General features: G+C 44.0%; 4 protein-coding genes and 1 long non-coding RNA gene across 10 annotated transcripts; all 5 read left to right on the forward strand.

The window, feature by feature from the left end:
• Positions 10,077–13,639, forward strand: LOC8082246 (26S protease regulatory subunit 8 homolog A). Its single transcript, XM_002437191.2, has 8 exons — positions 10,077–10,357; positions 10,981–11,078; positions 11,571–11,795; positions 11,878–11,940; positions 12,047–12,210; positions 12,355–12,607; positions 12,705–12,815; positions 13,210–13,639. The coding sequence occupies exons 1-8, from the start codon at positions 10,153–10,155 to the stop codon at positions 13,348–13,350; spliced, it is 1,260 nt and encodes a 419-aa protein (XP_002437236.1). The 5' UTR covers positions 10,077–10,152; the 3' UTR covers positions 13,351–13,639.
• On the forward strand, positions 21,002–24,031 carry LOC110430916 (elongation factor 1-alpha). 2 transcript variants are annotated; one of them, XM_021449137.1, is made up of 3 exons: positions 21,002–21,150; positions 21,771–22,255; positions 22,912–24,031. In XM_021449137.1, exons 2-3 carry the CDS (start codon positions 21,794–21,796, stop codon positions 23,791–23,793), a joined length of 1,344 nt encoding a protein of 447 aa, XP_021304812.1. In that variant the 5' UTR covers positions 21,002–21,150; positions 21,771–21,793; the 3' UTR covers positions 23,794–24,031. The 2 variants fall into 2 exon arrangements, with proteins under 2 accessions (XP_021304812.1, XP_021304813.1); XM_021449138.1 differs by having other exon boundaries at positions 21,007–21,150; positions 21,774–22,255.
• On the forward strand, positions 28,202–31,315 carry LOC110430919. Of its 3 annotated transcripts, none has more exons than XR_002448348.1 (7): positions 28,202–28,599; positions 28,690–28,779; positions 29,509–29,639; positions 29,828–30,085; positions 30,361–30,448; positions 30,955–30,980; positions 31,103–31,315. It is a non-coding gene; the product is annotated as an uncharacterized LOC110430919 (long non-coding RNA). The 3 variants fall into 3 exon arrangements; XR_002448349.1 differs by having other exon boundaries at positions 29,563–29,639; XR_002448350.1 differs by lacking the exon at positions 28,690–28,779.
• Positions 35,028–38,563, forward strand: LOC110430917 (elongation factor 1-alpha). Its single transcript, XM_021449139.1, has 3 exons — positions 35,028–35,166; positions 35,818–36,302; positions 37,448–38,563. Exons 2-3 carry the CDS (start codon positions 35,841–35,843, stop codon positions 38,327–38,329), a joined length of 1,344 nt encoding a protein of 447 aa, XP_021304814.1. The 5' UTR covers positions 35,028–35,166; positions 35,818–35,840; the 3' UTR covers positions 38,330–38,563.
• On the forward strand, positions 35,065–100,203 carry LOC110430918 (elongation factor 1-alpha). Of its 3 annotated transcripts, none has more exons than XM_021449142.1 (3): positions 35,065–35,166; positions 97,763–98,247; positions 99,051–100,171. In XM_021449142.1, the coding sequence occupies exons 2-3, from the start codon at positions 97,786–97,788 to the stop codon at positions 99,930–99,932; spliced, it is 1,344 nt and encodes a 447-aa protein (XP_021304817.1). In that variant the 5' UTR covers positions 35,065–35,166; positions 97,763–97,785; the 3' UTR covers positions 99,933–100,171. The 3 variants fall into 3 exon arrangements, with proteins under 3 accessions (XP_021304817.1, XP_021304815.1, XP_021304816.1); XM_021449140.1 differs by lacking the exon at positions 35,065–35,166 and adding an exon at positions 96,978–97,118 and having other exon boundaries at positions 99,051–100,203; XM_021449141.1 differs by lacking the exon at positions 35,065–35,166 and adding an exon at positions 97,015–97,118 and having other exon boundaries at positions 97,766–98,247; positions 99,051–100,203.

Raw genomic sequence — 108,308 nt, forward strand, 5'->3', positions numbered from 1 at the left:
TGCTTGTTATGTTCTTCTTGCTTCCCAATTACTACTACGTACATGTTTGAGATGGTTACTGCTTATGTGGTATTTTTGCATTATTAAGCAATTGATGGTGGCCTGCTTCTTGATCGGCCATTCTCACTGCCTTGTTTCTTCATCGACAATTTTCAGTGCTCTGCATAGACTACAGAAATTAAATTGGTAGTGTTATTTCTGGTTTCTCTTTCCTGATGCCTCCTTGTGGTCAATCAAGTCAGTCCTCGCAAATCAAACTTTAATGTAATATATCATGAACTTCTGAAGGTTTACTTCATGATTGTTAGGATAGTTCATGATTGTGCTAAGCATACCAAGAATCTTTTTCAGTTACTTTTGTCTGCTAGTGTTGCAGTGGATCAAATTAAGTATATCTGTTCATTTCATTTCCTTTCTGCGGGGACTCTGGTTACTAGAATAGTTTTCTTGCCATTTGATGAGGAGAGTTCAAATGCCACCTTAGTCCCGGTTGGCGGTTTCTTTGTTGTACACTTCAACTTTGGGCTGACTATTGTTTTAGAGCAACTTCAGCAGGCCCCTACTTAGCCCCCGTAGCTAAATATGGGTGCTTTGGCAAAAACATCACTTCAGCAGTGTTCCTACTACCAATGTTATCCTAAACGCTAAACGGTAAACAGTCGGTCACCCTTCGTTTAGCGTTTAAACTGTTTAGACGGTGTTTAAACGGATTAAAACGGTCTAAACGGTTTTACACAATATTACAAAAATGTGCATATTTTTTAATGTAAAATCAATCATTCTATCATTTATACATATTTATGCAACTAAAATCCATTTATTTTATTATGTATATATGTTTATGTATGTTATAATAATTAAATATACATATTTATGCATATAACAAATCAATTTTATATATTTATAAATATAATAAATATAAGTATACAAATTGTTAATATAAAATTCAACTACATTCACCTGGTGTTTGCCTAAACGGCCGTTTAAACAGCCGTTTAACACCGTTTACAACCGTTCCGTGTAGGCCGTTTAGACCGTTTTTCCCGTTTTTTTGACCGTTTAAACGGTCAACCGTTTAATTTCCCGTTTACCCCCTAAACAAAACAGTTTGCCACCGTTTACCATTTAATGACCGTTTAATCGGCCGTTTAGGCCGTTTAGGCGAACACTGCCTACTACAGACCTCATATTTGGTTGGACACCCAAATTCTCCCTTCAGACCCTATTCTGGTTGGCCCAACACCCCAACCCTCATCTGTTGGTTTCCTCTCCAAGCGCATAGACTGTGGTTCCTCTGCTGCTCCTCGACTCCACCAGTGTAACGGACCACGACTCATGCGCTCTCCGTGATATCGCATGCGACCCTGCTCCCTTCTCGTGGCTATACTGACGACCCTGCTCCCTTCTCGCGACTCTACCGACGACCTCTCCACCGCACAGGCTCCCCGTGCGCTGCTCCCTCCACAATGGCTAGATCAATGGAGGACGGGCAAATCCCCTGACAGGCTCCCTTCCTCCCTCCTCTCCCATGGCTGGTTCCCTCCCCTTAAATGGCGATTCCCCTAGAGCTGTTGCGGTGCCTCCACCTTCCGTGCCACCTGGTGTTGCTATGGCTCGATGGAGGGGCCGCCGGTGATAGAGGTGGCAGGACCGCCCAGCCGTGGCAAGCGTGCGGCTCCGTGGCCATGCCTACTCACCGCTTGCCTGCTCCTTGGTCACTGTGTGAGGAAGAAAAGTTTGCCCAATGACGAGTGAATCCCTTATGTCATTGTATCCTGATAAGGATTGGAGGGGGAGGGGGGCTTTTTTGGGTGCTACTGCTGGAGTAAAACCAAAATATTGGCCCAACAAAAATTGAGGTCAATACCTAAATTAAAAGTAGAGGCCCTAATTTAGGTGCTCCTGCTGGAGTTGCTCTTACCTTAAGCTTTTGGCTGATTGAACTTTACAGTCACATTATTGATATGGGCTATTCTATCTAGAGAAGGGCCTATATATAAATTAAATTTTTCTTACTAAGCATCTATTTAATATTAACAAAAAAATATTGGGATTGAACTGTTATCATAGCTTTTGATTTATATTTACCTGTATGACATTTATCAATAGGAGAGAGTCCCTGAAATATATCCAGAGTTGAAGACTCTGCTTGGGGCTCTAAAGCTTATTATGCTAATATGTACATTTTTTTGACAATGTTATGCTTGTATTTCAGCATTAATCTAGTCACACACCTTATCTCATCTAAGAATCAGTCAATTGGATTGCTTGCGTTCTTCTTAAGAATAACTTTTAGTTACTATCAACTTTATTGTCCTAGTTCATTCAAGAACTCTAGATCAATGAATACAGTCATTCTCTAACTGTGCAGGTTTTGTGATTAGTTCGTTCAGCCCAAGCTATTCATATACCCTTCTAAAACTATTCTATGGGGAAAAGACAGGCTTCAGATATTCTTTGTTAATATTGTTTATATATCATCATTTTAGTGATGAATGGTTTAATTTGTATTCATCGGATATATGGGCTAGGGTACCCGCAGACCATGTCCAGCTATCAGGCTAGAGGCCATGGCGAAGGAGGCTCATGGAGGTTGAATGGAGCAACCGACTTGAAAGTCAAGGCACACCAAGAATATCTGGAGTTGGTGTATCTTGATGATGCTGTAGGATCAATCTATATGCATTTCATGTAACAAACTAGAAATCCAATATGGTAGTTGATCGTTCTTATAGTAACCTTACCCCCTCAACTTATATAAGAGAGGGTAGGGACCTCACGATCCGGTCCATCTCATTCTCTTTCACCCCATCGACTACATAGTTAGGAGCAACAACCCATCTAACAAGAATATGAATACAATAAGAGCAGCATCACTTTCGACTAGACATAGCACCCCACGTGGCTGAACCAATCTATACCTAATAATAAAGAGGTAAAATTTTAGCTTTTTTGTTTGGATTTTTTGGTCTGTTGTTCTAAATTATATTCAAATACGAAAGAGTAGAGATCGGAGAGATCTAGCTCGGTCAGTCAACTCCACAAGGAAGGAGATTGGCCAGCCTACAGGTCAACCGCAGAAAGTAACGGGCCTGCGGATCGGAGCAGCCCAGCTCATGCTGGTTGGTGGGCATGGGCTTACCCATGGCTGGCCTTGAACGCTTACCTTTTCTATTTTTTTCCTTTTTGATTTGATCGTTGCAACCAAACAATTAAGAACTTTTTTTATTGCCAACATACTAAGACTATCTGGAGTATAATTTATTATCTATATCTATATCTATATCTATATCTAATAATAAATTACCAAAATTTCGGTCTACCACCAGGTTCTGTATGCCCAGGCAATCATGTGGAGAAAGTAAAAATCGAAACCTGGAAAGAGTAGAGATCGATCTCTCGAAGGTCGGAGCTCCCTTGGATGCGGGCCTCGGTGTTCCACGTGCTCTGCTCGTGCCGCACTAGCACCACCCGCTTCGCCTACCGCAGCGATGAGCCTGTGCGCGGCGCGGCCGCGAGCTCGGGGACCTCTCCAGCTCATGCAGACTCGAGCAGCAGATGCATGCAGAGGTGGAGGGTCGAGGTCTACACCGGGCCGTGGCCGCCACCGCCGACGGCCGCGAGGTGGGGCGAGTTGGAGCATGGCCACTCATGGGTGGCGGTCGTGTTGTATGCATTAGTCAATTAAGTATTTACATTGCACTTAACAAAATTAACGTCATTTGGTTCATGCATATATTATCCATCCATTTGGTTTGTTTTTCCTGAGTCCGACTATTGTTTTTATTCCTTCACATCTGCTGATCTTCATTCTCCACCTGGTTCGGTCACCCACTTGGATCAATCTCTTTCCTACCTGTTCAGTAACTCTATTGGCTTTTCAATTTTTTTGTCGTAAAAAAATTCAAATATTTCTTTGTATCGATGAACATAAAAAAGATCTAACAACTTGCATCAAGTGATTATATATGAAGTCTGATTCCTCTTGCAACGCATGAAAATTTAGGCTAAAATTTTGTCTCTTTAGTACGGATAGAGATACCAACAATGTTTAGCTCCATGTCTCCTGTGTGACTTGGATGCACGACTCGTGCTTACATGTGTGTGTATGTATGTATGTATGTATGTATGTATGTATGTATGTATGTATGTATGTATGTATGTATGTATGTATGTATGTATGTATGTATGTATGTATGTATGTATGTATGTATGTATGTACGTATGTATGTACGTATGTATGTACGTATGTATGTACGTACGTATGTATGTATGTATGCACGTATGTATGCATGTATGCATGCATGTATGCATGCATGCATGCATGCATGCATGCATGCATGCATGTATGTATGTATGCATGTATGTATGTATGTATGTATGTATGTATGTATGTATGTATGTATGTATGTATGTATGTATGTATGTATGTATGTATGTATGTATGTATGTATGTATGTATGTATGTATGTATGTATGTATGTATGTATGTATGTATGTATGTATGTATGTATGTATGTATGTATGTATGTATGTATGTATGTATGTATGTATGTATGTATGTATGTATGTATGTATGTATGTATGTATGTATGTATGTATGTATGTATGTATGTATGTATGTATGTATGTATGTATGTATGTATGTATGTATGTATGTATGTATGTATGTATGTATGTATGTATGTATGTATGTATGTCAAGGAAAACAAAGAAAGGACAAATTGACACAAAATGACCTCTAAAATTAAGAGTACATTGAAGATCAAACCAGTCATGGCTGAAAAGTATTGTTTGCTTTGCCATGTTCGCTTGGCTGAAAAGTCATGGCTGAGATACTGTTTGCTGATTTGTTGTAAGAGAAAACACGATTAAATGACTGGTAGATTCGGCAAATATGCTTAAAATCATCCATTGTCGAAGATTGAAAAACGCATTGAAGAGACAACAAAGAAAAGAAACATCTGCAAACACTCTTGCCATACAAGGCTTTAAAGACCGCATAATCCACTCGTTCCTGACAACAAAATCTAGAACCCACTGAAAACATCGACTGGAGAGGCCCACCAAGAAACACAAGCTTACAATCATTCACCATCAGTTTAGAGTATTAAAGATGCTAGATCTTGCAACAGAACAAACCAAAAGAAGAGGTTGAAATCACCGTGAAGAGAGCCGATTGACTGCTTCCCTGCTAAACACGCCAATTGCCACCAAGATGTAAACAGAACCAACAAATCTGACAAAACAAACTCTCACTGGCCCTTCATCAACACAATATCAAACATCCACAAGGTAGGGAGAGGCCAAAGATACCTTATTTTAGTGCTTCATCGTTGCCACCATCTCATGGATGATGCTAGAAACTAAATCATATAAGAACAAGAATCAATGAAAAACTAAAAACTACAGAGAGATCGGGTCCCCACTTTTTTGCCACCTGCGAGGCTGTCGGATGGGAGAGAAGAGGGTGATATTCCTGTGGGGAAGGGTGGCAATGACGATAGTTGTTTTTCTCTAGTGGGCAATATCTATCTAATTGTTGTAGTGAAATGCTACCACTACTGATGTGGATTTTTAAACAGGAATAGACAAAAATATCACAACAAAAAATCCAAATAATAATGGAAAATGCTAAAATAAAAACGTGCATCCTATGGAGATAACGCCCACACACCCGCCTGCATATTCGCCGCACGCCACACACTCATATTCAACCTTTCCTTTCCTCGACTCTCTCTCTCTCTCCCCAGCGAGCACCTCATCGACAACCTCCTCTCCACGTCCGCGCCCCACAAGCTCCCCCGTGCCTGCACCCCACCACCTCCTTCACGCGCGACCATGGCGGATGCGGCAGGCGGATCCACACCAGGTAGACCTCCTCTCCCCCCCTCTCTTCTCCTCCTCCTGATCTGCTTTCTAGGGTTCCGACAAGCTCCCCCTATCTTCTCCAACTCCGGTAGGGTATAGAATGGTTGGACAGGGAGGTAGGTAGCCCAGGCGGTGGGGATGGTCGATGGACGGCGGTTTCTGGGAGCTGACGGTGGCAGGGGCGATCATGCCAGGTCAGGGTGCGAGAGTTCTAGCCATGATGGTAGCGAAGGCGGGAGGGGAGAGGGGAAGAACAAGGTCGACGCCGACGGTAGGATCTCACCGGAGCTCCGCAGCTGTGGAGGTCTGGCGAGACCCTACCCCTGGTGGTGGGATAGTGGGAGGTCCTGGAGGCGAGGGCGAGGGTGGTGCCGCCAGATTTGGTGCCGATGGGGGCGATGCAATGCTGGAGGCGGGGAAGACGTGGGGGAGAAGCCGGCGGCGGGGATCACGCGTGGGAGGAAGACAATGCACACACATGAAACCCTCTTGCGGCCGTTATTTCCATTTTTTTGGCAATCAGAATAATTTGTTCCTCAAATTGGAGTGTGCTTTCGGCACGCGCATGCTGTAGTAAAGTTCAATAGTAATTACTTTTTAGAAGAAAATACTAATTAATTTTTTTGAGCAGAAAAATAATAATTACTTGGATTCTCCCTAAGGATGAAAGAAGGGGTGGTTAATGGGCTACAAGATGAGCCCAACCGCTGAAAAGAAAAAATCATTCGGCCTCGATTCATTCAGTCGGCTCGGCCATCACGGGTCCGCGTGACTGGGCCAGATTTGGGATCCAGTCCAGCTGCTTAAACCCAACGCCGTCCCCTTCCCTTCTCCTGGCGCGCAACGAAATTCTTCTCCTCAATCGTCGTCTCCTTCCGCAATCCACCCAAGCTTCTCTGCTTCTCATCGATCCAATCCACCCACAGCTCAACTCCGCCATGGAGATGCACCTTCCTTCGCGCTCCTCTTCCGCCGGCATGCGGAGGATCCGCCGCGAGCTACAGCGCAGGAGGTCCAAGCCGTTGGCACCCACGAGGTCGGTCGCCAAGAAGCCGTCCGTGTCATCACCGCCTCCGCGTCACGGCTCGAGCGACGCCGTCAGGGGTCGTCCTCGTCCATGCCCTCGTCCACCGCATCGGGAGGTCCCATCGTCGACCAACGCCCATTCCCGACGCTCAGCCGTCGCCGACGCGTCCCCGCAGCCCAGGCCTCGCGCTTCGTCGTCGCGCTGCCGCTGCACCCCCGGGCTCGCCTTTCCACCGCCGCCGCCTCGGTCCGCCCCATCGTCTTCGGCCAGTTCCGCGCGCGGAGCTACTCCTGATCCTGGCGTCCCCGCGCATCTGAAGCCCGGCACGGTGGTTCGTGTCCGCACGAGGACTGCGACGCTGAAGACGGGGCAGGTTCTCGTGCTGTGCCTCAAAGCCACGATCGTGTCGTCGTCCACCGATGGAGGCTACGAGGTTGTCTACGGCGCCAACTGGGCACGCGGCGATCCCAAGAGCACCGTCTGCGTCGCGCCGCACCAAGTCAGGATGATCAATCCGTCCCCGTCGCCGACAACTCCACCGCCGTCGTCCCTGCCTCCGCCCACCACCGCCACTGTCGCAGCGACTACGAGGAAGGAGATGCCGAGGCCAACCACGGCCGGGAAGAGCCTGCGCCTCATCCGCAGCCTCTTTCCGGAGATGGAGATCCCCGCCCAGGCTTGACGATTTTGCCATGAATCGGGTGTTAGAGCTGCTGCGTGATTCTGTACTGGACGTGATGCATTGCTTTGCTTGTTCGTTCATCAGTAGTCGCTGTTTTTGTTTGATTAGTTCATGGATCGTGTAAGTCTCAAGTGTAATGTAAATCCTTCTCCTTTCGGTGATTTATATGTATGCTTGTATGATTAATTAATAGATTATGTTTACAAACGTACATTTTCTGAGTGATTGTTATGTTCTTCTCGTTTCCAAGTTCCTACATGTCTGAGACGGTTCATCAATACTTATGTGGTACTTTGCATTAATAAGCAATTGATTAATTAATAGGCAACTAGGGGTTCATCATGAGGTGAGTTTCCCTGCTTTGTCTTGATCGAGCATTCATCACTGCATTCAGATCACTAGCTGATGCTAGATGTGATGCATTGCATTGCTTGTTCGTTCATGAGTTGTCTCTATTTTTAATTTGTTTGATTAGTTCGTGAATCGTGCAAATCCCAAGTGAATGTTTGTTATTGGCAAAACTAAATTGCCAACATGATTGGTGTAAATCCTTCCCATTTTGGTGATTTACTGTATGCGTATATGCCTGTATGGTTATATATTTGTAAAAGTACGTTCTTGAAGTTTAATGGCATCATCAACCAGTTTTGTTCTTCTTACTTCCCAATGATCTTTATTGTTCGCGACGGTTGCTATGTTATGTTTCGCATTAAAGAGTGGAGGTTGGTAGGGTGATTTTTACATGAACCATGAGGTATGGTGCTGGCGTTCTACTTCTTTCGAAACTCGTGCTGTTGCTGCAGCAAGGATTCAGGAACCTACAATTTTCTCATTTTGTTACAAGTATATCTGAAAAGCAGTCATTTTTTTAGACTGGCCGATAAAAAGAAACCATGTTTAGAGAAACAGATTACCGAAGGTTGAAAGAAAAGAAATAAAAGATTCATACATGCTGAAAAGAATGCCCATATGTAAAAAAATGATCTCAAATGAAAGAGGTATAATTGACTATCTACTAGTTGCCTGGCCTAGCAGCCAATTTTAGATACATCTTTCACCACAACGGCTAGAGAGTGGAAGGACATAGTTAACCCACAACCGATGGCGCAAAGGACTGGTGTGTGACCCCATCACTGCAGCAACACAATAGGGTTTCACTAGAGCACGATGAGTTGCGGGATAGAGTTTGCAATGAACGAGTATGGATTCATGAAAATAATAGTGTGCCGATGCAGAGGAGATCGATACGAACCTCGGGATGGTGACGGTTTTTGCGCACGATGGCAGAGCTGGTCGGAAACACTCGCCAAACGTTCACCGAAAAAGTTCGCCGTGGATGAGATCCAAAACTTCGGCGATGGATCTGCGGGGCTACGAGTGGTGGCTCGAGAAAGTGATCGTACTTCTGGAATCAGCGCGTCGAGGGCTACGCCGGCATATATATAGGTCTAGGGTTTGGAAACTTTTCAAAATTCCTTAATTTCGAGATTTTTAGAAATTCATTTTCAGTTCAAAAATAATTCCAGAAAAAACTGAAATCATTTTAAATCCCTGAAAAATATTTCCAAAATTCTAAAAATTAAAGGAAAACTTTTAGAGATATATGGAGAGTTGATCAATCCAAATAAAGTTTTTGGTGTCTATGAAAAAGAATGTAGAGCATCCAAAAATTAGTTTTTTGCTTTAGGAAAATGGGAAAAAGTCTCGAAAAGATCCGAAAAATTCTTGGGAAGGATCGGACGACGTCTAAACGTGTTTTTAAAATCTTAGCACACATAAAAATAATAAACTCAAGTAATAGACAAGCATCACATCAACTAAAGCTCGTCTAATTAATTCCACAATATTTGAAAAGCACCATTTTTTATAACAATATATGAAAATCTAAACTATTATTGGCAAATTTTATCCACATATTAAAATCATTCATTTTATTTAGTGTTTTCTAATAACAACCCAAAAATAGAAATTTTGGGGTGTTATACATTGGTAGTGTAACTTAGCATGAGGTAATAAATATTTAAACAAGAGTTGATAAGGAGTAACATGTTTAGTTGAGTTTTTTGAGATAATACAATCATGTTCGCTTACTTATCTACCGAATCTATCAGCTATTTAGTAATATTTTTCTCTTATAATAAATCAGTGAATAATGCTTTTAGCCATAGTTTTTTTTATCAACAAGTAAACATTAGAAGCTACATATGTAGGTAATACAGACACGCGGCCACGTCCTACAAGCCCAGGCCCGAGAGTCGGAGGCCTTATTCAATTTGGTAAAAATTTTTGATTTTGAAAACGGTAGTACTTTTATTTGAATTTGAATTTAACAATTATTGTATAATTATGGACTAACTAGTCTTAAAAGTTTCGTCCTACAAATTATAGATGAACTATATCATTAATTATTTTTTATATTTTTAATGTCACAAAAAATCTTAATTTTTTTTTTTACTAAAAGGCCGGAGTCCACGAGCCCAGGAGAGCAACAGCTCCTCCTCGAAACCAAATTCGAATCGAACAAATAAAAACATCCGCGGCGAACGGGCGAAGTGGCGAACTGAATCGCGCGATGGCGACGGTGTCGATGGACATCCCGAAGCCCTCGGCGCTGACGGCGGCTGGACACGAGGCTGCCACGGCGAAGACGAGGGGCGGCGGCGAGGGGCTGGGGAAGTACTACAATCAGCACATCCAGGACCTACTCCTCGCAGTCCAGCAGAGGATCAGTGACCTAAGCCGCCTAGAGGCCCAGAGGAACGATCTCAACTCCCAAGGTAAGCGTGCTGGTTCCCCCGAAACCCTAGACTCTCGTCTCTATTCTAGCGCTTACTTAGGTGGTTTCCTCGCTTGCTCTGATTAGGGCGTGTGTGAAGTAGGGTGCCCAAAAGACGATCCACTGAATTGTGTTTTCAGTTTTATTTTGGAAAAACCGGAATTGTAGATGTGCGAAAGTCATGTGGATCAGGTTTAGAATTGAAATCCCCCTTAGCAATGGGAATTCGATTTTCATGTTTCATGTTGGAGATTGGAGATTGGAGATTGCTGAATTTCGCTAGTGTGTAGTCCCGATGATGGTTACACCTCTTTCAGAATTGAAACTTGCCTTTGCCTATTACTTGGACTGCAGGTCATTAAACTCAGTTCAACTAACTGCTGAAAAGTGAAAATCTCCTCGCTTTTACAGTTGCACGCTGCTTCTGCGGAGAAATTTCCTTGTTGCACGTTTGCATTTGTTTGCTCTCTACATTAGCATTCATGAAATCCTCTCTGTTAGATGAGGTGTTGGTGCTAGATGTTAATGAAGGGAGTATTGTGTAGACAGAATTCTAATGAGGATTTTGGAATGAACTATGTTATTTCTTACAATCATTGATAACTCTCAGCTTTTGTGTTGCAGTTAAAATGTGCAGGGAAGAGTTGCATCTGCTTCAGGAACCAGGTTCACATGTTGGTGAGGTTGTGAAGGTGATGAGCAAGTCAAAGGTTCTAGTGAAGGTACATCTCTTCTCTTCCTTTGGTTTTTAAATGTGGCGTATGAACATCCCAGTCTTGCTTTGGCATAGTAGAAGAGGCACAATATTTCATTCATGGCAATATGTGAAAAAGAACAAATACATCCTTTCTAATCCAAAGTATGCTGTAAAAAAAATACACGCGAACAAGGATAGATATTATGCAAATACCTAGTACTTGGTCTATGCAAAATATTAGAGAATATAATAGAAACTGGAATGGTGCTTTATCTTAGATTTCAGAATCGGACACTCATTCTTTGACATGACATTCTACTTATAATTTCTGTGAAAAATAGCAATAATTCAAGCTGATGCCAATTTACTGTTCCTCTTCTCTCTGGTTTCTTTGTTTTACATAGTCCACAGTATGATCATTATCATAGCAGATGTATTTGTGTTAGCATGTATGTTTTGAATGGGACTGAGTTTCCACATATCCTACTGTACCTAACTGGTTATGGCAATCTCTCAGGTGCATCCAGAAGGCAAATATATTGTTGATGTTGATAAAAGTATAGATATTGCAAAGCTCACACCTTCCACACGAGTTGCTCTTCGAAGCGGGAGCTATATGCTTCATGTTATTCTGCCCAGCAAAGTCGATCCATTAGTTAACCTTATGAAGGTTGAGAAAGTTCCTAATTCTACATATGATATGATTGGTGGTCTTGATCAGCAAATTAAAGAGATCAAAGAGGTGTGTAAAGAATTTCATTGTACAGTACATTTTGTTGTTTTGCCCTTCTGCTAGCACTCTGGCTTAATAACTCAATCTTCAGGTAATCGAGCTTCCAATAAAGCATCCTGAGTTGTTTGAGAGTCTTGGGATTGCCCAACCAAAGGTTAGGGTTTGTTTACAGGAACCTTTATATATGTCTTTTTTGTATCACTCAAGTATTTTATTCTGTCGATAATACTATATTGATATTTATCCTACTCATCTTTCAGGGTGTCATTCTCTATGGCCCTCCAGGTACTGGAAAAACATTACTTGCTCGTGCAGTTGCTCATCACACAGACTGTACCTTCATTAGGGTGTCTGGTTCTGAGCTGGTTCAGAAGTACATTGGAGAGGGTTCCCGGATGGTTCGTGAACTTTTTGTGATGGCTAGGTACACATTCTCAGTTTATGTTCTAGTAAAATCATCACTCATCACCATCAGTGTTACTTCAGTGGGATTCTAAGATAAATTGTTGTGATAAATGCTGCATAGTTATAGTCCAAGATGCTTAATTATCTCATTTTGTCTTGAAAGGGAACATGCACCATCCATTATATTTATGGATGAAATAGACTCCATTGGATCGGCTAGGATGGAGTCAAGTGGCAGTGGTGATAGTGAGGTTCAGCGCACCATGCTTGAGCTTCTAAACCAACTTGATGGTTTTGAAGCAACGAACAAGATTAAGGTTCTCATGGCAACAAACAGGATAGACATTTTGGATCAAGCCCTCCTGAGGCCTGGACGTATTGACAGGAAAATTGAATTTCCAAATCCAAGTGAAACTGTAAGTCATGCAGTACTTGTGCTAACAGTTTTTTATTCAAGTTTTCAATGCTCGCATGGCTGCTGACTTTGACTAACCTATAATCTTCCGTTCTCAGTCCCGCTTTGATATTTTGAAGATTCATTCAAGAAGAATGAACTTGATGCGCGGCATTGATCTGAAGAAGATAGCTACGAAGATGAATGGAGCCTCTGGGGCAGAGCTGAAGGTTTGTATGATCCTAGTTTACAAAGCATGCCTTACCAAGAGAATTTGCATTCAGAATGGAACAATACACACTTACACAGTAAAAACATTAAACAACTTCTTTTAGCATCTGCAAAAATTCAGAAGCCCCAGGTTGTTATCATGTTAGTTCATGTATGTAGTTAAAATTCCATCCACGCAAGATTTGGCCTGGGTAGCAAGGGTAAATGTAGCAGTTGTCTAGATTCACCCTCATCATTTTAGCCTCTGCAATTAGCCATTTAGGCAGAACTTTGGTCAGTTTTATCTGTGTCGCAGCCATTGCTCACCCTTTGTGCACTGGAAGTGTCAAAGGTGCAGATACCATAACTGTTATGGTACACTACTCACGCTGATTCTACCTTGTGGTTTTGCAGGCTATTTGCACAGAAGCAGGAATGTTTGCCCTTCGGGAAAGAAGGGTGCACGTCACCCAGGAGGATTTCGAGATGGCAGTGGCAAAGGTGATGAAGAAGGATACAGAGAAGAACATGTCTCTGCGGAAGCTCTGGAAGTGAGGGGCTCGTGTCTCTGCGCCAGGCTTACACTGCCATGTCCAAACAGCTGAAGCCCCGGCTGCGCGTTGCCGGATTTTCTGTTAGACTCTGGAAAAACATTTCTGGAGCTCGGAAGCTGAAACTTAACAATGTCGTTGTGTAGCAGCTTTATTAGAAGTTAAATTATTGATTTATTGAATCATTATTAAAGAGGCTTGAGATGGAGATCAGCCATGCTAATGTGCTTCGCCGTGCTGTCACTTTTTATAGTCCAAACTAAATGGTATGGAAAGTAAAATGATCAAATAGAGATATGTTCTCTTATTCAAACTCACAAAGGTTACATTTCAGGACAGTGTAGGTCCTTTTATAGGACTCACAAACAACACTGAGGGATAACACTATCCCATATTATAGTACATAAACTGCACGGAGTATTACAATTTAGGCTTTGTTTAGATCCAAAAAGTTTTTTGGATTTTGACACTAGCACTTTTGTTTTTATTTGGCATACATTGTCCAATCATAGAGTAACTAGGCTTAAAAGATTCGTCTCGCGATTTACAGGCAAACTGTGTAATTAGTTTTTGTTTTCATCTATATTTAATGCTCTATGCATGTGCCGCAAAATTCGATGTGACGAGAAATCTTGAAAAGTTTTTTGTTTTGGGGGTAAACTAAACATGGCCTTAAAGTACAAGCCAAATTGGCCTCTTCACTATTGTACTGCTAACTTTACTACTACAGCAGTAGCAACTGAACTCACTTCATCTTGGCCAACTTGAACTGCCAACTTGAACTCGTCTTAGGATGAAGAACTCACCTAATCAACATAGTGGACTTCCTCTTTCTTGATGGAGGAAAAACTCAATCGACACCAAGAGCTCACCTTGTAAGGGTGGAGAACACAAATAATCGAAACCCTGAATTTGTCAAGACAGAGAACCTGCATTTCTCAAGACAAAGAGAACGCAACTAATCAACGTTTTGAACTTCCAATCTTAGGATGGAAACTCAGCTTATCGATATCCTAGACATATTCCCTCTTAGGATGGAGAACTCAACTAATTGACATCATGGAGTTCCTTGGATGGAGAACTCCACTAATCAACACCCAAATTAAAACAAACTGAACTTAGGACAGTGTACACATTTTCTCAATGCCCTGAAGTTGATTCTAAATGAAATCAATGTCAAAGCGAGCGAGCCTCGGCCATAAGTAAAGTCAGCTCATCATATTCATCTTCTTGCTTCTCTGCAATGTATGCCTTCCCTTCTTTCTTCTCCAAGGGACAATCATAAGAGTAATGACCAAAGTTCCTGCATTTAAAACACTTCACCATTTTCTCGTCGAATTTTCTATTGCGTCCATTAGCCTTTGCTCCTTGGTTCTCCATTCAGCCCGAGTCAACAAGAGATTCTCCTCGTCATCATCAACTCTCTTTTTTGGAAAATAGGTTTCTCATGCTTTATTTGCATAGAGCACATCAACATTTGGAGTACGTCCTGACGTATTCTAGGCGCGACCACCAATTTAGCTCTTGTTTCTAGACTCCACAAAGAGATTGTCAAGTAACAGATTATTACAAGTATCTGACACTGCACTCGCTAACGCAACAACTCTTCATTCTGGTGTGAATTTGCAGTGTTGTAATCCTCCTCCCAAGGTTGAGCAGCCAATTGTACCCCACTTGATATTTGCATCGCTTCCCTGGTCATTGCCAGCATAATCTTGGAGCTTGATTTGCTCTTCTCTCCAAACACATCACCAGACCCTCGACCTCTGTTTGCGGTTCTAGCTTGAGCAGCACCAGTTATTTCTTTAGAGTTCCAGCTATCTTCAAAGCCTTTTCTCTCCCATCCATGCAACTCTCTAAAAGCATAGATCATTTCATAATTTCCAAAGACACCAAAGCACAACATATGTCACAATGTTAGTAACAATATGTTTCTTATTTGCAAATCAAAGACGAGCCTATATATGATTCAAAGTCAACCATTAGGTTGATAAGCATCAGTTCAGAGATTAATTTCCAAATCCTCATAGCCACACAACAATTGAAAGATGAATGGGAAGTGGATTCTAAATTAGAGCAGATCAAACATGTTGCATCTTTCACTGATCTTTTTTAGCTAATTTATGCCTAGTTGCCCGTTTATTATTTGCTACTAGGAGCCATAGAAAATTTTGCACCCAGGGTGAAACATGATATTTCCAAATAGTGTGTACAAAGTCAGTTTTACACCATATGACAAATTATTGCGTGAAGGGATTGCACGGAATAAGTTTCTAACTCACACCACATGGTCCCTTGCTGGTTATCAATTACACATAAATGCTAAAATTGAATAGCCAAACTTGAATTCCCAACAAGCTATCTTTCCTAAATCTATCCTTTTTTTATTTCCAAAAAAATTGCCTATTTGGGTTGCTTGAACGGTCCAAAAGAATAAAGGACCCTTTCCAAAAGGGAGACGAGCCTTTATTATTAGGACAAAAAATGTTTAGTCTATTAGATCTATACTAGCAAACATGCCCGTGTGTTGCAATGGGAGAAAAAGTGACACATACTTATATATATGTTTCCTCTTTTTATAAATTTTTGAGCTACTATAATTAGTTCTGTTATGACATCCAAAATATAAGCAAATGTTGGCAATAATATGATACTATATAATTAAGCTTGTATCAAATTAAAATAAGGGTTTGATAAACTTTTACTCGTATTGCTAAGCAAAAACATTTGCTTGTAGATATAATTAAGTTTATTTTTTATAATATCAATATATGATAGTATAGTTAAATATCAAATTTCATGAATTCTTAAGAAGGCACGTAAAAATCTATTGATATCAAAGGCTACGATGATTATGACAGAAGCCGCTCCCGATTTTCCACATAGGTTCATTTTCGGCGATAGCATTGGTGAAAGCCTAAGTTTGGTTTTGGTAATTAATGACACCAAGTTGTTAATGCCTTGTGTTTAAATGATTTGAGTTAGGCATAGCAACACATGTGATGAAGGCGTATGGTGGCATGGAAAGGTGGCCACATGATCACAAAGGGATGAAGCATAAAGTGAAGATCATGGTGATTGACGAGAAGCAAAGTTATCAAGGCAAAGGTATAAACATAGGGTTTTACTTTTGCCGGTCTAAGATGAGTAGAGAAGTGATTGACCGGGTTTAGGATAGATAGCCGACTATCAAGAGGGGAAATCACGGTTATCTCTCGAATCAAGTGCTACTAGGTCTACATCTTAAGCATATGCATTAGGATCTAGTAAAGTGCTAACTTAACTCTTTTGGAAAAATGTTTGTGAAAAGCTAACACACATGCACTTTGGTGATGGACACTTGGTGGTGTTAGCACATTTGCAAAGGAGGTGGAGTTCCTAAGGTTGAGAGGGGTTTGTGTTCCTCTCTCCCTCCCGCCGAGCTTGCGAGGCACGATTCAGCGCTTTTGAGAAAAATAAGTGTATATTTTCTATTGTGCCGGTGGGAAATTTGGAGAAGTCACGGGAGTGTTTTCTCACTGAGAAACACTCACCGGGCGCTGAGTGCGGAGGCACCGGACGCTGGCTGCAGAGTCCGGTGTGCTTGACCCTGCTAGAGTTGAGCACCGGACGCACTCTGAGAGCGTCCGGTGATTAGCGTCCGGTGTGAGGAGGTTTTGCAACCCTCTCTGCGCTTTAGTCCGGTGAGCACCGGACGTTACCGGTGCTTAGCGTCCGGTGACCCGCAGATTTGCGGAACTCTTTGCGTATGAGTCCGGTGTGCACCGGACGCGTCCGGTGTGGACCTGCAGAGCGTCCGGTGATCCGTAGGTGACCGTTAGGATCTGACACGCGAGATCCAAGAAGGACACGTGGCCAACCCCTGAGCACCGGACGCTGGGGGTCGAGCGTCCGGTGATCACTTGGTAGCGTCCGGTGCCCTCGATTTTAGCCCAGTGAAAATAGCCAACGGCTAGTTTTTGAAGGGGGGCTTATAAATAGTTGGTGGCCGGCTTTGGGGGGTTAACTCATGCATATTTGATTACTTGTGACATACTTTGAGCTAGAGAACACTCCCTCCACTCATCTCCTTGCTTGATTGCTCATCCTAGTGAGATTGAGTGAGATTCAAGTGCATTGCTTTGAGAGTTGCATTTAGTGGCACTTGATTCTTGAGTTTGCTGCGGAATTCTTGTTACTCTTGGGTGTTTCCCGACGCCCTAGACGGCTTGGAGCAGCGGTAGTGTTGAGCTCGTGATTGGAGATTGTTTCGAGCCACACCAAGTGGTTTGTGAGGGGTTCTTGAGCCTTCCCCGCGGGAGATCGCAATTGGCTACTCTAGTGGATTGCTCGTAGCTTGGAGGATCCCCATCTTGTGAGTGGATGTGCGGCACCTGCTGAGGGTTTGGCTTTGGTTTGCCAATTCGCTCGTGATCCATCAAGTGGGTGTATCGCCACAACGAGGACTAGCTTGCCGGGAAGCAAGTGAACCTCGGTAAAAAATCTTGTGTCATCTCTTGCCGAGGATTCTCTTGTGATTGTGAGTGATTGATTGGATATATCTCTACTCTACAACATTGGTATAACAATCTCTCTCCACTCCTACTTACTTGTATACCTTGCTAGTTGTTTAGCTTGTTTAATTTAGTCTTCTTGTTTAGTAGTGTAACTAGCATTCTCTTGTTGTTGTGCTTTAGTGTTTAGCTTTGTACTAGTTTGTATAGGTGGCTTGCATAGCTTAGTTGAACTAGTGCTAGAATTGCATCGCCATTTGTTTTACTAACTCACTTGCTTAGTGAAGTTTGTAAAAATTTTAAATAGGCTATTCACCCCCCTCTAGCCATTTTGACCTTTCAATTGGTGCATACTTACAAGTGGCACATTTATCTCTACTATAATTGAAATATTCTCCAGGCAAATAACACCTGCAAGATCAACGACTCACAGCACATGTCCTACAGATTTGACGGCCCAGATTAGAAGTATGATCACGACCTTACACACGCACACCTCCGTCAATCGCAAAAAGGCCGCAACACACGCGCGTCCATCATCCTGCCGGCCTCCTCCAGGATCGCATCTGTGTACCAACGGCGATGGCAGCCGCCAACAAGTCCTGGCCCCTCAACAAGGTCACCGACGCCGCCCACTGGGACGCCGAGGACCTCTTCGGCCGCCTTTGCATCGTGGGCGACGCCGCTTTCCTCTCCTCTGGCTTCCTACCGTGCGACGCGCCGAAGACAACGCACTGGTCTGTATCTAGCCGCTACTCGGTGCCGCAGTTGGCCCACCGCGAGGGCGCGGACGTCGCCGTGATGTGCATCTCACGGCTGGGGCGCCGTCGTTGAGGCTGCGGCCACGGCAAGATCACTGTCGACGTCGGCCGCCTGTGCATCGTGGGCGACGCCGCTTTCCTCTCCTCTGGCTTCCTGTCGTGCGACGCGCCGAAGACGACGCCCTGGTCTGTATCCAGCCGCTACTCGGTGCCGCAGTTGGCCCACCGCGAGGGCGCGGACGCCGCTGTGCTGTGCATCTCACGGCGGGGCGCCGTCGTGGAGGCTGCGGCCGCGGCAAGATCACTGTCGACGCCTACCTCGATAGCAACAAATGCCATCTGAACGCCCGAAGGGAGCGGCTGCCGCTGGCGGCTTTCGCTCCCGTCCTCTCGTGCGGCATGGACGATGCGGCTCACGCCTGACGATGCCGTCGGCGGCGGCGCCGGATGACGACGCCAATGGCGACGTGCCGTGGCTCTGGAAGCTTTTCGCAGATCAGCTGTGCCGCCGCCTCTTTCTCTCCATCTGCCACCACAGCGACGTGCCGATGTTGCCCAGCTTTGTGTGCCTTCCTGTCGACCTACAAATAGCGATCTTGTGTAGCTCCACGTCGCCGACGATGTCGCGATGATGGAGTGCGCTAGCAAGGAGCTGAGGTGCCTCGTCACCGACCACGACGCCATGCTCTGGAAGGCTAGGTACGAGTCCATTAGATCTCTGAACTCCCGTCGTCAGCAACGTGTCGAATACAGACCACCACCGATCTTCTCCAACAAGGAACCACCATACTTCACCGACGAGGACATGCCATTGATGAGCTGGAAAGAGAGGTACGCGATGGCTAGATGGCAGCCAATGGTGATGTTAAGTTGGCGGTTCAAGACGACTCCCATGCCGACATGGAAGCCATGGGTGCCGTCTGCAAAGAGAGCAAAGCTACATACCATTATAGATATGGTGCGCCGACGTTGTGGGCAACATATTTCACCGCAACACCATGATCATCGACCAGAACAACCGAGGACAGTTGTGCGGACAAGTAGTGATCATGGATGGAGAGGCACCACCGTTGATGACAGAAGGAGCAGGAGAACGATGGGGACGGTGGTGTTGTGCAGCAAACCCTATAGGAAGGGGAACGGTGTTGGTGCGGTGCACTCGCCGTCTTCCCGGCACCGATGGAATCACCGGTGACGGCGGTGTGGTCACCAGTTTCTGAACAGGCATGAGTCGAGCTCGAGGTCTTTTTTGCACTAATAATCAGGTCCTTCATAGCAGTAATTCTGCCGTATTTTAATACTCAACTCGGTAATTGCATTGCTTATTTTTGTCAGGTTGTAAAATTTCTCCGTAGTTCTTGCTGGAAAAATACTTTGCTTAATTTACTATGTTGGTTATTGTTCCCTGACGACTTGTTTCCGCAACCTCAATTTTATTACTCCCACAATTCCAAATTATAAGACATTTTATCTTTTAGATTTTTGCTATGCATTTAGATATACACTATCTCTATCTCTACTATAATTGAAATCTTCTCCAGGCAAATTCCACCTGCAAGATCAACAATGTTCTGTGAGTAAAACCTAAACTAAAAAACATGTTGTGGCTTATAACTATTAGGAATAGATTTTTTTTTCTCTTTTTTCTGTTTGGATTTGGATTAGAAATATGAGATAATTTGAATTGGAATTTCTAACTATAGGTATAGGTATAGATTTGATGTCTTCAGTTCTAGTCTATATAATATTAGAGTGTAACTGGTATCTAATAAATGTCTGTATGAGCATAATTGTTGGCAACGGATCTAGTGCAAACTCATCTCCCGTGCAAACTGTGCAAACTCTAATCGGGGCCGCAGGATGTTGATCCAAGGAGGCGCATGAGAGATGTAGAAGGAGGAATTTGTAAAAGTGTGATTAAGAGTGGGCGGTTAAGTGCAAAATGACTCAATCTCTCCGCGCCCTTGGATCAACATCCTGCGGTCCATATTAGAGTTTGCACAGTTTACACAGGAGATGAGTTTGCACTAGATCCGTTGCCATAATTGTTTCATGTAAATTAAACTAGTTCATAAGTACCGGCATTCGTCAGGGTTCCCCTTTTACTAAGTCAGGAATATGATAACCTTTGACATTCTACTTTTGCTTAATGAAACACGTATCGCAATGATATGCTCGTAAAAAAATAATAACAAGCATAAATTCAAACTTCTTTAATCTAGCCTCATACCTTCCATCTCTTACTTACTGTAGTTTAATTTAATTTGCTCACGACGCCTCATCCTTCAATGTTTTATTTCTGTTAAGATTAGATATGTGTTTTTTGTTCATTTGTGGCCCATGAAGTGATTTTTGGGCCCAATAGCCCATTCATCCGTGCCCTAACCCTAGGGCGCCTTCCTTATAAAAACCTAGCTCTATCCTGTTCTCAAACCTTCAAACCCTCAGACGCAGTCGGCCGCCGCAGACCGGGAGAAGTCGACACGCCGCCACCGTATCCTCAGATCAGCGGCGGGCCGTAACCACGCCACTTTGCTGCCGCCCGACGAGGTATTCTGCCGCACGCGCGCGCGCTTCTCTTCCTTCTCTTTTCGCTGTGCTTTGAGCTTGTTCGTTTGATGCGCTTTGAGCTTGTTCGTTTGATGCCCAGATCTACTGGGTTTGTCGTCTATGGGTGATGAGCTGAGCCGAATCATACACTGGATTTCAAATCCAGTGTTGTTTTCGCCTCCGCTACCTGTATTTAGTGTCTATGTGTAAACTTGGTTGCAGTTTGCAACTGATTTGTCGAGCCATAAATTATATAACCGTTGCGTTGTTCTAGACTAGATCCAGATTCCGATCTATGATATTACGTGGCTGAGGCACTTCAATTCTGTTTTGTGCGTATGAACTGAGCTGATTCATGTTCTGGAGTGCTAATCCAAGTTTTCCTTTCGCCGCGTGATCTACATGTATATGTACTCCGTATATAAACTTGATTGCAGTTTGCAACTGATTCTCGGCCATAGATAATTACTGTTGCGTTGTTAATTAGATCCAGTTTTCCATCTCTGATATTACGTGGGTAGGGTACTTCGACTTTGGATTTTCTGGGGTTTGTTTGATTACTGTTTTATTCCCGTATATTTATTCTAACTGTTTTTATCTGCTATTTTTTATGTAATCAGCAGCGTAACAGTTGCCTTAAGCCATGGGTAAGGAGAAGACTCACATCAACATTGTGGTCATTGGCCATGTCGACTCTGGCAAGTCGACCACCACTGGCCACCTGATCTACAAGCTTGGTGGTATTGACAAGCGTGTGATCGAGAGGTTCGAGAAAGAGGCTGCGGAGATGAACAAGAGGTCGTTCAAGTATGCGTGGGTGCTTGACAAGCTCAAGGCTGAGCGTGAGAGAGGTATCACAATTGATATCGCCCTGTGGAAGTTTGAGACCACCAAGTACTACTGCACTGTCATTGATGCCCCTGGACACCGTGACTTCATCAAGAATATGATTACGGGTACTTCCCAGGCTGACTGTGCTGTTCTTATCATTGACTCCACCACTGGTGGTTTTGAGGCTGGTATCTCCAAGGATGGCCAGACCCGTGAGCATGCTCTCCTTGCTTTCACACTTGGAGTGAAGCAGATGATTTGCTGCTGCAACAAGGTATGATTCCAGGAATTCCTGTCTAGTCTGCTTCATGATCTGAGATGCCTGTAAATTTGTGCTTCAATAGTCTAGGCTTCCCTCAATTACACTGCCTTCAAGTTGAATACCACATTTGTTTTCTGATTCAATAACTAATGTTGGTTGTATTCTAAATTTGGCAAAATGAAACACTGTTTACTTACATTGAAAAAGTCTGCTTCCTACATGTTTATTTATGATAGCAATTTTTCTGCATCACTATGCATTCTGCATTACTTTGCATAATCCAGTATAATTTTTTCAGGATTTTTTTCCCATTTGGCGATTTAACTTTGTCATCCACCTTATTTTAGAAATTTTCTAAGTTGTTGGAATGTTTGCAATGCATATGTAATTAAAGGATATGGGTTTCCTTAAATGTCTGTATATGATTGCAGTAGTTAGTTTACTTTGCTTTATATTTTTACGTCCTGCACGAGTTAGCATGATCAAATTTGTGAAGTATGTTTATCTGCCTGGTGGTTATTTCTATTGACCCCCAACAAATCTCATTCCAAGTGTAGTTGACCAGTTAGTTTTGATTATTATGTTCTTTGAGTTTTACTGTTCGCTTGCTGTTTAGTTAACCTATCTCAATCAACTAATGATATTGTTTTGGTTTTGCTGTGTTACAGATGGATGCCACGACACCCAAGTACTCGAAGGCCCGTTATGATGAGATTGTTAAGGAAGTCTCTTCTTACCTGAAGAAGGTTGGATACAACCCAGACAAGATCCACTTTGTTCCCATCTCTGGTTTTGAAGGTGACAACATGATTGAGAGGTCCACCAACCTTGACTGGTACAAGGGCCCAACCCTGCTTGAGGCTCTGGACTTAATCAATGAGCCAAAGAGACCTTCAGACAAGCCCCTGCGTCTCCCCCTTCAGGATGTGTACAAAATTGGTGGTATTGGAACTGTTCCTGTGGGACGTGTTGAGACTGGTATCATCAAGCCTGGTATGGTTGTCACCTTCGGTCCTAGTGGCCTTACAACTGAGGTTAAGTCTGTTGAGATGCACCACGAGGCTCTCCAGGAGGCCCTTCCTGGTGACAATGTTGGCTTCAATGTTAAGAATGTTGCTGTGAAGGATCTGAAGCGTGGGTATGTGGCCTCCAACTCCAAGGATGACCCTGCCAAGGAGGCGGCTAGCTTCACCTCACAGGTCATCATCATGAACCACCCTGGGCAGATTGGCAACGGCTACGCCCCAGTGCTGGACTGTCACACCTCACACATAGCTGTCAAGTTTGCTGAGCTTGTTACCAAGATTGATAGGCGATCTGGCAAGGAGCTTGAGAAGGAGCCCAAATTCCTCAAGAACGGTGATGCTGGTATGGTGAAGATGGTTCCCACTAAGCCCATGGTGGTGGAGACCTTCTCTGAGTATCCTCCTCTTGGTCGCTTTGCTGTCCGGGACATGAGGCAAACGGTGGCTGTTGGAGTCATCAAGAGCGTGGAGAAGAAGGACCCAACTGGAGCCAAGGTGACCAAGGCTGCCGCTAAGAAGAAATGAGGTGTCTGCTAGCTGGTTCTGTGTTTTCTCGAGGGATACCTAGTTGAAACTTAATATATCGTCATTGCTGTTATCGCGTGAGCAACTAAACTGTGCTGGCAATGTTTGTCTGGTCGATTGAGTATTGTTATTTTCGTTAAAACCAGGGTACTATTAAGACTCAATTTCTGTTATTTTTGTATCGAACATCGGGTGTTGGCCATATGTGGTTATGAGTTTTGTTACTACCCTTGTTGAAGTGTTTGCCTGTTTACTTATTTTGCTCGTCCTTGCCAGTCTGCTGGGTTCAAATTTCTCCTGCTCTTCGTTGGCGCATATCGAGTATTTTGAAATACTTGCGTTCAATTAAGTACTCAATATATCTCAAATTGTAAGTTGTTTGACTTTTTAAATATTAAGTTTGACCACTCGTCTTATTCAAAGTTTTGTATAAAATATCATTTTTTTTTGTATTGGTTTATTAATAAAAGTTCTTCAAGAATAATTTAAATTTGACTATATTTGTATAAATTTTTTGAATAAGACGAGTGGTTAAATTTGGTTTAAAAAAAGTTAAACGATTTATAATTTACAATTTAGGATGGAGGTAGTATTTTGAAATATTCTTCCGAAACGTCTTCGATGGCTTCAAAACCTATACTGCTTTCCTTAGTTTTAACTTTTGCATTCCATTATAGCTTCCCTTTAGTTTCACCATCTTTAGCCTTGATTAGCTGGGTGTGTGAAAAAAAATTTGGTACCGTAGCATTTATGTTTATATTTGACATTTATTATCAACCATGACTAATCTCATGATTTATAGGTAAGATTTACGTATTTAGTGCTCTACGTATATGTTATATGCTGAGATTCGATGTGACGGTAAATATTGAATAGTTTTTGGATTTTGGAGAAAACTAAACAAGGTCTTTGTCGCTTGCACTTCTAAAAAAACAATTGTCAGTAACTATATATTAAAAAATATTAATAGTTATAATAATTAATTAGTATCATTAGAAAGATTTTTGAATTTAGTGTAACAAATTTATTTGGAAATATAAATGTGCACGTATTTTTTATAAATCAAGTTAAATTTGTGGCACGTACACCAATGTCAACAATTTAAAAAGGATAGAGAAAGTAGATGATAGAGGGAGTAGATGTTATGAGAAAACAGACAAATAGAAAAACAAGAAATGACGATAGAATCAAATAAATTATAGAGAATAATAATAAAGCTTTAGTACTGATAAATAAATCATAGTAATAATAATAGTTTTTGTTTCCTCTATAAAAATACTCCATTCCTAAGTCGGTTGTTCCAAACAAGCACGATCCTTTGCTGAACGGCCTGCAGCCTGCTCCTACACTCGTCTGCCGCCAGCATGATGCTGTGCGCGTCGCGGGCGTCCTCGTTTACCACGTCCGGCGCGGCGCTCGCGCCTCCTTGGCTCCTTGCTGTGCTTCACCGCCACTCGCCATGCTCCCCGCGCTTTGCCGATGCCACCAGTGGCGGAGGGAAGGGGGGCCTGAGGGGGGCCTGGCACCCCCAAACTTCCCATAACTCCCTTAATACATCTTATAGATTAGATGTTTAATTATCTAATTACTTAGTTAATGATATTATCTGTACTAAGATTTTTATTCTTATTTTATATTAATCTCTAATAGTTTCTTATACAAATAGATATTTCTAATATTTTCTTCATATCTTTTATTTTTATTATTGTCTATCAAACATCAGTTTGTCCCCTACCACACACTCTAATTAGCTAGTTAATTGAAAATCAGCGTTTTTCTTGTTTAATCCTTCTGAATTGATCTCCAACAATGGAATCTATATTATTTAGCATTAGTCTTCCTATTATCTTTCTTATCTCCTATGTTTCTATCATTATTCGTCTAAACTCTAAACAATCATTTAGCCCGTTGTACTCAACTTTTAAATACTAACAGTGGTATGGTGTTTCTGTTTAACCTTCTATTTAAATGACCATTTTTACCTGTTTAAGTGATCATTTTGTCTAAGACTAAACGATATGTAACTAATTGTTTGTCATTTGATGTTAGGATCTAGTACTAATTAATTTTGCCCCCGTTTAACTACTTGTTTTTATTGTGATTTTTTTTCTGGGCAAAGAAATAGAATGATCAAGTGAAGGTTAGAGGCTTGAGACTCGTTAAATTTTTCTTTTATTTTTTTTATTTTTTCTGCTTTTTTGCATCGCAACACAAATGTTTATTTTGGTGCTATGTATACATTTGTCATATAATATTTTGATACACATGATTATTTTTGGTTTGCACGGCCCCCTATATTTAAATCCTAGCTCCGCCCCTGGATGCCACGCGCTACGGACTACGGTGTACGCATGATGTGGATGGCGTGCCGCCTGCGTGATGGCGCACGTCGTGACCTGCTCACTAGCGTCCGTGTCTTTTCGCAAAACGTGAGAAAAAAAAGTAACGCTTGACTCGCATTAGCGCCCAAACTATCCAGACGCGAACGCCCGGTATGGGGTGAGAACCAAGGTGCAGCGCCTGGTAGACTGACTGGACGGAGAAGCCCCGTTTTTAAATTTTATAAATAATCTATATCTATTACTTTATATATGTGTCTAAATATTTTATGTGATAAGTGTTAAAAAAACAATTCGAACCCTAAGTTCTTCGGTGGGAGAGAAAGTGAATTTAAATCTTCACGTACGGTGGACCAATGGGAGGAAGGAAAGTAGAGGATCGTCTTGCATGCTAGGAAAAATCAGGCTTTTTTTTTTCACAAAAATTTTCAAGATTCTCTATTAAATCGAATCTTGCGGCATATGCATCATACATTAATATACATGAAAAAAATTAATTATACAGTTTATCTGTAAATCGTGAAACGAATCTTTTAAGCCTAGTTACTTCATTATTGGATAATAATTGTCAAATAAAAACGAAAATGTTACTATGTCAAAATCCATTTTTTTTTTTGCAAACTGAACAAGGCCTCAATAAAGAATTTACTCAGCGTGGGAAGAATTAACCATTTTTTAGTGGCGGTGCCAAAAATTATACAGAGGAGTATAGGCTGAGCGTAGCTCATCTGTTAAGTTTTTTCAAGGTGCATTGGTTGCACTTACACCTTTGACTATACTAGTTAAGTATACGTTTAATAAAATATAATGAAATGTACGTACACATTTAGTAGAACCTAAGTGTTTTTATGTGATTTTATTGTCTAGTGACATAAAAAATGTACTCCCACCATACTAGAAATAAAGTTATTTTGGACAGTGGCACAGTCTCTAAAGCATAACTTTGACTTTTTGTTCTTATAAATTTTTTTATCAAAAAATAATATATGTATATTTTTACGAAAGTATTTTTGAAGACAAATCTATTCATATGGTTTTCACATTTCCAAACTCAACAACTTAAAAGTTATTCATGATTTATATTCCCAATGTTTAACCAAACCTTGTCCAAAATAACTTTATTTTTAGTATGGAGGGAGTATATAACAAGAATTTTTTATTATATCTTGCAAATATAAACATATCATATACGCTTATAAAGCAAAACCCTACTAGCAATTTTTTTGACATCTAAGGTACTACAAGAAATGTGTTATCTTATGACGATTATGGCATGACATGTGATTAAAATGTCACTAAATCAATCAGTTTATGACGTTCTTTTGAAAGCCATCTCAACTTAGTGACATATATGATTTCATGTCACAAAAAATATCTTCAATGTAGTTAAACTCCATATCGTGACAATGTTTGCCATGTTAGGGTTGTTTAATTCCCAAAAAATTTGCAAAATTTTTCAAGATTCTTCGTCACAACAAATCTTGCGGCACATGCATGGAGCATTAAATATAGATAAAAAATAACTAATTGCATAGTTTATCTGTAATTTGCAAGACAAATCTTTTGAGCCTAGCTAGTTAATCCATGATTGGACTATAATTTTCAAATACAAATGAAAGTATTGTAGTAGCTATTTTGCAAAATTTTCGGTAACTAAACAGGACCTTAATTAACCCCTACAGTCTTGGGTTATTTTCCGTTTCTCCCATATAAGACCTTGTTTAGTTCAAAAAGTGAAAAGTTTTCGGTACTGTAGCACTTTCGTTTGTTTATGACAAATATTATCCAATCATGAACTGACTAAGATCAAAAGATTTGTCTCGTGATTTCCAGCTAAACTGTGTAATTAGTTTTTGTTTTCGTCTATATTTAATATTTCATGCGTGTGCCATAAGATTCGATGTGACGGAGAATCTTAAAAACTTTTTGGTTTTCAGGGTGAACTAAACAAGGCCTAAGAAGCTAAACAAGTCAGCAAAATTGTTTTTGACAATCTAATTTTCATCTTCTGACTCCGTGCATCATCATGCCAAAGGCTGGTAGCCAAAAATATCTGGGCTTTTATCCCATGCCTCCCTCCCAGTAAAGAACATCGATCCCTCCTCTTCTCATCGACATCCTATCCACCGCCTCCCCTCCCCGCCTGACCTTGACACGGACGGAGCCCCTGCGGCTGGCACGTCGGCAGCCCCCTCCGCCTCTGCTTCCGCTTCCATCTCCGCCTCCTTCCTCCCTCTCTCTGCCTCTCCCCACGCGACGGCGCAACCAACTGGATAGGACGAGGCACCAACCGGCGAACGGCTTCGGTGAGACGGTGGCGGTGCGCGGGCGCTGGCGAGCCCCGTAGGTGGCCGCCGCTGTGGATGCCACCCAACGCGGCTTCCTCCTTATAGTCCATGTGTGCTCATGGGCTCGACGAAACAACAAAACCCTAGGTGCCTGTGTTCGGCGGCGGCCAGATCTGGAGGTATCTCATCCTCTTATTCTCTTTCTACTCCATCCCATTGCTCGTCACCCAAATCCTCTCCTCCTCAATCCTCCCCTTTGTGCAATGCAGAGCACCTGAGTGTGAGGCACTGACCAACAGGGAGGCAGTAGTAAATGAGCAAGCTACAATAGCAAGCACGAAGTACTTGAAATTTTAAATGTAGTTCTCCATTCTCTGGAATCACTAATTAGCCTTTGTTTACTTGCATATTGCAGATTTTACAATTTGATTAATTATTCAAGCCCCTGTTAACATTGCTTTGTTTTTTTAGAGGACCTAAGATATTTTAGGTCTGCCCTAATTTTTACTGGGTCCTAAGTAAATTAGAAATTTATGTACACTGAAAAATATAGCTACTTTAATGGTAGAATGAATATTAATAAGAAAACTAGGCAGGATATAGTCAGATCGGATCATAAATGTCCTATTTTTGTGACTGGGTGTTAAAACAAGAGACATGGTTAGTTCTGTCCACTAGATAGATATTCTGAGCGGAGATTTGTCTTTTCAAAGCATCACTATTGATTTGAGATTTATTTTGAAGCAAATGACTGATTTAAGATTGTTGTACTGTTATTACTTGCTAACCTGAATTTCTATGCTCAACTCACGATATTTGTTAGGTGGGCAATATGTCAAGTTTTGAAATACTTGATAGAAATATCAGAACCTAAAAAACCTATGTCTTCAGTTTGACAACATCACTATTCTCGGCTCAATTGGCTACACTAGTTTCATCTGTGATCAATTGGCTACACTAGTTTTAGTTGGCAGATGCAGCAACCTGAAACCGAGATATACGTTAAATAGGTGTTTGCTATTGTCACATTTTTTTGCCGCTGTCTTACCATGTTATCTGATTTGTAAACATGAAACTGCTATTGGCAGATGCAGCAACTTTTTGTTGATCTAGTTGCTGATTTGGTGCTTCGTGTTAACCAGCAAGGAGTCGGGCAGATAGAATCTTCTTTTCTTCTGTTGCTTGTCTTGGTTTTCTAACACCTTTGACAGGTAGACAGGTATAGTACCTCTTGATCCAAGTATTTACTACTTGTATTAGTTTTTTATTGTTTTATGTTTCGTTTTCAATTGTCCAGTTCAGTTTTAGACTTAGAAAGTAGACATGTAGTGTAGCTCTTGATCCAATTATTTCCTGCTTGTCTTTTAAATGACTAATAGCTAGTTAATTCATCTTCCCTTACAACAGTTTAAGAATCCTACTTGCTTCTTGTCGATCGTAAGTGTCATCTACCACTTCTCCCTTCCGAAGGCGTCGGCTGCTAGATCCTATAGCCAAGCGAGATTCAAGGATGAACCATCGTATCCATGGTGGGCATATAGAACCATGACCTGTCAGCTGCTCCTGCTGTTTGGAGGTGCATGAGTCATTCGTGCGTTGCTCCATTGTGGGCTCTTCTTCTAGGATTGGACCATGGAGAAGATATGTTGAAAGACACATATATAGGTATAAGATTTATCTTATGACTATTCATGCATTTATTAGATTACAGACAGGATAGAAGCCGTTATATTACAAACATGATAGGAGCCGTTATTAGATTACAAACAAGATTTATCTTATGACTATTCATGCTTCTATTATGTAGTCCTAAGCTGATCTATCTAATTAAACTAGAACCATTATATCTTGTTCCATATTCAATATTATTTTAACAGCTTATTGCTTCCTTATTTTAGGCATATAGTGCACATAGTTAATTACAAGTGACTGTAACACAGGTATCTATTGGCTAAGTCAATATTTCTAACGTGGGTGCACATGGAGATTTGAGGCTTAATGGAGAATTGGTCCACTCAAAGTTGATAGGTTGGATTTCAGTGATCTTGTTTCTTCCATGTCCACGTAACGTTGAATCAGGATGGTGATTTTTGAAACATCTGCGTATATATAAATGTGAAATGAAGGTTACTTTGTAAACTTAAAGTTTCCTTTGTTGACATGTTGTATAGTATAAAGAATTATCCACCATACTTGAGAATATACATGCTCATGACTTTGCTAGAGATTATAAGTATTATCATATTTTCTTTGTATGCTAGCTTTATTGAATTGATAAACAAAGAACTATAATAAATTTGCAACAGTAGTGTTTTAGGTGGCAGCTTACTTACACATGACTAGTTGTGAACTTAATTGATATAGTCTAGAGTGTTGTTCAAACAATGCATGATGTTGGTGTTGTGAGATCATATATGCATATATTATTGTAATTGTTGTTTGATTTCTTCTGACTTATAAATGTAAAGTTCCCTTTGACTTCTCCAATTGTTTCAACAAGTGATATTTGTTTCTGATCGATCTGTTTTCTACAGAGCATGGAGAAATTCAGAAACCTAAGGTACTCACTCATGCTCCTGACACCAAGAATACCTAGCTGTCAGCACCTGTTGAACTATTAGTTTGGTGATTTGTTTCAACAAGTGATATTTGTTTCTGATCGATCTGTTTTGTTTTCTACAGAGCATGGAGAAATTCAGAAACCTAAGGTACTCACTCATGCTCATGACTCCAAGAATACCTAGCTGTCAGCACTGAGGTAACTTTGTGACTAAGGTCACTCGTTGAACTATAGTTTGGTGTTTGTGATGAATGTAGTAAATAAGTTGTTGAATGACTTGTGAACCTGTTGATTTGGTTATGAATGGAATATATTGTTGGACCTACCTATGTTAATGTGGATTATATGATGTGAGTGGGGTACGTGATGGTATGGATCAAGCCAAATCAAGAATTATCCTACGTGACAAGGCCTACCAATCTATGACATAAAAGTAGAAGTCATAAACGCTTGTGACATCTACAACTAATGTCATAATATTATGACATGAACACTTAAACGTCACAAGTTGTCATTAAAGACACACATCTTTTGACATTTCAGTTTTCGTCAACTTAGTGTCATAAATGGTGATCTGTGACTTATTTTACATGAATTATGACATATAACAAATGTCAAAAGATGACACATTATAATATCCACGTCGGTAGGACACATCATCCACTAACATACATTTAGTTATCCGCATCAGCATGTCATGTTATCCACTAACATTAGTTTATAATAGTTAGTCTCTTACTTAAAAAAATATATGAATAGTTAAATTGCAGTCCAAATCATTAGTTTCGCAGCAACGCGTCGGATGTTCTTCTAGTATTATTAAATCTCTAATTCAGATTCAGGATCAAGATCCTCTTCTATTTCGAGCGGAGTAATAATTAAACAAATAGAGAAAATCCTAGGGAAAGGATAATGGTCTCAATTCTCATATGTCTTAAACTTATTCCTTCCTCCATCACGAGATGTTAGTCTTTTGATTAAAAATATAAAATAGATCTTAAAATTACAAAATAGATTTCAACCATTATCTTTTAAAATATGTTGTTGTTTGTAAAAAAAATTAATATTAAATTTAGAAATATTTTTAATATAAATTTATGATACAAGTTTTATCTCTATATAAATTTGTATGTAACTGGGATAATTATTAGTTAGAAATTATTTATAATATTTGATTTTTATCAAAATAAGATATGTTAATTATTTCGAGACGAAGGAATACGGTGACTAGGGCCGGTAATTTTCAGTGGACAAACATAGCGGTAATTTTCAGTGGACAAGCACATGAGCCTCGAGCCATCGATCCCAGCTCCAACGCTGCACTAGGAAGCACCGGCCAGAAAAGTGAACCGCCCTGCTTAACGCTCACAGTGTTGTTTGTGCCTGACCTATCCTGCCACTCATGACGACCTTGGGCCTAGCCCATCCTACCATCCATGATGATACCGGTGATAAGAAAAGTTCACATTACTTCTCTCAACTTTCATAAAAGTATATTTTTTTTCTTAAAACTTCAAAATCAGGCAAAATATCTTCCTTAAATTTTAAAACTGTTGATCTTACCTCCCTGTCCTTGTTATAAGCAGTTTCGAAGGCAGTTTGGTCTTTTTTTTTTCTTTTTTGCTAAATCTTTAAAAAATCATAGTAAAACATAGGAAAATCATGAAACAGAAAAATCCAATGTTATTGAACTTAACATGAGCAGATATACATAGTAAACATATATGATAGGCTTTAGAATAAAGTTTTTGCTCTAGTTTTAGATCTATGCTTTTTTATAATTGAATGAAATAATTCATAGTTGCAACTTCTATGGTCCAATGGCGATGAAAATTTTATGGTGAACTAATTATTTTATGCTTAAATTGTAGTAAAGAATTTATATTCATTGGATCATGTATAACTTAGTTATAGATTTTATTTAGGTTATTGCTTGTTAGATATAAATAAATCTATAACTAAGTTATACATAATTCAATGAGTAAAATTTTGTACTACTGTCCAATCATACAATAATTAACCCACCATAAAAGTTTCATCATAATTGGACTATAGAAACTGCAGTTGTGAATTATTCCAATTAATTATTAAAAACACAGATCTAAAGACACAAAAACTTTGTAGTAAAACATACCATATTATATATTCACTGTGTAGATACTCATATAGAGTCTAACAAAATTGGATTTTCTATTTTATGATTTACCATGATTTTCAAATATTAAGATGAAATAAATAAAAAGGGAAAGATACAAAACTATTTTTAAAACTACTTGCAACAGGACCAGAGAGGTAAGATAAACGGTTTTAAAGTCGAGGAAGGTATTTTGTCTGGTTTTAAAGTTCTAAGAGGAAAAACAGATTTTCACGAAAGTTGAAGGAGGTAATGTGGATTTTTTTGCTATTTTGACCCAACCGCACATAGCTGTGCTTTTCATGGTGTTGACAAGTGTATCGGGCTGATACTGCACATGCATATATCCTGTTATTTGGACTCATCATTGGATCATTCAGTTATACGTTATGTCCATCTTTTAATCAGTCAAGACCCCAACTAGGTGAAAATTTAAGACGTAGCTACTAGCAATTTTCAAGGATAATCACATCGTAAAAGAACATATATAGTTGTCTAACAATAAATAGGTAATTTGTTCATCCAAGGCAGTTACTGTAGGTTAAACTTCATACTCAGCCACTATTTGGAAAGTATTCTCATCTTATGCATCCTTATTGTTCTTGTGAGATGTTGTAGACCCGACATATTCATTTAGCGCTACTGCTGATATTTTCCTTTGATAAATTAATACAATATGAACAATAGTTATTAACAGCAGGAACAATGTTGCAGCGCTTATAAACCTTGCCTACGAAAAGCGTCCACGACAAGAAGTACTAAAATATTTCTGTATTGATAAGGTGAAGACATATCTAACTATCTGTTATGATTTGCCAATCAAATTAAGTCTAGTACTATAGTAGAGTAGTTGCTCCTTCCCTCCAAGCTAGAAAAGCTATTTTGGAAGTAATTTGGTAAAGCAGAAAATGCAAAAATCATAACAGGAATCACAACCTTAGGGGAATGAAAGAGGTACTAAAACACCATCCAATGATATCTCTATTGTAGTAGTGCCAAATCTTGCATTTGCACAAATAGGAATGATAATTTAATTACCATAGTACAAGGAATCAAATAATGTTGCATTCCATATATCTGAACCTTGAAACCCATTTCTTCATTTTCTTCGGGTTATGTGTGGGCTAATACAAAGTTGAAGTTTTCTAAAAGCAACCGTTCAACATGGGAGTAGCTAGTTTCAAAATAGTTGAATCAGATTTCATGAGGAGGTGACCTCCTACGTTTTCAAGGATCTGCCTACCTGAAACCAAACCCAAAAGCATACCTGACAACTGTTGGTTCAATATAAGAAATAGAAGATTTTAGTCACATTTAGACACACTTAAATTATTTTTTATCTATCAACATTGAATAATTTCTATGTAAAGGAAGAGTTGATGGTCTTAAAGGTGGCTTGATGGACTCTGACACCATTTACAGACCACTAAGTTTTGATACAAAATGAAAGTCGCACACATCAAGTATAAATTCAAACTTCTTAAATCTCGGATCTCCCGTGTCTCCAAAATCTCTATGCAATTGAATTTTCTCACGGTGCCTCGTCCCTTGATGTTTTTCTCCATCTTCCTCTATGCTCTATCGCATAGTCCTACTCGCTCGCGGTACCCGTGCTAGTATACTATAAATTTAAATTTTTCTGAGCGACTAAAATACTTTTTTGAATTTAATTTTCATGTTTCGTTTGAGTACGTACGTGGTTGGCCACGAGGCAGGGGTCGGGGCTTGTGGCGTGGTTGGCCACACGGAGTTTTATTTTTCCTTTTTTTTATTTTAAGAAAATGTATAGCTCACGTAGTACTACGGTAGTAGTATGTGTAGGTCGGACGCACTTTTTAATTCATTTGTGGCCCATGAAGTGATTTTTGGGCCCAATAGCCCATTCATCCGTGTCCTAACCCTAGTCTGCCATATAAAAACCTAACTCCATCCGGTTCTCAAACCCTAAGACGCAGTCGGCCGCCGCACACCAGGAGAAGCCGACGCGCCGCCACCGTATCCGCGGATCAGCGGCGAGCCGTCACCACGCCACACTGCTTGCCGCCCGACGAGGTATTCTCCCGCACGCGCGCGCTTCTCTTCCTTCTCTTTTCGTTGTGCTTTGAGCTTGTTCGTTTGATGCGCTTCGAGCTTGTTCGTTTGATGCCCAGATCTACTAGGTTTGTCGTCTATGTGTGATGAGCTGAGCCGATTCATGCACTGGATTTCTTATCAAGTGTTGTTTCCGTCTCCGCTACCTTTATTTAGTGTCTATGTATGAACTTGGGTGCAGTTTGCAATTGATTTGTCGAGCCATAAATTATAAACGTTTCGTTGTTCTAGACTGATCCAGATTCCGATCTATGATATTACATGGCTGAGGCACTTCTACGCTGTTTTATGTGTCTGAACTGAGCCGATTCATGTGCTGAGTAATAATCAAAGTTTTGATTCCGCCTCCTCGTCTACCTTTAGTATGTACTCCGTATATAAACTTGATTGCAGTTTGCAACTGATTCTCGGCCATAGATTATCACTGTTGCGTTGTTCATTAGATCCAGTTTCTGTGGTATTATGTGGGTGAGGTAGTTCCTCTTTGGATTTTTCCTATCCTTGAGATTGTTTGATTACTGGTTTATTCCCATGTTTGTTTATTTCTAACTATTTTTAGATGATGATTTCTAAATTCTAACTGTTTTTATCTGCTATTTTTTATGTAAGCAGCAGCGTAACAGTTTCCTGCAGCCATGGGTAAGGAGAAGACTCACATAAACATTGTGGTCATTGGCCATGTCGACTCTGGCAAGTCGACCACCACTGGCCACCTGATCTACAAGCTTGGTGGTATTGACAAGCGTGTGATCGAGAGGTTCGAGAAAGAGGCTGCGGAGATGAACAAGAGGTCGTTCAAGTATGCGTGGGTGCTTGACAAGCTCAAGGCTGAGCGTGAGAGAGGTATCACAATTGATATTGCCCTGTGGAAGTTCGAGACCACCAAGTACTACTGCACGGTCATTGATGCCCCTGGCCACCGTGACTTCATCAAGAATATGATCACTGGCACTTCTCAGGCTGACTGTGCTGTTCTTATCATTGACTCCACCACTGGTGGTTTTGAGGCTGGTATCTCCAAGGATGGCCAGACCCGTGAGCATGCTCTCCTTGCTTTCACACTTGGAGTGAAGCAGATGATTTGCTGCTGCAATAAGGTATGATTCCAGGAATTCCTATCTAGTCTGGTTCATGATCTGAGATGCCTGTAAATATGCGCTTCAATAGTCTAGGCTGCACTCAATTATACTGCCTTCAAGTTGAATACTGATTGAATAACTAATGTTGGTTGTACTATAAATTTGGCAAAATGATACTCTGTTTACTTTGAATAATCCATCTGCTTCCTACATATATATGATAGCATTTTTTCTGCATAACTTTGCATAATCCAATATAATATTTTCAGGAAGTTTTTCCCGATAGGTGATGTGACTTTGTAACTCCACCTGATTTTTGAAATTCTCTCAAGTTGTTGGAATGCTTGCAATGCATATGTAATTAAAGGATATGGGTTTGCTTAAATGTCTTTATATGATTGCAGTAGTTAGTTTACTACTTTACCTTGTAAATTAGTAATGGAACACTGATTGTTTTCATTGAATACGCCATCTACTTTATACATGTTTATGTATGATAGCAATTTATTTGCATTACTTTGCATAGTATAATTTGATTATCCAGGATAATTGTCCCCATAGGTGATGTAAATTTTTAATCCCACCTTATTTTAGAAATTTTCTTAAGTTGTTGGAATGTTTGCAATGCACATGTAACTAAAAGTTATGTGTTTCTTAAATGTCTTTATATGATTGCAGTAGTTAGTTTACTTTGTCAATTAGTAGGATTTGTTGGCATGCATCTGTTAAGGTCAGTATTTTTGGGCCTTGTTTAGTTCCCAAAAAATTTTGCAAAATTTTTCAGATTCCCCGTCACATCATATCTTTAGACGTATGCATGGAGTATTAAATATAGACGAAAATAAAAACTAATTGCACAGTTTAGTCGGAATTGACGAGACGAATCTTTTAAGCCTAGTTAGTTCATGATTGGACAATATTTACCACAAACAAACGAAAGTGCTACAGTGTCGATTTCCCAAAAATTTTTGGAACTAAACAAGGCCCATGTATATGCCTGGCGGTTATTTGTGTTTTCCCCCCAACAAATCTCATTCCTTGTGCAAGTGCAGTTGACCAGTTAGTTCTGATTATTATGTTCTTTCAGTTTTACTGTTTGCTTGCTGTTTAGGTAACTTATCTGAATCAACTAATGATATTGTTTGGGTTTTGCTGCTTTACAGATGGATGCCACCACACCCAAGTACTCGAAGGCCCGTTATGATGAAATTGTGAAGGAAGTCTCTTCCTACCTGAAGAAGGTTGGATACAACCCAGACAAGATCCACTTTGTTCCCATCTCTGGTTTTGAAGGTGACAACATGATTGAGAGGTCCACCAACCTTGACTGGTACAAGGGCCCAACCCTGCTTGAGGCTCTGGACTTAATCAATGAGCCAAAGAGGCCTTCAGACAAGCCCCTGCGTCTCCCCCTTCAGGATGTGTACAAGATTGGTGGTATTGGAACTGTTCCTGTGGGACGTGTTGAGACTGGTATCATCAAGCCGGGTATGGTTGTCACCTTCGGTCCTAGTGGCCTTACAACTGAGGTTAAGTCTGTTGAGATGCACCACGAGGCTCTCCAGGAGGCCCTTCCTGGTGACAATGTTGGCTTCAACGTTAAGAATGTTGCTGTGAAGGATCTGAAGCGTGGGTATGTGGCCTCCAACTCCAAGGATGACCCTGCCAAGGAGGCTGCTAGCTTCACCTCACAGGTCATCATCATGAACCACCCTGGGCAGATTGGCAATGGCTATGCCCCAGTGCTGGACTGCCACACCTCACACATTGCTGTCAAGTTTGCTGAGCTTGTTACCAAGATTGATAGGCGATCTGGCAAGGAGCTTGAGAAGGAGCCCAAATTCCTCAAGAACGGTGATGCTGGTATGGTGAAGATGGTTCCCACTAAGCCCATGGTGGTGGAGACCTTCTCTGAGTATCCTCCTCTTGGTCGCTTTGCTGTCCGGGACATGAGGCAAACGGTGGCTGTTGGAGTCATCAAGAGCGTGGAGAAGAAGGACCCAACTGGAGCCAAGGTGACCAAGGCTGCCGCCAAGAAGAAATGAGGTGTCTGTCTGGCTGGTTCTGTGTTTTCTCGATGGATACCTAGTTGAAACTTAAAATATTTCGTCATTGCTGTTATCGACGTGAGCAACTAAACTGTGCTAGCAATGTTTGTCTGGTCGATTTAGTATTGTTATTTTCGTTAAAACCAGGGTACTATTAAGACTCAATTTCTGTTATTTTTGTATCGAACATCGGGTGTTGGCCATATGTGGTTATGAGTTTTGTTACTACCCTTGTTGCAGTGTTTGCCTGTTTACTTGTTTTGCTCGTCCTTGCCTGTATGCTGCGTTCAAATTTCTCTTGCTCTTCGTTCCTTTTGATCTTTAAGTTGCCAAAATTGCATATCGAGTATTTTGAAATACTGTCGTAAAAGAAAGTATTTTGAAATATTCTTCCGAAACGTCTTTGATGGCATCAAATCCTATACTGCTTTCCTTTAGTTTAACATCTACAATCCAGTATAGGTTCCCTTTAGTTTTACCATCTTAGGCGTTGTTTAGTTGGCTGGATGAAAATTTTAGCTTCCCTTTAGGCTTTGTTTAGTTTGCAAAATTTTTCGTTTTTTGCTACTGTAGCACTTTTATTTTTATTTAACAAACATTATCTAAACAAGGAGTGACTAGACTTAAAAGATTCATCTCACAAATTACATGTAAACTGTGTAATTAATTTTTATTTTTATCTATATTTAATGTTTCATACATGCGACTAAAGATTCGATATGATGGAGAATCTTGAATTTTTTTCGAACTAAACAAGGTCTTAGTTTTACCATCTTAGGCGTTGTTTAGCTGGGTGGGTGAAATTTTTTTGGATTCTGTAGTATTTTCATGTGTATTTGACAATTATTTTTAATTATGGATTAACTAGTTTAAAAGATTTGTTTTACGATAAAATTGTATAATTAATTTTTATTTTTGTCTATATTTAGTGCTATATGTAGATGTAACAAAAAATCTTAAAAAGTTTTTAGATTTTTTGGAGGAAACTAAACAAGGCCTTAATATGCCTTAAAACATAGGAATGGGGTATAGATGTCATGAGAAAATAGAGGAATAAGAAAAACAAGAAATAACGGTAGAATCAAATAAATTATAGTAATAATAATAAAGCTTTAGTACTGATAAGTAAATTATAGTAATAATAATACAAGCTTGAATCAGTTGTACTGAATAAGTAAATTATAGTACTTTGCTAAGATTATAGATTATAGTTTTCCTTTAAAATAAGAAGCCTGCAACAATGTTCCATTGGAAAGGAACATGACAATTCATTGCTCCTGGCCTTGTTTAGTTCCGAAAAGATTTCGGATTTCGGTACTTAGTACTTTCGTTTGTTTATGACAAATATTATCAAATTATGGACTAACTAGGATCAAAAGATTCGTCTCGTGATTTCCAGCTCAACTGTGTAATTAGTTTTTGATTTCGTCTATATTTAATGCTTAATGCATGTGCCACAAGATTCGATGAACTAAACAAGCACATCACCTCTGCTGAACGGCCTGCTCCTGCACTCGTCTGCCGCCAGCATGATGCTGTGCGCGTCGGGCGTCCTCGTCATGCTCCCGCACTCCGCGCTTTGCCGATGCCACGCGCTACGGTGTACGCATGACGTGGGTGGCGTGCTGCCTGTGGGATGGCGCACGTCGTGACCTGCTCGCTAGTGTGTCCGTGTCTTTTTGCAAAACGTGAGAAAAAAAAAGAGTAACGTTTGTGTCTACGGGAGTATTTGGTTGAGGTAGCACATTTAAATTATAGTAATTAGTATCTAATTATAAATTAATTAGATTTAAAAATCATCTTATAAATTATTCTTTAATTGTGTTTTTAATTTTATAGATAATCTATATTTAGTATTTCATATATATGTCTAAATATTTTATATGATAGGTGTTAAAAAAAGGTCGGAACGCTAAGCTCTTCGGTGGGACTGTGGGAGAGAAAGTGAATTTAAATCTTCACGTACTGTGGACCAATCGGAGGAAGGAAAGTAGAGATATCGTCTTGCATGCGAGGGAAAATCAATAAAGAATTTACTCAGCGTGGGAAGAATTAACCATTTTTTAGTGGCGGTGCCAAAAATTGCACAGAGGAGTATATGGGCTAAGCGTAGCTCATCTGTTTAGTTTTTTTCAAGGTGCATTGGTTGCACTTACACCTTTGACTATACTAGTTAAGTATACGTTCAATAAAATATAATGAAATGTAAGTACACATTTAGTAGAACCTAATTTTTTTAATGTGATTTTATTGTCTAGTGACATAAAAAATGCACTCCCTCCGTACTAGAAAATAAAGTCTTTTTGGATAGGGACACGGTCTCTAAAGCATAACTTTGACTCCTTGTTTTTATAAAAAATTTTATCAGAAAGTGATATATATATATTTTAATGAAAGTATTTTTCAAGACAAATCTATTCATATAGTTTTCACAAATGAAAGTATTTTTCAAGACAAATCTATTCATATAGTTTTCACATTTCTAAACTCAACAACTTAAAATTTATTCATTATTTATATTCCCAATGTTTGACCCGAACTTTGTCTAAAATAACTTTATTTTTTAGTGTGGAGGGAGTATATAACAAGAATTTTTTTATTATATCTTCCAAATATAAACATATTCTATACTTCGACAGTCCACTATCATTTGTAATTAAAGTTCACTAACAAAAGCAATTATAATATCCACGTCACTGGGACACATCATCCACTAACATACATTTAGTTATCCACATCAGCATGTCACGCTCTACTAACATTATTTTATAATAGTTAGTCTCTTACTAAAAATGTATGAATAGTTAAATTGCATTCCAAATCATTAGTTTCGCAACAACGCGCGGGATGTTCTTTTAGTGTTATTAAATCTCTAATTCAGGGATCAAGATTCTCTTCTATTTCGAGCGGAGTAATAATTGAACAAACAGGGGAAATCCTAGGAAAGGATAATGGTCTCAATTCTTATATGTCTTAAAATTACTACTTCCTCCATCACGAGACGTTAGTCTTTTGATTAAAAAATATAAAATATAACTTAAAATCACAAAATAGATTTCAACCATTATTTTTAAATATGTTATTATTTGTTAAAAATAATATTAAATTTAGAAACATTTTGAATATAAATTTATTGATACAATTTTTATCTCTATATAAATTTGTATGTAATTGGGATAATTATTAGTTAGAAATTATTTATAATATTTGATTTTATCAAAATAAGATACGTTAATTATTTCGGGACGGAGGGATACGGTGACTAGGGCCGGTAATTTTCAGTGGACAAACATAGCGGCAATTTTCATTGGACAAGCACATAAGCCTCCAGCCATCGATCCCAACTCCAAGCCTCCAACGCTGCACCAAGAAGCACCGAACCGCCCTGCTTGATGCTCATTGTGCCATTTGTGCCTGACCCATCCTGCCACTCATGACGACCTTGACGACCTTGGGCCTAACCCATCCTGCCATCCAGGACGATACTGGTGAAAAGTCCACGTTACTTTTCTCAACTTTCACAAAAGTATATTTTTTCTTATGAAACTTCAAAATCGGGCAAAATATCTCCCTTAAATTTTAAAACCTTGATCTTACCTTACTGTCCTTGTTATAAGCAGCTTTGAAGGCGGTTTGGTCTTTTTATTTTTTAGCTAATTCTTTAAAAATCATAGTAAAACATAGGAAAATCATGAAACGAAAAAGGCTAATTTTGTTGAACTCCACGTGAATAGATATATATACTAAACATATAATATGATATGCTTTAGTATAAAGTTTTTCAATAGTTTTAGATCTATGTTTTTTTATAATTGAATGAAATGCAACTTATATGGTCCAATGGTGAACTAATTATTATATGCCTAAATTGTACTAAAAATTTCATATTCATTGGATCATGTATAACTTAGTTATAGATTTTTTAAGGTTATTGCTTGTTTAATATAAATAAATCTATAACTAAGTTATACATAATTCATTGAGTAAAATTTTTACTACAATCAAATCATACCATAATTAACCCACCATAAAAATTTCATCATAATTGGACCATAGAACTCGCAGCTGTGAATTATTCCAATTAATTATTAAAAAGCACAGATCTAAAGACACAAAAAACTTTATAGTAAAATATACCATATTATATAATCATTGTGTAGATACTCATGTGGAGTCTAACAAAATTAGATTTTATATTTTATGATTTTTTGCGATTTACCATGATTTTCAAATATTAAGATGAAATAAATAAAAAAGAAAGAGACAAAATTGCCTTTAAAACTACTTACAACAGGACCAAAGAGGTAAGATAAACAGTTTTAAAGTTGAGGTAGGTATTTGTTTGGTTTTAAAGTTTTGAGAGGAAAAGTAGACTTTCGCAAAAGTTGAAGGAGGTAATGTGGATTTTTTTTTCCTATTTTGACCCAACCTCACATAGCTGTGCTTTTCATGGTGTTGACCAGTGTAGCAGGTTGATACTGCTGAAAGGATCAAGATGCTCAAGACGAGGGGTGAATTGGGCTTCTCTAAAAATTTAAGCAACCTATAAGCCTCAATTCAATCCTTGTGCCTAATTGTGTTCTAGAGAGCTACCGGACAAAAGTTTTGCAATCTACTTCCAATCCTATTCTAGTATGGCAATTATAGAAAATATAAAGTTCTGAATTTAAGTACTAGAATGTGAAGGGTAAGAGGAAGAGAAACGCCACGATGTTTTGTCGAGGTATCAGAGAGTCGCCATTCCCCACCAGACCTCATTGGAGCACACATGTAAGGGCCTTGCTCCCCCTTGATCCGCGCAAGGACCAAGTGCTCTCTACGGGTTGATTCTTTGACACTTCGTCGCAGTGAATCGCCCACAACCGCTCACAAGCTTGGCACGAGCTACCCACAAGAACATCGGATGATCTTCGTGGCTCCAATCACCACCGAACCGTCTAGGTGATGACGATCACCAAGAGTAACAAACAATAAACTCTCACTTGACCCACACAAGGCTAAAGAGAGTGGTGGATGCACACTTAAACTCTTGATCTCATTAGAGAAGGATCACTCAAGAAATCACTCAAATCTCAATTATGTCTAGGCTCTTACTTCACCCTTGCACCATAAGGTGTTTTTGAGCCGAATAAATGGGCAAGAGAGGTTTCTTGGGCATGGTGGAGAAGTATATATACCTCCCACCAAGTCCAAGAGTCGGCCATGTGCACCCGACACTCTTGATGTTGCAACGGACGCTTGCGCAGAGAGTCGAGTGCCTCAACAACAGCTAGTTGCGGTATGAAAACCCTTATCACACCGGACGCGTAGGGGCGTCCGATGCCCTCACTCTGGATGCATCTAGTGCGGAAACTCTTTTGACATGCTCCTTGGGTAAGGGAATAGACACACCCGGAAGCGTCCGGTGCTGTGTCCGGTGCCATACCCTAGACACGTGGCACGCTGGCTCATCACCTGCATACACCGAACGCACAAACAGTCCTATTGTTGTGTTTGATGCCAGCGTCCGATGCCTAAAGTCAATCAACACTTCATCGAAACGCGAACTTTCCAAAACAAAGTTTGATCCTCTCGATCTAAGGACTCTCTCTAAGTTGCCTAGTGCTAGAATTAACAAGTGTGCACCACACCTAGACCTAAAGTCTTGCCTCGGTTAAGCTACCCGTTTGTTGCCCCCTTAATAGTACAGTCAAAAGGAAAAATAAAGTCCTAAACTACTCTAAACACCCTTCAACTCCAAATGGCACTTAGACCTAGTCTAATCCTGACGATGTCCATGATCCTTTAAAAACTAAAACGATTTCTGCCATCAAAGTGGGCACGAACTCAATAGTCCATTAATCACCATTACCATGACCTAACTCATATGATTGCCGCTGCAAAACATACGTTAGTCATAGTAATCAACATTGTCATTAATCACCAAAACTCACTAGGGGCCTAGATGCTTTCAATCTCCCCCTTTTTGGTGATTGATGACAATAACCTCGAGTATGTGAAAGAGAGTGAGGTTTTCAGACAACTTGGTTCATATAAGCATGAGACAAAAAGAGCGAAAAGAGAATTAGTCAAGCTTATATCAACCAAGCCAACATCCTACATCCAAAGATGTGAGTCGAGTTCACCAGGAGAAACAAGTGGCTCATATGAAATCAGAGTAAAACGCGGAAGCAAAATAATATGAGCCAAAACACATGACATAGAGAGATAAACATGTAGCACACATGACATGTCTAGCATCCAACAAGCATAACTGAGGAGTGTATCATACAATGCATAAAGGTAAATATGATGCATGAAGTATCACACAAAGAACAAAAATACAGCTCATAAGCTCCCCTAAGTCTAACATACTCGCTCTCTCTCTCTCTCTCTCTCTCTCTCTCTCTCTCTCTCTCTCTCTCTCCCTTTGGCATAAAGTACCAAAAACCTAAGAGTCTATCGGTGGAGACAGAGCGGATGAGTCGCGAGGAATGGCCTCAAACTAGGTCAAGTCAACATCTAAGTCCTCATCGATCGTTCTCTAGGAAGCTGTGCTAGGCTGAACATCTACTTGACCCTCAGTATCGTCACGTGTAGGTAAAGCGGTTTGGGTCGGCTCTACAAACTCTAGAACTGTCTGATGTGTTGTCTCAGTCTCAACCTATGACTCAACTCTGGTGGAGGTGGCTGGCATAGACTCTATAGCTATCGCTGAGGCCTCTAGGAGAGTAGAAGACTGGACAAGCTGCTCAGATGAAGCAAGTGAGGAGGACAGAAGCTCTGTAGTCGTAATAGGAATTATGGAGGTTCCTTGAGCCTACTGTGGATGAGGTGTCGGCATGCTGGTAAGCTCACTATAAGAGAAAGATAACCCCTGTCCAGTCGAAGTCTCACGCGCTAAGTATGACTCAGTGTGTGTCTGAGGAGTAAAGCCTGTACAAAGCAAAGTGAACTATGGTGTCTACCCAAAGCTAGTAGAGATCACACCCTGAGAGACCTGCTAAGGTGGAGTCATGAAGGGCTGACTCTGAGCTGGAAGCTGTAGCGGCTGCTGAGACTGACTCTAAAGCCCACCAGGCTATAACGCTAGAGTCGTGGTGGTAGATGGACCGATAGGAGGAACACCTAGAAGCTGAGACTGTGGAACTGTGACCCCTTTCGCTGCCACTAGAGCTACTAGAAGTGCGGCCTACTGAGCCTGATAGGCAAGCTGCTGCTTTTAAAAGGAAAGAAGTTGTCGCTGGAGCTTGTCCTGGCGAGCCTGAAGTGCAGCAGCTATGGTAGCCTGCTCTCTGTCACATCTGGCCTATTCCTCAGCCATCCTCTACTGATCAGCCCTCATCCTATCACGTATAGCAAGTAGTGCTAGATTTATAGAGGAACTGCCAGCCATGCGTTCATGTGACCGAGGTGGAAGGTTAGGAATAGGCTGGTGATAGTCATCATCTGAACTGTCAAAGGTGAACTCAAACTCACTCTCTGCCTCTGCCTCTACCATGGCTTCAATAGCCATGTGCTGCTCCTCTATCTCAAGTAGAGCCCCTGAACTGCGTGTAGCTCTAGGTGTAGGTGCTGGAGATGGTGCTCGTGGTGCAGGTGCTGCCACTGGTGATCTCAAATCAACATAGGTCCTCATCATCTGGCGAAGGTCATAGTGAGGAAACATAGTCATTGGTCAGTCAGCTCTCTCTAGATCTAGGGAGGAAGTGGTGAAAGCCCTAGTTTGGTTTTGGATAATTGATGAAACCCTAGTACTAACCTCTATACTAAGTGTGTGTAGACTTAATGAGGTTGGTACATGCCAAGTGATGGAGCAAGTGATGATCATGGTGATGATGGTGATGACCACAAGATGATCAAGTGCTCAACTTGGAAAAGAAGAAAGAGAAAAACAAAACCCTATGGAGATCAAGGCAAAGGTATTGCTTAGGGTTTTGGTTTTGGTGATCAAGACACCATAGAGGGTGTGATCACATTTAGGATAGATAGCCGTACTATAAAGAGGGGAATTCTTTGGCTAAGCGGTTATCAAGTGCCACTAGGTGTCATTGTTCATGTGCATGCATTTAGAACCTAGTGAGCTAACTTAACTCCTTCGAAGAAAAATGTTTGTGAAAATGCTAACACACGTGCACTTGTTGGTACACACTTTGTGGTGTTAGCACACTTTGAGAATGAGGTGGAGTTTAAAGGGTAGAGAGAGGATGGGTAGTCGCATATTTTGTGAAAATGCTAACACACGTGCACTTTGTGGTGTTAGCACACTTCGGCGCTTTTCGAGAAAACGAAGTGCATATTTTCTATTGCGCCGGTGGGAAATTTGGAGTAGTCGCGGGAGTGTTTCTCGCTGAGAAAACACTCACCGGACGCTGGCTTCTGGAGCACCGGACGCTCAGACGTCCGGTGCAGACAGTGCCTGGCCCAGTTAGGGTAAGGCACCGGATGATAGGCACCGGACGCTGGCTTGAGCGTCCGGTGGTGCGCGTCCGGTGTGCGGGCGTTTTGCGACCCTCTCTGCGCATGAGTCCGGTGTGCACCGGACGCGTCCGGTGCCAACCTGCTCAGCGTCCGGTGCTCTGCAGGTTACCGTTAGACTCTGACACGCGGCTGACGTTGGAGCACCGGACGCAGGTGTTGAGCGTCCGGTGCCCCTTTAAGAGCGTCCGGTGACCCCGAGTTAGACCCAGTGAGAGAGCCAATAGCTCTATTTGTTTGAGGGGTCTATAAATAGTTGTTAGCCGGCTTAGGGCTTACACTCTTGGCATTCTAACATACTTGACATCCTTATGAGCCTAAGCAAACACCTCCCACTCATCTCCTTCGTAGATTAAACATCTTTGTGAGATTGGGAGTGATTCTAAGTGCATTTGCTTGAGTGATTGCATCTAGTGGCACTTGGGGATCGTTCTAGCTGCGGTTTTCTTGTTACTCTTGGTGGTTGCCGCCACCTAGACGGCTTGGAGCAGCGGAGGAGGATTGGCACGAGTTGGTGATTGTTCGTGGCCATCTCCCGGTGATTGTGAGGGGTCTTGTACCTTCCCCGGCGGAGAGCCGAAAGGTAACTCTAGTGGATTGCTCGTGTCATTGAGTTACCTCACTTGTGGGTAGGTTCTTGTGGTGTCCTAGTGAGGACGAGGTTCGTGCTACACCTCTTAGCCACCGAACCACCAAGTGTTGGTCGACACAACGGGGACGTAGCGTGCCGGCAAGCACGTGAACCTCGGGAGAAAAATTAGTGTCTCATTTGTGTTTGATTGGCATTCTCCCAGTGCTTGATTGTTTATATTGGTCATTGGTGCATCCCCTACACGGCGGTATAAATATCTCATCCTATCTTTACTTACCGCAAACTAGTGTAATTAGTTTAGTTCCTTACTTTGACTTGTGTAGCTTAGTTCTCTAGTGTCACTTGTAGAGACTTAGTTCTTGTGTGCATAGAGATCATAGCAACTAGAATTATTGGGTAGGTGGCTTGCAAACATCCCTTTAGAGCTAGAGCAAAAAGCTTCGCTTTGTTATTTACTAACCTTTTGCTCTAGTGAGTTTGTAGATTTTTTAGAACAGGCTATTCACCCCCCCTCTAGCCATATTAGGACCTTTCACCAGCCCAATACACGAGAGGGGGACTATATAAGAATCAATGGAGCTGTCACTACCACGAACTACCCCGCGATCTGGCATATAGGGTACAATCGCAGATAAATACGGTATAAGCACCACGCCTACACAATATCTATCATTTACCCATGGATCAGATGGATAAACGCTATACGGTCCTAAACATGTATATAATTCCAATCTAACTAAGCCAAGTATATAACTATGATAAACTAAGAACAATATAATTGCGAATATAAACAAGTAGAGCAAAGTCATAATCAATATATTGAAGTAGAACAAAGTCATATTCATAATATCGAAGAACAAAGATGAACAACTGAAGAACAATAGAGAATTACCAAGAATCCTCTTGACAGATCCAGAAACCAATCGAAGATTGACTCCTTCTAGTTCTAATCCTATGTAGCTATGCTAATCTAGATATCTAATTGATGTGGTGGCTCTAGGATTGATCAGAGGCTTCTTCTCCCTTGATGAATAATGAATTAGGGTTGAGAGGTCCTCTCCTCCAGGGGCCAGGGGGTCTAGTTTTATAGTCCTTCCAAGTGAATATGGACCGTCGGATCAAACCGACATTGATTGAACGGTTATCTTTGATCCTTTAGGTCGGTGGAGCGTAATCCCAAAAGAGAGTCCTGATTGGACTCCAGAGGGGGCGGGCGTCCTGGTCCCTAGGGCGGGCGCCCTGGGCCAGGCCCTGTTCTGCCTCCGCTTCGTTCCCGTGACTTCTGGAGTCTTCTAGATGTAAGATAATTGCGCGGCACGTTAATATCTCTATGACCCGACGTGTGGGCCTTTCTTCCGTATTTCCCGATAACCCCCTGCAGAAATAGACAAACACCAAAACTCATGGAATTCTGTCAGATAAAACCCTAAGTCTGGATGTTGATTGCATTTGGATCCTTTTCTTTGTTTATTTGATAGTTAAATTTGATACTTAAGGACCGTCAACAAACTCCCCCAAGCTTACCTCTTGCTCGTCCCTGAGCAAGGATAGACTTAGCGATAGACAAGAAGTTGTTGCAATGCCTTTAAAAGTTGACGGTACACATGCTTTTAAATGAGGTCTCATCCCTAAGTTAGAGTAAACTGTCAAGACTTAAAACTTACTTACTTTACCTTTCACCATGGGACTGGTAACCGTCACTTCTGTCTTGAGTAGTTAAAAGATAGAACAGTATAGCCAAGTGCCATGTCTCTTATTCTTGATCAGCTATAGCTCTGGAGTTTTTGTAGATTTTCAAATAAAACTCAGAGATTCCTTGTATGACTCTCTCAGATCTCTCTTTTGTGGTATTTCTGGATCCTTACCAAGGCAGTGATGGTATATGCCTTCTCTCAAGTATGTAGTATTTGTGGTATAAGGCATAGTGACATTGCCTTCTCTCTCACCCTACTCTAATAAGGCTTTAATATCTAGAGCTCATAGGTGGGATATAAAGTATACATACTCACAAGACATTTATTGTATAGTCAAACCATAGATCTAGAGAAACAAGTCAATAAGTCAAATCAAGATGTGCATATGAAGCAAATGAATGGTGTATGACGATGATGGTGATAACAATGGTGAAAGTCTAATTCTACTTTTGCTCTTTTGAGGGGATATATACCTTCCTTGCTCTTTTGAAACTTTTTGAGGAGAATGAGATGCTCTATATTTTCTTTATCTTTCCTCTCAGGTGGGTATTTTGTACCCCTAATTCTACTGTCGGACACTTGTCCATTTTTACCTCTAGTCTCACTTTTTCTTTTCTTTCGAGGTTCCGGGCACTTGCCCCTTTTTATTTCCTCGTATCGCTCTTTTCTTAGAGCACTCATGTAAGTGCATTCGCTCCTGATGTGGGTTTTGATAATTAATGACAACCAAATTAGGGACTAACATGTTTATCGAGCATAATCTACAGGTGTTAGTCCATTGATGGAATTGAACAAAAACATTCGGTGAATTATAGCACCCCTAAATTTCCAATGGATGAACGGTGTTTTGACTCAAGTGGCTACAAAGTTTTTATTCTTTGCTTGAGTTATAGGAAACGCCGCACTATCAAGAGGGATGCAAATTGAGTTGGTAAGATGAGGATAAAAGTGCTCAGGTCAACTTAGCTCTTGCGCTTGAGAGACACACTTGCACGCACGAACCACTAGGAAATTTCTTCTCTGCCAGGGTGTGCCGGTAGTACCGACCCTCAGGGCCGGTGGTACCGGTAGTGCCAGTCCTTCTCCTGAGTTTTGCGAGAAAATGAACTACCGGTAGTACCGGGCTCGGGCCGGTGGTACCGGCCAGCACCAGTAGTACCGGTGTGAAACGCCGGTAGTACCGGCAGGCCAAATCTGCGCTGACTTTGGTTACGGAGATTTGAATTGCTGGTGGTACCGGCCTTCCACCGGTGGTACCGGGAATGGTCGGTAGTACCGACAAAAGCCCGGTGGTACCGGTAGGCTTATTTCTCGCAAATCCTAGAGACTTCTTACCGTTAGATCTGAGGTAGCCGGTGGTACCGGTGGTTGCCCTGGTAGTACCGGCAGTTGTTCAGGATCTGTGTATAAATAGCTCTTCCCTCATTTCTGACCGTTAGCTCTCCCATTCCTTCAACTCTACATTTGAGAAAATAGTCTCCAAGCTTTGACTCACCCACTCTCTCTCCCTCTTTGCTCCTAGACTTCACTCCTTGAGAGATTCGAGCTAGAGAAGTGAGATTAGAGAGTTGGGAGCTTCGATTTGTGACTTGAGCACTTGGTTTCTTCGTCTTGCCGGTTTGGTTTGCATTTGTTACTCTTGGGTTCTTGGAACCCTAGCCAGCTAGGCGTTCTTCGTGGTTGCCCGTGTTGATTCATTTGTGAGGGCACCCCGAAGTGTTTGTATAACCCTTTGATTCTTAGTGGAAATCTTGAGCTAACCTGTGTGGTTGCTTGAGGGAGGAGACCTAAGTGGTCGGACCTTCGTGGTCACCTCAACAGTGGGGATTGCCGAACCTCGGGAAAAATATCTTGTCTTGCTGTGGAGGTAGCATCGACTACCCTTGTTCTTGTGTTCTTCGTGTTCTTCCTCTGTACTCCCTTTCATAGGTGAACAAGGGCCGATCTACGTTTTGGAGAAGAACCGAGCCAAGGGAACTTCAACATCATCCTCTACTACATCTTGGAGAGTGGGGTAACTCTCAGATCTGAAATCAAAACTCAATCTACTCTGATTTCATAGCTCTCATAGGGCGTCGGTAGTATCAACAGTTGCGTCGGTAGTACTGGCTATCTTACACCGGTAGTACCGGCCCAAACTGTCGGTAGTACCGGCAGGCATTTAACTTCCGCAACTTGAGCTTTTGAGTTTCAGGTTTTTAAGATACGCCTATTCACCCCCCTCTAGGCCAATTAGATCCTTTCAACTCATCTCATAATATAGCAAGTGGTAGTAACCAAGATAACTTGAGCATTTATTTCACAGGGGAAAAATAGAAATATTTTTGGCTATTCTCTCCCGAATTAGGAGTAGAATATTTTTGGGTGGTTCTGGAGATGGAAATGAGTGGATATATGTGGATGCGTATTTCCGGAGTAGAAGCAGCATATGTGAGTGAACGTGCAAGTGAATCTTGATTTAACCACAAGACAATCTCCTAAGGGTCTACACAGCTTGACCACACTCAATGATCATAAGTAGTAAAAAATAAATGTGTGGCTCAAAGTCTAGCAAGCATGTATATATGGCTGTGGTAGGAATTTAAACTCTCATCATACAGGAACTCATCATGTGATATTTTAAAGATTTTTTAAAGATAAAATTCTCCAGAATTCTAGCATCTCTAGGAACAGATAAACAGCATCTCAACCTTCCCATATCATATCCGTTAACAACTTAGACTTTAGATCAAGTTTTCTTCCCACAAGTTCAGGTTTAGAAGCAAGCTTTAAATTATAACAGTTATGTCTAAACTTGAGAAAGAACTCAAATTTGAAAATTAGGCAGAGCAACTATTCATCATATCCATGCTAGAGTTTTATTATTAAGATTCAGTTTAGCATAGCCACTTTATTTATTTATTAAGCACACTAAGCAAAAGATATATATATATATATATATATATATATATATATAAGCACAAAATCTTTATTTGGTTTTCCATAGTTATGTATATTTATATTTTAATATAGTATAAGTATAAAGATAGATATAAATACTTAGCGGGATAAATGGGGGTGCTCTCCCCCAAGCTGAATTTTGATATAATTTCTTCTGATGTAGCTAGCAGGTGGCAGAGGTGTATTTGAAAGTCGGCAGTATCCTGACAGCGATTAGAATGTCCTCCGTCTGCTAGTCTTCTTGATTCTTAAATTCTCTTGGCAAGGCGTTCGGTGTTTTTAAGTCCTCCGAACAAGACTCTCCGTTTTCTCAGTTGTCCTGGGGTTCATTGGGTGGCGTAGTCGGTGCTTCCGGTAGCGCCTCTTCTTTATAATACCCGATTTTAAAGACAAAACTAGATATGCACCATATGTGAGTTTTAGAAGCCAAATCCCACATATAGCTACAAATAAAGGGTAATATCAAAAGAGAATGCATAAATATATAACGTACTTAGTATAAAAGAGATAACCTTTGATAGCAAACAGCGCATAGACTACTCCAACTTCGGGTATTAACTTCTCTCTACAGGATCCAACTGACTGGTTGATAACAAGCCTAAACTTCTCCTGAAGGGTGGGGGAAATAGCAAGAGTGAGTCCATGTCGAACTCCACAAGTATAGCAACTAGATTGTATAGCTCTCACAATCTCATGATCAATGTGACATAAATAATGTAAAGCATTAAATAATAAATAATGAGCATATTTAACACACAAGAATCATCATCGTCGATGCAAGAATCCCTAAGGCCGCTTTTGACCGTGAGCATGACTAGTATACCAGTTTTAACACTCTGCAGAGGTTGTACATCTTTACCCATGAGTCATGATTTACCCTTTCGCCCGAGGTGATCAGCCACTTAACCCACTTCCAATGAAGGTTGGTAGGGATCACTATGAAGCCTTTCAAAAGTTCGTCTAACATGTTTGAAAGCCCTAGTTTGGTTTTGGATAATTGATGAAACCCTAGTACTAACCTCTATGCTAAGTGTGTGTAGACTTAATGAGGTTGGTACATGCCAAGTGATGGAGCAAGAGATGATCATGGTGATGATGGTGATAACCTCAAGATGATCAAGTGCTCAACTTGGAAAAGAAGAAAGAGAAAAACAAAACCCTATGGAGATCAAGGCAAAGGTATTGCTTAGGGTTTTGGTTTTGGTGATCAAGACACCATAGAGGGTGTGATCACAATTAGGATAGATAGCCGTACTATTTAGAGGGGTAATCTCGTTGTGAAAACGGTTGTCTAAGTGCCACTAGGTGATTGGATTCCTTGCATGTGCATTAGGACCTAGTGAGCTAACTAAGTAACCCTTGAAAAATGTTTTTGAAATATGCTAACACACGTGCACAAGTGTGGAGAAACTTTGGTGTTGGCACATGGAAGCAAGGAAAGAAGCTGAGTTCTTTGTGTGCAGCGCGTTCAGGCCGGACGCGTCCGGTATGAGGTCGGACGCGTCCGAGTTGAGGCACCGGACGCGGAAAGAGTTTTCGCGTAGAGTCCGGTGTGCCTCGTCCGGTGAGTTCGTTTCTCGGTGAAACTCTCTGAGTTTGCGTCCGGTGTGAACTAGGACGCGTCCGAGTTGGCGTCCGGTGCAAGCTCCTCTTGCAGAGCTCTCTGGGTGTGAGTCTGGTGCACACCGGACCGTCTGGTGTGTGCGTCCGGTGTGGCGACCGGTGTTGGCTCAAGTTTGCGACGCTCTCTGAGTTTGGGTCCGGTGCACACCGGACGCGTCCGGTGTGAACTAGGACGCGTTCGGTATTTCAAAAGTGAGCGTCTGGTGCCTTGTCAGTGTCAGAGACAACGGCTACTTTTCTAACGGTCAGGAGCACCGGACGCTGGTCTGGCTCATACCGGACGCGTCCGGTGTGAACTAGGACGCGTCCTGTGTGAACGCAGACAGTGGGATTTCCTGCCAACGGCTAGTTGAAGCTTGGGACTTCTATTTATATGCCTTGGCTGGTTCTTGCTCACCCTCTTGACTCTCTAACTTGTTGATACACCTTGTGAGCATACTCCCACACTTCCCACTCACCTTGTTCAAGATTTGTTCATCCAAAGTGAGATTAGGAGAGATCCTAGTTGCATTTGCTTAGAGTTTGAGCATCTAGTGGCACTAGTGATCGTTGAGCAGCGGGTTTGCTTGTTACTCTTGGTGGTTGCCGCCACCTAGACGGCTTGGAGCTGCGGAGGAGCTTTGGCATGAGTTGGTGATTGTTCGTGGCCATCTCCCGGTGATTGTGAGAGGTTTGTGCCTACCTCGGCGGAGAGCCAAAGGCAACATTAGTGGATTGCTCGTGTCATTGAGCTACCTCACTTGTGGGTAGGTTCTTGTGGTGTCCTAGTGAGGACGAGGTTCGTGCTACACCTCTTAGCCTCCAAACCACCAAGTGTTGGTCGACACAACGGGGACGTAGCGTGCCGGCAAGCACGTGAACCTCGGGAGAAAAATCGGTGTCTCAATTGTGATTGATTGGCATTCTTCCGGTGCTTGATTGTTGATATATTTGGTGATTGGTTCATCCCCTACACGGCGGTATAAATATCTTTTCCTCTCCTTTCACTTACCGCAAAGTAGTGTAACTAGTTTTAGTTGCTAGTTTTGTCTTGTGTAGTTAAGCTCACTAGTGTAACTTGTAGAAGACCTAGAGCTTGTGTGCTTAGTGATCATAGCAACTAGAATTGTTGGATAGGTGGCTTGCAAACACCCTCTTTTAGAGCTAGAGCAAAAAGCTACGCTTTGTTTTTTACTAACCTCTTGCTCTAGTGAGTTTGTAGATTTTTTTAATAGGCTATTCACCCCCCCCTCTAGCCATATTAGGACCTTTCAAGTGGTATCGGAGCCGTGGTCACCGTTTGTGAAGGCTTAACAACCTCGGTGCTCAAATTATGGCTCAAATAGTGTTCAACCATGTTGGGGGCAAACCACTGTTTTTTGATGGCACAAGTTCTTTTGACTATTGGAAGAGAAAGATGAAAATGTATCTTGTATCAATCAATGATAGAGTGTGAGAAGTCACGGAGAATGATTTTGTGATCCTTGACCCCGCTAACCCAACCGACAATGAGAGAGCAAACAAGCAATGCAATACTATGGCTCTCAACACAATCTACAATGGCATTGATTCAAAAGTGTTTGAACAAGTCAAAGATCTTGAGAAGGCAAGTAAAGTGTGGACAAGGCTAGAAGAAACATATGAGGGCACTACAACGGTAAAAAGTGCCAAGTTGTATATGCTCAAGGACAAGCTATCCAACTTCAAGATGAAGGATGATGAGTCAATCCCGGAGATGTTCTATAGGCTCCAAGTCATCATCAATGATCTCAAGGGACTTGGTGAGAAAGTGAAGGATGAGGACTTCATTCACAAGTTCTTGATGTGCTTGCCCAAGAGGTTCAAGACATTGAGAACCATCATATTTAGAGGAGGATTGACGGGTGTATCTCCCAATGAGGTACTTGGAGATGTCATGACCGAAGATCAATATAATGACAATGATGATGATGAGGTCATGAAGAAGGATGATGATGACAAGAAGAAGAAGAGTGTAGCATTCAAAGCTAGCTCTTCATCCAAGAGCAAGAACAAGGACAAGGCCAAGAAGGAAGAATCAAGTGATGAGGAGTGCTCCAATGATGATAGTGATGATGAAGCACTAGCACTCTTTGTCCGCAAGTTTGGCAAGATGAAGAAGAAGAAGGGCTATCACACAAGAAAGAGAAGAGATCACTTCAAGAACAAGGAGCATGTGAGGCTATGCTACAAGTGCAAGAGCCCCGATCATATTGTGGCGGATTGTCCTTACAATAGTGACAATGATGAGCATGACAAGAAGAACAAGAAGGAGAAGAAAGAAAAGAAAGAGAAGAAGATGGTCTTCAAGAAGAAGAAGGGTGGATCCTATGTTGTGACATGGGATAGTGATGCTTCCTCGAATGATGATTCTAGTGATGATGATAAGGCATCCAAGAAGAAGGCACTTGCAAGCATTGCTATCAACAACAAGCCATCACTCTTCGATACTCCTTCATGCTTCATGGCCAAGGGCCACAAGGTACAATATGATGAGAGCGAAAGTGAAAGTGAAAATGAACATGATAGTGATAGTGATGATGAAAATGAATTCACTAATGAACAACTCATGGACATGCTAGAACAAGCCGATTCACTTATTCAATCTAAAAACAAGAAGTGCAAAGAATTGGCCAAGAAGTTAAAAGCTCTTGAGCAATCCTTTGATGAGCTCAATGCTAATCATAAGAGGCTAGTGGAAGCCCATGAGAAGCTTGGCATGGCTCGCACCAAGCTTGAAAAAGCTCACTCCTTGTTATTAGAAGAGAACAGGGAAAAGGTTGTTGTATCATGTGATGTGGGCACAACATGTGACTTAACTAAAGAATCACCCAACCCACCTATTGTTGTTGCCACTAACTCTTCATGTAGGTCTTCATCCACCACCACCAACTCTACCTCTACTTCTAGTGTTAGTGTCACTTGTGATGCTTCACTAAAGATTGAGAATGAGACTCTCAAGAAAGAGGTGGATGAGCTCACTCACGCCCTAGGCAAGGCCTATGGTGGTGAGGCCCGCTTGCTAAAGTGCTTGGGTAGCCAAAGGTTTTCTCTCAACAAAGAGGGATTGGGCTATATCCCCAAGAAAGGCAAGGCGGCCTTTGCAACTCACAAACCTAGCTTTGTGAAGAGCAATGGTCGGTATTGCAACAAATGCAAGCAAGTTGGGCACCTAGAGCTTAATTGCAATAAAATGAACAAGAACAAGAAAAATGCTAATGCACCTTACATTCCTTTTGATTCTTGTTATGTGCTTACCAAGGGTGAGAAGGGTGTGCATGCTAAGTTTGTTGGTACACCAATTGTGGGTCCAAAGAAGAAGGCCATTTGGGTACCAAAAAGCTTAGTCACTAACCTCCAAGGACCCAAACAAGTATGGGTACCTAAGAAACATTGATTTGTTTTGTAGGTAAACTATAAAGCCGGAGGAAGGCATTGAGTGCTTGATAGTGGGTGCACACAACACATGACCGGTGATTCAAGAATGTTTAATTCAATCAATCCAAATGATGACAATGGTGTTGATAGTATCACATTTGGTGATAATGGCAAAGGCAAGGTCAAAGGGCTTGGTAAAATTGCTATATCCAATGACTTGAGCATTTCCAATGTGCTACTAGTAGAGAGCTTGAACTTCAACTTGTTATCCGTAGCTCAACTTTGTGATCTTGGTTTCAAATGCATATTTGGAATTGATGATGTAGAGATCATAAGTGTAGATGGCTCAAACTTGATATTCAAAGGTTGCTAGTTTTGTCTTGTGTCGTTAAGCTCACTAGTGTAACTTGTAGAAGACCTAGAGCTTGTGTGCTTAGTGATCATAGCAACTAGAATTGTTGGATAGGTGGCTTGCAAACACCCTCTTTTAGAGCTAGAGCAAAAAGCTATGCTTTGTTTTTTACTAACCTCTTGCTCTAGTGAGTTTGTAGATTTTTTAAATAGGCTATTCACCCCCCCCCTCTAGCCATATTAGGACCTTTCAATGTTTGGGCCGCAAGGTTTCCTTTGGCACAATGACTCGCAGCCTATACACATACAGACAGAGGCCACACTATACCCAAAACGGTTCAGCCCCTCCGACCTTTCGGGTAACCTCTAACAAGCTAGAAAAGGTCTTCATACTGAGCTAAAGCCAGATCCATTATAGCCCTTATGGTTGCACTGTTGTCCCGGTTATCATTTACAGATAAATCAAGTTCCTAAAAAGTTATTTTTATCATTTATTACTTAACATTAATCTAGTCACAGGATCATGGTCACAGAATAAAATTCAAATGTTATACTTGCCTTAATCCATTTGCTCTTGCTGATCCTTTTAGTTCTGCTGGTCTTACTTGTTGCCAAAGCTCTGATCTTGATCAGCAAAAACTGCTTTCCGTCTAAACTCGATCGTCGATCGCACAAACAAGCGGAAACAAACATACACGAAGCAAACAAAGCTACAATTAGAACAGTACACCAAACATATAAAAATAGTATGAAAAGTTTATAAAATGATTCTACGCATCGCTACGATTTCAAAGGCGTAAAGTTCACGAAAATCGGAGTTAAAACGGTGAAGTTATGAATTTTCTAAGATTTCCTATAGATAAATAATTAATTAAATGCTACTGCGAAAATAAAAAGTTTCAAAATAGAGAAATAATACTTCTAACATGTAGAGCTCGTAAATACAAATCTAACAAAATTTGAATGGACAAAAACGGAGTTCAAATGATTAAACTGCGCATGATTAAAGGTAGACCGATTAAATAATGGTGGAAGATTTTGGAAAACTACCATAACATGCCTAGTTGCCGCTCGATGTCCAGGAGACTCATTGGCCATAGCTTGCAATGGCCAGAGGACAGCTGCAGGCAGCACGTGCGGCGCACAGGCAACAACGATGAATTAGACGACATCAAAAGGAGATGGGCTTCGCTTCTTACGTGCAGCAAGTGCAGATAAAAAGGAGGCATCCTGTTCCTTCGTGACTTGATGTTTAGCTTGCTGAACGAGAGATCAGGTACTGAATAGAAAGAAAATAAGAAGCAAAACAAATGATGAGTACTGAACAAAGAGAGAGTCACGCACCAGAAGAGACGATGATGATGAGCACAGGCGATGGACTAGAGAGATGACAAAAAAATATATAATTTACTACCGTGGAATTTCCAGACTAGGGGCTCTATTTACGGTATTTTTTGTGTTTCTCCTAAAGGGTTGGCACATATATATATGGAGGAAAACTCTCCACATCTACATCAATTAACAATATGGTACTAATTGATGTTGCCCCTTCCACCTTTACTAATAAGCCTAATTAATTATTAAAGCCCACTAGTAAATAAATACATTGGCCTTTGAGATCATGGGTTCAGCGTTTGGGTAGAATGAAAGATTTATTATTTTCGAAATTAATTATTTTTGTGAATAGGATATTTTTAGAAAAGTCCAGAATTATTATTTAATTCATGAAAAATATTTCAAAAGCTCTAAAAATTCGGGAAAAATTCTCGGAGTTATTATGAAACATGAGGAACCCAAATAAAGTATTTGAAGCTCATGATAAGATAATTCGGAGCATCTAAAAATTAAATTATGCTCACAGTCAAGTGGGAAAAGTTTCACAAAAAGTGTTGGAATAAATCTTGGTCAGTTTTTAGAGATTGATTGATGGTTGAGGAACTGAAAGGAATGATTTGGGTTACAAAGAAAAGATTTTGGGATACTCGAAACAAAAGCATAGGCTAGAAAACAAGGAATTTGATTGTAGAAAAAAAAGATAAATCCGTGCCGAAGAAGGGAGATCGACCTAGTAACGTATTTTAAACACTCCACTCACTGTCAACACACAAAGGAGCAATAAGCAAACATTACATCAAATCTTATGCACCAGCATGTATGCACAACAATATTGCTATGCCTTATGATAAATTTTAATTTACTAAAAAATGTTATTTTTCCTATATTTTCATGAGCTCAAAAATACCAAATTAAATTATTTTAGCTCTATTTTGAAAGGACCAAAATTTGGGGTGTTACATTCTTCATGTATAGTTATCTTCTCTCTCCACATTTTACTCGGTGGTATGGTTTCCTCAGGATAATCTTGTTCAAGCTGTATGTCTTCAGATCTTATCACTTCTCCTTCATAGTCTGCCCATCCATCCTTGATGATTTGCCTCTTCTGGTTGCGGTTGCATCGTCTTCTTCTTGTCCTGACTTGCTTAGAGTCTTCAATGATATAGTTAGGGTCAGTAAAATAGCGGCGTACCTTCTCTAAGGGTAAGTGCATATGGACTTCTCCAGTTCCAATGTAGATGATTGCTTTAACGGTGTTGAGGAACGGTCTTTCAAGGATGATGGGTGGATCGTACTCGTCTTCTCCCATGTCAATAACCTGAAAGTCTGTGTAGACAAAATGATCGTCTATCTTGACAGGGACATCAGTTACTATACCTTTAACCTCTCGAAATGTCTGATCTGCCATCTGGAGCTGAATGTATGTTGTTTTTAGGGGCATGGTTCCGAACAAGAGCCGATAGGTGACTGAAAGGTCCTAATATGGCTAGAGGGGGGGGTGAATAGCCTATTAAAAATTCTACAAAACGCTAGAGCAAGAGGTTAGTAAATAACAAAGTGAAGCTTTTTGCTCTAGCTCTAAGGGGTGTTTGCAAGCCACCTATCCAACAATTCTAGTTGATATTATCACTAGGCACACAAGAGCTATGTCTCTACTTACACTAGAGAGCTACCTAAAGTTTCTACACAAGTAAGTAAGCTACTCTAGTTTGCAAGAAAGTAAGAGAGAAGGTTTGATCTTTATACCACCGCGTAGAAGGGATGAACCAATCAATAATATAAAGTCCAATCACCGGGAGAAATCCAAAGTACAATCACAATGGAGACACACGATTTTCTCCCGAGGTTCACGTGCTTGCCGGCACGCTACGTCCCCGTTGTGTCGACCAACACTTGGTGGTTCGGTGGCTAAGAGGTGTAGCACGAACCTCGTCCTCACTAGGACACCACAAGAACCTACCCACAAGTGAGGTAACTCAATGACACAAGCACTTTACTAGAGTTACCTTTCGGCTCTCCGCCGGGGAAGGTACAAGACCCCTCACAATCACCGGGAGATGGCCACGAACAATCACCAACTCGTGCCAATCCTCCTCCGCTGCTCCAAGCCGTCTAGGTGGCGGCAACCACCAAGAGTAACAAGAAAACCGCAGCTAGAACGATCCCCAAGTGCCACTAGATGCAATCACTCAAGCAAATGCACTTGGAATCACTCCCAATCTCACAAAGATGTTTAATCTATGAAGGAGATGAGTGGGAGGTGTTTGCTTAGGCTCACAAGGATGTTATGTATGTTAGAATGCCAAGAGTATGAGCCCCAAGCCGGCCAAACACGTATTTATAGCCCCTCAACCAAATAGAGTCATTGGCTCTTTTCACTGAGCAAACTGCGGGGTCACCGGACGCTCTTAAAGGGGCACCGGACGCTCAACACCAGCGTCCGGTGCTTCAACGTCAGCCGCGTGTCAGATTCTAACGGTAACCTGTAGAGCACCGGACGCTGAGCAGGTTGGCACCGGTCGCGTCCGGTGCACACCGGACTCATGCGCAGAGAGCTTCGCAAACTCGCAAGGTCACCGGACGCGAGCCACCGGACGCACCCTGAGCGTCCGATGCTCACCGGACTCATGCGCAGAGAGGTTTGCAAAACCTCCTCACACCGGACGCTCCAAGCTGCGTCCGGTGCCTATCGTCCGGTGCCTAACCCTAACCGAGTCAGGCTGCCTGCTCACCGGACGCACAGGAACAGCGTCCGGTGCTTCTGAGTCAGCGTCCGGTGAGTGTTCCTCAGCGAGAAACACTCCCGCGACTTCTCCAATTTTCCCACCGGCGCAATAGAAAATATGCACTTCATTTTCTCGAAAAGCGCCGAATATGCGACTACCCATCCTCTCTCTACCTTTCAAACTCCACCTCCTTCTCAAAGTGTGCCAACACCACAACGTGTGTACCAACAAGTGCACGTGTGTTAGCATTTTCACAAATATTTTCTTTGAAGGAGTAAAGTTAGCTCACTAGGTTCTAAATGCATGCACATGAACAATGACACCTAGTGGCACTTGATAACCGCTTAGCCAAAGAATTCCCCTCTTTATAGTACGGCTATCTATCCTAAATGTGATCACACCCTCTATGGTGTCTTGATCACCAAAACCAAAACCCTAAGCAATACCTTTGCCTTGATCTCCATAGGGTTTTGTTTTTCTCTTTCTTCTTTTCCAAGTTGAGCACTTGATCACCTTGTGGTCATCACCAACATCACCATGATCATCACTTGCTCCATCACTTGGCATGTACCAGCCTCATTAAGTCTACACACACTTAGCATAGAGGTTAGTAAGGGTTTCATCAATTATCCAAAACCAAACTAGGGCTTTCAGTGACTGCGGCCATTATGTTGATGCCCGATCCGGTATCGCAAAACGTCTTGTAGAAGTTGCACCCATTGATGGAGCAATAGATGCTTAGCATTCGTGGGTCGTCCTTCTTGGTCAGAAACGGTGACTTAAGTCGATGATCTTGTCCCTCATGAACTGCAGTGACCATCTTAGCTGATTCGGTCCACACTTGCTTGTTCATGTTCCTCCTGTTGGTCCTCTTCCTTGATTCATGTCGAGATTGCTCTGGGATTTGTGTAGTCTTGTTCTTGAAGAAAAACGTCTCCTTTCTCCCTTTGATGTAGAAACTGATCTTAGCAGCACTAGCGTAGATGACAGCTCCTGAGGTGTTTAAGAATGGCCTCCCTAAGATGATGGGTGCCCTCTCATCATTACTGGTCTCTATCACTACGAAGTCTGCTGGGGCATACAAGGTACCAACTCGGACACAGAGGTTCTTCAATATTCCCTTTGGAAAACTTAACGCCTGATCTGCAAACTGCAAACACATGGTTGTTTCTAATAAAGGATATGTAAAGAATTTTTCATAGAGTACCCTGGGCATAATGTTGACGCTAGAGCCAAAGTCGCAGAGTGCTTCTGGGAAGTCCAGCATGCTGATGGAGATCGGGATGACTGGGCGTCCTGGATCGCCACTCTTGACCGGCAGAAGGTCAGTAGTAACTTCAGTGACGGGGTTACTCCAATAGTTACCTGCATCAAACATCTCTACAAGATTTGCATATTTTAATCCTTCCAGTTGTGATGGTATACCGGGGTTAGTAGCAGGAACAGCAGCAGCTATTTGATTTAATTGAGATTCAATCATTTTATTAAAGCTAATTTGATTCTTGATGGCAGTAGAGAAATTATCCATTCTATTATTTATATTTTCTAGCATTTTATTATTAGATGCCAATTTCTTAGATAGGTTATCCATTAGCTTTCCTTGATTAGACACTAACTCTCTCAGAGGTGGAAAATTATTTTTATTATTATTGTAAGAATTGTTACCTTGATAATTACCTGAGTAGTTAGGCCTTTGTTGATTCCAACCTTGATTTTGTTGAGGACGGTTGTAGTAGTAGTAGTTGTTGTTGATGATGTAGTTCACATCCTCAAGCATCTCAGGGCAGTGATTGCCTGAGTGTCCAGTATCTCCACACTCCTCACAAGTCATGTGAGAGTCGTAGATGTGCATAACTTTTTTCTTATCTCCAGCTCTATCATCGAGCTTCTTCATGAGCAGGTCTAGCTTTGCAGACAGCATGTCTACCTCCTTGAGCTGATGCATACCTCCTCCTTTCTTGCGTGTCTGGGTTCTTTCTTCATTCCAGCCTTGGTTGGACGCCATCTTCTCCACAAGAGCTGTGGCTTGTGGTATGGTGAGTGATAGGAATGCTCCTCCAGCTGCAGCATCCATGGTTTCTCGGGCACTGTTGCCGAGCCCATGATAAAACGTCTGCGTTAGTAGCCAGCTCTCCATTCCATGACGGGGACATTCTAGGATATAGTCTTAGAAGCGCTTCCATGGTTGTGGAACGGATTCATCATGTTATTGCTGAAAACTCGTAATCTTTCCTTAGAGAGGATTGGTCTTGCCCATGGGAAAGAACTTAGCCAGAAAGTTCGTGGAGCAGAGTGCCCACGTAGTATTCTTCTCCTTTGTAGCGTAGAACCACTGCTTCGCTCTCCCTAACAGTGAGAATGGGAAGAGGCGAAGTAGTATAGCATCTCTGGGGACTCCTGATATGGTGAATGTGCTGTTGGTCTTGCCCATGGGGACTCCAGAAAGTGTTGGAGATGAGCACTAGCATCTTCGTGTGCTTCCCACAGAACTGGTTGGATTGCACCATGTTGATAAGTCCAGGCTTGAGCTCAAAGTTACCATCGATCTCTGCAGTAGGTCCAGTGCGGATGTTGTCCGTAGTGGGAGCTGAGAACTCACGGATCGTTTTGTTCGCCATGGGTTCGAACTCTAAAAATAAGTTCCGGTGATCTTCTTGATTGGATGAACCTTCTTGCTGAAGTGTTGATGATCTCTTCTTGAGCTTGGCTCTTGTTTTTCTGAATAACACTTCGGGATTGTCAACAAAATTTTCTGGAAGATGTCTTCTATTCATACATTACCCTGCATAAGATAAAATAGAAAAATATCAGGGTAAAACTGTATGAGAGAATTGATAAGCTCAATCATATTAGTGATGCGAATGATGACTCTAAATCCTATATTCATTCCTGATTAGTAATCAACCTTCCCCGGCAACGGCGCCAAAAATGCTTGTTGGACATTCTTAACGTCACTACCAAAAGTAGACTTAGTTTTTTAATTCTGATAATGGCGCCAAAAATGCCAAACATATCCCTCATGCCACTTAAGCCAAGTTGTCATCCCCAGCATGACATGAGAGACGCGGTATTGAAATATGCAATTGCTCATCTAAATAAATAATAAATGGGATCTGCAAGCGCACATATTAACACCGATGTAGCATTTTAACCGGGAAGTATTCCACGTATCGTTATTTATATTTTTACCACTGGGAAGGGATTAGTAACCATCAATGTTGATTATAGAATGTAATATAGAATTGAGTATCTATCATTGCATGTATAATTGAGAACATGTTGATGCAAAACCTAGTCTGCAAACACAAAGGGCTAATACCCGATCCAAACGTTAAGGCGTGCCAGCCGATTTGACCTTACTATCGGCAAAGGTGGTAACTCGAATACTTTAGTCCTGACAACAGCGATGCGCCCGGATGTCACGGCTAAGAGGTACTCACGCGGAACTGGAGGATACGCCGAGCTTGAGTCGATGAATTCCTAAGAACTCGTAATCAAAAAGAAAACGTATGACGAAGTCGTCGAAAAGTAAATGCTGGAATATGAGTAAAAACGTGTGTTTGATTGATTGATAGATGATGTTGATTACAAGGTCCTAGGGCTTATATTTATACCCTGCTCAAAGAGCTACGACCAGACACGATTAGAATTCGAATTCCAAATTACACGGAACCCGTATACAAAACGATGCGAATAACTAAGGAAATAATAAAACCATCCTCCGTGACAAACCGAAAACTCCTCCACATGACAACTGGCAGCTTCCGGACTCCTCCTTCGCATCATCGGCAATCCCCTCGCCATAGTCATCGGCAGACCTTTTTACTTGGTCATCGGCACCATATTACTGCCTGAGGACTTAGTCACATTCAACCTTTCCCTCATCGGCAACCATCCTTATCAGCAACCCGCATCGTACTGCCACCCTATTCTGCCATCCTGGACACGTGCCCAAAAATGGTGTCAACACATGCCCCCCAGTTTCGGAGTATAAAACTATTAATGCTCCGAAATTCTCTGCAGTAATGATGTCTTCTCCGCAATTAATGCTCCTAATCTGGTAACCGACAACCTCAATCTGGACAACTCTGATCCTAATCCTCCGCAGATCTCTCGAAATCCCCAACTTCCTAAACGGGCATCTCTTTTAGTCGTACATCGGCAACAATACCGTTACAAAGATCTGCCGATGCTCTGCCCAGGAGATTCGCAAAAACGGTTACCTCCCCTCTATCCGCCCATCGGCAGGACGACCGTTATAGAATATCACCGATGGACCGACCAGGAGATCGCGCACAGTAAAATATCTTTAGATAATGACCGCTTCCTGTCAAATCACCTGCACAATCCCTGGATTATCGTGCGAACAGTTACCATATCCACTTGAGTACCCTCGGGCCTCTCGGATGCGGCAAAGAAATAAGTCAGATTTGCCCTTGTCCATCTTGTCCTATAAATAGTTCCTTCTTGGGTACTCCTCCCCCATTGCATCATTCCGCCATCCAACTTCACTTTTCCAGCGGCGGCGCCATTCTCAATCCTCAAGATCTCCGACAAGCATTCTTCTTCATCAACTCCGGCGCCCTCCAGCGTCCTCTTCACGACAAGATGGCCGTTGGCTTCGTCGTCCCTGAGGTCAGACTTCCATCTCATCTGCTGTACCTTTTTCTTGCATTCTTGTTCATCTACGATTCATTCTCACCGAATATTTTCCTTTTCCTTTTTCTTCGCATTTTTATTCCCCAAAACACCAGGAGTTATCCAACAAAATTGTCATCCCTACCGATCAACCACATCTTCAATGCCTCGGCCCTCTAGGGGATCCAGATCCAACCGATCTTATCAATGCAGAAACCAACAGGATTCCCTTTAGAGCTGAAAACTTTGCTTTAGATCTATGGAAAGACACTTTTCGCTCTTGGCCCAGCCCTACTGTAGGGTGGAAAGACTGGTTCTTGAGGGTCAGCAACTCTTATGAAGTTCAATGGGGTGAGAGGAAATTAGCTCAATGCATTAGGCTGTCCATTGCCGATATGCACAGGAACGAGTCATTGCTGATAGCTGCATCTTACTTTTGGTCAGACACCCTCAACGCTTTTGTTTTTGGCCACGGCCCTGCTTCTCCTACCCTTGCCGATGTAGCCATGCTTACTGGGTTAGATATATCTTCTGCCGATAGCACCCATTTTTTTTGATACCGCCCCCAGTGCCAAAGTGGAGACTCGCGCTATCGGCGGTTGGTCAGGGTACATCCAGAAGTACCGCGGGAGAGGACCTGTCACCATAAAGGAGCAAACCACCTTTCTGAACATGTGGCTAGACAAGTTTGTATTCTGTGGTCGATCGGCAGGACCGACTTCTGTCTATCTATCGGCAGCAGAAAGACTGGCTAGCGGCGGCCAATTTCCTCTCGGCCGTTATTTGCTCGGCGCTCTTTATCACCTTCTTCATCAGGTAGTCCAGAAACTCCTGCTTGGCCAACCTATCGGCAACTTGGGAGGTCCTTGGTGGTTTATTAATATGTGGCTCAATCTGCACCTGCACAAGCGCCTTGATCTCAACTTGTTCTCACAGCACTTCCCAAGAGATATAGCCGAGAATCATGTGCTGGGTGAAGAGGAATCGGCAACACGTGCCCCCCTGAACTTTGGCGAAGCTGTTATAGTCTTACCCGGTTCAGGGAACACTCCGGATCAGATCGGCCGATTCTTCGAGACGCTGTATGAAGGTCTGGCTAGAGATGAACGACCATGGCTGGCTTATGACGACCCAGACAGCATGCTCCCTCTGACCTTCAATCCATTTGATGAAGCTATTGACAGGGACAATGAGGTGATGATGGCAATCGTGACCCCCAGAGCCATACCAGTGAATTTCTTCGGCAGCACGAAAACCTCTCCCCAAACCTATGAATTTTATAATCCATCGGCATTAGCTCGCCAGCTAGCTTTCGGCCAATTGCCGATTGCACTTCCTTATGCCGATGTAATAAAGCCCAGAGAGCCCATCGCCAACCTCCTCGAGTGGACTCGAGTAGCCCAACTACTACCAAATGCCGATACGGATGTAGACCTGTCAGAATGGGTTCCAGCCGCCTTTATCACTCAGGCATACAAGCTATGGTGGGCAGAATGGAAAGAGAATCTGTTCTGCAGATCAGCCCTCTCATACCGCGGCATGATCGACCCCGAATATGAAGTCCCTGATGATACTGTAAGTATTTTAAACCGATGTCTCATTTTCCAATATCACTCCCATCGGTAACTCACCCCTGTATTCCTTTTGCAGATTGACAACACCCCCCCATCAGTTAGTAGGAGTGGCAAGCCGATCGACTTATTCCCATCGGGCCCGATCTCCTCAATCGGCCATAATGCCCCCACTCTGGCTTCCATCGTGCACAGGGGTGCGCGCCTCAAGAAAGTTACCACCAGGAAAACTCAGACATCACCACCGGTAACTGCTTCCACTCTGGCACAAGCTTTCAAGGCAATCTGTTAAAACCCTTTTTTCATTTACGCTGACTTATCTTTGTATCGGCTATCTGTACTTATAAACTCCTTTTTGTTGTTGCAGCAAACTGGTGCATCGGCAAAAGTCAAACGCCAAGGCGCCGATGCTCCCCAGTCTAGCCAGCCAAAGAGGAAGGGCATCCACGGTGCTAAGGCTGGAACAAAGCGCCAGAAAGTGGCAACTCCTCCTCCTCCTCCGGTGTTTCCAATCCCTGTGGAATCTTCCCCTTCTCCTCCAGACGTCCAGGCACAGCAAGTACTATCTCCACAACCAACACAGGAAGCACCACAGATGGAAGAACCCCAGCAGGAAGGACCTCAAACGGCAGTTATATCAGCTGATGTAGGTGAACAAACAGCTGGCCCGGCAGGTGCAGTTACATCATCGGTGGTTTCCTCGATTCAGGCAACTGTTGTTTCTCCTCCGGGTAACATATCTCAACAATACTCCTACCTATAAACTTATTCTCATTTATTCTTATAATCTTTCCTGTCTTCTTTCAGGCGATATCGCTCTATCGGCAACATTTGCCGATCAACCTGCAGCTCCATCGGCCTCTCTGAGTCAAAGGCAAGAAATCGCCTTGAAGCAAGTAAGTCATCCACTTTTCCATCAGTATCGTCTGCCGAAGTCCTGACCATAAAATTGACCTACTTCATTTTTATTTTCAGGAACAAGATTCTCCCAACAGCTTGTTCTCCTTCGCTATTGATATCTTCGAAGAAGAAGGCGAGGAAGCAAGCTCCTCTCGGGCAGTTGGAATTGTATCGGCAGAAGCCAGAGCTAAGCTGGAGGAGCTATCGGCCATACTTCATCAAGACACAACTCAACTGGTCAACGATTCTGACCCAGCCAAAGCCCTGTTCAAGACCCTTAGAGGCCAAATTCCTGCCGATGCTGAAGAAACACTCTTCCATGCTGCACATCTAGAAAGCCGTCAGCTTCAGTACCAGAGAGCTACTCGACGCCTTGCCGATAGAGCTGCTCAAATCCAGCTTTCTGAGGAGATGATGAAAGAAAAACTCTTAGCCAATGAGAAACATAAGAACATCGGCACCTTAAAATCCTCAGGTGATGCACTGAAGCAGAAAGTGTCTGATCTATCGGCAAAAAGAGAAGCTCTACTGGCTGAACTCAAGCAGGTAGAAGACGCTCTGTCCCAAGCTCAGCAAGAAGAGAGTCAGCTGCCGGAGACCATCAAGCATCTTGAACAAGAACGAAATGTCCATGGTCGCAAAGCGCTGCAACTGAAGAGGAAACTGAAGCCGATCGAAGGTTCTGCCGATGATGATATCAAAGAGATAGAGACAGCCAACCAAATTCGGTTAACACAATGCCGATTCCTGCTCCCCGATCACAGGTAGATCCATCAAAGAAGAGCGTCCAGGGTGCAATTTCCAAGGTTTCCACTAGGCCGCAATGTTGAGTCACCAAATCGGCCATAACCTGCCCTTTGACCGCCTTAGCCGATTCGTAACGCAAATCGAATTCCGACAGCGCTAAAATCCATTTACCGATCCTTCCACTCATAATCGGCATAGATAGCATGTATCGGACTACGTCATCTTTGCAAATAACAGCACATTCGGCCGACAATAGGTAATGTCTTAGCTTGATACATGAAAAATATAAGCATAAGCACAGCTTCTCGATGGCCGAATACCTGGCTTCAGCATCAATCAACCTCCTACTCAAATAATAAATTACTCTCTCTTTCCCTTCAAACTCCTGAACCAAAGCTGAGCCGATAACCGATCCATCGGTAGATAAGTATAATTTGAAGGGTTTCCCTTGTTGAGGTGGAACTAAAACTGGAGGATTTACTAGATACTTTTTGATTTCATCTAGAGCCAACTGCTGTTCTTCTCCCCAAACAAACTCCTGATCGGCTCTCAATTTTAGAAGAGGACTGAAAGCACGAATTCTCCCAGATAAATTCGATATAAATCTTCTGATAAAATTCACTTTGCCGATCAAAGATTGGAGCTCGGTTTTATTGGTAGGGGCCACTATTTTATTGATGGCATCAATAGATCTTCGACTAATTTCAATACCCCTCTGATGTACCATGAAACCAAGAAACTGTCCTGCCGATACACCAAATGCACACTTGTTGGGATTCATCTTCAATCCATGCTTCCTTGTGCACTCCAACACTCTTCGTAAATCGGCAAGATGCTTTGAGAAATCTCCAGACTTGACCACCACATCATCAATATAAATTTCTACGATCTTGCCGATGAACTCATGAAATATAAAATTCATAGCCCTTTGATAAGTAGCACCGGCATTCCTTAACCCAAAAGTCATGACTATCCATTCAAATAGTCCAACATGACCAGGACACCTGAATGCGGTTTTTGGAATATCCTCTTCTGCCATGAATATTTGATTGTAACCCGCATTACCATCCATGAAGCTGATGACCCGATGGCCAGCCGCAGCATCAACCAGTAGATCGGCGACAGGCATTGGGTATCCATCCATCGGCGTAGCTTTATTGAGATTCCTGAAATCAATGCACACCCGAAGCTTCCCGTTCTTCTTGTAAACCGGGACGACATTGGAAATCCATTCGGCATACCGACACTGCCGAATAAACTTAGCTTCAATAAGTTTAGTGATTTCGGCCTTAATATCAGGTAGAATGTTAGGATTACATCGGCGGGCTGGTTGCTGATGTGGCCGAAATCCAGACTTAATGGGTAACCGATGTTCAACAATTGATCGGTCTAAACCAGGCATCTCTGTATAATCCCAAGCAAAGCAATCTTTATATTCCTTTAACAAACTAGTTAATTGCCGTTTACACTCAGGATCTAGTTTAGCACTAATAAAAGTAGGCCTAGGCTTATCACCACTACCTATATCTACTTCTACCAAATCATCGGTCGATGTGAATCCCTGGCCTAATTTTCCATCATCGGCGAATCTATCCATTAAAAACCGTCGTCAGAACCGACTGCTTGGATCGGTGGAATCTCATAATCGGCAACTTTGAGAAAATCTTTCTCCCAAACTTCTCCTGAAATGCACCTAGTCTTTTCATAAGTATCCGCTTCTGCCGATGCGATAACATAAGAAGAATCCCCTGGGACGATCTCAATCTTGTCACCTACCCACTGAACCAAGCACTGATGCATTGTAGATGGGACACAACAATTGGCATGAATCCAATCTCTCCCCAATAATAAATTGTAGGCACCTTTTCCGCTGATCACGAAAAAGGTTGTCGGCAAGGTTTTGCTGCCGATGGTCAACTCCGCACATATCGCCCCCTTGACCGGAGACACGTTTCCCTCAAAGTCTTTGAGCATCATATCGGTCTTGGTCAAATCTTGATCCCCTTTCCCAAGCTTCCGATATACTGCATACGGCATAATATTAATAGCAGCCCCACCATCAACTAGGATCTTAGTCATTGGCTGCCCATCAACCCTTCCTTTGAGGAACAAAGCTTTAAGATGCTGCCTCTCGTTATCGGCAGGTTTCTCAAAGATAGTCGTCATTGGATCCAGAGCCAACTGAGCTATCTGATCAGAAAATCCCAACTCATCGTCACTGGCTGGTGCAAGAAACTCCATCGGCAACATGAATACCATGTTGACGCCTGCCGATGGACCTTCCTTCTTAGCGTCTGCCGGCTGCCGACTTTCAGAACTCTCTCCTTTATTTAACTCCTCTTGCCTTTCTCGTTGCAACCTCCTTTTCTGTGTCTTGGTTAATCCTTGAGGGCACCATGGAGGAAGTGGCCTTTGCCTTACTGCCGGGCGTCGGTTCTCCCTTGACTCCGTACGATGTGTGTTAGCATCTCTGCAAAATATGAACTCATCGAGAACCCGCGCATTAGCCATTTCCTCAAGCTCTTCCTGGTTCCTGGGAAAATACTGGACACGGTCACCGAGCCGATCGCGAACACTAAGCCTGCCCCCCAGCCGATCATGAACTGACGCCCTTCCTCTGATTGGCCCATTAAATCACCGTTCATCATCATGATAACGCCGATCGTTCCTATCGTACCGATCATAACCGTTACATTCAGGGCAGTCTCTGACAGTAGGAAGCTTGATATTTTCCTCCCAACAATGGATGAAGAATGGGCAATTCCAATGATCCCTGTGCCGATTCCACTCCTGTCGGCGTCTTTCTTCTTCCCGTTGATAATCTTCCTGCTGGCGCCGATATCGATCTTCCCGTTGTTGCCATCTCTCTCGAGGCCTTCTATGAGTTATGACAATACCAGACCGAGGAAGTCTTCCTGAGCTAGCTCCTTCCTGGACCAAGCCCTTACTTCTTGCATCGGCGGTAGTAACTTGATGCTGAGGATCTACCGATGCACTCTTCTCAGCTGTCTCCGACGTTAAGACCTTAGCCTTCCCCTTAGCGTCCAACATGTTTGTCGGGAAAGGATGTTGGTCTATCTTCATCGGCTTCTGGGCTTTAGAACTATCAAACTTGATTCTCCCCGACTCTATAGCCGATTGCAGCTGTTGTCTGAATACTTTGCACTCGTTGGTGTCATGTGAAGTTGCATTATGCCACTTGCAATATCTCATCCTCTTCAACTCTTCTGCCGACGGGATCACATGGTTAGGTGACAGTTTGATTTGACCTTCCTGAAGTAGAAAGTCAAATATCCTATCGGCCTTGGCGGTGTCAAAGGCAAACTTCTCTGGTTCTTTCTGCCCAAAAGGACAAGACATCGGCTTCTTGTTTTTTACCCACTCTGCCAAACCGATTACTGGTTCCTCGTCGGAATCTGAGCTTGTTGCTTCGTCAACAAATGACACTTTCTTATTCCATGCCCTCTTAGGTTCGAAAGGCTTGATGTCTTGATCAGATATCCTCTGCACCAAATGACTTAAACTCTCGAACTCTTGAGATGCATACTTATCCCTGATATGTGGCAACAAACCCTGGAAAGCCAAATCGGCTAGCTGCCGATCATCCAGAACCAGGCTATAGCATTTATTCTTGACCTCTCGTATCCTCTGCACAAATCCCTCAACCGACTCATCATTACGTTGCCTCAACTTAACCAAGTCGGTAATTTTCTTCTCATGAACCCCCGAGAAGAAGTATCTGTGGAATTGCTTCTCTAGATCGGCCCAAGTAATTACTGAGTTGGGAGGTAACGATATGAACCAAGTAAAGGCCGATCCAGACAGAGATGACGAAAATAGACGAACCCTTAATTCGTCCCTGTTGCCAGCCTCTCCACATTGAATAATGAACCTGTTGACATGCTCCATGGTTGACGTGTCGTCCTGTCCGGAAAACTTTGTAAAATCTGGTACCTTGTACCGATGTGGAAGCGGGATCAAATCATACGCTGGAGGATACGGTGTCCGATAAGAATAAGTGTTGACTTTGGGTTTTATCCCAAATTGTTCCCTCATTACTTCAGCAATCTTATCGGCCCAATAAGCATCGGCATCTTGCCGATGAGGCGGCTGTGGATCCGGCACTTGGTGGCGAACCTCCACGTGTCTGTTTGGGACGTGACCTGTATGGAACATCGTATTGGTCACCTGTCCTCCAATCTGCGGACTACCAAACTGCTGTCCACCGATTGGCTGTCCTCCGAGTTGCTGTCCAAAATTTATTGGCTGGTTGGGAATTCCCTGACCTTGGAACCCGGGATAAACCTGCCCTTGCTGGAACCCCGTAGTCTGATAACCCTGCTGGGGCGACTGTGGAAAGGCTTGCTGTCCAAGCCATCCATTATTAGCGTTCATCGGCATGGGTGCTGCCGATGATTGGTAATTGGGTATCGTCGTTGAATTGACATACCCTGGCTGGGCCATAGGCCTCTGTTGCATCAGCATTGACTCTGCCGATGCGTTGGGCATCTGGAACATTGAATCTTGAGGATTTCCAGTGTGAGGCCTTGCAGTAGTGGTTGTGGTATACCGAGGACTCTGGTTCACCGGCACATTGGAAGGTGCCGATGTCATAGGAGTTTTGCCCCTCATGTCAGTTATTTGTGATGTTCCTGGCGTCAACTCTGGAGGCATACCATAACCCCACCAGTTGGGAGGAAGAGTTAACCCCGACATTGCCGATGCCAACATATCTGTTGTCAGTTTATGCTGCCCGACTGAAATTTGTGGGTTGGTTGCCATCGGCATAGATAGTGCACCAGTAGTCCCCAATGTACTTGGAGGGACGGCAGACTGTACACTTGCACTCGTCAAGACAGCCGATGGAGCCGTGACTTCTGGTGCCGTGGGCTGATGATGGGAAGGGCCCACATAATCCGGCGGGATTTGTCCTTCCTTGAAGGTTCTTGCCACGGCGTTGAAAACCGTATTAGACAGTACACCAGCTTGGTTGATCAGCGCTCGATTGATAGCATTGTCAACCATGTCTTGAAGCTTGCCAGGATTGGCGTCAAAAGTGACCTGCCGTGGTGCCGGCAGTGCATCTTTCTGGACCACTTCGCCGCTCCTGTTTATGCTAAAAGACTTCAGGCATTGCTGCTTGAACTCTTCCATGGCTTGGGCAATAGCTTGCTTCTGCTCATCCTTGAGGTTGGCTTCCGTCACGGGGATGACGTTGTCTTGATCGAGGTCAGAGATCGACATGCTGATCTTGATCTTGAATCTGTCCCACTGGGCGTGCCAAAAGATGTGTTGATGCAAAACCTAGTCTGCAAACACAAAGGGCTAATACCCGATCCAAACGTTAAGGCGTGCCAGCCGATTTGACCTTACTATCGGCAAAGGTGGTAACTCGAATACTTTAGTCCTGACAACAGCGATGCGCCCGGATGTCACGGCTAAGAGGTACTCACGCGGAACTTGAGGATACGCCGAGCTTGAGTCGACGAATTCCTAAGAACTCGTAATCAAAAAGAAAACGTATGACGAAGTCGTCGAAAAGTAAATGCTGGAATATGAGTAAAAACGTGTGTTTGATTGATTGATAGATGATGTTGATTACAAGGTCCTAGGGCTTATATTTATACCCTGCTTAAAGAGCTACGACCAGACACGATTAGAATTCGAATTCCAAATTACACGGAACCCGTATACAAAACGATGCGAATAACTAAGGAAATAATAAAACCATCCTCCGTGACAAACCGAAAACTCCTCCACATGACAACTGGCAGCTTCCGGACTCCTCCTTCGCATCATCGGCAATCCCCTCGCCATAGTCATCGGCAGACCTTTTTACTTGGTCATCGGCACCATATTACTGCCTGAGGACTTAGTCACATTCAACCTTTCCCTCATCGGCAACCATCCTTATCAGCAACCCGCATCGTACTGCCACCCTATTCTGCCATCCTGGACACGTGCCCAAAAATGGTGTCAACAGAACATTTATCTAACTCTTTCATACAGGGATAAGTGTCACATAAAGGATATATAAAGTAATGAATGGTGACAAAGATAATTAATCTGATCAGCATAACTTAGCCACATAATAAATATGATAAGCACCTCAATTTTATATTGTAGAAAGTCATTAGCATGGAATTAGGAAGAACTACAAGAATATTTCCTAAGTTATTCTTAACTATATAGTCTAGCATATCATAGTTAGTGCAATTATACTTAGCAATCATTGTGAGACAAGATTATGCCCATGCATAGTGATATTATCAAGGAATATGAGAAACATAGCAATCACTCCCCTGTAATAATGTTGCTCTACCAACCCAATACACGAGAGGGGGACTATATAAGAATCAATGGAGCTGTCACTACCACGAACTACCCCGCGATCTGGCATATAGGGTACAATCGCAGATAAATACGATATAAGCACCACGCCTACACAATATCTATCATTTACCCATGGATCCGATGGATAAACGCTATACGATCCTAAACATGTATATAATTCCAATCTAACTAAGCCAAGTATATAACTATGATAAACTAAGAACAATATAATTGCGAATATAAACAAGTAGAGCAAAGTCATAATCAATATATTGAAGTAGAACAAAGTCATATTCATAATATCGAAGAACAAAGATGAACAATTGAAGAACAATAGAGAATTACCAAGAATCCTCTTGACAGATCCGGAAACCAATCGAAGATTGACTCCTTCTAGTTCTAATCCTATGTAGCTATGCTAATCTAGATATCTAATTGATGTGGTGGCTCTAGGCTTGATCAGAGGCTTCTTCTCCCTTGATGAATAATGAATTAGGGTTGAGAGGTCCTCTCCTCCAGGGGCCAGGGGGTCTAGTTTTATAGTCCTTCCAAGTGAATATGGGCCGTCGGATCAAACCGACATTGATTGAACTGTTATCCTTGATCCTTTAGGTCGATGGAGCGTAATCCCGAAAGAGAGTCCTGATTGGACTCCAGAGGGGGGCGGGCGCCCTGGTCCCTAGGGCGGGCGCCCTGGGCCAGGCCCCGTTCTACCTCCGCTTCGTTCCCGTGACTTCTGGAGTCTTCTAGATGTAAGATAATTACGCGGCACGTTAATATCTCTATGTAATCCCGACGTGTGGGCCTTTCTTCCGTATTTCCCGATAACCCCCTGCAGAAATAGACAAACACCAAAACTCGTGGAATTCTGTCAGATAAAACCCTAAGTGTGGATGTTGATTGCATTTGGATCCTTTTCTTTGTTTATTTAATAGTTAAATTTGATACTTAAGGACCGTCAACAGCCATCGTCACCACCTGAGGCACCTGCTAGAGCTCCACCAACATTCTTGCAACGTGCCATTGCAAGATCTCAAGTCAAGACTGCCAAACTACTTACAGATAGATGATGAACTAACACTTTTGAGGCTTGGCCTCAATCTGTACTCGCGGTCGCAGACTTGGCCCCAAGTTCAACTGCCACTAACAACCGATCCCAATGCGACTCACCCGCTGCAATAGATGGAATAGATGAGATATATATAAGCAATTATTACATCTAGATAAGTGAAACCCTAATAGAAGAAAGCATAGGATAAGAGATCAAGAAAGAGTTGGCTTACTGAAGGGTCGAGATGGCGGACTAGAGGGGGGGTGAATAGTCCTTTCTAAAACTTATCGCACCGGCTAACCGAAACAAATGCGGAATTAAAACTATCGGTCTAGCCAAGACTACACCCCTCTATCTAAGTTCTCTAGCACCTTTAAAAGATCCTAAACAAGCAAACAAGGTGCTACCTTAGCAAGAGCTCATCTAACCAATTCCAGGAGTAAGGTCACACAAACCTAGGCCAGTAGTACTTTGCAAACCGGGGAGCTCCTACACAACTAGTAAGCAAAAGCACAAAGCTCCTAAGCTCACTAGCAATGCTCAATAACAAGGCAACCAATGCCAAATTAGAGAGCGCAAGTTACTTAGCTACACAAACTAAGCAATATGACTAACAAGGTTACACAAACCAAATTAGTCACGCAAAGGGACTACTTCTAGCTACACAAGCAAGAAGGTAACTAGCAAGCTACACAAGCTAACTAATAACAAGAGCAACTACACAAGCACAAATAAATGAATGTAAAAACAAGCTTGTGTTAGGGACTTGCAAACCAACGGGAAGAACAAAGTTGACACGATGATTTTCTCCCGAGGTTCACTTGGTTGCCACCAAGCTACGTCTCCGTTGTGTCGACCAACACTTGGTGGTTCGGCGGCTAAGAGGTGTTACACGAACTTCGTCCCCACTAGGACACCGCAAGAACCTACCCACAAGTGAGGTAGCTCAATGACACACACGATCCAATAAAGTTGCTCTTCGCGATCCCCGCGGGGTGAGCACCGTACCCCTCACAATCTCTTCTCTAGAGCACCGCACAATCTCCTTACATGCTTCGACGGAGTCACAAGCCACCAAGTCGTCTAGGAGGTGGAAACCTCTAAGAGTAACAAGCACCACTAGCTTGCAACACGAACACCTAGTGCCACTCGATGCAATCTCTCAATGCAATGCACTAGAATCACTCACTCACACAATCGGATGATCACTATCAAGCATATGTGAGTTAGAGGCTTTACTAGCACTCTCCAAGCATGGACACTAAGTCCCAAGGGTGCTCAGCACTAGCCAAGGCCGGCCACCACTTCTATTTATAGCTCCAAGGGCTAAACTAGCCGTTACCCTTCACTGGGCAAAAGTCGACCACACCGGAAGCGTCCGGTATTGACTAGACCAGCGTCCGGTGCTTCTGACCGGTAGAAAACTAGTCGTTGCCTTCAACGCTGACAAGGCATCAGACTCTCTCTTTTGAATGCACCGGACGATCTCAAGAGGGACCAGACAAAAACACAGAGAGCTTCGCAAAGCAACACAGCACCGGACGCACAACTCGGACGCGTCCGGTGTGCACCGGTCCTAAACTTAGAGAGCTCTGAAAAAGAGTTTGCACCGGACGCTAACTCGGACGCGTCCGGTGTCACATCGGACGCGTTCAGTGTTCACCAGACGCAAACTCAGAGAGCTACTCGAGATAGCGTCTTCTCCGGACGATTTACACCGGACTCAACACAGAGAGTCCGGTAAAATTGAGCTCACACCGGATGCTAAACTCGGACACGTCTGACCTCATACCGGACGCATCCGGCCTCACATTGGACGTGTTCGGCCTATACGCGCTGCACGAAACGATCTTCAACTTCTTCCCTTGCTTCCATGTGCCAACACCAAAGTGTCACAACACTTGTGCAAGTGTGTTAGCATTTTCACAAATATTTTTCCAAGGGAGTTAGCCTTTCAAACTTGCCACGCCACTCGATCCTAACACGTATGCAAAGTTAGATCGCTCAAGTGGCACTAGATGACCGATATGCAAACAATTTTGCCCCTCTTGATAGTACGGCCATCTATCCTAAATCCGGTCATCATCTTCTCTACACACCTATGACCGGTGAAATAGAAAAGCCCTAGGTTATACCTTTGCCTTGCGCTTTCCATTCCAACTCCTCCAATGTTGATGCAACACATGCATAAACCAATCACCAAATGATATGATCCACTTCATATCATCACGTGACCGTATTGGTTCATTGATCTTGACCTCACTTGCTCTTCACTGTTGCCTCAGTCCATTAGCGCCAAATTTTGCTCAAGCTTCACCGTCACATGCGGTCCCTCGCTTCAAAGCCTCCGACTTGCCCTTCACTCTTGCAACCGGTCCATCGAGCTAAGCCTCATCTTGATCTTCTCCACCTTGGTCACATGACTCCATGTCATGTCTCATATGCAATGAGCTCCTCCATCATCACATCATCACCTGTGGACTAATCTCTTGTGTATCTCACATAAACACTATTAGTCCACCTAAGTTGTCACTTAATTACCAAAACCAAACAAGGACCTTTCACTTACTACCTTAGTTGAGAGACAATCCTTGTGAAAAGAGGAGATACGACGTCAACAGGGCACAAGAAGTTTCATGCCAAGTCACTGCAAACAAGAATCGAATGAAAACAGTGTTAAAACGACGTTCTAAATGGTTCGAGAACTCTATCGAACACCTAGCGTGCGTGGAACTCAAGATTTTACCCTAAACCCTAACTGTGGCGTGAAAGGAGGTGCCTTGCTGTGCGTGCATGGAGAAGGACTCGACGACGGTGGAGGAGGAAGGACACACGCGTGAGGAGGACTAGCCGAACGGCGGCGTGGTGCTGGCGGCGGCGGATCGACGCAGAGGGTACGACGAGTCATGGTGAGAAGATCGCGAAGGACAGACTGACCCAATGGTTGGTTTTATCTGAACTTATATCAACCCTCGCAGACACACCAGACATGCTTAAGTGAGCACCGGACTTGTACGTAGGGAGGAGGTTTTTCGCGCAAGGTCACCGGACACGGTCCACCAGACGCTCTCCTGTGTCCGATGTCGCGGGCGCTTCTATAGAGGCACACCGGAAGCACATCACTGAACTCACTCACATTACTATGCATGGGTCTAGTGTGTACACCCCAGCAAGTAACACTCACCAAACGCACAGAGCGTGTCCGATGCTGCGTCCGGTGCATCACCGACTTCAAATTTTCAACGAGACTTCGCGGCACCTTCACTCAACCAAGTTCCAACTCAAAGAAGAGCCAAATAAACACCAATTGGAACTGTTATGAGTGTTCTCTCTCAAACTCCCAAATTTTCACAAGTAATTTGTCATAGGCTATGTAGTTTTTAAGAAAATAGGCGAGAGAAAACACCGATGAGACATCATGTGGCCATTGGCTAGGGGACTTAACCAAGATGAGCGTAGAATGCTCCCCATATCAATGGACGAACACAACAGATGCTCAATGCTTAATCGAAAAGAAATGACAAAGCAAAAACCATGCATATGCTATGCAATGCAATGCAATGCAATACTTGAAAGTAAACTAATGCTTGTCAAGTTTGATTCAAGGTTAAGCTTTTTGACACGCTTTATGGGTGGTTATCTTAACCATGTTAGACAAGCCCTACATGCATCCTTTTTGGATTTTTAGTAAAGCATGACATATGATACAAATGCTATGTACAAGGACAACACACAAACTCATTTTTAATGAAGTTAGAGAGATCAAGCACATTGAGTTCATTTCACAACATACAAAACCTAGCTTCATCTAGTGGTTTTGTAAAGATATCCACCAATTGATCATCTGTCCCCACATTCTCTAGTGATATGTCACCCTTGGCAACATGATCTCTAAGGAAGTGATGACAGATGTCTATGTGTTTAGTGCGGGTGTGTTGAACCGGGTTGTTTGCAAGTTTTACAGCACTTTCATTGTCACACAACAAAGGTACTTTGTCTAAAACTACTCTATAGTCTAGTAAAGTTTGTTTCATATAAAGAATTTGTGCACAACAAGCACCGGTGGCAATGTATTCCGCTTTGGCCGTTGATAAAGCAACACTATTTTGTTTCTTTGACATCCAAGATACTAGTGATCTCCCTAAGAAGTGGCACCCTCTAGATGTGCTCTTTCTATCAATGCGGCACCCGATATAATCCGAGTCAGAATAGCCTACAAGTTGGATTATTGCACCTTTGGGACACCACAAGCCTAGGTAGGATGTGTATTTTAGATACGTAAGAATTCTCTTAACCACAATCAAGTGAGATTCCATAGGCATAGCTTAAAATCTAGCACACATACACATACTAAACATGATATCGGGCCTAGTTGCGGTGAGGTAAAGTAAACTATCTATCATAGAACGATAGAGAGTTTTGTCAATCGTGTTACCTCCCTCATCTATATCGAGATGCTGTCGACGAAAGCTGGTCGGCAGTCTACCTTGGGGTATACCCACGGTAGTAGTTTATCGGTAGACGGTGCGCAAACTACGAACTCGATGGTGACGCAAGACACGGACAAGCTTTTTATCCAGGTTCGGCCGCCGAGTTGGCGTAATACCTACGTCCTGCGTCTGGTTGTATTGGATTGTGTTGAGAGATAATCTGTCCTAGGGGGGTCCCTTGCCCCTCCTTATATAGTCTGGAGGGCAGGGTTACAGATCTAGAAACTAATCCTAGCCGGTTACAATTGCCATAGATAATTCGATATCAATTCCTATTCTAACCGACTAGAATCCTGCTTGATCTCCACGTCTTGTTTCCTTGCGCGAAACTCGGGCTGTCGGATCAAGCCTTGAACTCGTCTCGTAGTGGGCCAAGCTTCCTGGCTGAAGTCTAGCCGTAAGGGTATAGGGGTTTATACCCCCACAGCTAGTCCCCGAGCGCCATGTATTGTGATGCAACACGCCGTCTTGAGCTTCTTCGATCAGCGTGGCCTGTCGTCTTCAATGAGCGAGGAAATCGCCCAAACGGTTCATTGATCAACGTTGTCATCGAAGAAGCAGGTTGTTCGAAGAATGCATGGTGCTCTAAAAAAATTTCTTTCCTGGTGAAGTGTGCCCACTTTGCCCTTCTTGAAAGGCTGCAGCATCCAAAAAAGGCAAGCAAATTCACCGCCAGGTGAAGTGTGCCCACTTAGTCCCCGAGCCTGGTAGTAGGTGACGTAGGCACGTGGTGCCAGGGTCAAGAGAAAATTCCCCAAAGTAGTTTTGAGACTGAGATGCATCGCTAGATGCATCGTACCGATGTAGTCCCCGAGCTTGCTGGAAGGCGAAGTATGAGCCTTGTAGCAAGGTCTAAAAAATTGAATTTAACAGTCCCCGAGCATGTCATGCTCATCTGCAATCGAAAAGACCAATCGACCAGTCCCCAGGCACTTAGTGCGCTGCCTGGAATTATATGTTTCTATACTACACGACCAGTCCCCGAGCGTCGAGTGCTCGGTGGTCGGTGCATGCTTTAAAGCTTTGAGCTGATAGACTGAGCGACCCGTCCCCGTGCGTCGAGTGCTCGGTGGTCGGTGCAGTCCTTGAGGTTCCGAGCTGATGGACTGGGCGACCAGTCCCCGAGCGTTGAGTGCTCGGTGGTCGGTGCAGTCCTTGAAGTTCCGAGCTGGTTGACTGGGCGACCAGTCCCCGAGCGTCGAGTGCTCGGTGGTCGGTGCAGTCTTTGAAATTCCGAGCTGGTTGACTGGGCGACCAGTCCCCGAGCGTCGAGTGCTCGGTGGTCGGTGCAGTCTTTGAAATTCCGAGCTGGTTGACTGGGCGACCAGTCCCCGAGCGTTGAGTGCTCGGTGGTCGGTGCAGTCCCCGGACTGCTTACTCACTGGCGTATGTGTCTTCTTACTTTTGAAAAAATCTTTCTCATTAAAGTTGACATGACGGGGTCTCCTGACGATATGTCAGACGGATGCATAAAAAGCCGCACCTGGCAACTGTACAACCGCTCTTTGCATGGTTTGAGAAAAGGAAACCATCAATTGGTACGAAAACTCCGCCGCATTAATTGCCTATAATCATTGTAAACCGAAACGCCGCGTCCGCCGCATGGCCTGCCCACTTCCCGAGAATACAGGAAGTGGGAGAGGTGGGGTCGCGGGTTTATAAGGGCCTAATAGGACCGCCTGTACCGCTTCTCCTGCCATTGCCTTCAAGTCTTCCGCTCTCATCTTCTCCAATCTCCTGCATTTTCCTAGCTCCAGCTCACATTCGCACCTCTAATGGCGAAGAGCGATTCCAGGAAGAGGGCCGAGTTGATGGCCAAGGAGTGGAAAAAGTCTCGCAGCACCACAAAGTCTCTTGGCGACCTCGTCGACATGGGGCTTCTGCACGGCGCAGAGCTCGGCGGCTGGAGGGCGCCGGAAGGGGAGAGCTACCCCGACCCTCGCGCCGGTGAGATCGTCGCTTTTGAGGATTTCGTCAAGAGAGGCTTTGGTGTTCCTGTTCATCCCTTTCTTCAAGGTCTTCTTTTGTACTATGAGATCGGGATTTGCAATCTGCACCCGAACTCGATTCTCCTTATTTCCACTTTCATCCATCTGTGCGAGGCCTATGTTGGCATAGAGCCGCACTTTGATCTTTTCCGGTACCTTTTCTGTCTGAGGAAGAAGGGAGCAGTTGGAGGCTCCAAGGTTGCAGGTGGAGTATACCTCAACCTTCGTGATGGGATGAAGAATCGCTACCTGCACTGCCCATGGAACACCTCCTTGACCGAATGGTACAGGAAGTGGTTCTACGTCAGGGAGGAACCGGGCAGCTCCACGTTCTGCGACGTGGGGTACGTTCCCGAGAAGAGGGCGAGCTGGACTGACCGCCCAGAGTTCGACGGTCAAGTGGCGGATCTGATGAAGCTGATCGACTGGTCGCGCCTGGATGGGCTTAGCGTGGTCGGCAACTTCATTTGCCGCCGAGTGATGCCCTGCCAGAAGAGGGTGCACTCGGCGTATGAGTATGCCGGAAGCACAGACCCGACCAGGATGCGGTCGGAGATCCTGGAGAAGGCGGAGGTTCAACAGCTGCTGAACGAGCTGTTTAACTTCGCGGATGGGGGCTTCACCCGTAGCAGTGATCGGGTGCAAGCCTTCAAGTTAGGACGACCAGCACCAAAGGTATGTAGCAGACTCCGTTTGATCATTCGTATGTCGTCTGTAGTTGGCTCATCTCTGTTACTTTTGCAGGTCGGTGATGTCGACCGGTGCATAGTGTTCGTATCACTGGCACCGGGGATGGAAGATCCTGTGGGAGAGGTCCCGCCAGAGGAAGACCGAGCCCGCCCCGTCCCGACCTCCGAGGAGAGGGTGGCGGGGAAAAGGCCATTGCCGGTGGATCCCCTGCCGACGCCGGAGCTGCCGGCAGACCTACCGGCGGAGAGCAGCCAAGCGCCGAAGCGTCGTCGGCTCGTGCGGATCGTCGTCGACGACGACGACGACGAGGAGGCTGCGCCGTCGTTGGTCCGACGGCCTCGGGGCCACCCAGACGCTGCACCGGTCACCACTGATCGAGTGGCCAGCGGCGCAGCTGCCCCGCAAGTTGCCGAGGTGGGGGCACGGGCGCCGACCGGCCGAGCGAGGAGGAGGTTCACCGCGACCCATCGGCGGTCGGACCTGTAAGTGTTCAACTTACGTATTTTGGATTTTTTTTTTTTAACTTTTGTTCCTGTAGTGCGGCGTCGGATGTCGACCCTGGCCAAACTGCCGGCCAGGGAACGGGCGAGCCTGCCCGCGGTTCTGGGGATGCGGCCCCCCAGACCACAGAACAGCCGACTGCTGCAGTCGCGCCTGGGAGCGCCGAGGAGCTCCCGAGCGCGGCGCCGACTACAACAAGCAGCCCGACCAGGGCTGGGGAGGCTCCCCCAACTGACTCCTCGGAGAAGGGAAGGTCTCCGACCGCTCCTCCTGCCGGGGGGAGTGAAGTCCCCCCGCCGCCCCGAGCAGGAACCTCTCCGGCTGCGGGCTCCCCAGGTCTGGTCCCAGGGACGGTGACGCCTGGGACCACCACCGGGGGTGACGCAGCCCAGGAGGAGGAAACCAGGGTGGCCTCCGACGACGAGGTAGAAGAGATCGAGGGTCGTCCCCGTGATGGCCGCCAACACGTGTATGTGTGGCGCCAACGCGGGGATCACTTTATCGGTCATGAGGAGCTTGCCGAGTCCGAAGAGGCCGCCAGGGTGGAGCGCGCGGCCAAGCGCCTTGTCGACGAAGTCAAGGTAAGCGGCGTTTTGAGCTGCCGCGCATTCCTTTGCCTTGTCTTTTGCGCATTGTTATATGCTTGCTTTGTAGGACGTTATGAAAACGGCGAAGTACCGGAAACGGTGCTTTGACCAGATAGAAGGCGTCATGGCCGAGAACAAGGCCCTTGCCGCGGAGGTAGACCGGTTGCGGGCGGAGGTCGGAGAGAAGGTGGTCGAGATGAGCACCGAAAAGGAGCGTCGTCTCGACCTCGCTCGTCGCCTGGCCGACCAGTACCGGCTGCAGGAAGGTTAGTCACACGCTCCGAGCAGTTTCGCATACTTGCATAGTTTGCTTCGCTGACCAGTTTAGGATTCACGCAGACTTGGAGGAGGAGGTGGCGAGCCTCCAACAAGAGAAAGAGCAGCTCGGCCAACAGCTCTCCAGTGCACAGGAGTCCGGACGGCGAGCGGAAGAGGAATTAAGTCGAAAAGATCGGGAGTTAGCTGGTAATGGGTGCCGCCTTGTTGGTTGCTACCTGCCCCTTTGCTTGTCTGGTATGCCGAAAGTAACGTTTCGTTTTGTTTGCAGTGCTCAAGGTGAACACCAAAAAACACCTGGATGAGCTGGTCAAGGACCGGGACTCCTGGAAGGTCAACTGTTGCAGGATCTGGAATGGAGTGTCCCCGGTCCTGGACCTGATCAGTCCCGAGCTCCCGGAGAGCCAGCCCCGCGCGCCGCAGTTGACCCCGGTCCAAAAGGCGCAACGGGCGTGGGACTGGCTCCAGCAGTTTGTGAAGGACGCCGGGGAGTTTGCCGGCGCGCACGTCCTTAGCATGGTACGCGCCCACTACCCCCTGGTCGACTTGAGCAGGCTGGAGAAGGGGTACCCGAAGGAAGTCGGCCCACAGGAAGCGGACGAACTTCGGGGTAGTCTGCTGGACTTGTCATCGACAGTGATCGGCGACATCAACCTGTGCGGAACAGCCACTCCTCCAGACCAGCCGAGCTCAGATAGGTCGGCCAGGGAGTTGTCGGGCGCGTCCTTTGCTGGAGATGGGCGGTCGACGCCTGCGGTCTCGACCAGCCAGGCGCCGGTGGCCCCGACCCCTTCGTCCGGGCAGCAGGGCCAGGCGGGTGATCAGCCCGAGCAGCTAGGCCAATAAAGTAGTCTGTAGGAATAGACTAGTATCTGCCCGTCAGGGTATTTATTGTAAACTTTGTATGTAAAGTTTGTAATAAAGTTTTCTTTTTGTCATGAGTGTTGTTTTGAGCGCTGTAAAAATATCTGAGTGACGTGTCACCGTATTTGTCTTGGTTGTCGCCAAGAGCATCCATTGCAGGAGTTTTGCCGAGTGCTGTGTATGACAAGGTACAGAGAATTTTATTGTCAAAAATTATAAGATACTTACAAAAGAAAGTCGTTAAAACTTTATGGATAGAAACGTCGCAGTTTGTCGATGTGCCAAGAGTTAGGTACTCGTGTTCCGTCTGGGTATGCCAATCTGTAGGACGTAGGTCGTGTGACCTCGGTCACCACGAAGGGTCCTTCCCAGGGAGTAGATAACTTGTGCATTCCCTCCTGGCTTGTTTTCCATCGAAGCACCAGATCACCGACCACGAAGGAACGGTCCTTGACGTTCCTGTTGTAGTATCGCCTGACTGCCGCGAGATATTTTGCTGTTTGGAGACATGAAACTAAACGCTTTTCCTCCATGCAATTGATTTCGAGTTCTCTGGCGTTGTCAGCGGTCGCCTGGTCGAAGTGCTCGATTCTAGGAGATCCGAAGTGTATGTCGGACGGCAAAACCGCCTCCGCGCCGTACACCATGAAATAGGGAGACACCCCTGTGTTTCGACTGGTCTGAGTTCGGAGGCCCCAGACCACTGCCGGCAATTCTTTCATCCATCGACCGGGTGCTCTGTCGTTCTCGGTGTACAGTCTTTTCTTTAGGGCGTCGACGATCATTCCGTTAGCTCGTTCGACTTGACCGTTGGCACGTGGATGTGCCACTGACACATATTTTATGACTATGCCTCTGTCATCGCAGAAATCCCAAAAAGTGGTGCCAGTAAACTGAGTGCCCAGGTCGGTGATTATGCTGTTCGGGACGCCGAATCTGTGTATGATTTGATTGAGGAACTCCACAGCCTTCTCGGAAGTTGCCTTGACCAGGGGCATGTATTCAATCCACTTGGAGAACTTGTCGATTAACACGAAAACAAACTTGAAGTTGCCCGGAGCTGGTTTAAATGGTCCGATCATGTCAAGCCCCCAGCAAGCAAAGGGCCAAGACGACGGGATGGTTTGAATTTCATGGGCAGGTACGTGGGTCCTCTTAGCGAAAAACTGACATCCTTCGCAATGCCGAACCAGTTTTTCTGCGTCGCTGACCGCGGTTGGCCAATAAAAACCTGCTCGGAAAGCCTTACCGACCAGCGTTCTAGATGCGGCGTGATTGCCGCAGGATCTGGCGTGTATGTCCTCCAAGAGCTTGATACCATCGTCTTGGGGTATGCACTTGAGCAGTACCTCGGAGCTTGCGTTTTTCCGCATGAGTTTTCCGTCGACCAGAATGTAGTTCTTTGATCGTCGGATGAGACGCTCGTTCTCTGTTTTGTCCTGAAAACCTGTCCCGTCTGAGATGTATTTGATGAACGGGATACGCCAGTCGCGCCCACCGGTTGTCGGAGTGGCGTCATCTATGAGCATTGCCTCGGTGGGTTGCTTGTCGACCAGAGGGGAGCTTACGCTCGGCTCACGGATGTCCTGGACGAAAATACCGCGCGGGATTTGGGCCCGAGACGAGCCTAACTTTGACAACGCATCTGCTGCTTGGTTCTTATCCCGGACCACGTGGATGTACTCTATGCCATAGAAGTTAGTTTCCCATTTGCGAATTTCTTTGCAGTAGAGATCCATCTTCTCGTGGGTTGCGTCCCACTCCTTGTTGAGCTGGTTGATGACCAAAGCGGAGTCCCCGTAGACATAGAGGCGCTTAACCCCCAGCTCAACGGCTAGTCGTACGCCATGTAAGCAAGCTTCGTATTCGGCGACATTGTTTGACGCCGGAAAAAGGATCCGAAGGACGTAGCGGAGTTTGTCCTTGTTTGGTGATACGAACAATATCCCAGCGCCTGCACCGTTGATGTTCAAGGACCCATCAAAGAACATTGACCAGTGGTCTGAGACATCGGGAACGGACGGTTCGTTGAGATCCGTCCATTCGGCAATGAAATCGACCAGGGCTTGGGACTTGACAGTGGTGCGACTCTGAAACTCCAGGGAAAATGGACATAGTTCCATTGCCCATTTCACGATTCTGCCATTGGCGTCTTTATTGCGCAGGATGTCACCGAGGGGAAAGCTGGTTGTTACCAGGACTCGATGGCCGTCGAAGTAGTGCTTCAGTTTTCTTGATGTTATCAGGATGGCGTATATAAGCTTCTGTATTTGTGGGTACCTGGCCTTGGATTCGTTTAAAACTTCGCTTATGAAGTAAACGGGCCTCTGGACCTTGAAGACGTGACCTAGTTCATCTCGCTCGACCACTATTGTCGTGGAAACAACTCTGTCGGTTGCAGCAATGTAAAGGAGCAGGTCTTCATTGGGCTGAGGCGCTGTGAGAACAGGCGGTGAAGTGAGGAAGGTCTTAAGCTGAGTGAACGCAGCGTCGGCGTCCTCTGTCCAGGAGAATTTTTCTGACGCTTTCAATAGTTTGAAAAAGGGGAGGCCTTTTTCTCCCAGCCTTGAGATGAAACGACTGAGGGCGGCCATGCATCCGGTTAGCTTCTGAATATCCTTGACGTTCTTCGGTGGTCGCATGTCGAGTACGGCTTTGACTTTTGAAGGGTTTGGTCGTATGCCGTCGCAACTGACGACGTTGCCGAGCAGTAGACCGGAAGGAACGTCGAAGATGCATTTCTTGGGGTTGAGCTTCCACTTGTACCTATTGAGAGCCTTGAAGGTTCGGTCTAAGTTGTCGATTAGGGTGCTCGCATCCCTTGTTTTTACGACCACGTCGTCCACATAGGCCTCGACGAGGTCGTCGCGAATCTCGTCGTGGAGGCATTGCTGGATGGCCCTTTGATAAGTGGCCCCGGCGTTTTTAAGTCCGAAAGACATGGTAGTGTAACAGTATGCGCCGAAAGGTGTGATGAAGGATGTTTTGATCTGATCTTCTTCTTTTAACGAGATCTGGTGATAACCAGAGTAGCAATCTAGAAAGGAGAGGAGTTCGCATCCGGCCGTTGAGTCGACCACCTCGTCGATGCGAGGAAGACCAAAAGGATCTTTAGGACAGTGTTTGTTGAGATCGGTGTAATCAACGCACATTCTCCATTCATTATTCTTTTTGCGTACAAGAACCGGATTGGCGAGCCAATCGGGATGATACACCTCTTTTATGAATCCGGCTGCTAGAAGCCGTGTTATTTCTGTCCTAATAGCCTCCTTTTTGTCACGAGCGAACCGTCGCAGTTTTTGCTTGATTGGTCTTGCGGTCTTCGAGACGTTTAAGGAGTGCTCGATCAGGTTTCGTGGGACGCCGGGCATGTCTGCGGGTTTCCATGCGAAAACGCTCAAGTTGTCCCTTAGAAACCTGACGAGCGCGTCTTCCTATTTTGGATCCAGGTTAGCCCCGATGAGGGCTGTCTTCTCGGGGTTGCCCTCGACCAGCTGCACTTCTTTGTACTCCTTGGATTTCGAATTCTTTCTGGCTGTCTCCTGCTCAGGTAATCGGAGCTGGTCGGGGGGCAGCTGTGCGGCTTGGTTTGCTGTTTCCGCCATGCGGATTGAGAGGTCAATTGCCTCGGTGATCTTGAAACTTTCTTCTTCGCAGGTGTATGCAGTGTAGACGTTGCCTCTGACGGTCAGGACACCTTTCTCCGTGGGCATCTTAAGCACTAGGTATGAGTAGTGCGGGACTGCCATGAACTTTGTCAGAGATGGGCGGCCCAGTATGGCGTGGTAGGTCCCGTCGAAGTCCGCGACTACGAAGTTGATGAACTCCGTCCGGAAGTGATCGGGTGTGCCGAATTGGACAGGCAATGTTATCTGTCCGAGGGGAACCGAACTTTGACCTGGCAGGACCCCCCAGAATTGGGCGTCGTAAGGTTTTAGTTGCGCCGGTGATATCTTGAGGGCGGGCAGGCTGTTGCGGAAGAGGATGTCAATGGAGCTTCCCTCGTCCACGAGCACGCGCTCGAATCTGATGCTATTGATGCAGGGATCAAGAATCAGTGGGAAACGACCCGGCTCTGGGATAGCGGCCCACTGGTCCTTCCTGCTGAATGCGATCTCCCTGTGGGACCAGGCGGGAAATTTCGGATCTGCGATCAGCCCGTCCGTGCTGTCTATGTTGAGGCAGGCTCTCTTCAACAGCTTTCTTTCTCGCTTGGACTCAGTGGAGACCTTGCCCCCGAAAATGGAGTGGACCACGTCGGTGGGGCTGACGTATTGGTGTCGGGGGTCCCTGTCTTGGTCTTCATCCTCATCTTCGTGGTCGTGCCCGTCGCGTTTGTTACTTTTCTTGGCGGTGTCTTCTTGAGCGGCCCGCCGTGTATAAATATTTTTGAGGACGCGGCACTCTTCCATGGTATGGTTAGACTTTGGGTGTAGCTGGCACGGTCCCTTCAACGTTTTGTTGTAGTCGTCTTGGTAGTCCCGTCGTCCATTGGGACGTTTGACCGTGTTTACTTCGTGGTCGTATTCGCGAGGGCGCTTTCCTCTGAAGTCGTCGCGGCTGTCGCGCCGCCGATCCCAACCCTCTCGGTGATCGCGGTTGTCGGAGCGACGGTGATTTCTGTTGTCGTAGCGGCCACGACCGTCATCTCGCCGGGAGGGCTGGTCGGTGCCTCTCGCATCGTCTCGGATTAGTTTTTCTGCGTCATCAGCGTCGGCATAGTTTTTAGCCGTGGCGAGGAGCTCTGCTACCGTTGATGGACGCTTACGCAACAGCTTGTTCCTCAGTGCTTCATGGAAACGTAAGCCCTTGATAAAGGCTGATATGGCCTCGTCATGAGAAATCTTCGGGATTTTGAGACGCATATCCGAGAATCGTCGGATGTAATCGCGCAGAGGTTCATTCTTCCTGTCTCTTATCCTTTCAAGGTCATACTTGTTTCCGGGCTGCTCGCACGTGGCGATGAAGTTGTCAATGAAAGCCTGTCGTAGCTCTTCCCAAGAGTCGAAGGAGTCCTCGGGCAAGCCGAGAAGCCACTGATGACCAGCCTGGTCGAGGACTACGGGGAAGTAGTTAGCCATGACGTGCTCATCTCCTGCCGCTGATCGGAAGGCGATTTCGTAGAGGGTGATCCAGTTCTCTGGATTTTCCTTGCCGTCGTATTTTTTAAGTTTTTCGAGCTTGAAATTTCTGGGCCACACGACCTGGCGGAGGTGTGAGGAGAACTGCCTTAGGCCCGGAGGACCGTGGGTCGCATCGTACTCGATGCGGCGCAGGTTTTCGTGGACTGCTCTCTCTGCGGCGCGCCTGTTGATGCGGTCCCGGGCATCTTTGGGAGGGATGTTGTGGCGGAGATCCCTGTGTTGATCTTCTTCTTCCTGGCCGCGTACGCGGTTCTGCTGGCGGCGGCCATCGGCGTCTCGACCACCATCGTCGCGCCGTGAGTCCCCTCGACGGTTGTCGGGGGAGCGGCTGCGGCGACGCCCGCTGGGCGAGGCCCGGCTACGATGAGTCTGGTCGGAGGCGGCTTCCGTATAAGAGACGTCCTGGGCTCTCTTGAGCAGAGTTGCTGTCTGTCCCATCGCGGCGATCAGGTGTGCTCGGATACTGGTCCGGACTCCCTGGCATTCGGGTGTATCAGGAAGCCGATCCAGGTTGGCCATGGCGACAGCCACGTTGGCGCTTGGCGTTTTGTAGACCGGCTGGTCCCCGACCATGTCAAAGGCATCGTTGAGGTTACCCGGTGGCGTCTGTTGTTGCTCGTCCGCACGCCGTCGGGCGCGATCGGCGTTACGCTGTTCGCGGAGTTGCCTCTGGTCGTCTGTTTCTCCGTCAACAACCGGTTCGTCGGCGCTGATATTGAATACAATATCCCCTCGCCGGGGGGGGAATATCGGGAACCGGTCGAAACCCGGAGGGTGTGAAGGGAAATCCAGGTCGTAGTCCTCGTCTTCGGTGTTCACAACCTCGGTGGGGACGGAGCCGGTGCTTGAGTTGGTGCTGGACACCTGGCCGTCCCGTAGCTCTCGGATGGTCACCATGTTGACGTGGTGACGATTGTTCCTTGTCGGCGACCAGCCCGCTTTGCTGAAAACGGATTGGACATGCTGTGAGTAAACAGAGGCCGAGTTGTTCAGGCCGCAAGGATAGTCTTCCTTTTTGAGCTCGACGGATCGTCCTGCGGGGGTTGAGGTTATCGTCAGGGACGTTCCCAGCCGTTCGTGTGTAGCGACACGAGTTGGCCGGCGGAATTTCGAAAAATCCGCTCGAGCGGCTTGGTCGGGCTGGCGTAGAACTCCATCTATTAGTTGGGAGACTTCGAGTAGCTTGGAGTCAGCGCGATCGAGCGCTTGGAGGAGGTCCGAGCAGTCGATCTCCTTTCCCTTGTAGAGCGGGAACGGTGGTCGGGAGCTTGGTGCCGTCATGCGTGTGGTCGGAGACGGCGTGATCTCAGATTGGATCTGGATCTCTTTCGGAACCGTGGTCGCGAAACCGCCGCTGCACGTCGTCCACGTGATCTGGCCGACGGTGAACGTGAGGCCTTCGGGCACGGTCGCCGAAGCTGGGATCGTGACCATCTTGTTCGCCGGAAAAGTTGTACGCACACCCCCTACCTGGCGCGCCACTGTCGACGAAAGCTGGTCGGCAGTCTACCTTGGGGTATACCCACGGTAGTAGTTTATCGGTAGACGGTGCGCAAACTACGAACTCGATGGTGACGCAAGACACGGACAAGCTTTTTATCCAGGTTCGGCCGCCGAGTTGGCGTAATACCTACGTCCTGCGTCTGGTTGTATTGGATTGTGTTGAGAGATAATCTGTCCTAGGGGGGTCCCTTGCCCCTCCTTATATAGTCTGGAGGGCAGGGTTACAGATCTAGAAACTAATCCTAGCCGGTTACAATTGCCATAGATAATTCGATATCAATTCCTATTCTAACCGACTAGAATCCTGCTTGATCTCCACGTCTTGTTTCCTTGCGCGAAACTCGGGCTGTCGGATCAAGCCTTGAACTCGTCTCGTAGTGGGCCAAGCTTCCTGGCTGAAGTCTAGCCGTAAGGGTATAGGGGTTTATACCCCCACAGATGCCCATTTGATGTCATGGGAGTTTTGATTGGCTTGCAATCTTGCATCTTGAATCTCTTGAGAAGATCTTAAGTGTACTTTTCTTGAGAGATGAAAACCCCTTCCTTCATTTGCTTGACTTGAAACCCGAGGAAGAAGGATAGCTCGCCAATCATGGTCATCTAGAACTCCTTGGACATCAAATCACCGAACTCCTTGCAAAATTCTTCATTTGTTGAGCCAAATATGATGTCATCAACATACACTTGGCCAATGAAGATTTCTCCATTGATCTTCTTAATGAATAGTGTTATGTCGACCTTCCCGATCTTTAAGCCCTTTTGAGGAAGTCACTTAGCCTCTCATACCATGCTCTAGGAGCTTGCTTGAGACCATAGAGCACCTTGGACAACCGGTACACATGCTTGGGTACCTAGGATCTTCAAAACTAGGGGGTTGCTCAACATAGACAAGCTTATTAATACAACCATTTAGAAATGCACTTTTCACATCTATTTGAAATAGTTTGATGTTATGGTTAGAAGCATATGCAAGAAAGATACGTATAGCTTCAAATCTTGCAACCGGTGCAAAGGTTTTACCAAAGTCAAAACCTTCCACTTGTGAAAAGCCTTTCACCACAAGTCTTGCCTTGTTGCGCACCACCTTGCCTTGATCATTTTTCGTGTTCCAGAAGACCCACTTTGCTCCTATTACTCTTGCATCTTTAGGTCGCTCTTTGAGGGTCCATACTTGATTACGAGAGAAGTTGTTCAACTCCTCTTGCATGGTGATGATCCAATCCGCATCGCGAAGAGTTTCCTCTATAGTTTTGGGTTCCTCTTCAAGAGACACAAAAGTGTGATGTTCAATAAATAAAGCATGTTTAGAACGTGTAGTAACACCACATGATGGACTCCCGATGATGAGATCTTGAGAGTGATCTCGAAGAAGGTGTGATGATCTTCTTTGCACCACTTGAGGAGCCGGTTAGGGAGCATCAACATCTTGTGCTTGTGCCACCGCTTGTTCATGAGTGACTTGTGAGTCTTCATGAGCGTCTCTCACATCCTTGTCATCATCTTATGGCACATGTGAGGAGGATGGCTCATCGATGACTTGCACCTTGCCATCCTCCTCCTTAGGCTTGATGTCTTCCATCAGAATATTCTTCAAGACTTCCCTCAATGGTTCACCATCTACATCACCAAGATTATCACTTGCTCCTTGGGAGCCATTAGATTCATCAAATTCAACATCAAAAGTTTCTTCAACCATGTTTCTGGCATGGTTAAAGACTCTATAAGCCTTGGACTTTGATGAATAGCCAACCAAGTAACCAATGTCTCATCTTCTTTGAAACTTCCCCAAGTGTTGGTGCTTCTTGTAGATATAGCACTTGCACCCAAACACTCTAAAGAATGAGACATCAGGCTTCTTCCCATTGAGCAATTCATATGGTGTCTTCTCTAGGAACTTGTGAAGAAAGAGTCGGTTTGAAGCATAGCATGCGGTGTTGATTGCCTCGGCTAACATCTTCTCCGGAGTGTTGTACTCATCAAGCATAGCTCTTGCCAAGGTTATCAAGGTCCAGTTCTTTCTTTCTACAACCCCATTTTGTTATGGTGTGTATGTCGAGGAGAACTATATGATTCCAACTTCATCACAATAGTCTTCAATATTGGTATTGTCAAATTATTTGCCATTGTCACTCCTAATCTTCTTGATCTTGACATCGAATTGATTTTGTGCCTTATTTGTAAACTTCTTGAATATTGATGCAACTTCAACCTTGTCTTACAAGAAGAATGTCCATGTGTACTGAGAATAGTCATCCACTATTACCAAGCAATATTTATTCTCACTAAGACTAGCATATGTAGTAGGTCTAAACAAATCCATGTGCAATAGCTCAAGAAATCTTAAGGTAGAGAGATAGATCTTGGTTGGATGAGTGTTTGCCACTTGCTTGCTGGCTTGACATGCACTACACAACTTGTCCTTCTCAAACTTGACATCTTTCAAGCCTCTTGTCAACTCCTTCTTCAACAACTTTTTGAGTGTGCCCATTCCAACACGAGCTAGCCTCCTATGCCATAGCCAACCAAGTGAAGTCTTGATGAATAGACATGTCTTGATGTTTGCATCTTTGGAGGAGAAATCAACAATGTACAAATTGTTGTAGCGGAAGCCTTTGAATACCATCTCATTGTCATTCACCTTGGTCACTATCGCTTCTTTCTCAATGAATAGGCATTGGAAACCAAGATCACAAAATTGTCCAACCGAAAGCAAGTTAAAACTTAGAGATGAAACATAGAGCACATTGGTGACAGAGTTGTCATTGGATATAGCCATCTTTCCCAAATCCTTGACATTGCCTTTTGAATTGTCACCAAATGTGATATTCTCTTGATTGTTCACATCTTCATTGAGTGAGGTGAACATTTGGGGATCTCCGGTCATATGTTGGGTGCAACCACTATCAATTACCTAATGTGATCCACCGGTCTTGTAGTTCACCTTCTGATCACCCTTAGCCATCAGGCATAGGTGTGTAGAGGATGAGGATGAAGGCGATGGTGGTGGACATGAAGCATCAATTGCAATTGTGGCCACCTTCTCATCATCACTAGCATCATTGGAGGAGTCACCACATGAGCTCTCAATATTAGTGAGCCAATCACTAACAATGTATGCCTTGCCATTCTTCTTCTTGTGGTACTCCTTCTTTCCACCCTTCTTCTTGAAAGGCTTCTTTTCATTCTTCTCATTGTCACTTGAGTCATCTTTGTCCTTGTTTTTTTCTTGTATTTATCCTTCTTAGGCTTAGGACATTGATGGGCAAGATGACCAAGTTCACCACAATTGTAGCAATCCATCTCGGAGATGGGCTTTCTCTTGCTACTTGTGAAGAACTTCTTTTGGAGTCGAAGTTGACACCATTCTTGTTGAGCTTCTTAAGCATCTTGGTGGTTCTCCTCACCATGAGAGCAATGGTGGCATCATCATCGCTTGAGGTTGAGGATTCTTCATTTTTTTGAGCGACCGTTGGGAATTTAACTTCGCCATGAAAAATAGCCCCAACTTTAGAGTTAAAACTTTGGACTCAGAATTATAATTTTTGTAACAAAGTTTACCTGCAAAGAGAAAAATAGGGCGAAGATGTAACTTTGACTTCGTCGGGAAAAATCAACTTTGCTGCAGAAAACTTTGTCTTCACCAAAGAAGGAAAGATTAAAGCAAGGCTAAGCGAAGACAAGAATTTGGCTTCGCTTGACAATTGAAGATAGAAAGAAGATGGAGCAAAAATCGACTAAGTCCAAAATACAAAGCCCGCCAGAAGATTGGTTGACAAAATTGAAGAATGAAGACTTAGATATAGAAAAAGACCACTTCGCCCTTGTAGTTGAGAAGGGTTGTAATTGTTTGAGTGAGGGGTAAAATGGTCATTTTGTGTAAAATATGAAGGTCAGGGCCCTATAAATACCCCACTGACATGTACAGTAGACCCGGAGAATGAATACAATTTTTATTTGTGTTTAACTTTTGATGTTTGTGTAATGTTTGCTTGGCATAAAAGTTACACCAACAGCGACCAAAATACTTTTTTGAATTTAACCTTCATGTTTCGGAGTACGTACGTGGTTGGTCACGAGGCAGGGGGCGGGTCTTCTTGTGGCGTGGTTGGCCACACGGAGTTTTATTTTTATTTTTATTTTATTTTGAGAAAATGTGTAGCTCACGGAGTACTATTTGTAGGTCGGACGCACTTTTTTGTTCAATTGTGGCCCATGAAGTGATTTTTGGGCCGAATAGCCCATTCAACCGTGCCCTAACCCTAGGCCGCTTATAAAAACCTAGCTCCATCCGATTCCCAAACCCTAAGACGCAGTCGGCCGCCGCACACCGGGAGAAGCCGACGCTCCGCCACCGTATCCGCAGATCAGCGGCGAGCCGTAACCACGCCACACTGCTTGCCGCCCGACGAGGTATTCTGCCGCTCGCGCGCGCTTCTCTTCCTTCTCTTTTCGTTGTGCTTTGAGCTTGTTCGTTTGATGCGCTCCGAGCTTGTTCGTTTGATGCCCAGATCTACTAGTTTGTCGTCTATGTGTGATGAGCTGAGCCGATTCATGCACTGGATTTCTAATCAAGTGTTGTTTCCGTCTCCGCTACCTTTATTTAGTGTCTATGTATGAACATGGGTGCAGTTTGCAATTGATTTGTCGAGCCATAAATTATAACCGTTTCGTTGTTCTAGATTAGATCCCGATTCTGATCTTTGATATTACGTGGCTGAGGCACTTCAACTCTGTTTTATGTGTATGAACTGAGCCGATTCATGCGCTGAGTAATAATCAAAGTTTTGCTTCCGCCTCCTCATCTGCCTTTAGTATGTACTCCGTATATAAACTTGATTGCAGTTTGCAACTGATTCTCAGCCATAGATTATCACTGTTGCGTTGTTCATTAGATCCAGTTTCTGTGGTATTATGTGGGTGGGGTAGTTCCTCTTTGGATTTTTCCTATCCTTGAAATTGTTTGATTACTGGTTTATTCCCATGTTTGTTTATTTCTAACTATTTTTAGATGATGATTTCTAACTGTTTTTATCTGCTAATTTTGATGTAAGCAGCAGGGTAACAGTTCCCTTCAGCCATGGGTAAGGAGAAGACTCACATCAACATTGTGGTCATTGGCCATGTCGACTCTGGCAAGTCGACCACCACTGGCCACCTGATCTACAAGCTTGGCGGTATTGACAAGCGTGTGATCGAGAGGTTCGAGAAGGAGGCTGCGGAAATGAACAAGCGTTCATTCAAGTACGCCTGGGTGCTCGACAAGCTTAAGGCTGAGCGTGAGAGAGGTATCACAATTGATATTGCGCTGTGGAAGTTCGAGACCACCAAGTACTACTGCACTGTCATTGATGCCCCTGGACACCGTGACTTCATCAAGAATATGATCACTGGTACTTCCCAGGCTGACTGTGCTGTTCTTATCATTGACTCCACCACTGGTGGTTTTGAGGCTGGTATCTCCAAGGATGGCCAGACCCGTGAGCATGCTCTCCTTGCTTTCACACTTGGAGTCAAGCAGATGATTTGCTGCTGCAACAAGGTATAATTCCAGGAATTTCTATCTAGTCTGGTTTATGATCTGAGATGCCTGTAAATATGTGCTTCAATAGTCTAGGCTGCACTCAATTATACTGCATTCAAGTTGAATACTGCATTTGTGTTCTGATATTATAGTTAATGTTAGTTGTATAATAAGTTTACATTGAATAAGCCATCTGCTTGCTACATGTTTATGTACGATTGCATTTTTTTTCTAATGTTGGTTGCATAACAATTTTGATAAAATGAAACATTGATTGTTGCATCGAATAAGTCATCTGCTTCTTACATATTTTTATTATTTTTTCTGGATTTTTAGTTACTTAGTTTGCTACTTTACTTTGTCAATTATTAATGCAACACTGATTGCTTTGATTGAATAAGCCATCTGCTTTATAGATGTTTATGTATGATGGCAATTTATCTTCGTTACTTTGCATAATTTAATATGATTTTCCAGGATAACTTCTTCAATAGGTGATGTAATTTTTCAATTCCACCTTAATTTAGAAATTTTCTGTAGTTGTTGGAATGCTTGCAATGCTTATGTAATTAAATGATATGGGTTTGCATAACTGCCATCATATGATTGCAGTCGTTATTTTACTTTTGTCAATTAGTAGGATTTGTTGGCATGCACCTGTTGAGGTCAGTATTTTTTATATACGTCAGGTGCCCCCCCAACAAATATCCTTCCTTGAGCAAGTGTAGTTGACCAGTAAATGTTTTTGTATTTTTACTGTTTGCTTGCTGTTTAGGTAATCAATCAGCTGATGATATTGTTTGGGTTTTGCTGTGTTACAGATGGACGCCACCACACCCAAGTACTCGAAGGCCCGTTATGATGAGATTGTGAAGGAAGTCTCTTCCTACCTGAAGAAGGTTGGATACAACCCAGACAAAATCCACTTTGTTCCCATCTCTGGTTTTGAAGGTGACAACATGATTGAGAGGTCCACCAACCTTGACTGGTACAAGGGCCCAACCCTGCTTGAGGCTCTGGACTTGATCAATGAGCCAAAGAGGCCTTCAGACAAGCCACTGCGTCTCCCCCTTCAGGACGTGTACAAGATTGGTGGTATTGGAACTGTTCCTGTCGGGCGTGTTGAGACTGGTATCATCAAACCTGGTATGGTTGTTACCTTTGGTCCTAGTGGCCTTACAACTGAGGTTAAGTCTGTCGAGATGCACCACGAGGCTCTCCAGGAGGCCCTTCCTGGTGACAATGTTGGCTTCAATGTTAAGAATGTTGCTGTGAAGGATCTGAAGCGTGGGTATGTGGCCTCCAACTCCAAGGATGACCCTGCCAAGGAGGCTGCTAGCTTCACCTCCCAGGTCATCATCATGAACCACCCTGGGCAGATTGGCAATGGCTACGCCCCAGTGCTGGACTGCCACACCTCACACATTGCTGTCAAGTTTGCTGAGCTTGTTACCAAGATTGATAGGCGATCTGGCAAGGAGCTTGAGAAGGAGCCCAAATTCCTCAAGAACGGTGATGCTGGTATGGTGAAGATGGTTCCCACTAAGCCCATGGTGGTGGAGACCTTCTCTGAGTATCCTCCTCTTGGTCGCTTTGCTGTCCGGGACATGAGGCAAACGGTGGCTGTTGGAGTCATCAAGAGCGTGGAGAAGAAGGACCCAACTGGAGCCAAGGTGACCAAGGCTGCCGCCAAGAAGAAATGAGGTGTCTGGCTGATCCTGTGTTTTCTTGAGGGATACCTAGTTGGAACTTTAAATATTGTCATTCCTGTTATTGCGCGAGCAACTAAACTGTGCTGGCAATGTTTGTCTGGTCGATTTAGTACTGTTATTTTTGTTAAAACCAGGGTGCTTGACACCAATTTTCTGTTATTTTTGGATCGAACATCGGGTGTTAGCCAATGGTTTTGAGTTTTGTTACTCTCGTTATGTTTGCCTGTTTACATAGCTGTTTCTAAATAGGTGATGATTCGCTCGTCTGTGCCTACTTTTGTAGTGTTTGCCTGTTAACCTATCTAGAAATATTGTTTTGTCTACGCTTTTAATTGTGAAAAGCAATTTTTGCTGATTTTTTTTGCCTAAGATCTTTTTAATTTTCCTATGGCTCAAAGCTTTTCGAAAATGCCTTGTAGTCGTTGAGAATTGTTTGACCACTTTTTCGAAGTAGTCATAGTTATTTTACAAGATTGCAATTGTAAAACATGGGACTGAAAAACATAGGAGGACAGTATATTGTGGGTCTTAGATGGGCACATGGGAAATTGACATGAACTTGGCAGTCCTTTTGCATGGATCCTACGCGCGAGCCAGGTCGAATAGATGTTTCATGCCCGGAAAATTCTTACTGAATTTCTTGAGGTGCTTTCCTATAAATCAAGGGCGTCTACAGACTAAAGTATAAAATCCCTAGGATTATTGAATACTGTATTTTTGTATTTTTTGTTATAAAAATTCTCTATTCTAATTTCTAAAGGATGCCTAAATATTCTCCGTTGTCTTTCAAGAAAATAAGTCCTTAATCTTTAACTAGCAGACATGCTCATACGTCTTAGCAGGAGAAAAAGAGTTACGGCAATTTAATTTATAAAGATGCTAAACTTAATTTATAAAGGTGCTACTTTTGATGTGCTGAACGGTTATTACAGTAATCTGAAATAAATGGTCTTGTTAATGCTTTACATACTCCCTCCGTTTATAATAGTACCATACTCCCTCCGTTTATGAAACAGGCTCGTTAATGCAAGCACGGATGGTAATATTGCGTACTCGGTCTATGGAAACATGCAATTCTAATAGTACCATGTTTTAGTATATCATGTTTGATCAATTATAGATTAAAAAACTATAAAGATTTAGATATTAAATAAATATTATTAGATCAAATATGAAATATATTTTTAATCAAATGTTGACTTTTTTATCTAGCACGTAACCCATTTCTTATCTTTTTATAAAATTTAAAATTTATACTTTTTTATAACTATGATATCTATAATATAAGTTAATATCAGCAATAGTACGATTCGATATTAAATTAAAATATAATATTGATAAAATTTCTTTCTTTCATTGTAAACACAAATCCAATGTGACCAATAATACGATTCCGTATTGAATTAAAATACAACATAACTTTCTCTCTCTCTTCCATGTCACCAAAAATCCAATGTGACACTGCATAAGACGACTTATAATACTGCTTACACGGATCAATATACTTCTTGCCCTAAGGAAAGATAATTCCCATACGTCTTAAAATTACTCCTCCCTCCATCACGACATGATACGTAGTATTTTGATCAGAAGAAAAATAGATTTTAAAATCATAAAATAGATTTCAACCTTTAATTTTTAAAATATGTGGTTATTTTTTAAAAATAATAATATTAAATTTAGAGATATTCTTAGTATACAAAGATATCGATACAAGTTTTATCTCTGTATAAATTTATATTATATATAACTAGGATGGTTATTACTTCTTTTGAGAAGAGAGATAATTATGATTTAGCATTTGCAAAATTGGTGACTAGTGTCGGTAATTTTCAGTGGACAAGCACATGGGCCACCAGGAATCGATCTCAGCTCTAATGCTACAGCAGGAAGCACCGTCCAGAAAGTGAACCGCCCCTTGTGCTTGTGCTTGTGCTTGACGCTCACTACGCCGTTTGGGCCTAACCCATCCTACCACTCATGACGACTTTGGGCCTCACTGCACCGTTTGTGCCGTCTCCTCTGCGCCTGTCTTTTTTTTTTGTTTTTTGGCCTTTTTAAAAAAGTTTCTCACAAATATGCCCCGGTGGTTTGAATTTGGAATATGGACCCAGGGCTTGACGCTGTAATATATGGCGTCAAGTTTGTACATGTTGTTTGCATCGCCTATGTGGCCAGCGTGGTGGTGACGTGGACACCAGTTTGGCGCCGTGCATCACAGCATTAGGCTTGACGCCAGGGATCATGGCGTCAAGTTTGGCGCCACATGCATGACGTCATGCTATCGAATAAAACCGGCCCCTACCCTTTCATCCTTATTCTTTCTTCTTCCAGCACCTTTCTTCTTCCTCGCTCTCGGGTGAGCTCTCGGCCGATCGTTGCCGCTGAGCTTAGCTGGCCAGCCGAACTCCCGGCCTCTGCTCCCCTCGGTGGCCCGGCGTTGCTTCCCTCAGCGGCTCGATCGGCGGCTCGTGCTTGCTCCCCACGTGGCCGGAAGCTTTGGCATTAGTGAAGTAAGCTTCGTTATTTTTTTATTTGGTTATTTTAAAAAGTTTAATTAATGTGTTGTTAGTTCTTTATGTAAAAGCATTGACATTTAGTATATGTAGATTGTTAGTAACTTTATTTAGTTGGATATTTATACAATAAGTATGCAGGCTTGGCGCCATGACCTGTGGCGTCAAGCTTAATGAATTGACCGGTGGCGTCAAGATTGACGCCACGATCCATGTCGTCAAGCATTTGCGACACATCAGCCAAAACTGCCATGTGTGTAGACAATTTAGCGCCATCAGTGCTAGCGTTAAGTAGTGTATCCTTAATTCCATTGATGACAACGCCAAGCCCTGGGTCCATATTTCAAATTCAAACCAACAAGGGCATATTTGTGACAAACTTTTCCAAAAAGGGCAAAAAAAAACAAAAAAGTATGCCTCCGCGCTCTCGCTCCTCCACCGGTGCGTGCTCGCAGCTCGCTGCTCCGCCGTGCCGGCTCCTTCGTCACGGCACCAGCGCCACCACCGCCCAACGGCAGCTAGCGCTCGCCAAAGCCGCGTGTTCTCAGCCACCGCCGATGGACGTGCGGCCTGCGACACGATGCGGCACCGTACCGGCATGGGGGCCACCACGGAGCGCGAGCGTGGTAGTGTCATGCGCACAGAGGTGACGCGAGGGTGGACCTTCTTGTCGAGTTGACGATAGGGAGCTGGTGGCCTGGCGCGGTGGATCCGCCACGGAACAGCTTGCTTGGGGGCGTGCACAGCTTCTACCCCTGGACGGCCTAATACCCGTGCCTGACATCAAAGTTATTCGAACCGGACCGAAGATTGAACCGGTGAGGCCGTCAGTTCAATGGTTCATTGGTCCAACCGTTTGAACCGCCGGTTCAATTGTTTTGAACCGATTAATATAATATGATTTAATTAATAATTAACATTAGAGGAGTGTTTGAAGAATCTACTGTGTGTGGAAACCCAGAAAACAAAAAAAAAAGTGAGCCAACTTATGGATTATCACATGATTAAAAATGTTGGATTCAGTCACAAAATAACCTGATCTGGACATTCCTAATATACTCTAGCACTAAACAGATAGCTTCACCAATGACCAATCATCAAATCAAATATAACTAAATAATAGAAAGCTAATATACAAAACCTAAAAGTTAAAACTTGAAAGCTCAAGCTCAGTAGCTCACAATTAGCCATGTTCTCTCTTTCTCTTTCCGTCGTCTCGTGGAGCAGAGTGCAGCTAGCCGCCGCTCGCCTGCAGCCCACGCAGTCAGCACGCCGTCGTGCTGCCTGCCGTCGCGCCGCCCGCCGCCGCAGCAGGCAATAGTTGCTGCCCGCCCACGCCCAGCGCACGCCTGACCTGAGGCCTGACCCACGCCGCCACGCCTGCTGCCCTGCTCTCGATGCGTCGTCGCGCACCGCCCGCTGCCGCAGCCCAAGGCCTGAGCCTGACCCGCGCGGCCGCGCCTGCTCCCTCGTAGCAGCCGTGCTTGCTGAAAGGTCCTTGTTTTGTTATGGTAATTGAGTGACAACTTAGGTGGACTAATAATGTTTATGTGAGATACACAGGAGATTAGTCCACAGGTGATGATGTGATGATGGAGGAGCTCATTACATATGAGACATGACATGAAGTCATGTGACCAAGGTGGAGAAGATCAAGATGAGGCTTGGCTCGATGGACCGGTTGCAAGAGTGAAGGGCAAGTCGGAGGCTTTGAAGCGAGGGACCGCATGTGACGGTGAAGCTTGAGCAAGACTTGGTGCCGATGGACCGAGGCAACGGTGAAGAGCAAGTGAGGTCAAGATCAATGAACCAATACGGTCACGTGATGATATGAAGTGGATCATATCATTTGGTGATTGGTTGGTGCATGTGTTGCATCAACATTGGAGGAGATGGAATGGAATGCGCAAGACAAAGGTATAACCTAGGAGCATTTCCATTTCATCGGTCATAGGTGTGTAGAGAAGTTTATGACCAGAATTAGGATAGATGGCCGTACTATCAAGAGGGGCAAACTTTGCATATCGGTCATCTAGTGCCACTTGAGCGATCTAACTTTGCATACGTGTTAGGATCGAGTGGCGTGGCAAGTTGAGAGGCTAACTCCTTTGGGAAAACGTTTGTGAAAATGCTAACACACTTGCACATTGTGGTGTACACTTGGTGGTGTTGGCACATTTGCAAAGGAGGTAGTGTTCCTAGGGTTGAGAGGGGTATGGGTTCCTTTCTCCCTCCCGCCGAGATTGCGAGGCGGGATTCGGTGCTTTTGAGAAAATTAAGTGCATATTTTCTATTGTGCCGGTGGGAAATTTGGAGAATTCATGGGAGTGTTCTCGCTGAGAAACACTCACCGGACGCTGGTGTTGGCAGCATCGGACGCTGGTCCAGAGCGTTCGGTGTGGTGTCAGTCTGTGGCTCAGGTGTGCAGAGCGCAACGGACACTGGCACCGGACGCTGGGCGGTTACTGTTTGCGCGTCCGGTGTGAAGTGACGTCAGCAAGTGTGCGCGAGGAGTTTCAGACTGGAGAGCACCGGAAACTGAGGGTGCGTCCGGTGGCTTGCGTCCGATGACCCTGCGAGTTTGCGGAGCTCTCTACGCACGGGTCCGGTGTGCACCGGACGCGTCCGGTGTGACACAGTAGAGCGTCCGGTGGTGCTGTACAGGCACGCGTGCGCAGTAGCCGTTGGCGGCAACGGTCGAGTTCAAACGGCTAGTGACATGTGGCTGACGCCTGAGCACCGGACGCTGGGGGTTGAGCGTCCGGTGGCTCCCTTTGAGCATCCGGTGCCCACGTGCTTTGCCCAGTGAAGGGGCAACGGCTAGTTTAGCCCTTGGGGCTATAATTAGAAGTGTTGGCCAGCCTTGGCTGGTGCTGAGCACCCTTGGGACTTAGTGTCTATGCTTGGGGAGTGCTAGTAAAGCCTCTAACTCACATATGCTTGATAGTGATCATCCGATTGTGTGAGTGAGCGATTCTAATGTGTTGCATTGAGAGATTGCATCGAGTGGCACTAGGTGTTCGTGTTGCAAGCCAGTGGTGCTTGTTACTCTTGGAGGTTGCCACCTCCTAGACGGCTTGGTGGCTTGTGACTCCATCGAAGTACGCAAGGAGATTGTGTGGTTCTCCGGAGAAGAGATTGTAAGGGGTACGGTGCTCACCCCGCGGGGATCGCGAAGAGCAACTCTAGTTGAGCGAGACGTGAAGAGCGACAAGTGGTCCGGCCGGGTCAAGTGCTAGAGCTTGTGGTAAGCACTCCACGTGGGAGAGTGTGACTTGCGGGTCACCACTAGCAAGAGGACCGGCGGCAACCTTGGAGCTTGTCTCAACGGGGACGTAGTTTGGTGGCAACCAAGTGAACCTCGGGAGAAAATCATCGTGTCAACATTGTTCTTCCCGTTGGTTTGCAAGTCACTAACACAAGCTTGTTCTTACTTTCATATACTTGTGCTTGTGTAGTTGCTCTAGTAATTAGTTAGCTTGTGTAGCTTGCTAGTTATCTTCTTGCTTGTGTAGCTAGAAGTAGTTTTCTTGCGTGACTAATTTGGTTTGTGTAACCTTGATTAGTCACATTGCTTAGTTTGTGTAGCTAAGTATGTTGCGCTCTCTAATTTGGCATTAGTTGCCTTGTTATTGAGCATGCTAGTGAGCTTAGGCTTTGTGCGCTTTGCCTCACTAGTTTGTGTAGGAGCTCCCCCGGTTTGCAAAGTACTAGTGGCATAGGTTTGTGTGACCTTGCTTCTAGAATTGGTTAGGTGAGCTCTTGCTAAGGTAGCACCTTGCTTGCTTGTTTAGGATCTTTTCAAGGTGCTAGAGAACTTAGATAGAGGGGTGTAGTCTTGGCTAGACTGATAGTTTTAATTCCGCATTTGTTTCGTTTAGCCGGCGTAATAAATTTTAGAAAGGACTATTCACCCCCCTCTAATCTGCCATCTCGACCCTTCACTTGCCCGCAGCTCGATCCGCCGCCGGCCGCCGCAGCTCAGATCGATGGATGCGCCGCCGCCAAAAACGAAAATGGCGGCCAGGAATAGAAATGGGGAATTTTTTCCCTCCCACATGCGCCCAGTAGCCCTAAAGGGCACATTGAGATGTTTTTCCGATAATACTCCTGAGCTCACAGAGGGTAATTTTGCTAGAAAACTGCCCCGGTTCATATGGAACCGCCCGGTTCACCGGTTCGACGAAAAACCGGCCGGTTCCACTGGTTTTTAGTGGTTCAATTACACGGGCGATCTTTTAAGTGAACCAGACTGGTGGAGGCTTCGGTTCGGTCTTTTAGAGGTCGAACCGCCGGTCCGGTCCGGTTCGAATATCTATGCCTGACATATGCTTGCGTGAATAGTGAATGCCATTATGCCAACCAAGTGCTGATATTTTCTTTTGCTATATTAATATAATAAACAATAAGTACTAAAATATTTCTATAGTGATAAGGTGAAGATATATCTGACTATCTATTATGATATGCTAATCAAATGAGTTCTAACATGCAATCAAATAAAATCTAGTACTATAGCAGAGTGGCTGCTCCTTCCCTCCAAGCTAGAAAAGCTATTTTGGAAGTGGTCTAAAATAGCTGAAAAATGCAAAAATCATGGCACGAATCACAACCTTAGGGGAGTGAAAGAGGTACTACAGCACCATCCAATGATATCTCTATTGTAGTAGTGCCAAACCTAGCATTTGCACAAATAGGAATGCTGGTTTGAATTACCAAAGTGCAAGGAATCAAATAATGTTGCATTCCTTATCTTGAAACCTACTTCCTCACATTCTTCAGGTTATCTGTGGGCTGATGCGAAGCTGAAGATACATGTGCAACACAGAGAACGTAAAAAGCAACTGTTCAACATAGGTGTAGCTAGTTTCTGAATAGTTGAATCAGATATCATGAGCATAATAAACACCTCCTTCGTTGTGAAGGGTGTGCCTACGTGAAACCAACCCAAAAGCATACGTGACAGGATATCATGAGCATAATAAATACCTCCTTCGTTGTGAAGGGTGTGCCTACGTGAAACCAACCCAAAAGCATACGCGACAGTTGTCTGTTCAATAAGAATATACAAGATTTCTGTCATGAGCAGCCAACAGGTGCCATGACGGACGGGCTGATAGTTCGACCCGGTTATTTTTATAAGTTTAGTTATCTTTATATTTGTAATTTATATTAGTTCTATATAGATTAATTAGCAAAAGAGGTGAAATAGAAGGGACATAAATATCTATAGACTCTATTGATATAATTAAGCAATGAATTATGAAGAAACAATTCTAGCCTCCTTCAATCTCTCAAGCTCTTGGCAAAGCATAAGGCCCAGCTATCCCAAAATACCCATCCCCATTATATCTGGTATCACGAGTCCGGCGATCCTTGTTGTTCCGCTCCACCTTCCCAAGTCCGATGATCCTCGTCGTTCCGCTCCACCTTCCCAACCGCCACGCCATCTCCTCCACCACCAGCAGTCGCCGGCACCCTACCACCACCACATCCTATGCCATAATTCCAGATGGATTTTTCTTAATTTGATGGAAAATCTGATCCTCCCGTCTTCATCAACCAATGCGAGACATACTTCAACCGAGAGCGCATAATTTGGCGGATGATGCCTGGCTGTGGTTCCTCCAAGTCCAACAGGATGAGGGCACACCGACGTGGCACCACTTTACTAAGCTGCTACACCTGCGTTTCGGATCGCTCCCTGTTGTGACCATTGTCCTTGCTAATATGATGCGCCGGCTCCAAGAGGACATGGATCGCGTCACTATGATGATCAACCGCGTTTGTGCTCAACTGGAGAAGTCCAGGCATGAACGCCTTGTTGCGGTGCGGTTACAGGCGGTAGCGC

This window comes from Sorghum bicolor, chromosome 10, assembly GCF_000003195.3.
Source record: "Sorghum bicolor cultivar BTx623 chromosome 10, Sorghum_bicolor_NCBIv3, whole genome shotgun sequence".
NCBI classification, from domain to species: domain Eukaryota; kingdom Viridiplantae; phylum Streptophyta; class Magnoliopsida; order Poales; family Poaceae; genus Sorghum; species Sorghum bicolor.

What these genes read in the sequence shown, in the direction of transcription:
- LOC8082246 (XM_002437191.2), top strand. Translation starts at nt 10,153, where the DNA reads ATGGCGACGGTGTCGATGGACATCCCGAAGCCCTCGGCGCTGACGGCG. An exon ending in AGTCAAAGGTTCTAGTGAAG is followed by an intron (nt 11,079 to 11,570) that starts GTACATCTCTTC and finishes GCAATCTCTCAG; the next exon opens with GTGCATCCAGAAGGCAAATA. An exon ending in AAATTAAAGAGATCAAAGAG is followed by an intron (nt 11,796 to 11,877) that starts GTGTGTAAAGAA and finishes CTCAATCTTCAG; the next exon opens with GTAATCGAGCTTCCAATAAA.
- LOC110430918 (XM_021449142.1), top strand. Translation starts at nt 97,786, where the DNA reads ATGGGTAAGGAGAAGACTCACATCAACATTGTGGTCATTGGCCATGTC. An exon ending in TGATTTGCTGCTGCAACAAG is followed by an intron (nt 98,248 to 99,050) that starts GTATAATTCCAG and finishes GCTGTGTTACAG; the next exon opens with ATGGACGCCACCACACCCAA.
- LOC110430917 (XM_021449139.1), top strand. Translation starts at nt 35,841, where the DNA reads ATGGGTAAGGAGAAGACTCACATAAACATTGTGGTCATTGGCCATGTC. An exon ending in TGATTTGCTGCTGCAATAAG is followed by an intron (nt 36,303 to 37,447) that starts GTATGATTCCAG and finishes GCTGCTTTACAG; the next exon opens with ATGGATGCCACCACACCCAA.
- LOC110430916 (XM_021449137.1), top strand. Translation starts at nt 21,794, where the DNA reads ATGGGTAAGGAGAAGACTCACATCAACATTGTGGTCATTGGCCATGTC. An exon ending in TGATTTGCTGCTGCAACAAG is followed by an intron (nt 22,256 to 22,911) that starts GTATGATTCCAG and finishes GCTGTGTTACAG; the next exon opens with ATGGATGCCACGACACCCAA.